The 126,295-nt window shown below is 62.7% G+C and overlaps 10 protein-coding genes across 29 annotated transcripts in view; 7 read left to right on the plus strand and 3 right to left on the minus strand.

Annotated features, from left to right (window-relative positions):
• GNAI3 (G protein subunit alpha i3) overlaps window positions 1-838 on the plus strand; it is a 26,998-nt gene extending 26,160 nt beyond the window's left edge. Inside the window, exon 9 of the mRNA XM_080569277.1 lies at window positions 1-838. This exon is cut by the window's left edge and continues 300 nt beyond it. The gene's annotated coding sequence lies outside the window, so the exon portion shown is untranslated.
• Window positions 29-9,496, minus strand: GNAT2 (G protein subunit alpha transducin 2). Of its 4 annotated transcripts, XM_080569276.1 has the most exons (9): window positions 7,955-9,496; window positions 7,021-7,063; window positions 6,646-6,787; window positions 6,408-6,565; window positions 5,895-6,023; window positions 5,493-5,622; window positions 4,258-4,411; window positions 3,751-3,951; window positions 29-2,675 (listed from the first exon to the last, which is right to left on the minus strand). In XM_080569276.1, the coding sequence occupies exons 1-8, from the start codon at window positions 8,070-8,072 to the stop codon at window positions 3,761-3,763; spliced, it is 1,065 nt and encodes a 354-aa protein (XP_080425402.1). In that variant the 5' UTR covers window positions 8,073-9,496; the 3' UTR covers window positions 29-2,675; window positions 3,751-3,760. The 4 variants fall into 4 exon arrangements, with proteins under 4 accessions (XP_080425402.1, XP_080425401.1, XP_080425400.1 ...); XM_080569275.1 differs by having other exon boundaries at window positions 7,021-9,496; XM_080569274.1 differs by lacking the exons at window positions 29-2,675; window positions 3,751-3,951 and having other exon boundaries at window positions 4,269-5,622.
• An 821-nt stretch (window positions 9,497-10,317) lies between these two features.
• On the plus strand, window positions 10,318-17,695 carry AMPD2 (adenosine monophosphate deaminase 2). 3 transcript variants are annotated; one of them, XM_080569290.1, is made up of 18 exons: window positions 10,318-10,339; window positions 11,580-11,710; window positions 12,201-12,331; window positions 12,635-12,703; window positions 13,253-13,364; window positions 13,460-13,646; window positions 13,740-13,881; window positions 14,004-14,093; window positions 14,341-14,470; window positions 14,556-14,750; window positions 14,933-15,064; window positions 15,166-15,329; window positions 15,458-15,584; window positions 15,727-15,890; window positions 15,972-16,092; window positions 16,170-16,343; window positions 16,552-16,662; window positions 16,753-17,695. In XM_080569290.1, exons 2-18 carry the CDS (start codon window positions 11,681-11,683, stop codon window positions 16,966-16,968), a joined length of 2,295 nt encoding a protein of 764 aa, XP_080425416.1. In that variant the 5' UTR covers window positions 10,318-10,339; window positions 11,580-11,680; the 3' UTR covers window positions 16,969-17,695. The 3 variants fall into 3 exon arrangements, with proteins under 3 accessions (XP_080425416.1, XP_080425414.1, XP_080425415.1); XM_080569288.1 differs by lacking the exon at window positions 10,318-10,339 and adding an exon at window positions 10,342-10,465; XM_080569289.1 differs by lacking the exons at window positions 10,318-10,339; window positions 12,635-12,703 and adding an exon at window positions 10,342-10,465.
• Window positions 17,696-17,845: 150 nt separating this feature from the next.
• LOC308183355 (glutathione S-transferase 2) lies at window positions 17,846-20,163 on the plus strand. Its single transcript, XM_080569291.1, has 8 exons — window positions 17,846-17,999; window positions 18,115-18,190; window positions 18,510-18,574; window positions 18,663-18,744; window positions 18,833-18,933; window positions 19,165-19,260; window positions 19,336-19,446; window positions 19,989-20,163. Exons 1-8 carry the CDS (start codon window positions 17,964-17,966, stop codon window positions 20,082-20,084), a joined length of 663 nt encoding a protein of 220 aa, XP_080425417.1. The 5' UTR covers window positions 17,846-17,963; the 3' UTR covers window positions 20,085-20,163.
• Window positions 20,164-20,547: 384 nt separating this feature from the next.
• Window positions 20,548-22,423, plus strand: LOC308183356 (glutathione S-transferase Mu 3-like). Its single transcript, XM_080569292.1, has 8 exons — window positions 20,548-20,653; window positions 20,994-21,069; window positions 21,330-21,394; window positions 21,501-21,582; window positions 21,658-21,758; window positions 21,867-21,962; window positions 22,041-22,151; window positions 22,238-22,423. The coding sequence occupies exons 1-8, from the start codon at window positions 20,621-20,623 to the stop codon at window positions 22,331-22,333; spliced, it is 660 nt and encodes a 219-aa protein (XP_080425418.1). The 5' UTR covers window positions 20,548-20,620; the 3' UTR covers window positions 22,334-22,423.
• EPS8L3 (EPS8 signaling adaptor L3) lies at window positions 22,305-27,915 on the minus strand. 10 transcript variants are annotated; one of them, XM_080569279.1, is made up of 17 exons: window positions 27,573-27,915; window positions 27,381-27,454; window positions 27,241-27,305; window positions 26,982-27,137; window positions 26,193-26,342; window positions 26,033-26,106; window positions 25,355-25,679; window positions 25,165-25,270; window positions 25,015-25,079; window positions 24,821-24,895; window positions 24,565-24,713; window positions 24,352-24,451; window positions 24,133-24,248; window positions 23,913-24,009; window positions 23,697-23,807; window positions 23,520-23,599; window positions 23,006-23,404 (listed from the first exon to the last, which is right to left on the minus strand). In XM_080569279.1, the coding sequence occupies exons 1-17, from the start codon at window positions 27,884-27,886 to the stop codon at window positions 23,143-23,145; spliced, it is 2,319 nt and encodes a 772-aa protein (XP_080425405.1). In that variant the 5' UTR covers window positions 27,887-27,915; the 3' UTR covers window positions 23,006-23,142. The 10 variants fall into 10 exon arrangements, with proteins under 10 accessions (XP_080425413.1, XP_080425408.1, XP_080425412.1 ...); XM_080569287.1 differs by having other exon boundaries at window positions 22,305-23,404; window positions 23,697-24,009; window positions 24,133-24,451; window positions 25,355-25,452; window positions 25,543-25,622; XM_080569282.1 differs by having other exon boundaries at window positions 22,305-23,404; window positions 23,697-24,009; window positions 24,133-24,451; window positions 25,355-25,452; window positions 25,543-25,679.
• A 21,644-nt stretch (window positions 27,916-49,559) lies between these two features.
• CSF1 (colony stimulating factor 1) lies at window positions 49,560-57,763 on the plus strand. Its single transcript, XM_080569304.1, is given in 10 exon segments — window positions 49,560-49,711; window positions 50,937-51,068; window positions 52,809-52,871; window positions 53,213-53,392; window positions 53,625-53,802; window positions 54,739-54,953; window positions 54,955-55,536; window positions 55,833-55,888; window positions 56,036-56,088; window positions 56,382-57,763. Coding segments are annotated over 9 exon segments (1,479 nt in total). The 5' UTR covers window positions 49,560-49,690; the 3' UTR covers window position 56,088; window positions 56,382-57,763.
• A 3,173-nt stretch (window positions 57,764-60,936) lies between these two features.
• On the plus strand, window positions 60,937-86,050 carry AHCYL1 (adenosylhomocysteinase like 1). Of its 2 annotated transcripts, none has more exons than XM_080569302.1 (17): window positions 60,937-61,170; window positions 74,612-74,723; window positions 75,464-75,607; window positions 76,466-76,566; window positions 76,828-76,930; window positions 77,176-77,270; window positions 78,120-78,226; window positions 78,309-78,425; window positions 78,619-78,682; window positions 80,079-80,167; window positions 80,761-80,831; window positions 81,286-81,380; window positions 81,457-81,555; window positions 82,124-82,192; window positions 83,418-83,496; window positions 83,939-84,059; window positions 84,183-86,050. In XM_080569302.1, the coding sequence occupies exons 1-17, from the start codon at window positions 61,063-61,065 to the stop codon at window positions 84,187-84,189; spliced, it is 1,581 nt and encodes a 526-aa protein (XP_080425428.1). In that variant the 5' UTR covers window positions 60,937-61,062; the 3' UTR covers window positions 84,190-86,050. The 2 variants fall into 2 exon arrangements, with proteins under 2 accessions (XP_080425428.1, XP_080425429.1); XM_080569303.1 differs by lacking the exon at window positions 60,937-61,170 and adding an exon at window positions 62,935-63,126.
• Window positions 86,051-86,538: 488 nt separating this feature from the next.
• STRIP1 (striatin interacting protein 1) lies at window positions 86,539-97,485 on the plus strand. Of its 3 annotated transcripts, none has more exons than XM_080569293.1 (21): window positions 86,539-86,766; window positions 87,986-88,055; window positions 88,340-88,414; window positions 88,948-89,082; window positions 89,470-89,590; window positions 90,525-90,593; window positions 90,829-90,935; window positions 91,393-91,520; window positions 91,991-92,173; window positions 92,304-92,521; window positions 93,098-93,163; window positions 93,378-93,441; window positions 93,894-93,965; window positions 94,238-94,312; window positions 94,536-94,633; window positions 94,900-95,026; window positions 95,121-95,221; window positions 95,381-95,447; window positions 95,731-95,835; window positions 96,136-96,340; window positions 96,657-97,485. In XM_080569293.1, the coding sequence occupies exons 1-21, from the start codon at window positions 86,554-86,556 to the stop codon at window positions 96,902-96,904; spliced, it is 2,547 nt and encodes an 848-aa protein (XP_080425419.1). In that variant the 5' UTR covers window positions 86,539-86,553; the 3' UTR covers window positions 96,905-97,485. The 3 variants fall into 3 exon arrangements, with proteins under 3 accessions (XP_080425419.1, XP_080425420.1, XP_080425421.1); XM_080569294.1 differs by having other exon boundaries at window positions 86,760-86,932; XM_080569295.1 differs by lacking the exon at window positions 86,539-86,766 and adding an exon at window positions 87,770-87,910.
• A 139-nt stretch (window positions 97,486-97,624) lies between these two features.
• Window positions 97,625-112,885, minus strand: ALX3 (ALX homeobox 3). Of its 3 annotated transcripts, none has more exons than XM_080569305.1 (4): window positions 105,207-112,885; window positions 102,090-102,400; window positions 100,895-100,957; window positions 97,625-100,079 (listed from the first exon to the last, which is right to left on the minus strand). In XM_080569305.1, exons 1-4 carry the CDS (start codon window positions 105,442-105,444, stop codon window positions 99,762-99,764), a joined length of 930 nt encoding a protein of 309 aa, XP_080425431.1. In that variant the 5' UTR covers window positions 105,445-112,885; the 3' UTR covers window positions 97,625-99,761. The 3 variants fall into 3 exon arrangements, with proteins under 3 accessions (XP_080425431.1, XP_080425432.1, XP_080425433.1); XM_080569306.1 differs by having other exon boundaries at window positions 102,090-103,915; window positions 104,501-105,337; XM_080569307.1 differs by having other exon boundaries at window positions 102,090-103,915; window positions 105,207-105,276.
• Between the last annotated feature and the right edge of the window lie 13,410 nt (window positions 112,886-126,295).

Here is a 126,295-nt window from a genome sequence, read left to right on the forward strand (position 1 = left end):
CTTTGGTTAACAAGCCACCACTAGTCTGTTTTTAAGGTTTTTTCCATCAAGAAAACTATAACTTTACTAAATTTTATTTCTTTATTTGCAAACAAATCTTGTTTTAAAAATAAAAACAAAAAAATCACTTAACTATGCACATGTGACCAGATCATGCAGAAAGTATTCCTCTTAGCAGGAACTCTTTGTTTTTAACACTTGGTATGGTCAGAATTTAATATTTCTGCAACTACTTAATGGATCCTTAGAGCTCTTACGGCGATAGCTTTGGCTTTTTCTGATGTGTAGTTTGTTACCGTCCTGCTACCATAAGGCTTTTTAAAGAAGCTTCTGCAGCAGGATATACAAGTCTTTTTAGTTTCTGGTTAGGGGTGAACCTGGTTTATGCTGATATCCAAATGGGATTTATACTGTGTGGTAAGCATAAAGCCAGCTTCGTGGTGAACATGTACCTGGGCTGCGTCAGTTGGAGAGCTGAAATGCCGAGCTCCAAATTAGTTGGAAAATGTGTGCTGCTACAGAGCTACTAAATCAACCACTTAGATTCTTGTGCATTTTCGGTCTAAACCGGTGGGCAATTTTTTAAAGGGTGCACTTTGTTCTGCATTTACCATGGCTTTTTCTGTTCGGAGACTCCTAAACTGTATTGACAGCATGCCTTTACTTTGTATATGTGGTGCCAAATTCTTGTTTGCCATTGTTTTTACTGTAGTAATGTTCAGAACCAGTCAGTACATTCCTTTGCTGAACCATTGCATTTAGACTCTTTTCCCAGTTTGTCATGTGTACAGTTTCAATCTGTTATAGTTGTTGGCAGTATTAAAACGGTGAGTAAACAGTTGAGCCTTTTCCCTAGTTTTTGTAATTCCTCCACAAGTTCTCTCCCCTTCTGCGCTTTGCCCATCCGGCTGAAGGAAGGCACTCACTTCGCTGGGAACTGGGCGTAGTTGGTGGGGTGTGCCGGGAAGGCTCCTCAGGCCGTGCAACACACGGCTCTGGGTGCTCTCTGCTGCTCCCGAGGGCTGGGGCTGTGCTGGCACAGGGGGCAGAGAGCAGACATGCGTCCGGCTGTTCACTGCTCCGGGCTGCTGTTAGGCGACGTGCCTGTAACCCGTTCTGAAGCTTCTTGCCTAGAACTGCAGCACTGCGGGAGTGAGATACCTGAGGGATGCTTCTGGGTGCGGGCAATGGCCGTCCCACCGTGTCTGCTGGGTGCCAAGCGTGCAGCAGTGCCCAGCAGCTCCACGGACTGCGGTTATAGTCCGGAAATTTTTTCCCAAGCTACCTTGAGCTCTACTGCCTGCCTGGCAATTCCCTTTTAGCAAGGCCTCGAGGCTTTACTTGAGCTTCACTCTAATGCATGACACAGCTCGCCTTGTCTTTTAAACAAATTAATGCAAAGCTCCCCTGTAACCGCGTTCCAACCAGGCGGCGCTCCTCACCATTGTCTGGAGCCGGGCGGGAGGGCAGCCCCGTCTACATCCCTTATCTTGGGGGGGGGGGTTGGGAAGGCTTAATTCCAGCTGGCAGTGGTCTGGTGGCACCCGTGTGTCCCCCTGGACCAGGAGGGCGGTGGTGGCCCTGCTCCATGCGGCACAGCTGATGGTGGCGGGGGACCCGTGTGCGCAGCGCGTGGGGAGAGCAGCTCGGGCAAAGAACACAAAATGTTCCTTGCTTCAGGCGTTCTGACAGGGGAAAGGGGCTTGGGAGGAGCAATCATCGCAGAGACATCCAAGTGGGAGAAATGAGACATCCATGTCATGCGTATTTCTTTATTTTTTTCCCCTACTGTTAAGTGAAGCCGTATAGGTGACCCTGCAGTAGACATTGAGAGGATACAGGACTTGTCTACAGTACCGACACCAATTTATTTACAAACAGTAAGAGCAAATACCGCTCTAAGTAGCAGAATGAAAATCTTTCAAGTAACCATTTCCTCTTTATCCGACCCCTTCCTTCGCTGGAGGCGTGACGGCGTCCCTTGGCCCCCAACGCCTGTGCTCCTGCATCCCCTGCCCCGGCTGGTGGGCACGGGGCAAGGTGGCCAGGACCGGCCGCTCGTCTGCTTAAGGCTGTCTGGGGGCAGAGAGCACAACCGGGGGCGGCAGCTCTTGACCTTTTTCCGGTAGGAAGAATTTTCTGAGAAATTCACCCAAGTCTCGGGACTTGTATACAGCACAAAATAATTAATTCCTCCTGCCACAGGGCTGGCCACCAGGCGTGACTCGGAGGCAGCACCCCCCTTGCCCAGAAATTCCCCGCTCAACCCAATTAAGGTTTGACAAAGCGGGCGAGGGCAGAGCGGGTGCCTGGCACCGGTCCCGTGGCGGTGCCCCCTTCGGCTGCGCAGGGGGGGCGCGCGGCGGCTCGGCGTTAATTTCTCTGCTGCACTGGGGCCTGCGTGCTCTTTGGTGTCAAACCGCTCCGCATCTCGTTTATGAACGCTGACTTCCAAGCACTGCAGGGAGCTGGGGTTTCTTTCTTTAAAAAGAGGAAATGGCTGTGAAAGGGAGCAGGAAGTTCGGCTTCAGCCCCTTCCTATTACGGGCTTGAACGCAGGTGGTTGGTTGGGCAGGTCATAGAAAAAGTGGGGGCCGGGTAGCTTTTTTTTTTTCTTTAATCCTTTTGGCTCTGCTCAGCAGAACGGCAATGCGAAGCTGAAGTCATTTTCTCTTCTGGCAGGGAGGAGGAAAGAAGAGGGTGTTAAACACAGCGAAGGTGTTCCTAGCGTAACGCCCAGGAAGGGCTCTTGTAGAGGCAAATCTGCATTGCACCATCGGCTCAAACAGCAGGGCCCGGCCGGCAGCACGTAGCTGGAAGGTGAGGGTGGTGTAAACCTATTATTCCCTAGCTGATCATTTGCTGTAGCTTTCCCTGCTGCCGGTAACCCTGGGAGAAGGCAGGGCCCCCCGGCTGCTGCCAGCCCTCGATACGCTCATCTTTCCCGCGGTGCCAGCAGCGGGCTCGCGGCCGAAGCCTGCTGCCTGCTCCAAGCAGAAGGGGGCTGCGTCGGTGTGGGGAGCCCTGGCCCAAGGCTTCGCCCCGTCCTGTTGCCGCCTGCCCGCCCCATTTCCCCTGCAGCCGTCTTAGCAGTCAGGCACAAGGGGAGCTCCTGCTGCTGTTTTCCAGGGAGCAGTGAGCAGAGCGTCGCAGCCAGCGGCTGGAAGCTGCTTTGGCACTGGGGAGATGGGTAGAAAGCAGACCAACCCTAATTAAACCTTAGTTAAACTGATGACCAGCCGAAAGGCCACCTGGAGCAGAGTGCTGCTCGTGATTCCGTGCCTCCCCCTGCCCGGGGTGCTGCTGGCGTTACTCCTGGGGCCGAGGCTGCCAGCGGCTCCCAGCCGGCTACCAACACGCTGCGGGCAACGCGGGGCAGCCGAGTGCCTGCGCGGCAGCGCCCGCCGTGTTGTGGCAACAGGAGGCCCGAGATAAAGACGTCTGATCTTGCTTAAGTGCATAGTTTGGGCTGTAATCTGTTGTTTCCATCTCTCTCCACAAAGCAGGGGTGTGAACGTGTTTTGTCAGGCTGCTTTGCAGCAATAACCGGGCCGCTCGGGGAGCGGGGCGAAGCCGTGCTCAGGCAGCGCTGCCCTCCTGCTGCCGCCGGCGCGTCCCTCGCCCCCGGAGGTTCCCAGCCCCGGGCTCGGGGGCTGCCCTCACCCCGCTGCCTGTGGAGCCCCCCCTTCCCCAGCGCTTTTGGCGGCTCAAAGGCTGCTGCTCGCGGCCGCCGGCCGCCTCGGGGAGTACCTGCAGATGTTCAGAAGAGCCCGCAGTCCTTGAGGTTCTCTTTGATGATGACATCCGTGACTGCGTCAAAGACGAATTTGACGTTCTGTGTGTCTGTGGCACAGGTCATGTGGCTGTAGATCTCCTTCACGTCCTTTCGCATGTTGAGATCAAGGAACTGGGTCTTGATGTAATTTCCTGCGTCTTCAAATGTGTTGGGACCTGCGGAGGGAGGGGGCGATTCGCTGCGGGTGCCTCTGCCGGGGTGGTGACGCTCGGGGCCGGGGGACCTGGGGACGCTTGGGGCTCGTGTCCGGCAGTCAGACCTGCAGCCTGCCTCCCAGCTGGGTGCTAACCGCAGCTACCAACTCAGTTTTAAAAGAAGCCATTTTACCCTGCTTCCATCCTTCCGGATGGCTTGCACCAGTCACGCTGGCCTCGCCCCCGGTTCACTCCCGGCTCCAGGGACTGCTCCCAGCATAACGGACCCGGTGAAGGCCAGCCCCCAGGGGGACCGGACCCACTCACCATCATAATCGGGGAAGCAGATGCTGAGATGGACCTTCTTGATCTTTTCCTCGAAAAGGTCCTTCTTGTTGAGGAAGAGGATGATGGATGTGGCGGCGAAGAACTTGTGGTTGCATATACTGTTGAATAGGTGCAGGGATTCATGCATGCGGTTCTGAAAGCAAACGGGACAGAGCGCGGGCGCTTGGTTACAACCAAACCATCTTTTGTGCCCCAGTGCTGTGACGGGTGCTTTGCCCCAAGCTGCTGCTGCAAAACAAAGAGCAGCAGCAGTGGAGCAACGCTTGGGGCTGCGCCGTTTGCTACGGCGGCAAATGGCTCTACCCTCCAAAGAGCCCCCTTGCTCTTCTGAAGAGCCCCAAAGCCCCTGCACCATGGCGCGAGTGACCCGGGTACGTTGGGGTGCTGCTCATGGCGGGGAGCAGCACTGGAGCTGCGAAGCAGCTGCGGGCACTGTGGGGCTCTGGGGCTCTGGTCCTGACGGTCAGCAGCACCGGCTTGCACTGATCCCGCTGGGAGAATCGTTGGCAGGAGGAGCCCCGAGCAAGGGCCCCGTGCCCCTATCCGCGCCAGCCAGGCGGTGCTGCGATGCTGCAGGATTTCCCCGGGGTACTGCCGTCCTCGGCCGTTACCCACGGCTTGGCTTCGAAGGAGCACGGGAAGGGGGAGGCCCTGGTTTGGGAGCAGAGGCGCATTTCCCGGTTCGCTGCAGGGAGGACGAGGCTCCATCCAGCTGGACCTTTGCGGCTGCCCGCTGCAGGCAGGTGCTTTGATGGGGATGGGTTTTCCTTGTCCAGCTCCCCGTTGTGGCAGCGTTCCTGTATCGCTTCGGTGACTGGGCCACCTGCAGGGCCAGGTTTGGCTTAATCCTGCCCTGTCCTGTGCAGGGGAAGCATTACAGCCTCTCCCAGGCAGCGGAGCCTGGCTCTGGCAGCGCCCAGCTCAGCACACCGGTGAGCGTCCGCGGGACGGTCTGCTGCGGGAGATAGCGGCAAGGAGACTTTGCCCCAAGCCCCGGAGCAGGGGAGATGGCAGCCTGCTCTTCCTGGTTGTCTTCGCCCCTTATTTTTGATGAGAAATACTGCATCTTCTTGGGGCCTGCTGCCCCCGGTCCCGTGGCTGTGCCCCAGGCACCCAGAGCATTCTCCTGCCCCACTGCGGCCACCCCGCGTGGGTGCTGCCACCCAGCTCCTCTCCCCCATCGCTGCTGAGCCATTCCCCGGCCCCGAACCCACCACTTCATCGTCCTCCACCAGCACCATGTCGTAGGCGCTCAGCGCCCCGCAGAAGATGATGCAGGTCACCCCCTCGAAGCAGTGGATCCACTTCTTGCGCTCGGATCTCTGCCCTCCCACGTCGAACATCCTGGGGAGGGGACAAGGACGGGGCGGTGACACGTCTGCTCCTGCCACCCCCGCTGGGATGGTCCCAGTGCCCCCATAGCACCCGGGGGCATGGATGCAGTGACCCATCTCTCATCCCTAGTCTAGGCAGGGCCGGGGGCCCCGGAGCATCAGGGGGACATTCGGTACCTTCATCCCTGGCCCTGTCCCCACCGTCAGGGCTGGAGGGGCTGCCCGTGCTCACGGGTGTGTGTGTGGGGGTGTGCGTGTGTGGGTGTGCGTGTGTGCGCCCACCTGAAATTCAGGTCCTTGACAGAGAATTTGGTCTCAATGATGCCCGTGGTCTTCACGCGGGACCGCAGCACGTCCTGCTCGTTGGGGAGGTACCCGGGGGCCGTGATCCTGTCCAGCTGGTTCAGGTAGCTGCGGGGACAGCAGGGGACACGCTGTGGAGGGGCTGGGGACGTCCCGGTCCCCGCGGGGGGAGCGATGCCAGCCCCGGGTGACAGCTGGGCTCTTAGGGGTGTCTGGGGCTGGGGCTCGGTGAAGGACGTGACTCCAACCCGCACCCTGCGGGGCGCAGCGAGACCGCGGGTGGGCACAGACGGCCCTGAGCTGGCCTCACCCTGCCCACGCAGGGGGGACATGGGGACACGGGGGGGCTGCGGCCAGCCGGCACCGGTGGGGCCCTTGGGTGGATGAAGAATGGAGCGGTGGGCTGCGGCTGCTCCCAGACGCAGGGAGGGGATTTTGGAGCCGGGAGCGATCGCAGCAGGCAGGGGCCCCCGTGCACGTCCCCGCACTCACTACGCGGCCGAGTCGTTGAGCTGGTACTCGGCGGCTCTGTCAAAGCAAGCCTGCACCCCGCCGTCCTTCCACAGCTTCTTTATGCAGTCGACAAGCTCGGGGGGCATGGTGCCCTCCTCGATGGAGTCGGCCAGGTTGAAGAGCTGCCGGCCGTCGTCCTGCGGGAGAGAGCCCTTCGCCACCGTCCCCGCGCGCCGTCCCCTCCCCTCGTCCCCCGGGGCGGGACGCCCCCACTGACCGCCCGTCCCGACTCGGCGTAGTCGATGCCCAGCGTGGACATGGCGCGGATGATGGCCAGGATGGACTGCAGGATGTTGCCGTAGATGATGGCCTTGAACTCCATGCACTCCTCGGGCGTGTAGCCGTCCTGGTGGATGATCCTGGGGGGGGGACACCAGCCTCAGCCCCAGAGCCCGGCACCCTGGGGTGCCCCCTCTCTCCCCAGCATCACCCCTCTTTGGGAGCCCACCACCAGCATGGCACTGGGGAGACCCCCAGGTCCTACGGCCCCTGTGCCCCTGCCAGGGGTTTCCAGAGCTCAGTCCTTGTCCCTGCCCCCCCCAGATCTGGGTACCCAGCCACGGGGCGCAGCCCTCGCCACAGCCGTACTCACTTCATCTGCTTCACAATGGTGCTCTTGCCCGACTCTCCAGCCCCTGGAAAGGAGTCAAAGGAAACCGCAGAGGTGGCTGGGGCACGCCGCAGGCCTGACGCCACGGCGATGGGCACTGCTCTGTCCCCCTGCCCTGCCCATCGCCGTGGTGTCAGGCCTGCGGAGGCTGCCACCATCCCTGCGCTGCCTCGGCGATTGCCTTGGTGCTTTAAGCGGCTTAGGGCGGCACAGGAAGCTGCTTAGAATTAGGGTGCTAATCGCCTTGAAGCCGGCCCCCCCTCACCTGGCTAAGCCCCCGCTGCTGCTCCTGCCCCCCACGGGGTTACCCCGATGGCCGAGTGGGGTGCAGGCTCCTCCCAGGGACGGTCCCCTCCTGTGCCCGGTGGTGGGGCAGGGTTTGGGGATGCTGGGGGTCCCACTGACACCCCCCACCCCCGCAGGTGTCACCAAGGTGTCCTGGCCTCAGCCACTCCATTCCCCATCCCCATGGTGTCCCCTAGGTCCCCGCCACCCATCTACACGCCACCGAGAGCAGATGCCACCCCTGGCTCTTCCCAGGCACAACCCTGGGGACATCCAGCGGGGGGACAACCTCTGCTCGCTAAGAACAGCTCGTCAGACTAACGAGAGCCCACCCGGCGCGGAGGGGAAGGGGCTCTCCTGGGGACAAAAAGGGGCAGCAAGAGGAGAGGATGGGGCCAGGGGCTGCGTGTCCCCGCACCGGCACCTCTGGGGCACCCGGCGCCCCTGGCACCACGGACACAGCCCCGGCCCCTGCCTGTCCCCTTGCCCCAGTTGCTTTTGCTCTGTGCCCGTCCCCAGAGGATGCATCCCCCGCATCGACGGGGTCCCTGTGCCAGGTAGGGACATGGGGCAGTTCCCGTGTCCTCCCTGTGCCCAGCCACCCCCTGTGGGGACGTCCCCTCCACCCTACCGAGCAGCAGCAACTTGACCGTCTTCGCCTCCTTATCCGCGTCCTCCTGGAGCTTCTTCTCCAGCTCCTTGGACCTCTTGGCCATCTCCTTGTCCTCCGCGCTCGCCCCGCTCCCCATGGCCTCGTCTTCCTCTTCCAACGCCTCGAGCTCCTCTAGGTCCCCGGGCTCTTCCAGCTCTTCGCGGGGGCCGCGCGCGCACCCCGGGGGCGGGCGGAGGGTGAGGGGGGAGAAAGGGAAGCCCCGAAAGGCCGAAGCAGGCGCCCGCTGCCCCGCGCCGTGCCGGGGGTGCCGGAGCGCTCGCCTGGGTGCTCGCGGGCTGGCTGCCCCCCGAGCTCTCTCCTAATTCCCCATGGATAACCCAATTTCTGGGCTGACGGATTTGGGGACTTTTTATCTCTCCATGTGACCCAGGAAATCCAATTAGCCCAAGATGGCAAAGATTAGGGCTCGGAAAAGAAAGAGCATCTCGGGGAGGCGGCCAGGGAGGTGGGCACGGGGCCTTACGTAAGGGGGCAGGTGGCGTGTCACCCCCTGCCTGCAGGGGATGGGGACACCCCAGGTCCTGTGGGGTGTCTGGGGGGCTCTGTGGGTTTGGGGCACCCCACTTATGGGTGTCCCCCCTCGGGGCCGCAGGGCTGGGCTTTGTGCTGGGGATGGGCTCAGCCCAGCTCGCGTCACGCCCAGGGACCCCGGGTGCTGGCGGGGCGGCGACAAGGGGACGGTGACAAGGGGACGGTGACAAGGGGACGGTGACAAGGGGACGGTGGGGCTGTGGGTTTCCTCCTGTTGGGGAAATGGAGCTAATTATTGCAGGCAGTAATGAGCACCCGTAATCCTGCACTGCCGAGCGCCGCTCGCTGGGCCCCTCGCCCTCCTGCTGCCTAAGCTCTTGAACAGGACGGTGCTCAGCCTTCCTCCCCCCGCCTCCTCCTCCTCCTCCCCAGCCCAGCAGGACCGCAGGACCCCCAGGGTGGGTGCCCCCACCCCGTGCTGCGGGGGCTGGCTCTGGGTGCGGTGGTGGCTCTGGGTGCGGTGGTGGCTCTGCCGGGGACGCCCGCAGGGTGCCTGCGGCGGTGCTGCACACCCCAGGGGTGTGTTCGTGACCCCCCCCGCGCCCTGCGGTGTCCCCGGGGGTGGCATCCCCGTGTTGCCCCCCAGCACGAACCCGCTCCCGCCATGCCCGGCAGCGGCGGCGGCGTGGGGACGGCCTGTCCCCACTGTCCCCGCTGTCCCCGCTGTCCCCACGGACACAAAGCCCCTTCTGAGCCTCTAACGAACTTGGCGCTCACGAAGGGGGTCCAATTAAAATACCAACCTCCCGACCCACGGGCGTGGGGGGGGTGGCGCTGGGGGGAGCACGGCTTTAGCCCACAGCCCGGAGCTCAGCCTGGGGGGGCCCCACCAGCCCGTGTCCCCCCAGGTGGCCCCGAAGGGCGCCGTCCCCTCGCTGTCCCCGTCGCTGGGGCTGGGGGACGCGAGGGGACGGCGGTGTCCCCCCCGCCCCGGTGGGGCTGAAACCCCCCCCGGCTCCGGTGCTGGATTAGGGGGCACCCACCGGGAGCAGCGGCGCAGGTAGGGACAGGCGGGGCCGGGGGGGGGCAGGGGGGGGACACCCCCGGAGCACGAGCCCCTTCCCAGCCCCCTGCCCTGTTTGAGGGGGCTTGGCTGGGGGACGGAGGGGGAGGCGGGGGGGGGGGGTCAGGACAGCCCCCCCCTCCCCGGGCAGGGCCTGGGGGTGATGCTGGGGGGGGGAGGTCCCCTCCCGGGGGGCTGTCTGTGCGGGGGGGCAGGCAGGGATGAGGTTACCCCCCTTCGGGGGGCTTCGAGGCCTGGCCCTGGGGAGGGGGTCCCCGGTCCGGGGGCGGTGATGCTCGTCTCGGGGGGGGGGGGTCTCGCTGCGGGGCGCTGATGGGCCGGGGGGGGGGTGCGGTGCTGGGGGGGGTCGGAGCCGTGTCCCGGGGGCACGGTGCGCTGCGGGGGGGCGGGGGGGGGCTGCTGGAGGAGCTGACGCGTTGGGGGGGGGCAAATTCTGGGGGGGCAACTCCACATCCCGGGGGGGGCGAGGCCTGCGGCGGGGGTGGGGGGGGGGGCAGCGCCGCCCCCCGGGGGCTGCAGCCCCCAGCTGGGGGCGAGCCCCCGCCCTGCCGCGGGGCCGGTTGCTCCGACAACCCCGGGCCGCCGCCGCCTCCTCCTCCTCCTCCTCCTCCTCCTCCTCCTCCTCCTCCTCCCCCCCCGCCCCGCGCCCACATCCTCCCCCCGCCCCATCCTCTTCCTCGGGCCGGCTTCCGGCCTGCCTCCGCCGGGGACTTTGCTCCAGCCCCGGTTTCCTGCAGCAATCATCAACCAGGGGAGGGAGCCGGCGGCCAGCGCTCGGCCCCGCCGCCGTAAGAGTCCCGCGGGGCCCCGGGGGCCGCCCCCCCCCCGTTACCCCGGAGCCACCATGTCCTCGGCCGCCCCGGCCAAGTTCCCCTTCAAGAAGCGGGGCAGCCTGCAGGCCCCCGGCCCCGCAGGTGAGCCCCCCCCCAGCTAGGGGCGCCCCCTCCCCAGACCCCCCCCCCCGCAGCCCCTGGGGCGGCCCAGGCCGCCGGCGGGGGGGGGGGGGGCAGCGACCCGGGGGGGGGGGCGGGCACTGCTGCGGGGGGGGGGGGGAGCTCGGGTGGTGGCCCCCGGGGGGTGCTTTGGGGGATATTTTTGGGGGGGGGTGTTGGGGGGGGGGGGGCGGCTGTGCGCCCATCACCGTGGCGTCGGGGCTGCTCGGCGGGGGCTCCTCTCGGCCGGGGGTGGGGGCCGGGGGGTGCCGGTGGTCCCGGGCGGTGCCGGGTGCCCCCCCCTCGGATGGCAGCGGGGGGCGGGGGGGGGCTCTGCGGCGGTGCCGTGGCGCAGCGGCTGTGCGAGCTGCCGGGGGGGGGGGGGAGGAGGAGGAGGCGGAGGAAGGCCGGCGCTGGCTTGGATGCGGGCCCAGGGCACCCCCGGCACACCCGGCTTTTGGGGGGGGGGGGGGGGCTTCGTGGGTCAGCCCCTGGGGGTATCGGGGCGCTGGGTGGCGGTGGCACGGGGTGACGGTGGCACGGGGCGGGTGATGGTTGGCACCCCGCCGGTGGGGATGCTCACGGGGGGCTCGGGGGGGGCTGTCGGGGCTGTTCTCAGGCTCGGGTGGCACAAGGTGCTGGGCACGTCCCGGTGGCACCGGGTGACGGCGGTGTCGCAGGTGGCACAGGGCGCTGGGCATGTCCCGGCAGCACCGGGCTCGCTGGGCGGCACCGGACAAGCCCCGCGGTGCCGTGGGGTGACGCGTGGGGTGACACGGGCACCCGTGCTGCCACCAGTGCCTGACGAGGGACGGAGCGTGGTGACCCAACCCGTGTGGGCACCCGTGGCAGAGCCCTGGGGGGCCCTGGCCCCGTCCCCGAGCCCCTCTCTCACTACCGATGCTGGCTCGTTACGTCCCCTGATGGGTGACGAGGGAGCTCCTGCCCTGGCGCTGCCTCAGTTTCTCCCCCACCACTGTGGGACCAGGATCCCAGTTCCAGAGGGCTGCGGGGGGGCTGGTTAACCCCTGCCTGCCTGGGAGCGGGGCGCAGGCGGCCCCCCCACTCCATGCTCATGCTGTGCCTGTGCCTGCAGAGTTGCGGGGGGGGCCAGGGACCCGGCCCCTGCAGTCGGCGCGCTCCCTGCCCGGGACACCCCACTGCCTGAAGCACTTCCCTGTCGACCTGCGCACCTCCATGGATGGCAAATACAAGGAGATCGCTGAGGTGGGTCCTCCCTGCACCCCAGGTTTGCCAGGTCTCAGACTGGGGGGGCTTCACCAACCTCCTTTCCCCCGGGACGCAGCAACAGCCTGATGTCCGCCCCCCTGCCCGCTCAGGGGCCGTGGTGGCAGGGAAGTGACCCCACGCACCTGATTGATTCCAAACCTGTGTCCCCCATTCAGGGCTCTGCAGTGGGTTGGGGCTGGGGGGGAACCCTGTGGCTGTTCCCCTTCCACCCCCGAGGTTGTGTCCCCCCAGCCCGGCAGCGTGGCCTCCTCGGTGTCCCCGTGCTGTGGGCTGAGACTGAACACAGCTCATAGCAGCGGTGGGCACGGGCTGAGGGCAGGCCCAGCTGGTGGCAGGGCTGGGTGCGGGCTGAGACCCGGCACAACTCGTGGCAGCAGTGGGTATGGGCTGAGACCCGGCACAGCTCATGGCAGGGCTGGCTGCGGGCTGAGACCTGGCGCAGCTCACGGCGGCGGTGGGCCCGCAGGAGCTGTTCTGCCGCTCGCTGGCCGAGAGCGAGATGCGGACGGCGCCCTACGAGTTCCCCGAGGAGAGCCCCATCGAGCAGCTGGAGGAGCGGCGGCAGCGCCTGGAGCGCCAGATCAGCCAGGACGTGAAGTAAGCCGGGGTCCCCCTGGGACAGGTCCCCCACACGGGGACAGCCACCGCCCCGGGTACCGCGGGCACCCCGGCCCTGCTCTGGGGGCTGTCAGTCCTCTGTGCCAGCTCTGTGTCCTCTCCTCTCCCGTGGGTGTTGCGCTTGCTGTCTTATTTTTCTTTTTTTATTTTTTTTTTTCTGGTTTCTGTGTGGTTTTGTTGGGCTGGGCATTAATGGGGTGTTTTCTCTCCCCCCCCCCCAACGCCATGGCCCCTCTCTCCTCCTGGCTGTCCCCTCCCGGCTGTCCCCTCCGCTGTCCCCAGACTCGAGCCCGACATTTTGCTCAGAGCCAAACAGGACTTCCTGAAAGTTGACAGTGCCGCGGACTTACAGTGAGTGTTTGGCTCGGTGACACCGGGGGCTCGGGGTCCCCCCAGCCCCACTCTGGCCCGGCCTCCCCCCACCGCTCCCCCAGTCACAGAGCCGAGAGGTGCCCCCAGCCCTGCTGCCGAGGCTGGCAGTGAAGGGGTTAATGCGCCCCGGGGGGGTGGGTTTAGGGATGGGGGATTTGGGGTGAGCTGGGGTCCCTGCTGGTGGCGTGGGGCAGATCTGTCCCCAGCCTGGCCCTGTCACCCCCCCGGCGCTGCGTGTCCCCTCCCTCCTGTCTCCGCTTGGGAGTTGTCTCTGTCACGAGTTGTTTCGTTCTCTGTCCCCCCCCCCACTTTTCGTTGTGCTCCTGTGGGGCTGGGGGATGCGTCTGGGCACAGGGGGGTGGAGAGGGGGACAACTGCCACCAACCGGGATGTGGCACCCAGCTGCCCGCACCCGGCGGTGGCACTGCGGGGACGCCACCACCTTCCTGCCACCGGGGGCCGGGTGCAGCCCCCGGGGGGGGCGCGAGGCCGTGTCCCCGTCTCACCGGCCGCCGGCCGTGCCCGCAGGCTCTTCAAGGAGCAGAGCGAGGACCTGGTGGACCACGTCCCCAAGGACCGTGACGCGCTGCTGGAGCGGGAGTTCCAGCGCGTCACCATCTCCGGGGAGGAGAAGTGCGGGGTGAGCCTCTGCCCCCCTCGAGGGGCACCCTTCAGCACCCATGGGAGGTTTTGGGGTGAAATCCCCCCCCACTTTGTTCCTGTGTCCCTTCCCAGGTGCCCTTCACGGACCTGCTGGACGCGGCCAAGAGCGTGGTGAAGGCGCTGTTCCTGCGGGAGAAGTACATGGGGCTGTCGCTGCAGAGCTTCTGCAAAACCACCGCCCGCTACCTGCAGGAGCTCTCCGAGAAGCCCCTGGAGACCCGCGGCTACGAGGAGGTGCCCGAGACCCCCGTGGCCGCTGGTGAGCGTGGGACAGGAGGGTCCCCACGCTGGGGATGGGGACGCTGGTGGGGAGCCGTCCGGTGCGTGACCGTGGGGTCTCTCCTGGCCGCAGATGCCCCTGTGCACCCCCCGTTCGCGGAGCAGCACCCCTACGAGAAGTGGGACCCCCAGACCATGCCGGCCGACCTGGGCTTCGGGTTGAAGATGGTGGATGGCGTGGTGCACGTCTACACCAAGCAGGACCCCACCGACAAGTGAGGGGGGGAGGCTCGCCGCTGCGATGGGTTGGGCGAGGGGCTGCGGTGGGTGGCTGGGGACGGGGGGGCGCGTGCCACAGCCCCCCCCCGACCCACTGCACTGTCTCTGTGCCCGGCAGGAGCACGGAGCTGGACCTGCCGTACCCCGACCTGCAGGAGTTCATCGCAGACATGAATTTCCTCATGGCTTTGATCATCAACGGGCCCATGTGAGGAGAAGGGCCCCGCCGCGGGGGTGGGCACCTTGGGGACAGCACTGGGGGACGTGGCTGTGCCTGTGGCACCTGGTCCTGGTGCAGCTCCCACGTCTGTCCTGGCTCATGGTCACCATGCAAGGGGTGGGGGGGGCCCAGAGTCCAGAGCCGTGTCCCCTCCTCCTGGTGGGCACCAGCCTTTCGGGGATGGATTTTCTCCCTTCTCTCCCCAAAACTGATGCCCCCTCCCTGCCTCGGGCAGCAAATCCTTCTGCTACCGCCGGCTGCAGTACCTGAGCTCCAAGTTCCAGATGCACGTCCTGCTCAACGAGATGAAGGAGCTGGCGGCCCAGAAGAAGGTGCCCCACCGCGACTTCTACAACATCCGCAAGGTACGGCTGGCGCGTGGCGGTGGCCCTGGCTCGGGCAGGGAGCACCCGGCGGCTCTCGGGGCTGAGCATCGCCTCTGGCTCGCAGGTGGACACTCACATCCACGCCTCGTCCTGCATGAACCAGAAGCATCTCCTGCGCTTCATCAAGCGGGCCATGAAGAAGCACCTGGATGAAATCGTCCACGTGGAGAAGGGCAAGGAGCAGACGCTCAAGGAGGTCTTCGAGACCATGAACCTCACTGCCTACGACCTCAGCGTGGACACTCTGGACGTCCATGCGGTACGGGGAAACATCCCCAAATCTTGGAGATGAGCAGGGCCTCCAGCTCGTCTCTGGCTGGGGTGGGAGATCTCCAGGGGTATCCCATGGCGGGGTGGGGGTGCCCGAAGCTCTGGATGGGGATGTTTTGGTGGCTCCATGGTGCTGGGGAGCCTCAGCTCACGTCTGTGCCCCCATGCCAGGACCGCAACACTTTCCACCGCTTTGACAAGTTCAATGCCAAGTACAACCCCATCGGCGAGTCCATCCTGCGGGAGATCTTCATCAAGACGGACAACCGCGTCTCGGGGAAGTACTTCGCCCACATCATCAAGGTGAGGCCCCGTGTCTCCCTCCCTCCAGTGCTCGCAGTGGCAATGCCCCCCATGTCCCTGCTCCTGGTGGCCGAGGGGTGACGCTTCCCCCTCCCTGGCAGGAGGTGATGTCCGACCTGGAGGAGAGCAAGTACCAAAACGCCGAGCTGCGGCTCTCCATCTACGGCCGCTCCCGGGATGAGTGGGACAAGCTGGCCTGCTGGGCCGTCAACCACCGCGTCCACTCCAACAACGTCCGCTGGCTCGTGCAGGTGCCCCGGCTCTTGTGAGTGCCGGGGGGCAGCCGCCCCCCACCTGGGCCGTGTCCTGGGGGGGGGACCGGGAGCACCCAGCCGATGGCTGGCTGGGCTGGGACGGGGCACCGGGCTCTGACCGTCGTCCGTCCCCGAGCAGCGACGTCTACCGGACGAAGAAGCAGTTAGCCAACTTCCAGGAGATGCTGGAGAACATCTTCCTGCCCCTCTACGAGGCCACCATCCACCCTGCCCAGCACCCCGAGCTGCACCTCTTCCTGGAGCACGTGAGCGCCGCCTCCTGCAGGGGGGCCGGGGGCCACCGGTGGCACCTGCACCCCCAGCCTGGACCCGCTCCCTCCCTTCCTCACAGCTTCGGGGCTGGGCGTCCTTGGCGGCGGGGTGACCCCGGCGCTGTCTCACCTGCAGGTGGACGGCTTCGACAGCGTGGATGACGAGTCCAAGCCCGAGCACCACATCTTCAACCTGGACAGCCCCCTGCCAGGGAACTGGGTGGAGGAGGACAACCCGCCCTACTCCTACTACCTGTACTACATGTACGCCAACATGACGGTGCTCAACCACCTCCGACGGTAAGGCCCCGTGCCCGGGGGTGCTCGGGGGGGGGGGGTCTCGGCGGGGGGCGGGCGCTGACGGTTGTCCCCCCGTGGCAGGAAACGCGGGTTCCACACCTTCGTGCTGCGCCCGCACTGTGGCGAGGCCGGCCCCATCCACCACCTCGTCTCGGGCTTCATGGTGTCGGAGAACATCTCGCACGGCTTGCTGCTCCGCAAGGTGAGCGGGGCGGGGGGGCGCTGGGGGGCGGCTGGGGTGCACGGCCGGGCCCCCCCTCACCCCGCTGTGCCCCCCAGGCCCCCGTGCTGCAGTACCTGTACTACCTGGCGCAGATCGGCATCGCCATGTCCCCGCTGAGCAACAACAGCCTCTTCCTCAGCTACCACCGCAACCCCCTGCCCGAGTACCTCTCACGGGGGCTCATGGTCTCCCTCTCCACCGACGACCCCCTCCAGTTCCACTTCACCAAGGTGAGCTGCTGGGGGGGACCACGGGACCCCGCCCCCCCCTGAACCCCCGTGGGGCACCCGCCATGGCCACGGGACGGGGTTGGTGGGGGCCTGGAGGAAGAAAAGGGCAGTGGGCTGCGGAGGGTGCTGGAGGTCCAGGGCGGGTGGGAGAAGCTGGGGCCCCCCCGTCCTCTTTGGGTGGGTGGGTGCTGAGGCTGTGCCCCCCCAGGAGCCGCTGATGGAGGAGTACAGCATCGCCACGCAGGTCTGGAAGCTGAGCTCCTGCGACATGTGCGAGCTGGCCCGCAACAGCGTCCTCATGAGCGGCTTCTCCCACAAGGTACCGCTGCCCCTGGCCCCCCCCGGGACCCCCGCGCTCCGCGGGGAGGGGGCGGGCGGCTGCAGGAGCCTCCCCGTGTTCTGCCCCCAGGTGAAGAGCTACTGGCTGGGCCCCCACTACCTGAAGGAGGGCCCGGAGGGCAACGACATCCGCCGCACCAACGTCCCCGACATCCGCGTCAGCTACCGCTTCGAGACGCTGTGCCAGGAGCTGACGCTCATCACGCAGGCGGTGCAGAGCGAGGAGCTGGAGACCATCCAGGAGGAGGACGCGCTCACCATCACCTCCGCTCTGCCCCCCCGCTGACCCCCCCGCTCCCGGCCCCGTGTCCCCCCCCCGGGCTCTGCCGCTGCTGCCCCCCTCCTGCTGCCCAGCGCCCTGGGCTGCTCGCCCCTGCTGTCCCCAGGGCTGTGCCAGTGCCTCCGCCCTGGGGCTTTGCCCCCTTCTCTTGGTAGCGTTTTGTTGTTGTTGTTTTTTTTTTTTTTGCCTTCTTGGTTATTTTCCACTGCTTTCTCTCAGCTGGGTTGGACCCTGCTGGGGCCAGGCTCCGGGTGGTGACGTGGGCACGGGCACTGTCGGGGGCCCCGGCGTCACCTCCCGGTGCCGGGTGCGGGGATGCCGTGCGGGGCCCCCCCAGCGTCCCGGCGGGGGTCCCGCTGCCCGGGGAGGGCCTGCCCCAATCTCCGTCCTCTTTCTCGCCCTGCCACGAGGGGCTGTGGGGACAGGCCGGGTGCAGCACCTACCGAGCCCCTCGCCCCCCCCCCCGTGCCCTCGTCCTGCTGGGGACCTGGTGGCCCAGGGGATGCCCGGGGGGAGGCGTGGGGCCGGGGGGCTGCCTGCCCCCGTCCCCTGCGCTGCCGGGGGGGCTCCGTCCCGCGGGGGCATCGCCCTGTCCCAAGTGTGTCCCCCCCCCTCCTGTGCCCCCAGCGTGGGCTCCGAGGTCAAGTGCTGGTGACTACACGGCCACCAGGAAAAAAAAAAAAAAGAAAGAAAAAAAAAAAAAAGCATGAGAAATAAAAGTATTTAAGTAAGAGCCGGGGTGCTGTGAGGTTGGGGTGCAGCCGAACGGGGGGGGGGGCACAGCGCAGCCCCGAGCTGGGGGGAAACCGAGGCACGGGGGGGGGGCGGCGGCGGCTGGCGCTGCGGGCGTGAGGCGGGGAGGGGCAGGGGGAGGGCGCGGGGGGGGCTCGGCCGCTCGGTGCCGCCCCCGTCCCGCCCCCCCCGTCCCGTCCCGTCCCGTCCCGTCCCGTCCCGTCGCGGCTGCCCCCAGCTCTGTCCCCAGCGCTGTCCCCGCAGTCGCCATGGTGGTCACGCTGGGCTACTGGGACATCCGCGGGGTGAGCCCGGGGACAGGGGAGGGGGACGGGGGGGGGGGGTCCTGGTGCCGGGGGGGTGCCGGGGGGTGCCGGGGGGTGCCGGGGGGGGTGACGAGGCGCCGTGCTCTGTCCCCAGATGGCCCACGCCATCCGCCTGCTGCTGGAGTACACCGGGACCCCCTACAAGGAGCGGCAGTACAGCTCCGGGCCAGGTAGGGGGGCAGCGCGGCCCGAGGAGGGGGCCCCCTGCTGCCTCCCCCCCCGGCCTTCTGTGCCCCCCCCCCGGCCTTCTGTGCCCCCCCCCCGGCCTTCTGTGCCCCCCCCCCCGGCCCTGGACTTTGGCCCTGGCTCAGTGCCTGGGGAGCGGGGGAAGGGAGGGGAGGGAGCGGGGGGGGGGGGGGCGGCTGCTCCTGGGGAGCCCCCTCCGCGCGCCCCCGGCCTCCTTGGTGCGGTGGGGGGAACGGGGGGGGGACACCCACCTCCCTGTGCCCCCCCCTCCCTGCTCGCCCCATCTCCCTTTCCCCCCCCCAGCCTCAAACTTTGACCCGAGCGACTGGACCAAGGAGAAGGAGAAGCTGGGCCTCGATTTCCCCAACGTAGGTGGGGGCTGGGCACGGGGTGGGGGCGCACGGGGGGGCTGGGGGCTTCCAGGGCTGACCCCCCCCCCACCGCTGCCTCCCCCAGCTGCCCTATCTCATCGATGGCAGCACCAAGCTGACCCAGAGCAACGCCATCCTGCGCTACATCGCCCGCAAGCACAACATGTGTGAGTGCTGGGGGGGCTGCGGGGCCGGGGGGGGGTCTCGGGCCGGGGGGGGGTCTCGGGGGGGGCTGACGGCTGCCCCGTCCCGCAGGCGGGGAGACGGAGCAGGAGAAGGTGCACGTGGACATGCTGGAGAACCACCTGATGGATCTGCGCTTGAGCTTCATCCGGCTCTGCTACAGCCCCGACTTTGTGAGTGCCATGGGGGGGGGGACGGGGGGACAGGACCCCCCCGGGGTCCCCAGCCCGGCTGGGGACACGGGGGCGTCACAAAACACACCGCGGCCTCTTCTTGCCACTGCAAAGGCGCGCTGGGGACGCGCCCCTTCCTGCCTGGTCCCGGCCACGGGGCTGGGACCCCCGGGGGCTGGGGGGGCTGGGGAGGGGGGGCCCTGCACCAGCTCTGCCCCCCCCTGTGCACAGGAGAAGCTGAAGCCGGCGTACCTGGAGCAGCTGCCGGGGAAGCTGCGGGAGCTGTCGCGGTTCCTGGGCTCCCGGGCCTGGTTTGCTGGGGAGAAGGTGGGTGCTGGGGGCTGGGGGGGCTGCGGGCTGGGGGCGGCAGGCTGACCCTACTGTCGCCCCCCCTCGCCACAGCTCACCTTCGTTGACTTTCTGGCGTACGACGTGCTAGACCAGCAGCGCATGTTTGTCCCTGATTGCCCTGAGCTGCAGGGCAACCTGAGCCAGTTCCTGCAGCGCTTCGAGGTGAGCGGGGGCACCCCAGGGTCCCCATCCCCGTCCTGTCCCCAGGCCTGTCCCTGTCCCATCCCCATCCCTATCCCTATCCCCGTCCCCATCCCCATCCTTGTCCCATCCCTATCCCTGTCCCTGTCCCCAGCCCCGTCCCCATCCCCATCCCTGTCCCTGTTCCCAGCCCTGTCCCCGTCCCTGTTCCTGTCCCCGTCCCTGTCCCGTCCCCGTCCCCATCCCCGTCCCCATCCCTGTCCCTGTCCCCAACCCCATCCCCGTCCCCATCCCCGTCCCCATCCCTGTCCCTGTCCCGTCCCCGTCCCGTCCCCATCCCCGTCCCTGTCCCATCCCCATCCCTGTCCCCGTCCCCATCCCCATCCCATCCCATCCCGTCCCCATCCCTGTCCCCGTCCCCGTCCCTGTCCCGTCCCCATCCCCGTCCCCATCCCCATCCTTGTCCCATCCCCGTCCCCGTCCCCGTCCCGTCCCCATCCCCATCCCCGTCCCCATCCCCATCCCCATCCCTGTCCCGTCCCCATCCCCTCTGCTCCCCGCAGGCACTGGAGAAGGTCGGGGCGTACATGCGGTCGGGGCGCTTCATGAAGACCCCCATTTTCTTGCGGACAGCGCAGTGGTGCACCAAGAAGGAGTGACCGCGACGCGTGTCCCCCCCCACGCGTGCCCCCCCCCAGCCCCCTCCCTTGCAGAATAAAGCTGGGGGTCCGCACCCTCCCTCTGTGTGCGTGGAGCCGCCGCGGGGTGCTGGGAGGGGAGGGGACCCTGGGGACGGCTCGGGGGGGTGACGGCGCCCCCCCGCGTCCTGGGGGGGGGGGGGGGTCATCCCTCCGTGCCCCCCCCCCGGATAAAGGGAGGCTGGAGGGCCCCCACGCACCGTGCGGGGGCGGAAGGGGCCCCCAGGACAGGGGCCGCTGCTGTGCAGCTGGGGGGGGAGGCAGAAGAAAGGGGACCCCCCCGTGCAGCCCGGGGCAGTGCAGAGCCCCCCAGTGTGTGTGTGTGGGGGGGGGCCATGCACACCGTAGGGCGCAGGGTGGGGGGGCTGCGCCTCGCGGCCCCCCCCGCCCGCAGCCGCGTTCCCCTTTAAGGCCCCCCCCCCCCCCCCCCGCCAAACCCCGCCCCGGGAAGGCGAAGGGGAAGGGGGGGGCGCGGGGGGGGCGCAGCGATCGCGGCCATGGCGGTGCTGGGCTACTGGGACATCCGCGGCGTGCGTGGGGGCCGCGCCCCGCCGGGGCGGGCCGGGGGGGTCCCCAACCCTGGGGGGGGCTGGGGGGGGGCCTGATGTTGCTGGGGGGGGGGGCCCTGATGTTGCTGGGGGGGGGGTTGAGCCCCCCCCCGTGGGGGGTTGTTTGCCTCCCCTCCCCCCCCCTTCCAGTGCCTCGTGCCTCGGAGGGTTTGGGGGGGGCCCTGCACGGGGGGGAGGGGGGGCACGGTGTGGTTGGGGGGGGGGTTAAGGGCTTCCCCGCCTCCCCCCCCCGACCCCCGGGGCTCTGCTTTCTCAGTTTCCCCCGTGGGGGGGCTCATTTCCGCGTGCCCCCCCCCCCCAGCTCGCGCACGCCATCCGCCTGCTGCTGGAGCACACCGAGACGCCCTACGAGGACAAGCTGTACAGCTGCGGGGAAGGTGAGGGGGGGGCAGCGCGTCCCCCCCCCCCCGGGACCCCCCCGCTGCTCTCCTGGGGCACGCGGCTGGGCCCCGCGCTCCGATTCCGCAGCTGGGGGGGGGCCTTGTGTAATGGGGCCGGGGGGCGTCAGGGCCCCCCCCAGCTCCTCCGTCCCCTCCTGAGACCCAAACGGAGGGGCTGTGTCCGGGGGGGGGGCACCCAGCTCCCCGCCCCCCCGGGGGGGGCACAGCACGGCCTCACCCCCCTGCTCTCCCCGCAGCTCCCGACTACGACAAGAGCCAGTGGATCAACGAGAAGGAGAAGCTGGGGCTGGACTTCCCCAACGTAGGTGGCCTGGGGCTGGGGGGGCCGTGGGGGGGGCACTCCGCCGTGTGTCCCCTCCCTTGCCGCCCTCCCCCCCGGTGTCCCCACACCCCCACGTCCCTTCCAGCTCCCCTACTTCATCGACGGCAGCACCAAGCTGACCCAGAGCAACGCCATCCTGCGCTACATCGCCCGCAAGCACAACATGTGTGAGTGCTGGGGGGGCTGCGGGGCCGGGGGGGGGCTTTGCTGGGGGGGGGGCTGACGGCTGCCCCGTCCCGCAGGCGGGGAGACGGAGGAGGAGAAGCTGCGCGTGGACATGCTGGAGAACCAGGTGATGGATTTCCGCATGAGCCTGGTCATGGTCTGCTACAACCCCGACTTTGTGAGTGCCCCCCCAGGGGGCTGCAGGGTGGGGGGGGGTCATTTCGGGGACCCCACGCGGGGGTGTCCCCGGGCGGCGGGAGCCACGGCCGCCTCCTTGCCCTCGCAGGAGAAGCTGAAGCCGGGGTACCTGGAGCAGCTGCCGGGGAAGCTGAAGCTCTTCTCCAACTTCCTGGGGGACCGCAAGTGGTTTGCGGGGGACAAGGTACGGCCGGGGAGCGGGGCGGGGGGGGGCGTCCCCACGCTGCCCCTCACCGTGTGTGTCCCCCCCCTCTCCCCGCAGCTCACCTTCGTGGACTTCCTCATGTTCGACGTGCTGGACCAGAACAGCATCTTCGAGCCCAAGTACCTGGAGCCCTACAAGAACCTCAAGGACTTCATGGACCGCTTCGGGGTGAGTGCGGGGGGGCCGTGGGTGGGGACCCCTGAGGTCACGGCTGGGGGGGGGACGGGTCCCCGGCACTCCCCTTGCTCCCGCAGGCCCTGGAGAAGGTCGCTGCCTACATGAAGTCCAGCCGCTTCCAGAAGATGCCCATCAACAACAAGATGGCCAAGTGGGGCAACAAGAAGGAGTAGGGGTGGGGGGGCTTGCCCCCCCCCCATAGTGGGGCTGGGGGCTCTGTAGGTGTGAGGACCCCAAACACAATAAATTGTGGAGATCCTGCACCCTGAGTCCCTCCTGAGTGTGTGTGTGGGGGGGGGCACGGGGGGGAGGCGCTGGGCTTGGCCCTCCCCATTTTGGGGGACCGTAGGGCAGGGGCAGAGCGAGCTGGGAGGGGGCTGTCACCCTGCCGTGCCCCCAGCGCCCCCTCGCCAGGGGTCGAGCTCCTCTGTGGGATGTCCCCATGGGAAGGAGCCCTGGGTCCCCTTTCACGGGGGGGGGGTGCTCGTTAGCACATATCTGCCCACTAATGAGGTGGTGCTGGGGGGGGGCTTTGTGCCCCCATGGGGACAGCCGTGCCCCTTGGGACCCCTGTGAGAGGTGTCACCCCCAGTCCCCCTCCCTGCCCTGCTCGGGTGGTGCGGGGGGGGTGTGGGGCAGGGGTGTGGGCCCCCCCGTTTCCGCGCAGAGCCCGGTGCTGTCACTCTCTTTATTTTCCACAGCAGCAGCTCGGCCCTGCAGGGCTCGCACGAGCCTTTCGCGGTGCATGGCCCCCCCGGGGGGTACCCGGCTTCCCCCCCGCTTCTGCAGAGCGGGAGTCCCCGGTGCCCCCCCAGCAGCTCCCCACCGCTGGTGCTTTTGGGAGGAATGGGCACCATAGGGGGCTGGGGAACCCCCTCCTGCCAGGCCCCCCCAGTCCTGCGGGGCTGCCCCCCCCGGGGCGCTCTGTCCTGGGGTGGCAGCAGGAGGACGTCGGGGACGGCGTCGGGGTGCTCCCTGCGGCTCAGTCCCTGGGGCTCATCTGTAGGGAGGGGAGAACGAGCATGGAGCGGGGAGCCCGGGGCTCGCCCCCCTGCTCCCCGAAAGCACCCATCGGGGGGGGCGTCACGGTGCGGGGGCTCGGGGGACGCACCCCCAGGGACGTCTTGACGGAGGAGAGCTTGAAGAGGACGCGTCGCCACTCCTCGGGGCAGACGGCGCGCAGCTCCTCCGGCGTCATCTGCAGCAGCTGGTGGCCCGACAGCACCCCGAGGCACCTCACCGTGCTGGGGACGGACAGACAGACAGACAGACGGTGAGGGGCCGGGGGGGCCTGGCTCAGCCGGGGGGGTGACCCCTCCAACGGGGGGCCGCGCGCTGGGGACTCAGGGGACGGCGCACATCCGCGAGAAGCCTTTGTCCTTCAGCCAGGCTGTCACCTCCGCCGGCGAGGAGCCCATGTGCAGGTTGGGGGGGCTGACCTGGGAGGGGGGAGAAAGGGGAAGAGGGCGGTGGGGTGACCCCATGCACCCCCCCTCCGGGTGCTGTTGGTGTGGAGGGGGCCCGGGGGGGACCCACCTGGCTCCTGCTGTCCTCGTGCCCCAGCGGCTCCAGGATGTTGCTGGGGACGTAGCCCTTGTGCCCCAGGCTGCTCTGCACCAGCCACCACTTCTTCTGCTGGTCCAGCACCTAGGGCAGGCGGTGACAACGGGGCAGCTCCCCCGGCCCCCCCACGCGGGGGGGGTCCCGCTCTGATTCCCCGGAGAACGCCCGCTGGGGGTCCCCAGTTTGTACCTCCAGCGTGTCCCCCATCCTGACGCTCAGCTCCTGCGGGTTCCTGCCCTGAAACTCGTACACAGCCCGCGCCAGCCTGGGGGGGGGCGAAAAGGGCCTGACGGGGGGGGGGCGGCAGCAGTGAGCACCCAGGGGTGCCCCCAACCCTGGCTGGATCCTGCCCAGCGCTGTTGCCGCAGGCCTGCCCCTACAGCGTCCGTGGGGCAGCGGGAGCACTTACACCTGGCCAGGGACATCCCCGCGTCTGGGAGCGCTCCCGTGGCCGGGCACGTCCCCGTTCCTGTGGCCGGGAAAGTTCCCGTAGCTGGGAGCGTTCTTGTGGCCGGTGGCCGGCAACTGTGCGGGGAGCAGAGAGGGGCGCGTGTTCAGAGAGCAAGGTGGGGAAACCGAGGCAGGCAGCGGGGTGTCCTTGCCGCCCCCACCCCCCCATGCCCCCTACCTGCTGCTGCTGCTCCGGTTTCAGCATGAGGGGGGGCAGCCACCCATCGGAGAAGGTGGGGATGTAGGGGGGCACCTGCTCGCTGTGGGGGTACTCCGCCCTGCCAAGGCGTGAAGGAGGCGGTGGTGGGCGTGCGGCCCCCAAAGTGGGGTGCCCCCAGCCGGGGGGCGGCGCTCGGAGCCCCCCCCTCGGTGGCGGAGGCCCAGAGCCCACCTGGTCTTGTTCCAGGCGATGCCCAGCATCTTCCAGGTGCTGTACTCGTGGGGGTGCAGGGTCTTCTCCAGCAGCTCCACCGCCTCCGGGATCAGCAGCGGTGCCTCCACCGCCGGCGCCAGTCTGGGGTTGGGGGAGTTGTCCAGGACCTGGGTAACGGGCGGGGGGGCTCCCTCAGCACCCCGAGAGCTGCCCCGAAGGCAGGGTGCCGAGGGCAGCCCCTGGCTGGGGGGGGTCCTGCTCCCGGGGCACTCACGAAGGACAGGGTATCGAAGATGATGTGCAGCAGCTGGGGGGCGTCCGGGTTCTCTAGGTGCTGGTGGGTGATTCCCTGCGCGGAGAGAAATCAGAGCGTGGCCCCGTGTGCCCCCCCCCGGCCCCACACCCCCCCGTAGCCCCAGCGAAGACGCCCCAGAGCCGCGGGGTCGCGTCCCGCCTGCCGGGACCTACCAGGAGGTTCAGGGCGTATTTCACCTTCTGGAAAAAGTCCTTGTAGCTGGCCTCGGGCGGCAGTGCTGGAGGGGTGCAGAGAGGGGGGCTGGCACTGGGACAGCCCCCCGGCACCTCCCCCCCCCCCCCGGCACAGACCCCCCTCCCCACCTTTGCTCTTCTTCTTCTTCTTGTTCTTGGTGCCCATCAGGCTGAGCGCATCCTTCAGCTGCTTCACGAAGAGCTCCATGTCGCCCAGCACGTGGTTGAGGACCGTCTGTGGGAGCAGCGTGGGGCCTGGTGAGCCGGGGGGGGGTCGGGGGGGGGATGTGGGGGTGGGGGTGCGCAGGGTGCCACTTACCACGTCTCGTTCGGTGTCGGACATGATCTGGCCCGAGGGGTCGACCCAGGTGGTCTGCTGGACGGCTGGTGCTGGGGGGTGGTCCCAGCTGCCCCCCCCTGCTCCCGGGGAAGATGAGGCACGCTGTAGGGGACCCAGGCGTGCCCAGCACCCTCCCCACACCCCGACACGACCCCCCCGCGACTCACTGTAGTCCAAGGAGGATGATCTGTGCTGGGGGGGCGCAGGTAAGGTGGGCTCTGGGGTGGCTGCCCACCGCTCCGGGGCTCTGTAGGGGGCCGGCATGTACGGGGGGATCGGGTCGGACAGCTGCTCCGGGGGGGCCCTGGGCAGGGAGGGATGGGGGGGGCTGCTGAGGTGCTTGCGGTATGGGGCTGTGCCCCCGGCTGTGGGGGTGCCGGGGGTCCGCACCCATGGACGGGGGAAGGTGGGTGCTGAGCCAGGGGCTGGGGCAGCAGGGGGCCCACCCCCAGGAGGGTGTGGGGGGGTTACACCGGGAGGGAGGAAGGCAGCAGGCAGAAGGGGCCCACGCCCATGGGGAGGGGAGGGGCGCAGCGGGGGTCCCCCACCAGCAGGGAGAGCCCCCCCTCAGCCCCTGCCACCTGGGGTCCTCCAGCCTGGGCTAGGGGCAGGCCTGGGGGGGCCCAGCCCGGTTGCCCCCACGGAGGGGCCCCTTACCTGCGTCCGTACTGGTGCTGCTCCTCCTTGCACTGCTTCACCAGCTTCTCCAGGCTGCTCTTCAGGGTCTGGGCCTGGCACAGCCCCGCTGCCGTCAGCCTCCCGCCCTGGTGCGCAGCCCCCCCCTCGCCACCCGCCCACCCCCCGTGCCCCGTCTCACCCCGATGCGGTCGCACTGGAAGAGCAGGACGCTGGTGCCGGGGGGGGCCTGCTCCTGCACGCTGACGGCCAGCACCGAGTCGTAGCTGCAGGCGTCCAGCAGGACCGCGCAGTCCCGCACGCTGCCCAGCGGGTAGCTCTCCAGCTCCTCCTGCCCGCGGCGCCGCAGGGGGCACGAGGGTTACGGGGCTGCACGGGGTTATAGGGGCTGCACGGGGTTATAGGGGCTGCACGGGGTTATAGGGGCTGCACGGGGCAGGGACCTGCACGGGGTTATAGGGGCGCAAGGGGTAGGGAGCTGCAAGGGTTATAATGGTGCAAGGGGCCAGGGGGATTACAGGGTTATTGGGGTGCAAGGGAGAACGTGGGTGCCAGGGTTATGCGGTGCCCAGCCAAGAGCAAGGCCAAGGGGGTGCCAGGCTTAGGTAGGTTAACTTAGGTTTGTGGTAGGCGCCAGGGCAAAGGGGGTGCCAAGCTTATAGGGCTGCGATGACGGGGGTACCAGGGTTATGTGGGGTGCCACAGGAGGGGGAATGAGATGTATGGGGGTGAAGTGTCCGGGGTAGGTTTCATGGCCGGGGGGGTGCCAGGGACAGGGGGGCATTGGAAGGCTGATGCTTGTGGTGGGGCTGAGGGGGGTGCCAGGCATACAGGGGTGCCACGGCTGGGGGGAACACCGCGTTTGTGGGGAGCTGGGTCCAGGATGGGTACCGGGGCTGGGGGGTGCCGGGGTGGGTGCCTGCTCCTGGCTGGCTGCCAGCTTTTGGGGGGCGCTATGGCCACGCGGTACCTTGCTCTCCACATCGCTCAGCACCAGCTCCTGGTTCTTGACGTGCAGGATGAGGTCCTGCCCCCAGACCCGGCCCTGGGCTTCCAGCGCCTTCAGGCGAGCCAGGCAGTCCTCGGTGCTGCGGATGTCCCTGTCCAGCCGCATGGTGAGCAGGTGCTGGGGGGGGGACACGTCACGGGGAATCACGGCGTGCCCTGGGGCGCCTGTCACCTCCCCACAGCGTGGGGCACCAGGGGGGTAGTCCTGGGGGGGCTCCTACCTCCACATGGTGCTGGAAATTGCTTTGGGGTTTGAGCAGGCTCTGGCTGTAGTCCTTGCGCTGGTCTGGGGGGGACACACGGGGGTCAGGGGTGGGCACGCTGGGGGGGAGCTGGGTTTCGGGGGGCTTCTGCTACTCACTGTAGATGCTTTTCCCGCTGGGTCGGGCAAAGCTGTTGGAGTGGTAGAGGTGGGAGCTGTCTTCGGTTTCGCTACTGGCGGGACAGACAGATGGCGGTGAGTCCCACGGCCCCATGGCCACCGCGCCCCGCAGCACGGCTCCCGCCTCCCCAGCGCTGGGGGTGCGGGGCACCCACCCTGCTGGGCACTCACTGGGACGGGGGGCCGCTCCAGCGGCCGAAGGGGTCTCCCATCTTCCTGGGCAGCGATGGCAGCGCCGGCGGGGGGGGGGGGCCGTGTGTGGCTGCTGGAGGGGATGCAGGCAGTGTGCTTGCCCCTGCCCCGGCCCCATACGGGGCACCCGGTATGGACCCGACCGGTTTGGGGCCATGCAGGGTGGGCAGCGCCCTGCCAGAGTCCAGGGTCCGGCCTGGAGGGCTGGGCTCGGTCTGGGTGCGGGGTCCTGAGCCCAGCACCCAGCAAGGTCCCCAGGTTGCTGCGTCACCCCCGTGGGTCCCCAAAACCATTGGTGGCCCAGGACCCACCCTGTGTCCACCACCCCCCCGCCAATGGTCACCACCAGGACCCCTGCCCCATCCCAGCCCCGCAGGGTTCACCCGGTGGCCGGAGCCCCCCCTGTCCCCCCATCCCCCCCCCCCCCCCCGATCTGGGGGACACCCAGAGGTCCCAGCTCACCCAAACCCCGGTGTTGTTCCCTCGGGTGCCCGGGCTGGAATTGCGCAGCTGAGGGTGGCACAGGGCAGGGGTAAGGGCTTGACGTCGGCACCGCACCCGGCTGCTCTTTGCCCGAAGGCGTCTGCTTCGAGTGTGGGGGGGTGGGGAATAGGGAAACAGGGGGGTGGGTGTGAGCACCTGGCACAACCAGCCGCCCCCACCCCGCTCACCCTGGGCACCCCTGGGGCACCTGCCCTGTGCCGTGGGTTCCCTGCCCCGGGGGCACCTGGGGGGATGCAGCCCCCAGCAGGTGGGGTGCCCCCACCCCAAGCCCAGGCTCACCCCCGCCCCTGGGTGAGCCCTGGTGACGTCTGACGCCGGTGGCCCTTCTCCCACAGACCGCGGCGCCTCTGCCCTCTGGGTAACCCCGGCCCGCCTAGCTCGGCCGAAACTGGGCAAGTGGAGGGGGCCTGGTGGGGAGCCCTTCCCGGGTGCCAAGGAGGGGCCGGATCCGGCGTGCGGGTCCCCAGCGGTGACCCCGCAGCGTGGGGCTTTGTCCTTTGTCCCTGGGCAGGCAGCCCCGCTTGGTCCCGCGGGGGTCTCCCCCTTGCAGGATCCGGCCCTGCCACCCCCCAGAGCACCGGGGAGGAGCCCCCCCTGCGCCAGCGCTGCTCTGTGCCACCACTGGGCCTCGGGGAGGTGGGCGCTGGCCGGGCTGTGGCCGGGCACGTGTCCCTGTGCCGGGGGGGCCGCACACCATCCCTCCTCGCCTGGTGCGGAGCGGTGCGGCTTTGGGGTTTGGTTTGAGGCTTTGGGCTTCTCCGACCTGATCCTGATGCATCTGGGCCAGATAAAGGGGTGGCAGGGCTGCAGTCGCTGTGTCCCCTTGACCCCCCCCCCCCCCGACAATTCTGAAGGGGCCCTTGTCCCCACTGCGCCCCTTGCTCGGCTCCCCCCACCTCGGAGGAGAGGCAGGAGCAGGGCAGGGAGCAGGGAGGGCTGCAGGGGTCGGGGTCGTGCCTCAGTTTCCCCGCGGCGCAGCCGCTCCCCTGGCCGCCAGGGGGCAGCAGGGCCCCGTGCGGCCCCGTCCCCAGAGGTGCCCCCCCCCCCCCCCCCAATTTTGGGGGCCTCCGGACCCGCAGGGCCCCCGAGGTGCCCGGTGCCAGCCCGGGTCCCGCCGGCCCCACTGTGCTCCCTGCTGCTGGGAACATCCGTGTGACACTGCTCCAGGGGGACACGGGTGTCCTGCTGCGGGGCATCACAGATCCCGTGGGGTTCGGGGCTACAGCCCCCCCCCGCTATGCCAACCCCCCCAGTAGATACAGAGACACGCAAGGTAATGGGGTGTGTCTGTGCCCCCAGCCTCGTCCGCCCTGTCCCCAAGGGTGAGAGAGGGGGGGACCTAGAGGAGAGGGGGGGCACGGGGAGGGGGTTGGGGTACGGGGCAAAATGCCTCCCACCCATCCTCCTGTGTGGCCCAGTCCTGCTTGGGGCAGCGTACGTGGTGTTTGGGATCTGCGGCCGCCCAGGCGTGCCATCCCCACAAGGCTCCCACTGCCACCAGCCAGCGCCGGCTGCCCTGTGGCACGGTGCCGCTGCATCACCCAGCAGGCAGGAGGCCACCCAGTGACCCTTACTGGGAGCACTGGGGTGCCCCCTCCCACCCAACCCGGCCCTGCGGCACCAGGTTCTTCCCCGGGGACTGTCCCCAGCGGTGGCCCTGGGGACGTGCCACGCCGTGGTGTTGTGAGGAAGCAAAGTCCCCACGCTGGCCATAAACCCTGCGTCCTTTGGGCACTCATTAACCCAGGCGCCGGCACCACCCGGTCCCGGCCACAGGGGACGCGGTGACACTGGCTCAGCCTTGGGTGCCAGCAGGGACAGGAGAGCAGCCCCCGGGGATTTATGCTGGGGGATTATTTCATCACCGCTTTACGGATCGTGAAAACCCCATGCGGGGTTTTTCTCTGGCAATGCCCGTGCTGCCTCCCATCCTCCTGCCCCACACCTCCCAGTCACCCCACTGGGCAAACTGGGGATGGCATCAGCTGCGGCACTACTGTAAAATATTACAAAACGTGTTATTTTTCCTTCCCCCACTGACTGCTCTGGCTCACAACCAGAGGTGTTTGCCTGTGCACAGCCCCGCTGGGCCCCATTGCCCTTCCCCAGGCTCGGAAAGTCCCCGGGGACAAAAAGCATCCTTGGGAAGAGCCAAGAGCAGAGCTGGAGGCTCTTTCCCAGCCCAGCGGCCCCGAGCAGAGGCGGAGGACGGGGCAGAGCACAGAGCAAGGAGCTGGACTTGGCCGCCGCTCCAGTGCCCGCCGTCAGAAAACGCCATTTCCAGGCATCCCAAACAAGGTGGACTTGGAGCAAAACCTGGGGGCTGCTTTTCTGCAGAGGGACGTGAGAAGCAGGGCTGGGCACCGGGTGCTGGTGGGGGCTGCTGCCCCCACATTCCCCTTCCTGGGGCCATTTTGGGTTTGGAAACCCCCGGGTGTCAAAATGAGCGAAACCAGGGGGTTGGCCACAAGACACGGCGCTTTTGGGGAGGAAAAGGCCCGGCCTGGAGCTCCCGTATGTGTCCCCTCGCTAGGTTTTCAGCGCTGGCCTGTATTGCTGCGTGGGAGCCCTGAGGGAATTTTCTGCTCCAGGCTGGGGGGGGGGGGACACAGGCACATGCGAAGGGGACAGCCCCAGGGACACGTCCTGATCCCAGCGCGGGGATTTTTCTCTTGCGTCTGCTGGGGCTACAGGGGCAGGATCCGGCCCCAGGGTTGGGGCAGACTTGGGGGTGTGCAGGCAGAGAGGGACAGCAGGGCCGCGGGTTCCGGGAAGGGCCGGTGACACATCGCTCCCGGCCAGGTGCCACCGGGGCCGCGGTGACGGAGAGCAGCTGCGGCTCTGGTGGCTGGGTGCCGGCCAGCGGCGCTAACCACCGGCAGCCTGGGTCCGTCCCCACGTCAGCGGGGCGGGCCGCGGTGTACCCGGACCTGCTGCCTAATTGCTGGGGACCGGCAGCTCCTCGTCATTTCACCGCCGGGCAGGGACGTGGGGGGCCGTTAACCCCGTGGGGGCTGGGAAACTGCATCGGACCTGTCTGCCTGGGCCAGAGGAGTGGCTTGGCTCGGCACAGCTCGGCACAGCTCGGCATGGCTCAGTGTGCTGCTTGGCACAGCCCCCGGGGCCGGGACGTCCCTCTCAGCAATGCCCAAATCCACCAAGTCCTCCTGCCCTCTGCGTGGCCTCTTCAGCTGTGGCAGTGACGATGTGCCCCGATGTCCCAGCTGTCCTGGGAATGGGCTGGGATGCCATTTTGGGGTGAAAAGGGGAGAGATGGAGGGATGCTCAGTGACGCCTTGACGTCACTGTCCCTGCCTGCTCCTCGTGTCCTGCTCGCTCATTCCCCGCTGTCACCCTGGGCTGGGGTGCATCTGGTTCTCTTACGGTGAGTGTGCGGCCGTGGTGACGCTCCCAGGTCGCGTCCTGCCTGGGCGGTGCTGGCGCCTGCCCCGCAGGGTTGCCACATGAGGGCATCATGAAGCGGGTGCAGGTGACGAGCGCTGGATCCCTGTCACCCCGCTGTGTCCCTCTGTGGGTGCTGCCTCCCCTCCGCCTTCATCCCCAGAGGGACCTCTTGGTGTCCCCACCAAACCACTCGCTCCTGCGAGTCCTTGGGTGGCATTCCCTTTGCAGGAGCAGGAGGACAGCTCCAGGGGATTACTGGTGCACCAGCTTCCCCAGATCCCTCCTGCAGCATCCTCGGAGGCTTTTGAAAGCAGCACCTGAGCAGCCTCCTCCTCTCACCTCCTCTCCGTGAACCCGCTGCTGCTGCTCCTCTCTCTCATTTCTGCAGGGTGCTGAGAGGATGCTGGCGGGCGGCCGGTGTGCCGGGACAGCTGCGCAGTTGGTGGCCCACGGCTAAGCTGCAGAGACCCGGCTGGAGGCTGGTAATCTTCACGTGTTGAGGTTTTGCTCTGAAGAGGCCAAAAGGTAAAACAGCAGCCACGGAGCTGTGATGGCTGAGGAGTGCCGGGAGGCTGCGGGGCAGAGGGCAGGGACTGCTCGGGTCCCTCCGAGTCCCAGGCCGTTGTCCCAGCCACGTACAGGTGGGACAAGAGCTCTGGTGAAGGAGAAAGCCATGGAATTTTTTATTTATTTATTTTTTCCTCCAGAGAAGCAGCCAGACCCATGGTGTTGGCTGCACACCTGCAGAAAGCAGCTAGGTTTTGGGGTGAAGAAGGAAAGCTGGCATACCTGGGGCCACCCCCGTGCCACTCCCCCATTGCTTCCCTACTCCTCTCTGACCCCCATGGGCGAGGGAGGCTGCACCACACCCCCCCCCCAGATGAGGGTCAGGAGCCCCCCAGACCCGCTGCAGGCACGGCTGCGCTCCCTGTGCCAGCAGCGAGGGCTTTGCCCCGGACCCGCAGCCGAGCCCCAGCACAGGAGCAGCACCCGCAGCCGGCGGCGGCGCCCGGGGATTTCCAGAGGCGGTGGGAGACGAGCGGGCAGTGGCAGCACCCGGGTTTAATTAGAGGCGACGAGAGCATGCAAACGAGCAGGTTTCAGCCAAGCCGGGGGCGGCTGAGCTGCTGCAAATGGCCGCAGGCTCTGGAGGTGCTTCTTGGTGTTTCCCAGGCCCCAGAATAGTCGGGAGGATGGGTTCGGGGGGAAGCGGTGGACGAGAGGTGCAGCGGGGGGGGAGGCCGGAGCTCAGGGGTTGTCCCTGCCCGTGGCTGTGCCCCTCGTGGGGACAGGAGCGCGTTCCCTGCTGCGCACAGCGCGGGGAGGCTTGAGCAGCACGGCGAGCCCAGGGAGAGCTTGGAAGGCTTTTATTCTGCTTCCTTTTTGGTGTTTGGGCTGAATCCCCCCCACAGGAGGAGCTGGCATCTCCATGGCCACAGGCCCATCCCTTGCATCCCACCCCATCCCTCCTTATCCTTGCTGCCCAGCCTGGGGGTGAGCCTAACCTAAAAGCTTCCAATGTGCCCCCCCCAGAGCAGCACCCTTCCTAGCAGCAGGATCTGGCCCTTGGCAGCATCCCAGGGATGCCAGGTGCTTCCCTCTGCCCCTAAAACCCCACAAATTCAGGGGTCAGCAAAGTTCAGCCACCGAATCCCTCATGGTGTTGGCAGAAGAAGGAACCCTGCAGAGCCTGGGAACCCCAGTGCTTTCCTTGAAGACAGTGAGTCAAACTTTTTGCCTGGGTGGAGCAGGCAGAGCCTGTTGGGGGACTTGATCCCATCGCTGATGCAGCCTCGACATCCGATTTACTTTCATGCATGGGTGAATGCGGCTGTGGCTGGGGGAGGATGGGGTGATGGTGCTTGCGAGGGGACCACAGCCTCCCTGGGGTCTTTCCAGGAGCCCGGGTGGGTGATGAAGGCTGTGAATAAGGAGGCAGCAGGCGACGTGAACATATGACTCTGAGCTGGTCGGGATGCAGAGGATGCAGCCAAAAAAGGCTGTGACCAGGCAACGCTGTGTTTAATTGCAATAAGTGCTTCCCTTCCCCAAAATACGAGGGGACCCTACTGGTGACGCGCTCCCCTGCGTCAAAGCCCAACGTGGCCTCGTGGTCGGTGCGTTGAGCCCGGGGCTGCTGAGAGCAGGGACGCATGGGGACCGTGCCACCGAGCACGTGGGTGCAGCGTGCACCGGGCTGACGCCTGACCAAGTAATGCTGGAGGAAATTGTGAAAGGGCGGCCAGATGCCGCCTGCATCGAGAAGCGGCAGAAGTGGTGTGAGCTGGGGGGAGCCCACGCCAGGAGGTTCCCACAGTGCCACCGGGGCGGGACGAGGGGGGGGTGAGCCGGGCACCTCGTGGATGGACTCCATGGGGAGTCACTTGGGTCCGGTCTGTCCTTGGAGGTTGGAGGAGCTGGGCCTGCAGTGGGTTTACGTGGCAAGGTTTTGGTAGCGGGGTCCATAGGGGTGGCTTCTGTGAGAAGAATCCAGAAGCTGCCCCATGTTAGATAAGGGCCCCGCCGCTGGCCAAAGCTGGGCCAATAAGCGATGTTGTTTGTGCCTCTGTGAGAGCGTATTTAAGGAAGGGGAAAAAAAATGCTGGGGAACAGCAGCTGGGAGAAAGAGGAGCGAGAAGCAGCCCAGCAGCCCCCAGCTCAGTGCAGCAGGAGGCAGGAGGTGCTCCAGGCTCACAGCAGCAGTTCCCCTGCGGCCTGTGGAGAGGCCCCTGGTGGAGCAGGCTGTCCCCCTGCAGCCCACGGGTCCCACACGGAGCAGATCTCCACGCTGCAGCCCGTGGAGGGAGCGGCCACCTATGCTGGACCCGTGCTGGAGCAGTTTGCTCCTGGGGGATGGACCCCGGGGTACGGAGCCGTGTGGGAGAAGTTCTTGAGGAGCTGCTGCCTGTGGGCAGCCCCCGCAGGCTCAGTTCGGGAAGGACGGCATCCCGTGGGAGGGACCCCACGGGGAGCAGGGGCAGAGAGGGACCGAGAAGGAGCAGCGGAGACAAAGTGCCATAGACTGACCGCAGCCCCCATTCCCCTGCGCCCCTTTGGGGGAGGAGGTGGAAGAGGGTGGATGTCAGGAAGGTGTTTTTAGTTTTAGTTTCTCACTGCTCTAGCTCGCTAGAAATAGATAATAAATTACATTATTTAACAGACCCCGTGCTGTGTCTGTTTTGCCCATGATGATAGTTGTCGAGTGATCTCGCCATCCTTATCTCAAGCCTTGAGCCCTTTCCATCGAATTTTCTCCCCCTTTCCCTTTGAGGAGGAGGAGTGAGGGAGTGGTTGTGGTGGAGCTCAGCTGCCCGGCTGAGTAAAACCACCACATGGTCAAAGCTGGTTGCAAAAAGGGGGGCCGAACTGGAGAGGGGAAACAGCAGTGGGATGGTGAGTGTGTGAACCCAAATCCCACCCTCCTTCCTGCTGCTCTCACCGTCAGGTGGCATCTCCCGCGCTTCCCGGTGCTCCCTGGTCCAGGATGGGTGCAGACACCCATGGTCCCCAGTCCCCCTGTGCTGCTTCCAGACCAACGCAGCTGGGGTTTACTGGGGACATGCGGCTGCTGAGTGGACACATATGGCTGTTTTTTCCCTGAAAGGCAAATGCTTCCTGCCAGAAAAATGTCATACCATCGATAAATACTCAGAATGGAAAAATGTTTGACCTTCCCTATTGTGTGACTTCCATGGGAAGTTGGCCAGGGAATAGAAGGAGCTGGCTCCCTGGCTTATTCAGCCCAGTGCAGCTTCTGCTGGACACCAGGAGGGACGTGTGCCTGGATGCCATGAGCATCCAAGACCTTTTGCCAGCCAGCAAGGGCCTGATCAATGTCCTAAAAACACTCTGTGTAAACTGTTATAAAAGATTCTCCAAACCTCTTACGACTTGGATGCTCGCTCTGTCTTTTTTGGCACATCTCAGTCTGTCTTATCTGCAAGACCCAAGCAACTTCTTCAGAATAGGCCAAAACAAAAGCTGGTGCTTTTTCCTCCTGGTTTGGAAGGCGTTTGCTGGCTGTGGTACCGACAGACATGGCAAAGGTAAGAGAATAGCAAAACCAGGTGGTTAACCGATGGTTTAGAAGATAACTGCAAGTCACCAGGCTTCTCATCAGCAAGGGCTGAATATGCCTACAGGGTTGGGAAAGGAGCTTAAGATTTGGTGTCTTTCAGTTGCTTGTGCATGAAGATGCTTGAATGTCTCACCTCTGCATCCAGGCACTGGGAGACAGGGGGACGGATCGTGCCAGCCCAGCCAGAGGACCATGGAGGCCTCCTGAGATGCCTCCAGGAACTTCCTGGGGCCACTAAGTGTCTGCGTCACTGCTATCATGGGGCACAGATGGTCCTAGAGCGATACGTGTGTCTGAGCTGGGCCTGCAGAGCGCCTGCGGGTGCCCCCCTGGTCTTTGCCAGTCTGCTTGGAGATGCCTTGGCCAAGGCTGGTCTATGGGACTGCAGGGAGCTGAGCCCGGGGGGGGCTCTGAGCCGTCTCAGCCCCTGCCAGCAAGAGATGTCCACAGAGGTGCTGGGGTTCAGGTGCCCTCAAGGTGATGTCCAGAGCAGTGCTGCAGGATGCTCCTCAGGCCTCTCTGGGAGATGCCACACAGGAGGGCTGTGCAGAGGGTGCCAGCCAGGACGGGTCACGCGCACGGGCAGCCCAGCCCATAAAAAGGCTTCAGCATCTGGCTCCAGATGCTGAAATCGGGCGACTGCTTGAAAATGTAAGCTTGCACTGAAAAAATAATAAAGCAGCATGCTTCTAGCTTTCAGGGTGGTGCAAAGCCAGACATCAAGAGCACAGACTGCAAAGTCCTGGGGCCATGGGCAGTCTGGGGCAGGCTGAGGAGCAGCAGATGGAGAGGAAAGCCCAGCTCTGCGGCAGCTCAGACCCCATAAGCAATGCTCCATACGGCACCATCCTCTGTCGCCTTCGCAGCTAGCTTTTTTGGCTACCAGGCTGGTTATTTATAACTCTCCCCTTTTGTTTTTTTTTTGTGAGCAACATCTCATGGCTGCAGGGAGGACAGACACAGCCAGCCCCGGCACGCAGGAGGCAGCCACTTCTCAGAAGAGCGGAAAAGGGTTTGCAGGTCCCAGCTGGGGACACCAGCCCCAGGGAGGGGACACCACCCAAGGGGATGCACAGCACGGGTGTCCCCGCGCACGGCAAGGTGGCACCCAGCTCCAAGTTCCCCCAGGGCCCAAGGGTGACCCCGTGCCAAGAAAAAGGGGCTTGAGTTGCATTTGACCTGCAGTCCTGCTCGCCGGAGGGGTTAAATCTCCTCCTCTGCTCCTGGGAATTGCCGGCTCCCTTCCAGCCTGCATAAGCCTGCTTCGCCTGCCAAAGTCCCGCTCAGGGCGCTGACGGCCGTTGCGGGGTTTTTTGGCTGTAAACAGCGCTGCTCAGTGGTGTGGGGCAGCTGCGTGTCTGCCTCCGGCACTGCTCCACGGCACGGGGCTGCTCCAGTGGCCCTGATGGAGAGAAAAAGCCGTGATGGGGGAATATTCTCTGTTTAGTGCTTTTCACGCTATCTCCAGGTATTTTGATAATATTCATTAATTATGATCTGGCAAGAGTTGCCTCCCCGTTGCTGGGACAGACACCAGCCATGGAGCAGGCGCTCAGCAGCAGCTCCACACTGCTCCCTCGCACAGCACGGGTTTGCTCTCCAGTGGGAGCACAGCAGTGGCCCCAGTCCCCGCCACTGATTTGGGCTCATTTCTGCCAAAAGCTCTTGGAGGGATGGCGCTGGCGCTGGTGGGGATCTGTGGCCACGGCGAGAACGGGATGCACGGGTCAGCGGTCGCTGTGTCTGGCCAAACCCTGCTGCTGGCTATTTTGAAACACGCGTGGGGACTCACTGCCCAGCTTGGTTTTCCCCTCCCTGGCCTCATCACCCCAAATATTTGGGGCAAAGGAAGAAGTGTGCTGCTTCGCACCAGGGGTTCGCTGGCGTCGCCTTTGGTCCCTGGGAAGGACTCGTTGGGACGAGAGCGGGGTGGGAGCAGTGCCCAGCTCGCTGGAGGGGTTAAATCTCCTCCCTGCTCCCCAGAGGAGCCAGCTCCCTTCCAGCCTGAGTAAGCCCGTCCTCGCCCCTGCCAAAATCTTGCTCGGGAACGGCACAGACCAGGGAATGCGCCCAGCATAACCCAGCCTTGAGTAATTGATGCCGGCACCCCAAGTGCAGGGAGCAGCAGTGCTCCCCCAAGTCCCCCCAGACCCATCTGGGGGTGAGCACCCAACACCTCCGTGGCTCCACCGGCAGCTCTGGCACCAGCTGCGTGAGAGGTGGGAGCTTTGCCTTTGCTTCCCTTATTTTTTTTTTTTTTTGATTTCTGACTCATCTCGGACTGTTGCCGGGAGGAAACTAGAATAAAAAGGATCTCGAACATCGTTTGTATCAGCTAAATAAAAACCCTCCCAAATATGCAGGGAGGAAAGTAAACCAGCTGCTGGGACCGCCCAGGACAGAGCCACTTCTCCTTCCCCCAGTCTCATTCCTATGGAGGAGGAAAACTAAATCTTTCCTTTCTTCCACGCCACAGCTGGTTTCCTGCTCTGCAAGCGCAAAGCCAGGCCCGGAGCTGCTCACACGCTGGGGGGCAGAGGTGATGCTTGGCAGCCTCTGGCAACCTCCGGTACCCCGAAGGCATCTGGCCCCCAAACCCAAGGGATGCAGCACCGTAGGGCTGCCAAACAGGGCTGGGAACCTTCAACGATGGGACCGGAGCAGGATGTGCTGCAGAGGAGGCTGTCGCGTTAATGAAGGCGATCCATTAATAAGGGTGCCTCAGAGATGAGGGTTCCCTGTTAGCAGCGGCGCTGTTGAGCCAAGGTGGACCTGGAGAGGAGGGTGCCCCCGAACCACGTGTACCCAGGGACGAGGGTGTCCCATTAAAGTTTCCTTGGAGGTGAGGGGACCCCAAAGGTGAGGATGCCCCATTAATCCGGGACCCCTGGTGACACCAGCGCCCCGTTAGTGCGGGTGTCCCTGCATGGCCCTGGCTCGCTGGGCTACCGAGAGGGTGTCAGATGGGGGGGGGGGGGGGGGGAGTCCCTTTTCCTCCGCCAGGTCCCCTTTGCCGGCCAAGTGTGACTCAGCAGCGGAGCCCGGCTGGAATGCGTGAAACCCAGGGGGAAACAGCCCGAAAGCAGCGTGCGGTGTGCGGGGAGGTGTGAGCCGTGCCTCCAGCACGCCAAGCATCCCCCAGCGCAGCCACCTGCTCCAGAACCACTGGGGACGGATCCTGCTCACGGCCCCATCTCCCAGCCCGGCCCTGAGAGCTGCGGGTGGGATGGTGCTGAGTTCACCCCCCCGGTGCTTGCGTGCTTCTTCCCAGGAATTACCCCCTGCCCCCAGCCTGCCCAGCAAAGCCCCGCCAGGATCCACTTTTCCCTTTCCAGAGGGGAAAAAACTGCTTGGCTGATGCTCAGCCACTCGGGTCCGGGTGAATCCTGGGAGCTGACAGAAAACAGTGGCCAAGTGTTTGCCCTGGTACTGGGGAGGATAAATTTGCCTTCCGGGCTCAGTAAATGATTTTTTTTGGAGAGAAGGAGGGAGGCTGCTGGGCTCCTGTCCCAGTCCTGCTCCTAAATCCTACCCATCTTCTCTCAATTGCAATAACAGCTCAGCTCCTGCTCCGTCCCTTGTGCCAGGTGCCGTGTGAAGAGGAGCTAGCGATTTGTTTGCACCTTTTGGGGCTTTATTTCTTCTGAAACCCGCAGCCTGGAGATGGTCCTGCTGCAGGTGCCTCCTGCCCTGGCTGTGGGCACCGTGGGCAGGATGCTCAGCACCAGTCTGTCCCCGCAGCGCCTGGGCCGGGTGCTGGGCTCGGTGTGCTGGGGCCAGGGCCAGCACAGTGGCAGGGAGGCAGGGACGGGGCACGTGCTCCCTCCCCGCTGCCTCTGAGTCACCGGTGTCACCCGTTGTCACCACGCGGCTGGTGGGGCGTTTGGGGGGGAGGTTGGCAGTCAGGCGTTTCCTCGAGGTCTCCCCTCTGCTTTCCGGTCCTGCGGTGCCGCAGCGGCTCCGTCCGCAGCCCCGAGCGCTCTGCCTCTGAGGGTTTTGGTCCAAACAAAACCTTCACCTAGGGAACGGGACGGGGAGCAGGGTGAAGCACCTCCGGGGGCGGCACGCGTGCCTCCCATCCCCGCTCCTTGCAAACCTCCCACCAAAAAGGGATGTCAGCCCATGAGTGGCCCCAGTTTCAAACTGCATTTTTCCATCTGGGGCTGGGAGAGGCAGGGCAACCCCTTGGCTTCCCTGGAGTTGGGTTGGTTGGTTTGTTTTTTCCCCCTGAAGCAAAGGTGCTGCTTTTGGGGTCAAACATTTTGTGGTGACGTTGAGCCCCAGCTACATGGGGAAGGGATGGGGTGAAGGCAGAGTGCCCCGGGGCCTTCGAGAAACCGCCCCAATGCTGGGGAAGAGGAACCAGCGGCTCCACATTGGCCGGGTACCAATCGGGCATCCCTGGGGAAGGAGATGGGCCCCGTCCCAGCGCTATGTCATGCTCCCTGGAAAGAATTTGTTTTCCTTCTCATTAACTGGCATTTCCCTTCCTGTGCTTGCCTGTTGGCTGTGCTGGCATGGGGCTGGCTGCGGGGGATGCTCAGGGAGCCTGGGGGCGTCTCCAGTGGATGGAGGGGGGGGACATGGCCCACGCGGAAACCACAAACGGTTTCGATGTGTTTATTAGCCCAGACACGACTTCCCCTGCCCCCGTTTCCCAATGCTGGCCACTGCATTGCGAAGCCGCTCAGCTCAGCTCCGTGCGTGCTGAGGACACGGGGGGGACGCGGCACCCACAGGAGCACGGTGGCAACCTTGGGTGCCCCGGGGGCATGGCAGAGGCGGGTTTGGGGAGGTGGATCTCAGCTACGGCACGGCTTTGGGCTACGTCCCCGTGTCCCCATATCCATCCCCCTGTCCATGTATTTGTCCCCGTGTCCTGGGGATGGGGGAGCAGAGTCAGGGCGCCTCGTGGCCAGAGGGCTCACCGTCTCTCACTGTCGTGGAAAGGGTGAATGGTGCTGGCCCTGGGTCACACTCTCTCCCCGAGGAGAAGCCCGGGCAAAGGTTATTTTTTTATAAAAGATGCTTTTCCTCTTTTCCTTCCTCATCAGGAGCACGTGGTGATGAGGTCATGGAGCGCCTCGGCTCGCAGCAGGACGTGCTTCCAGCTCCGCGTCATCCCCTCTCCAGGGCCATGTTGAGCCTGTTCTTGGCTGGGCCCCTCCGAGTGGGCTGGGGGGGGGGAGCTTTCTCCTGCCTCTGCCCCAAACCAGCGGCGCTCACCCCGTGCCCCTCCAGCCCCACTTTCCTCCTGGCCAAGTGACCACATCCTGAGCCTGGCATCTGGCTGCGTCCTCTGCTCCCGCGGGGCTTCCCAGAGCAGCCTCTCCGTCCCACAGGCAAATGTGGCTTTGCCTGGAAAATCAGACCCAGATGTGGCTGAGCCACGGCTGCTGCAGCTCCTCCGAGCGGGGACAGGGCCCAGGAGGGTTTGGGGGGGCCCGGGAAGGGTTTGGGGGCATGGGGACAGCAGGAGAGACCTGCTGGTGGCCGGGACCTGAAAGCTCCTGGTGGGGTTTATCTCATCAGGGAGCATGGGCGGGGGGGGCCGTGTCCCCTCCCCAGCTGGGTGCTCCCCAAAGGGGTGGGGGTGGGGGGCTCCCAGGGCCCCCATCACTGGGCTGTGGGGTGGTGCCACTGCCTTTGGCTGAGCAAAGCCCTGTTTCTTTGGCTATGCTTAAGAGCACAGCAAAGCCTCCGGCTTGGCCTGGCAGCTCCGGGGTGGAAGGTCAGGGGCCAGCTCCCTTTTGATCAGCAGCTGACTCCCATCTTGGGATGGTTTTCTGAGAAACGGGTTGATTTGGGGCAGAAGAAAAGTGCCCCCCCAGCTGATGGGACAGCCGTGCCGGGGGGGAGGCTGTGAGTTTTGTCAGAAGGGGGCCGCTTGGTGAGGCCAGGGCCCACCTCCCCGGGTGCGCGGGGGGCTGCCGGCCCCGCTCGGGGCAAACTGGCGGGGAGCTGTGGGGCGGCGACCGCACGCTAATCAAAAGAGGATGGAAAACTCTTGTGGTTGCTCGGGAATGGAGCAGGGCTGCGAGCAGACCACGCGAGCCTCCAGATACGACAGCAGTGGCCGCGGGATTAAATTCCGCTGCATTATGCTTAATTAGGAGCACCGAGGGGGGTGGGGGGGGCATTGGCAGACTGGCCCCATTGCACCGCCGGGCAGGGGGAGCAGCATGGAGCCCCCTCCCCTGGGGAAGGACGGGCAAGTGGGTCCCATGTTGAGCTGGGACTTGCTTGGCTCATCTCAGCCCCCCAGATTTGAGCCACCCCCTGATCCTCAGGGATCCTGGGGCCGGTCCTCTTACACTGCTTGGGATGGGAGGAATCCCTCTGGGAGGTGCTGACACTCCCTGGCTCGGAGGCGCTCAGCCTCCTGTCCCAGTCCTGCCTCGTGCCCCCGGCCTGCATCCCACCCTTGCAGAGGTGCAGAGGACGACCCAAACTCAGGGTCTGGCCGAGCAGGCGAGGGGTCCCAGCAGCCCCCCATGCCCCCGAGCATCGCCCTCTCTCCAGGGCCACCCCTGCCCTCGCAGGTTCCCCACCACGGTTTCGTGCTCTTCAGCCTCGCTGGGCACCGTTTCCGCTGGCTGCATTGCGACAGCACCTTTCTCCGGGGCAGAGCGTGCACCCAGGCACGGCGCAGCTTGGGGTGAACCCGTCGGGGTGACCAAACGTCCCCCTCCAGGCTTCTGCTCTCCGCTGCCGTCCTTGTGCCAGCACGAGCGAGGGGCGTTTGGAAGAAGCCCCTGGGTGTTTTTTCGCTGCCGATGCATCTCGGCCGCCTGCAGCGGGGTTCACGGGGGATGCGAGGGGCCGGCGGAAGGATGGGTGGAGACGTAGCAGCACATGCCAAGATGCATCAGACTGTTTTTCTGGTGGTGGCTGAAGGTTGTTTGTGCTGTCCCGGGGATGATACAATGCTCTTGGCGTAGGTGCATGTCCCTGCGGCCGGGCACACGAGGCTCTATCGACCGGGCAGGAGGGTGAGCGAGGCCGCGCTGCAGCATCTGCTCCTGCAGGCATTTTCTCATTCCCTGGCTGAGGGGAACAATTCACGTGCTGAAAGGGCCCTGTTTTGAAAAACAAAAGCAAAAAATGCATCAAAAACTGGAATCTACAACCACAACCATGTGCAAGCAGTCCGAGTCCCCTCACCCCCTCGCTGTAGGCTGCTCAGCTCTGCTTTCGGCCGTGGATGGGGGTCATGGAGGAGGATGGGGAAAAAGAGAAAGTGAAGGTGTCAGGGTGGGAAACGTCCCCACAGGAGGGAAGCTGAGGCCACCAGGATGGAGGCTGGGGAAGCCTCGGCCAGCTGCGAGGAAAGGGGAGGCCGGATTTAGCACCAGGGAGCGTGGGAGCAGCTCTGTGTGCTGTACGGCAGCCGTGCACCGCGAGAGCCTGGCTGCTCCTCGGTCCCGCCGTGTCCCCCCTCGTGACACGGGGCGAGGGCTGCCTGGTAGCGGGGCCTTGGAGCTGGTGTTGCTTGTGAGGCATTTGGTTTCCCAGAGCCCAAAAGATGATTTTAATAAAAGCAAGTGGATTCCAGACCATTTCCAAGCAGAGAGTTTGGCTGGAGAATAAGGCTGGAAAGCTTTGTGCAACACCCCCAACTCCCTTTCACGCAGTTGTAGTGGGTCCAAATCTCCCCTTTTCATCCCAAAGCGACCCGTTTGACTCAGCCGGTGCCGGGGCGCAGGGCTGCCAGCCCCGCTGGGCTCGCAGCACTCGTGTGCCACAGGGGCGCACGAAAGCGGGGTGCCAGCGGTGGCCCCCTCGATGCCACGTGGTCCCTCCGAGCATCCCAGCCGGCAAGTGCACATCGAGACCAGCTCAAAACATGTCCCTGCGGCGGAGGGGGGGCTGGATCCAGGCGTCGAGCCACACTCTCCTGCAGCCAAGGCTCATTAGGGCCAAACCACCGGCGGGCTGCACGGGCACCCCGGTCCTCAGGTAGGGCTGGGGCTCCGGGGGCTGTCCTGGAGCCGTGCGCTGGAGGGAGGAGGCAGCTTTACGGTGAAACCGCTGCTCCTAATGAAAAACAGCCTCGCAGTGGCCAAACAGCTGATCCACGGCCGGCAGGCTGAGTAATGCCTCGCATTCCTGGCAGGAGCCACTTCCTCCTGGAGGCGCGGGCTCTTTCCCTGGCGAGCGGGGCCCTTGGCATTCCCCTTGGCATGGGGCAGCCTCCAGACATTGAGGACAGCACCGGGCTGTAAAATTATGGCTTTCTGTGCCATGAAGGGGGTCAGTTTGGTAACTGAGCTGTCTGCCTGTCTGTCCGTTTGCCTTTCCATCCAGATGGCCCCATCGATGTTTGTCTCCTTCCGTCTCCATCCACAACGAGGAAGATGATGGCGTTTGAGTCCCGCTGCACTCTACAACCTCCAGCACAGAGCACAGCACCCTGGGGACAGGTCCTTGTCCCCCAGAGCGTGACTTTGCCTGGCAGAGGAGGGAGATGCCCCTGCTTTGGGGGCCACCCCAGCTGCCAAGGACGGATGCGAGCAGGGGAAGGGGCTCAGCATCTCCCGGGGATGGATCCTGCACGGGGCAGAGCTCCTGGCCCCAGAGCAGGAGGGCGGTGGGTGTGGAGCAGGCTGGGGCCGTGACTCAGCCCTCGCATGGCTCTCGCACACAGCCTGTCCCGTCCCCCTCCTCCCTCGTCCCCAGCACAGCCCCGGCGGCACCTGGGGAGCCAGGGCCATGGCGGGGGCGCAGGCGGGGACGGGGCCTGCGTGTGATCGGGGCCAGTGGCTGATGTAAACAGCTCTGGCTGCAGATAAACAACCAGCCCTGCCGGGGAGGACAAGCAGCTCCTCTGTTTGTGCCCGGGGTGGCCGGGCCCGATCCAGACCCTCCCCGCGCTGCCCGGGCAGCATCTCCATGGCGGGGAGCGGGGCTGGTGGAGCAGAGCACCCCCCCTGCCCCGTGCGTGGGGCCGGCACGGGGGTGCGACCCTGACAGCCTGGGGACTGTCCCCTGTGGGGTGCAGGCACCCCGCTCGAGGGCGGCGGGGGGGGATTCGGCCATCTGGGTGCACACAAAGGACAGCGATTGTGTTGTCCAGCAGAGCGGCCTGGATGCAGCAGCCAGAGCTGTGTCAAAGCTCCTGCCTGGCCCTTGCGGCATCCGGGAGCCCCTGACCCCCCCTGGTTTGGGTGCCGACGGTTCTCCCCCCCGCGGCGCCACTGCTGGGCTTCCCTGGAGCGCTCCCAAGCCCTTTGCCCATCCATCCCCCGCTCCTGGCGCAGAGACGCACTGTGTCCCGTCCCCCCCCCCCATCTGTGCCCAGCTGCTCCCAGCGCAGCCCCCGGGCCCCCCCGTGGGGTGGCACCCGCCTGGCTCCAGCCGGGCTGAGCGGGGGGTGCTGGGGCTGCGCCCACGCTGCACCGCAGGCAGCGGGGGGTGCCAAGCCAGCAGTGCGCAGGGCTGCGCAGGGGGTGGAGGGAACTGGGGGCTGCCCACCCCCCCCAGCACCCCAGCACCTCAGCTCTGGCTGTACTGGGGAGCCCCGGGCACCCATGGGTGCAGCCCCCATGTTGCTGCATGGATCTGCGTGGGGTGCGGAGCCTCCTGCCGCCACGCTGTAAGCGCTGCAACCATGGGGCTGCTGGTGGCAGCTCCTGCCCCCCCAAATCTTGATGGGTGCTGGGGCCACGGCAGGGCCCGTCCCGGCGAGCAGCAGCCCCAGGAAGGCGTTTGCCGTGGGCTTGGCTGCATTCCTCGGCCTTGAGGTGCCGGTGGAGGGAAGAGCGGGGCTGGAGCCCGGCGTGACTCAGCCGCGGCATGCTGGGGATGCGCTGGGGACGCGCTGGGGACACGTTTGGGGCCATCACGCGTCCTCTGTCCCCCCTAGCCACATGGCACACACCACTGGTGTGGGGAACCGCTCCTGAGTGAAAGGGATGGGATTTATCCTGCTGGCTCCTGCCCAGGGACCCCCCAACAAGCTGGGGAAGGGGGGGGGGGAGCGGGGAAGTCTCCCGAGAGCCACCGTGGTTGCAAGCGGCCGGACCCTGGGTTACGATAACTATAAACAGGACTTTCTTCGCAGATGCAGCCTGACCCTGCGGTTCCCAGCCTGTCCCGCCAGCAGCCACCAAATCCCCAAAGCCCTGCACCAGTGTCCTGCAGCGCTGCCCTCCCATGGGGACCTCAGCACCCACCCAGGAAGGGGGTGCAGGGCCCCGTGCACAGGGGGTGCGCGAGGGTGTTTGTCGGGTCCCTCTGAGGAGCAGGGGCAGAGGGTGCAGGAGGGAAGGAGGGGGGATTTTGTGGCGCTGACTGCTGTGGGGTGATGGCTTCAGCCTTGTCCCGTCATCTTCTCGTGACACCCGCAGTCTCCAGCACTGCCGGCCACATTCCTCTGGCTCCTCAAGGACTGGTGCGGGGCATTCCCACGGGGATTTCCAGCCTGGCATGCACCTCCCTGCCCACCCCGGTCCCACAGCAGCACTGGCACAGGGGCAAAGCAGAGCCCGAGAGAGCGCCTGAGCCCAAGGGTGAATCAGCGGGAAAGGAACAGATGAGGAGCTCGCAGCACTTCCTTGCTGGAAATAACTTTCTCTGTAGTGTGGCGAGTGGGCAGATGTGACTTCAGCAGATTTCCAGATAAGCCGATGGAGGCGTGGGCTGAGCCTGATTGCATGTCCCATGCAGGGAGCTGGGACGGCTTTGGCTGTGCTGCAGGGTTCACCCCAAGAACCCCTTGGTGTTTGCCATCCCTAAAAAGCCTGCCAGAAGGAGGCACCGGGCTGGGCTGTGCTTCTGCTCCCATCGGGGCTGGGAAGAGGGGGAACGTCTGACCGCGCTGTCCCCCTCCAGCTCCCCGCGTGGCTGGGGTTGGGCTGAGGTTTCCTGGGTGCTCCAACCTCGGGTGCGGAGGAGGAGACGTGGTTGCAGATGGGATCTTGCTGGTGCCTGGCCCTTTGGAGCCGGGAGCATCCTGCATCCTGCCCCTTCCCTTGGGGCTGCCCGGGGCTGGGGGCCGGCAGACATGGACCACCAGTCCCTGGAGCAGCAGGGACCACAACCATCGGCAGCCCAGAGCCGAGCAGAGCCTGGGACGACGCCCTCAGCCCCACGGCCTCATCCTGCCTTTCTCCGCCAGGTAACAGCCCCTGGCTTGGGGATGGCTGTGGGGGAGATGGTGACAGCAGCCACCAGGCAACACCAGAGTGGTGATGGGGCCGCTGGTCCCAGTTTGCAACTGGGAAGGGGCCCTTGCCCTGTTCCCCCTCCCACAAATTCGGCATCACTAAGGAGATGCTGCTGCCGGTCACCCCTAAGCTCCCGCTGCCGTGTCTATTTCTGCCCCATGACTCAGGGATTTCGGCAGGTTTGGGAGGGGAGGAGGCGTGACAGCACTTCCCTGCCAAAATAAAAGAGGCGGCTGCTTCCTCTGCCTCCTGCGCGCAGGGGGTGGATTATTAACCCGAGCGCGGCGCCGTCCGTCCAAACCCCTGCCCGCGTTCACCAGCGATAGGACGACACTGTCCCATGACTCTGGGCTGTGACAATTTTCCGGTCACTTAAAGGGGGGGGGGGGGGGGGGGGAGTGTGCAAGAGAGAAGGAGCAGCGCAGCCCTCAGCGGGTGCACAAGGGCCCCACGCGTGTGCACGGGGTCCCCGTGAGTCACCCCCAGGCCGGCGTCACCCGGCCACGTCCCTTGGGTGCCCACCTCGGCATCCTCCCACTGCCAGGCGCCGCTAAGCCTCTGACAGCTCATGGTGGAAAATGAGAACAATCTCGGCAGCTGGGGGAGAAGGGGGGTGCTCAGCAGTGCAGCTCGCTTTTAACCCCAGCATCCTTCCTCTCCCTTCCCCAGCATCCCCAGCATCGATGCTTATCCGAGCGCAGATCCTAAAGGGCACCCATGGGTGAGAAGGGCGCTCGCGCACGTGGCTCCCGTGGGTGCAGATGTGATGCCCTCTGGGGGCTGTCACTGCTGTCCCCATCCCCGGATGGCTCCCAGCTCTGCCCTGACCCCAAATCCCCATCGCTCCTCGTCAGTTCCCCAGCCCCGTCCCTCTGCTCTCTTGGGTTATCTCAGCTCCAAGAAAAACCCTCAGCAGCTTCTGAAACCCTGCTGGCGTTTCCGGCCTCGAGGAGCTGATATTGCCACTTCCTCGAAGCTCGGATGTGGTGGCTGTCACCGACACGTGGCCCCTTGTCACTGTGCCGTTGTCACCGCTGCAGCCCAGGGCTTGCATCTAGTTGCGTTTGCAGAGCATTTTGCTTTCTGCTTCCCTGTTGGTGTGACGAACACTTTGCAAGCAAACATTTTGCCTCTTGGCAACTAATTGTTTCCAGTTGCATGCAAAACAAACAGGCAAAGAGCAGGAAAACCCCAAAAGCAGAGAGTGGGGCTTTCTGCATGCCGAGCGCCTTAACACTGGTGGCTTTTGTGTCCCTGGTGGTGGCGTGTCCCCAGATGGACCTGTGTGCACAGGAGTGCATGAACAGATCTGTGCACTCGCGGATCCCTTCGTGCACACCCACACAAGTGGAGCTGTTCATGCACACGTGGAGCCATCCATACACACGGATCTGTCCTCGCACGCCCATGCGAACGCATCCGTTCATGCATACATGGCTCTGTCCCTGCGTGACGATGCATGCAGACCCATTCCCACACCTCCAAGCCCACTGGCTGCCTGGCACCAGCAATAGGAAAAGCAGCTGGGGGGAGCCGGAATCAGCCGAATGCCCTGGGGCCTCTCATCGTCCTCCTGTCCCGGGATGCCTCTGTTCCTGCCCTGCTCACACCTGCCGGCACTCGCTGCCCCGAGCAGCATCCCAGGAGCCCTGCAACCTGCACCCTGCCGGGTGCAGCGTGGGCTCCCTGTCCCAAATCACCTCCAACCCTCTGCATGGCAGAAGTTTTTCACAAGGGCTTTTCTCCTGCAGGATTTCCTGCAGGAAAACGTCTGGCATGGACAAAAAGCAAGGCGCAAAGTCACGTGTGCTGCACTGGCGTGTGTGTTTGTGTATGAGCACATTTCTGTATCCCAGGTAGGGACTGTGTTTCTACACCCTGTGTGCACAATGGGTGTGTACAGGTGCGCACACAGCTGCATGGCTACACAAGTGTGTGTGCACGTGCATGTAGGAGTTCATGCAATTGTACACGACAGCAGTGTGTGTTTGGGCATACACATGTGTATGTCTGTGCCTGCATGGGTGTCCATGCAGGACTGCGTCCGTGTGCAGGTGTGGGGGCTGTGCACGCATGTGGGGTGCTGTGTGTGCGTTGTATGTGCGTGTGTGTGTGTGCACAGGGCTGTGCATGTGTGCTCGTGTGTGTGCACGTGTGTACATATGCGGGGGTGTGCCTGTCTGCGTGTGTGTATGCACCGACACATCCCAGGGGTGTGCGCGCACATACGCGTGTGCACGTCCCAGGGCTGTGTCTGCACGCACACGTGTGTGTTCCAAGGGGTGTGCACGTGCATACGGGTGTGTACACGCCTCAGGGCCATGCCTGGACGCGTGTGCACGCACACACGCACATTCCAAGCGCTGTGCGTGCACAGACACTTGTGCACGTGCCGGGGCCGTGCCTGGACGCGTGTGCACAGGCGCACGATCCGAGGGGCGTGCATTGCGCGCACACGCGCGTGCAAGCTCCAGGGCTGTGCCCGCAGCTGCGTGCGTGCGTGTCCATGTGTGCGCGTCCATGTGTGCGCGTGCCCGCGGCGTGCCCGCGCATACGAGCGGGTGTCCGACGCCCCCCCCCCATCTCCCCCCCCCCCCTTTCCAAGGCCTGGACGCGCGCAAGCGGGTGCGCGTGCATGTGCCTGCGTGCGCGGGGGAGATGGGGGGGAGCCGGGGAGGGGGGAGGTGGGGAGGGGGATACGGGGGGGGGTGGCGGGGCCGCCCCGCGCCCCCCGGCCCGAGCCGAGCGGGGCCGAGCGGAGCGGAGCGGGGCCGCGCCGCGGCGCGCCGGGGGCTGGCCGCCCGCCAGCCCTTTCTCATAAACCACATGCTGCCGCGGCCCTATAAAGGGCAGCGCGGCGGCGGCGGCGGCTCAGCCCGGCCCCGGTCGCCGCCTCGCCCGCACCGCCCGGCCCGCGGCACCCCGGCCCCACGGCAGCCCCCATGCCCCGCCTCGGAGCCAAGGTACCCCCGCGCCCCCCCGCTCCCGCCCACCCCTTGAGCTCCTCGCCGGGCTCCGGGAGACCCCCGCCCCCCTCCCCTCTTTGCCGCCCCCCCTCCCTCCTCCCCCCCGTTTCCCCCCTCCCTCCCAGCTCCGGTCCCGTTGCCACCTGTGCGCCCCCCACCCCCCACCCCCTCCTCGCGGGTGCCCCCCCCCCCCCCCGCCCGCCCGCCCCGCCGCGTCCCGGCCCCCGTGTCCCCGCCCGGGGCTCGCAGGGGGACGTGGCGAGTGCCCCCCCTTGGAGACCCTCGGATCTGGCCACGTCCCCGGCGCCGGGAGGCTCCGGCCCCATCCCGGCCCCTGTGTCCGGTTGCTTTCGCTCCCAGCCCCGTCCCGGTTCTCGCTTCCAGCCCGTCCCCGGCGGGGTGCGGCTCCAACCCCGTCCCCGGGAGGCTCCGACCCCGGCTCGGTCCCCGGCTCCGTCCCGGTCCCGGCGCGGGGCGGCTCCGTCCCAGCGCCGGTCCCGGTCCCGGTCCCGGTCCCCAGCCCCGTCCCGGCGGGGCGAGGCTCCAGCCAGCCGTGGCCGTGGCCCGCCGGTGCCCCGGGCAGCATCCGCAGTTTCACAAGCCGGGAGGATTTCTGGGCCGGCTCCCAGGGAAATTCCCCCCGGCCGCCACCCGGGCACCCCCTCGGTGCCGGGATGAGGGACACGCGTGTCCCCCACGGGGGGGCTCTGCCCAGCCCCTGGCGCGGGGGGGTGAGCCCCGGCGGAGCCCCGCTGCCCCCCGGGGTGCTCGGGCCTCCCCGCGGCTCGCAGGGAGCTGGGGGGGGACGTTGGGGTGATGCCAGAGCCGACGCGTGGAAAGAGCCCTGCGGGTGCAGACGGCGGAGGCTGGGGGGTCCGGAGGGTGGGAGAGCATTTTTGGGGGTGGGTGGCTCGGCGCCCCTGTCCCCAGCTGGGGGGGAGGCAGGAGAGCCACGGTGGGGAGAGGGGACGGGGCTGGATGGGGGGGGGGGGGGGCTTGTGCCTCGGCCATTCGGCCCCTGTGCCTGCCAGGGCCTGGGAAATTCCCCGCTGACCTGGTGCCTGAAAATAGCAGGATGGCAAGGGCACGGGTGGGAGAGCCGGGGTGCGTGTCTGTGTGTGTCGTCCACTGCAAAGGTGGCTCCTCTGGGGGGGGGAGGCAGGGAAGGGCGGGGGGCTCAGTGGTCCAGCACCGCTCCAAGCCGTTGCTCTGCTGTGCTCAGGTGTGCCTGCTCCGCTGCACCCTGTTGTCGTCCCTCCTCCTCCTCCTCGTCTGCAGCATCCATGAGACGGAGCAGAACAGCTACTGCCAGCAGATCATCACAGAGAAGCACCTGGCCGAGCTGGAGGAGCTGGTGAGTGCCCTCCTGGGCCCTGCCGCGGGACAGAGGCTTGCTTGGGACCGGGTGGGTGCCAGTCAGCCCCCGTGAGCTCTTTGGCGGCTCCACGAGCAAAGTGACGGCACCCAGGAGCCGGGCACCAGTGGGCACCCGGCACGAGTGGGAGCTGAGAGCGATGCACCGCCGTGCCTTGAGCGAGCGTGGCTGCAGAAAAGTGCCAGTGGGAGAAACAGCTGGGGCCGTGAGCTGGAAGGGGGCAATGGGCACCAGCGTCTGCCACAGAGAGCACGGGGCAGGGGGCGGTGGGGAAGCGGCGGAGGGGACTGGGGCTGTGGTGTTTTCCAGGCTGCGGCGGCCGCGCAGGGGTTAAGCCAAGGAATCTGGCTGCATTCCTGAGTCCAGCTGCTTGCCTGGAAGCTGGGCTGGCAATGGGGCTGTGGGTGGGTGGCAGGCAGCGAGGGGGGCCGCCGGCCAGGCGATGGAGCCAGCCGGGCTGGTGCGACGGGTGCCTTCGCCCCGCGTGGCCCATCGGCAGTGCCGGGTGCTCGCACTCTCCCCGGGGGAGATAAATCCTGGCCCCATCCCCGCTGCCGGGGCCGCATCCTGTGCTGGCCCTTGGCTCACCTCTGAGGGGGAATTACGTGGTTGCCCGCGGATGCTGAGGGGAGACACGGGAATCAGGGGCACACAGGGATTTGTACGGATGCGTTTGTCGCAGATTAAATTCTGCCGCTGCAGTGCTGCTGGGCTCGCAGCTAACAGGGAGCAAGAGGCAGCGGTGGTGCCACTGAATCCTGCACTGAGCTCAGCCGCCACTTCTTAGCATGTAACCGCTATGTCCGGGCTCACTTTACCTCTTCCTCTTCAAGCACCAAGCTGCGGTGCCAGGAGCTGGCAGATGTTGTATCTGCAAGCTCGGCTTCCTCTGCCCGGGCTGTTCCTGCAGCCCTGTGCCCCCAGGAAGCCTTTGCTTTGCAGCCCACCGGGATCAAAAACGGGCGCGTGGCGGGGGGAGAAAGGGGATGGTGCAGGTTTGAATGAGAGCCACGGTTTCCCTGCTGGAATCGCAGCCCTCTCCTCCTCTGGCCGTGCAAAGGCGTTTGCAGAGCCGGCCCTCGCTGCAGCCCCGCGGGATAATGGAGCAATTGTTTCCAGTACGGCACAGCTCTTCTGGCAGTCCGCGCCCTCCCAGCCTGGGATGCGGGCCCGGAGGCGGGCTGCACGCCCTGGAGGAGGGCTCGCCTTTGGGGCGGTTGTTTGGGGGATTTTCCTCCTTTTGCAATGGGAAATGTTCATGGCACGGGGCTCGGCTCAGGTCTGGGCGGCCGCGCTGCCTGCGGGATCCCAGCGTTGCGCAGAGCCGGGGATCTGTGACCTCGGCGTCACGGCCGCACCCCGGCGTGCTGCGAAGTGCCCCGGTGCAGGAGGCGGCAGATGCTCTTTCACAGCCTGGCTGCAGCACGAGCTGGGCTGGGAGGGGGGGAGGAGGAGGAGGAGGAGGATGGATGGGGAGGGAGCGGTGGGGGAGGCAGGACGTCCCTGGTACGGGGCCATGCTGGCGGGAGGAGAGACCTGGCCTTGACCTTAGGGGAGCGTCTGGAGGAGGAGGAGGGTGTGGGATCGGGGTGGGGGGGAGCGGAGCCCCCAGCACTGTGGGTCCGGGGGGCTGGTGCACACCCGGGCAGCAGGGCTGGGTCGTGCCCCCTCCCGCTGCGCTGCGTGGCTGTGGGGTGACACCCTGCTCTGTCCCTGCAGGCGGACACCCAGATGCAGCATCCGGGCAGGGTCTCCTTCAAGTTCATCAGTAAGGTGCAGCTGGTGAGTGGCTCCTCAGCGGGTACTGGGAGATGGAAGGGGACAGGGACTGGGGCTGGCTCCCTGGGTGCTTTGGGGTGTCCATATCGGGGTGCGCCCCTTTTGCCCACAGACCCCATGTCCCCTCAATCGTCCCCCTTTGCAGGAGGCAGGTCAGGCCCCTCGTGGGGAACTTCCTAGCCCTTCTGGCCAGGCTGTGAAGTCTCAGCTCAGGCAGACCGTGGGAGCACAGGAAAGCATTTTGTGTCTCTGTGCCTCAGTTTCCCTAGGGGGGGTGGGACGGTGGTGCTCCCCGTATCCATGCAGTAACCAGTCTCTCCTCTTGGGGGTCCGTGCCCTCCCAGAGCGACTCCGTCTGCTATGTGAAAGCTGCCTTTCCTCTGCTGGGCAAGATCCTGAACAGAACGGTGTTCAAGGAGAACTCTTCCAATGCCAAGAAGATGCAGATGGTGCGCAGGATGTATGACAGCATCGATGAGAACGTGGACCCCTGCATCAGGGAGGAGGATGACAAGGAGCGCATGGTATGGGGTCCCCTGCCCGGCCTGGTGGCTGCCAGACCCACAGGGGTATGGGGCCGGGTGCTTGCCTGTGGGGTGGGCGCATCCTGGAAGTGGAGCGGAGCTGGGTGGCTGGGGGGGGGCCCCTAAGTGGGTCAGGCCCAGCTGCGGGTGCAGCACCGTACCCACAACGGGGACACCGGGCAGGATCAGGGCACGTGCTGGGACCCGGTGCTGAGCCCAACTCTTCCTCCAGCTCTCAGAGATGTGCTTCGAGGAGTTCACCACGTCCCCCTACGAGATGCTGGCGCTGGTGAAGCAGTTCTTCCAGGACATCAACCTGCTGCTGCAGAGCAAGGAGACCTTCGAGAAGGACTGCAGCCAGGTGTACCGCAGCATGTGCGTGGGGCCCAGGCAGCCCAGCTCCTCGCCAGGTAAGGCACCGGGGCTCTGCCTCTGCCTGGCAATCCCGGCGCGGGCTCGCCTGCATGGGGCAGCTTGAGAGCCGCGCGTGCACCTCCTGCGCACACGTGGGCGCAGCTCGTGTCTGTGGGTCTGTCTGCGTTGCTCGGCTGGTGGCCGTCCCCGTGGTGTCGGCGAGCTCTGTGTCTGCGTTTGGGGAAGGGGCCAACCACCCTCTGGGGGTGGGAAGAGCTTCAGAGAGGGGGCCGCATCCTGCTGGGATGGGAAATGCAGCTGGAAACAAGGCCAGAGAGAGGCACCGAGGGGTGTCAGGAGGCAGCTCCATCGGCACGGCTTGAGGCATCATCAGGCTTGGCTTCGTCTCCAAAGACTGAGCATCTGGGTTGGCAAAAGAGCCGGCATGCTGCATGAGCTCAGCTGAGCCCCGTCGCTGCCCCGTGCCTCAGTTTCCCCTGGGAATGGTCCTGTGGAGTAAATGCCTCCAGGCGGGGCGAGGCTGAGCCGCCAGGGCGAGTGCTGCCCGCTGGGGTGGAAGAGCCCCTGCTGCCGGCCGTGCTTGTGCGAGCACCCACGCTGTTGTCTGCATGCCCGTGGAGGAGGTGTCTCACTGTCGTCTGTGCTGGGCTGTGCCTTGCCACCGCACCGTGGGGACGTTGAACCTGGCCAGCTCCTGCCAGCGATGCTGGGCCGTGGATAACCCGCTGCTGTCAGCTCAGGGGACCCAGTGAAGGGGCTTGCTTCGTCCTGCCTGGTGCCTGTCACCTCTGTCTCGCTGCCACGTCTGGCCCTGCCTGCTTCCTGCCTCCCCTTCGCTCTCCTTTTTGGGGCTGTTTGGTTCGCATGGGAACGTGGGGGTGCTGGGGGTGCTTCCCCTGCCTCAGATCTGCTGTCTGCCCCTCTTGGAGGCTGGTGACCCCACGGCCGTCTCTTCTCTCTGCTTCTTTCAGGTGTGGGGACAGATCCTGACTGCAATTGCCTGTCCCCTGCCCTCCCTTCTGCCACCCAGCCCTCCCTATCCGCTGCCACCCATGCCAGCAGAGAAGTGGCACCTGCTAGTGCCCGGGTCCCTTTCAGCCTCCTCCATGGCACCCTCGCTGAGTTAGGCAGCAGCGCCCTGTCTCAGTCCCCCAGTAGCTTGGAGGGCAGCTCAGGGACCGACGAGGGTCCCAGGAATTGGGCTCGGTGACACGGAACCAGCAGTGTCCCCCACGATGCAGCAGACGGCTGGAGCCGAAGCCCTCCTGGATCCGGCTGCCGCCGCTGTCCCAGAGGCCGAGGACGTCTCCATCCCCTCCCGCGGGATGGCGGAGGGGGGCACCGGAGCCTCTGTCCTCCCGGATCAGCCCTCCTCGCCCCACAGGATCAGCACCAAGACGCCGGCAGCGTCCCCCAGCACTGTCTCTGTGGGCCACCGCGGGGCCAGGATCCGTCCCACGGAGACACCCGAGCCGGTCACGCAGCTCCGCTTCTCCAGGATGGCCCCGTCGGCGCGGGGCCGGGCGCCGGGCAGCCTCGGGGACGGCGCGAGGGCGCGGGGCTGGGGGCTGAGTCGGCTGCGGGATCCCGAGGACGGCGGGGCCGGACCCAGCTTTGACTCGAGCTTTGTTCTGAGCGCAGAGCAGCGTAGGAAGGAGCCGAAAGCCAGGGAGAGCCGCCAGGAGCTCCTGATATACGTCGTGGTGGCCAGCGTCGTGGCTGTCTTGCTGGCCATGGGCGGGCTGCTCTTCTACAAGTATAAATCCAAGGTGAGCCCAGCCCTGGGTGCGAGCATCCTCGTCCCTCCCTGCCTCCGTTTCCCCACTCATCTCTTGGATTTCCAGGGGGGTGCCGCGTGGGTTGACGTGGGGACCGTGTGAACCCCCTTCCCGTCAGTCCCCCCGTTACGGGGCAGGGGGATGCAGAGCAGGGCGGAAGGGTGTTACTGGGGAGATTCCTACCCCCTTCTGGTTTTGTCCCCCTGAGTGTAGGGGGTGGGAGCCTCCCCCACTGGGAGCCCTGTTCCCAGGGCTCACCCCCCCCCGTTCCCTCTCCCTCCACGCAGGTCCTGGAGCGGCCACTGGAAGAGGGGGGCTGCGACCCCGAGGAGCCAGAGCGGAGGTGGGTGCAGGGGCACCCGGTGCCATCACAGCTCTTGGTGGAGGGGTCCAGGGAGCCCCCCCACACACACTCTGGCTGTGGCCCCCGCCCTGGGGACCCCAGCTGGGGCCATCCTGCCCTAATCCCCTCCTGGGCTTTTCTTTGCAGGGCGCTGCAGGGAGCGAGGGGGTGCCCGGAGATGGAGATGCAGGAGCTGTGAGGTGAGTGGGGGGGGCCAGGGGCAGGGGCCGGACCCCTCCCTGTCCCTGCAGGCGCTGACTTTGCTTTTTGTTCAGCTGCTGGCAGTGCTGAGCAGGGTGGGGACGCATGGACGAGCAGGGCTGTGCCCTGGCGCTGCCAGTGTGCGGTTTTGCAGCCTATTAATTCATTATTAGGATTATATGCATTTAAATAATATATTAAATAATGCATTTGGTTTTTTTTCCATTTTTTAAAATATATTGCTCCCCACCATAGCCTCGTGGCCCACTGACACTTCTCCTGCTCTCCCCAGGGCCCCAGGCGGGATGTGAAGCTGCTCGGGGGACGGACGGGGATGCTCCTCGCTGTGCGAAGAAGGGCCGGTGCGCGCTGGCCCCGCTGCAGCCTCCCCCCGGCGGCGATGATGCTCACACTCCCCCCTCCCTAGCCCCACGGCGGGAGACTGCAAAACCACGGGCAAAGACGGAAGGGTGGGGGGGACGCACCCCCTGCGGGACCCCGGCACCCGGGAGCACGTGGCTGGAAGGCGCTGGAGCATCACCAAGGGGCTCTGCGGGGCCGGCGGCGGAGGCAGGGCTGCGGTGCACGGAGCATGGCGCTGGCTCCGGGATGGGGACGGGGTCGGATTTGGGCTGCGCTGCCTGGAGCTCGGAGGGGAGCAGCTCCCCGGATCCGGCCAGGATTCGCCGCTGCCCATTGCTCCTCTCCCACCCCGGCACAGCAGGAGCTGGAGCAGCACCCCCTGCACCCCTCCTGCACCCCAGCTGCTGAGGAGCCCTGGCCGGGACCCCCCCACCCGTCTGCCTCCCCGTGCCTGCACAGACTGCACGCCCCGAACTGCAAGGGGAAACCCTCACACTGTGAATATTTAATGCCCCCAGGCAGGGGGCGACGCTCGGTGCCATCCCCGTCCTGCTGCCCCTGTGGCACGTCCCACGCACCTGAGCTGGCCTTGGGAGCTGCCTGGCACCGCTTTGTGCATTAGGGTTTTATTTTAATGTGGCGGATAAATGCCTTTATCCGGCAGAAATGTTTTTTTTTTGGGGGGGGGGGGAGGCGGCTCCTGCCTCCCCACAAGGGTATTGCCGCGAGCTGGCCTCGCCCCAGACTGGAGTTTTGCAACTGTGCTTTGGAGCAGGGGAAGGCGGCGGTGCAGGGGCTTTCGCGGGGGTGGGAGCTGGAGCGGCCCCCGCCTGGCACCGCCTCGGGGCGCACCGGCAGCACCTTGGGGTGCAGCTGCCCCAGCCCTGGGCCCCATCCTGCCCCGCTGCGGCGTTCCCCCGGCCCCGCACTGAGCGTGGCCGCGCTGCTCTCTGGATTTGAAGCATTATTTTTATACAGTAGAAGAAAATTGGAACAAACCACACTTTTTAAAGCATTACTATTAATTTTTCTATGTGTATTTATGACGGCCAAAAGGAGATGTTTCCTGGGGTGAGAGACCAGTGTAAGTCAGGAGGGAAGCCCCGCAGCAGGGTGCCCAGGCTGGGGCTGGACCCGCTGCTGGTGTAAGCCCCCGACTTGGCACCACTTTGCACGGGGGGGGGAGACAGCCTGCGGTCGGACCGGGATGGGCTCATTTTGCCTCTGTTTTTTTTTCTTTTTTTTTATACAGTGAAATATTTTATATGAAGTCATTTAAAGAAGTCTATTTAAAGAGAAGAATAGAAAATGGCTTGTATATTTAATATTATTAATAAACACAGATGTGTAGCACTTTGCAATGGTGGGAGCTGACTGGGGGGGTGGGGGGAGGTGGGGAATAGGAGGATGCATCTTGGGACGGGGGTGTCCCAGCCCGGATGTCTGTGCTGATGGGGGGCACGTTCTGCGGGGCGTGGAAGGGGGGCCCTGGCTCCCAGAGCAGAAGGGATGCGGGGATGGGGACAGGGACGGCTCCATGTGCAGCTGCGTACCTGTGACTTCTGCCTGTGCTGGGGGGGCCGTTTCAGCTGCTCTGCCTGGCCCCCTGCCCCTTGGCAGGGAGCTGGGGGCTGTCCCGCTCCCTTCCCCTGCAGGAAAGCCGGGGGAGGCAGTGTCCCGGCCCCGGGGTGCTCCAGCTGCCCCAGCACTGACCTGGGACTGGTCCAAGGAGCGAGGCTCGGATCTGCAGGGAGCCCCCCCGGGGGGGCTGGGGGCTGCAGGGCGAGGTCTGGCTGCGGCCCGGGGCCGGGGCCGGTGCTGGGGTCAGGGTCTGCGCTGCCCCTGCCCTTTTCCTGTTGATGCACTCTGGAGTTCACGGCCGCGGCAGGAGGGCAGCAAGATGGATCCGGCCTTCCTGCTGCGCGGGGCATTCCACCCGCATCCCTACGCTGCGAGTGAGGGTGCGGGGCTGGACCCCCCCCCCCCCCAACCCCAAAATGCATGGGAAGGAGGCGAAGCAGCTGCTAAAAGCAAACACACTTGAGGCCGCTTCCTGCGAGCACTTCGCTCGGCGAGGCAGCGCACCGCGAGCTATTTCCTTCTCCCCCCTCCAGCTGCCCCAGCCCCTGTCCCGCTGCCGCCGCGCACAGACGGCTCCCCGGGGGCACGCGGGGGGTCGAGGAGGGGGCTCTGCCGCTGTCTGCAGCCCCGCGACGGGCCTGAGAGGGGTCTGCGGCTCAGGCAGTGTGGGGCTGAGCCCCTGTCGCTTGCCCCTATCGCTCTTAGGGGGGGCAGGATGGGGCCGGGGAGCCCTTTGTGGGCTTTGGGGCCGCGTTTGCTGACAAACAGGATTCCTCGAGGGGAGCTGACTCAGCCCTGCCCTTCCTCTCCCCAGCAGCAGCCGGGGGTTTCCCAGGTCCACATCCCCTTCCCAAGGAAGTGGGACCTATATATATCCCGCCGATCCAGGCCACAGTCATTATGGTCTCAGTGGGGGGGTGCTTAAGGGCAGAGGCTGCCCGGGCGGCGGGAAGGGGGTGGGCAGGGTGCCCGGGCTGGGGGGGCTGGGGGCAGGCAGCCCCTGCCCTGCAGGCGGCTCCAGGTGGGAGCCGGCGGCAGAGGAGAGAGCGTTAACTCTGGAGCTGAGTGATGGCGGGGCCGCGGCCACGCAGCACAGCTCGGCGGCGTGGCGCTGTCGGAGCGGAGATCCCGGCTGCCGGGGCGGGGGGTGAGGAGCCCCTCCCGGATTTACACCCCACCTATACTCGCCCCGACACCCCCAAACTGGCAAAAGCGCAGAGAGGAGGTTTGGGGGGGCAAAACCAGCTTTCAGTGCCCGCTTTTGGGAACCATATAGGTAGGGGGGAGTGGTGGAGCCATCCCCGTCGCTCCTCGCATGTACAGGAGGGTGGAAAATAATCCCCCGGGGCTTGAGGAGGGCGGTGGGTACCTGAGACCCCCCAAAATGTGTTTTTATTTGGTATGCCTTAAAAGCAGACGATCTGCTTCAGCAGTGTTAAAATGGGGCGGTTTTGGGGAAAAGACCCTTGGGCACCGCATGGCTCGGCCTGGGGGCACCCTCCCTGCAGCGTGGGGGGCTCGCGGCCCCCAGGCCCGAGGGGCCCCGGGCAGCCTGGCCGCAGACTGCTGACGGGGCAGCGCCGTGGGGCCGTGGATCCCCCGCGGCCCTCGGGCGGCATGAGCTGGTCCCGGCCACCCCTGGCGTGGTGCTTGCCGCCTCTGGCGAGAACCAGCCCGGGGCCGTTTTGTGGCCAGACAGAGCGGTTTTGGTTAAAAACGTTATCTGCAGGCCCCTGTGGGCCGTTAACCAAAATGCTGATGTTGGCCCGCTCCGCGTGCTGCGGGAAGGCCAACGCCGCGCCCCGGCGGGGTCAGGCCTGGGGGGGCCGCGGCTGGCGCCCGCGGGTCAGATCCTGGGGCCTGGGGTGCCCACAGCCCGCGGCCCCCCAGGGACCCCAGCAGGGCGCAGGACGCGGCCCCCCGGCACCACCGCTGAGCCGGGGGCTGCGGAGCTGCGGGTGCCGGCCCTGAGCGGGGCGCGGGGTCCGGACCCCCCGGGCCGGGCACCCCCAGGCCCCGCTGGCCGGGGCAGGGGGTACGGGGCTGCTGCTGCTGCCGGGCCCGCCAGGCCAGCCCACCCCCGCGGCTTTTTCCGGTGGGTTGTTTATTTTCTTAATCTATTCCCCCTCTCGTGATTTGCTTCTTTTTATTTTCTAATTTTTGATTTAATTGTAATTTTTATTTCTTTTTTTTAAGTTGTGTTATTTCTATTGTTATTATTTCTATTTCTATTTCTATTTCTATTTCTATTTCTATTTCTATTTCTATTTCTATTTCTATTTCTATTTCTATTTCTATTTCTATTTCTATTTCTATTCCTATTTCTATTTCTATTTCTATTCCTATTCCTATTCCTATTCCTATTCCTATTCCTATTCCTATTCCTATTCCTATTTTTATCTTTTTTATTATTTGTTATTTTTATCCTTTTTATTTTTATTTCTATCTTTTCTTTTTATTTTTATTCTTTTTATTGTAACTTCATTATTATTGTTATTGATATTTTTATTGTATATTTATTATTTTTAGTATTTTTTTTAATTATTTTTGTTTCTGTTGTATGTTTGTTATTTTATTGTTTTTCTCACTGTTACCCCCTCCGTTACCGTGACCGTTGCTGTGGGTGTTACTCTGGCTGGCACCGGCACTGCCCGGTGTCCCGTCCCGCCCCCCCCGGGCCCCCTTCGCCCCCCGCCCTTTGGCCTCGTGCCGCGGTTCGCCCCCCCGCCCCCCCCCCCCCCCCGCCCCCCCCCCCCGCCCCCCCCCGCTCCCCGCCGCCGCCGCCAGGGGGCGCCCCCGCGCCGCTCCCGCTCCTCGCCGCGCGCGGCCTCGCTTGCCCGGCGGGTGCGCGCTGACGTCAGCGCGCGCCGACGTCACGGCCGGGCCGCCCCCGGTGCCGAGCGCGGCTCCCGCAGTCCCCGCCGCAGCGCCGGCGCCGGAGCCTCCGCCGCGGGATCGCGCCCCGCGCCCCCCGCCCCGCCCCGCGCCCCCGCCCCGCCGCGCCCCGGCCCGGCCCGCCCCGCCGCAGGATGTCGGTACCGGAGCCCGCCGGCGGCGAGGAGGCGAAGCAGGCCAAGGAGGCGGAGGACGCCGAGAAGTACTCCTTCATGGCCACCGTCACCAAGGCGCCCAAGAAGGTACCGGCACCGGCACCGGGGGGCGCAGCCCGGGGGGGGCCGGCGGCAGGCTCCGGGGGCCCGCTCCCGGCACGGGCACCGGGGGCGGGGGCTGCGGGGGGGCCTCGGGGCCGTGCCGCCGGGGGCCCGGTCCCGGCCGCGGGGCGCTCAGCGCCGCCCGGCTCCGCGCGGCCGTGACCCGAGGTCCCCGCGGGGCCGCGGGCTGGAAGCGGAGCGGGCGCGGGGGCCGCGAAGGCGCCCGGTGCCCGGAGCCGCCCCGTCCCGTCCCGTCCCCGGGGCGCGGCCCTGCAGCGGGCTCGTGGCAGCCGCCGGCCCGCGGAGGGGCCGCTGTGGGTCGGCTGCCCCGGAGGCACCGCCGCCTGCCCGGGCCGGGGCCGGGGCCGGGGCCGGGGCCGGGGCCGGGGCCGGCCGCTGGGGGCTGTCCCCGTGCCCGGCCCTCGCTGTGCGGGCTGCGGACAGCCCGGGGGCAGGAGCGGGGGAACGCGGAGCTGGGACCTGCCTCCTCCGGGGGAGGCCCGGCGCAGCTCCAGCGCAGGGGCTGCTTTCTCCTTCGCGTTGCTCTTCTCTTCCACTGAGCCGGGAAGTTACCGGCCCGCGGCTGTGGCCTGCTGAGCTGGGAGGAAGAGCAAAGTGTGGATCCTGAGGCGTCCTGCGGGGCCAGAATACACGTAGGAAAAAGAAATGCCCCGTGCGCCTAGGGGGGGAGCGTCCCAGCACCCCGAGAGGCAAGGCTTGCTTGTCCCTGGGGGGTGGGGGTATTTTTATTTCCTTGACTTGCTGCTGCACGCGCAGGCTCCTTGCACAGTGCGAAGAGCAGCCGTCCGGCTGCGGCTGCTGCGGCCTCTCCCAGCTGGGTGCCGATATTAAAGGCGCCCTGAGCAGCACGAGGCACTGCAGGCCGATAACATCAGCAGCCAGCGAGGTCTCGGGGAGCGTGCGATGCAGCTGAGGTCAAGGAACAGAGTGCTTCGGGCCGCTGTTCTCCTTGCCTGGCTAGCTCCTGCAAATAGAGCTCGGTAATGGTGGAGGCGTTGGCAGGAGGATGAAAGGCCGGGACGGGAGAATTGCCCTCCTGAGATAAGACACTGACTGCCTGCAGCTCAAGGCGTTTTCAGATGCCTTCGGAGCAGGATGGCAATTAAACCATTAAAATGCCTTCCAGTTTTAATGCAAGTCGAAGCTGCTTATTGCAGTTCTCAGCGTGGCCTGCGAAGAAGAGGGCTGAGAGATGATTTACCTGCATCGAGGTGGGGGATGTCGTGCGTGGCCTCCAGGTTTTCGGGCTCCTTGAGCCTGGGGCTGCAGCTCGCGTCAGATGCTCGGAGGTGGGGAGGGCGGCACTGTGGCCAAGCCGAGCGCAGGCTCGGTCTCCTCTGCGTGTCCCGCTGCTGAAGGGGTTTTCAGAGAGGGACCTTGGCTTGTGCTGGTGTTTGGGCAGTGCTAGCGTGCAGCGGGAGGGCTGGTGTGAGCCTGCCCACGTTGCCGTCCCCAGCTCGAGGCCCCTCTCGGGCTGAGGGGAGGACCTCGGGCGCAGCTGGAGGCACGTCGGCCCCGGGGATGCTGTGAGGTCTGGGTCTCCCTTGCCGTTGGTAACGCTGCCCCAGGCACCGGCGTGAGCCCGAGCAGCGCAGCACACCCAGGGGGTCGCTGACGTATTTTTTCCCCTCTGGTCATTGACTTGTTTAAGGTGAAAAAGTGAAACAGCAGGAGGAAAGAGATTAAAAGATTAAATATGATCAACTCTGGATTTAAGTTGGAGCCGCAGCAGTAGAGGTGAGCAGAGCTGTAGCCTTTACGCAGAAATGCGGCTGGTTTTCCTCCAAGATCTGGGGTTGCCTGGCTCCGCTGAAACTCCTTTTTCGCGACTGTTTATGGGAAATTGGTCTGTCAGCAAAATCACACCAGCTTTGGTCAGAGCGAGGCGGTTCCTTGGTGGGGAGTGGTTTAAAGGCAGAGGTGAGTGGTGTTGAGCCTTGTACTTTCTCCAACGTGTGCCTTGATGTTGCAGGGGGATTTGGGGGATGCTGAGGCTTGTGTCTTGCCCAGGTTAAGTGGAAATGGATGAAGGAGAGCTGGAGGGCAGGGTGTGCTCTTCCAGAGCTCCGTGTGCGCCTGGGCACCTGCTCTTCTCCGCCCTGGGGACCCGCAGGTGCCCTTGGCAGCGGTTTCTTTCCCAGCCGCCATCAGCCGGTCGCGGAGCCTTAAGCTCCTGGCCGTGCTGCGCCGTGGGTGCCCTTGAGGCTGGGGGATGCGGCGCTGTCCTTGGGGCCTGGTGGCAGAGCAGGGGCTGGCTCTGTAAGCCCTGGCCCTGTTTGTGTCTGCACCTCATCCGTGCCGTGTCCTTGGCGCGTGGGCCCTTCGCGTGCCTCCCTCCTGTGCAAGTGCGGCCCGCTCCTTCACAGCTGGGTGCTGGCGGTCGGACGGACGGACAGACAGACAGACAGACGCTCCCCCTCTCTGCGGGCAGATCTGCTTATTCACGCAGCTGGAGCGTGAAATGGGCTGCGGCCTCGGATTTGCCCTCGGGGAGGTGAGAGCCGCCGGGCAGCCCTGCGCCCCGAGGAGCCGGCGAGCCCGTTGCCGGCCCGCTGGGGTCGGTGCGGTGTCCCCGCGGGGGCTGCGCGGCAGGGGATGCTAACGCACAGCGCCGCAGCTTTGCAGCGGTGCTGAGCCGGAGCCGCGCGGGGGTGGCAGGCGGTGGGAGCAGGGGAGGTGGGAGCAGGGGACGGAGCTGCGAGTGCCTGCGGTCCCCTGGCAGGGCCGGCCGCCATCCCCCGAGCACCGTCTCCACTGGGGCTTTTTGAGGTCGCCCCCCCCCGGAGCTGCTCTCCCGCTGTTGAGCTCCGTCCGACCTTGCTGCGGTCTGCTTCTTTCTGTGCGGCCCCTTCCCGGGGCTGGGTTTTCTGCCCCGTTTCTCTCGGTCCTGACTTGTCTCTGGTCCCTGCTGTCCTGCCGGGGCCAGGTGCTGAGAAATTCACCTTCCCCCTCGGTGTGCTGGGGGGACAGGGCTGCCCTTGTGTGTAGTGACACGGCTCCTGGAGTCACTCGTTTTTCTCTTTAATTTTGTCCCTTAGACTGACTGCTTGTAAATCCTTGTCTGCCTTTGTGAGCTTGTCCACGGCTCTGGCCACCACCTCCTCTGCTGGCCGGTTAACCAGACGTGGTGTGCTCGCCTGTGTTTGCTTCCTTGCCCAAACCGTCTGCTCGTTTGGTTTCTTACCACCTTCTCCCAGCGGATTTTCCTTCCCACCCTGAGCTGCCCAGGCTGGGGCGCTGCTGGAGGGCTGCCGCTCTGCAGAGACCAGTGCGGTGGGTCTGGCCTTTCTCGGGGTGTAGGGAAGCAGCGAGCACGCTGCTGGGTTAGAGGGCTTGGGGCTGATCTGGCTGGGCCCCTGGCGAGTGCAAGCCACACGGGTGTTAGGAACTGAGATGATTTACTTGGCGGTTGCTTGGGGCTGGGAGCAGGCAGGTCACTGGTGGTGCTTCATTAAATGACAGAATCTTTAATTATTTCTGGTAGGAGTTTCTCTTTGGGTCCTTTTCGTTGCTCCGACTTTTTGGAGAGTCTCAGCGATGTATGTAAGGGAGGCCTCTGCTTGTGACCCAGCACTTCTGCGGGGTCAGAAAGTGCTTAATTAATTAACGTTGAACTGAAGAGCAGGAAGAGAGGAGGCTTTCTGGGCTCTGACACAAACGGTCTTCAAAGCGATGTTGCGGGGTGAAGCACCTGAAGCGTCTCAGAACAGATGGGTCTTGCCTGTCTGTCCTCCCCCTCCTGCCACGCGTGAGGTGGGTTGGGGCCGGAGGTGCAGAAGGAGGTGCGTGTCCCTTCCCAGCGACATCCGAAAGCGGCTCCTGTCCCCTGACGGCGCGGGCTGCGAGAGTGCGGGCGTCGGGGCCGTGTGCCTGAATGGCACTGGGTCTCCCAGCCCCGCCGGGAGCCTCCTTCCCTTCCCTCTGGACCCTGGGAAGCCTGCTGGCGGCAGGAGGGTGCTGTTTGCCTTTGGCCTCTCCCCAAACGCAGTTGCCTTGCGGAAGGACTTGCCTACGCTGGTACTTTGTTTGGGACCCCGTCCGTTTTCACTGCGCGGCTCCCAGCCCCTGCAGATGCCGGGGCCTGCTCTCCTGCTCCCGGCTGGGCCTGGGGTCTCGCTCTGGAAAGCAGCTCCCTGAGGCGGGCCTGGAGGTGCCCCTTGCAGATAAGCAGCCGGCTCAGCGCAGGGCTGTGAGCCAAGGACCCTGCCCACGTTGTTCCTCCCGGGAGCCAGCGCGTCGCTTGTCCCAGGTGTTTGAGCAGTGCTTAGTCAAAGAGATTTGCTCGTATCTGGCCGGGCCTTTTATCACCGGGAGTTTCCTGCGGGCAGCGCCGCTGTTTGCGGAGGGCTTTGCTGCGCTTCCTGCTCAGCCCTCGGGCCGGGGCCGCTGATCTGGGAGCTCCGACCCGCGCACACCCGGCAGTCGCGGTGACATCGGAGGCGGCCGGCCCTGAGCCCCTGCCGCTGCCACGGAGCGCGGGCCGCAGAGGACCTCGCGCCAGCGCTGCAGCAGCACGCGGCCTCCCCTCCCCGACAAGCGCGGGGACGGCCGCGTGGTTCCGATGGGGCTGCCGGGGGGGCTCGGGGAGCGGCAGGGAGCCCCCCCGTCGGGGCGGGAGGTGGGAGCTGGAGCCGTTCGCGCCCTTGGGAGGCCGCCCCGGTTGCCCTGCCGCGTTGGGCTGCTTGAGCTGTGCATTTTAATTACGCTCGGGGATCAATATGGTGGCCTTGGTAACGAGCTTATTGCTGCTGCAGAATCTGTTTACTTCAGGCTGGTGACAGCCAAAGAACTCTGGTGGCCGAGGACACGATGTTCCCGCACGTCAAACAGGGCGCGCTGTAATCCGGGTGAGGCTCCCCGGCCCTCGGCTGCTCCTGGGGCCCGCCGGCAGGGCCCGCGGGTGCTGCTCGGCTTCGCGGGCCGGGCTTTGGGCGGCCGCTGGTTTACGAGCAGGGTGCGGGCGCGGGGAACGGCTCCTTCAGCCTCTGCGGGGGGGGGAAGGCAGGCGGCCTGGAAAGGAGGCTCCTCGGGGCTTGGCCTCGCTGAAGCTTCGCGTTTTGGTTCCCGCCTTCCCGATGGCCTGCGGTGTGAGGTTCAGCCCACGCCTGCTGTCTTCTCTCTTCTCCTTCACCTCCCTGCAGGGAGCCCCGAATATTACACAGTTTCGCACCATGGGGAGAGGCTTGTGTGCAACCTGGGCCGCTTCTGGGGTGAGAACACCTGGCTTGGAGCTGTCTGCCGCCTGCAGGCAGCGCGGCCTGTCTCCATACGGTTCAGTTTCTTCTCCAAACACTCTCTGCTCTTGCTGTCCCCTCAAGGAGAGCTAGTTCACTTCTCAGCCCTCCTGCAGCCTTTACCTTAACTGAATGAATCCTGTTTGCAGGAGCCACTCGGCTCTGCCCTGGCACGGTGGGTCGGTGCCCAGGAGGGTGACGTGCGTCCGTGCTGGCGCTGAGCCCTGAGCAGCAAACCGCCTGCGCTGGAGCCTGGCGTTCCTCCCCTGCCTTGCACCCCCTCCGACCAGGACTTCTCTAAGGCTGAAGGTGTCCGTGTGGGCGGGAGGCAGCCCTAGGTGATGCACTCATGGAAATACCATTGCGAGGGGCTGGTGGGCAGTTGGCCAGGGCAGGGAACACGAGGAAATGGAAGAGCTTGTTCTTACGTTTCCGTCTGCGGGGCTGTATTTCCTGACTCGCCGGGATGCGCTGCAAATGGGCCGCTTCTGTTCTGATGCTGACTCTGCCAGGCGTTCTTCCGTAGAGCCAAGGCATAGGGATGGAACACCTTTTAAGTGTGGCTGCAGTCAAGGTGGGGTGATGTTTGCCATATTAACCTCTTGAAAGAGCAAAAAAGGTCTTGAAATACTGGGACTCTGCAGGCCGGTTCTGGGGAAGAAACGGGGGCAGATGGGACACTCACGGTGCGGGGAGCGGGGGGTGAGCAGGCTGGTCCGCTCCCCAGGCACACGTGATGATGCCTTAGGGTTAGGGAGAGGGTTGGGGTCTTCTTGTGTTTGGCTCCCGGCTGTGGCTAACCCTCGCTCTGGCCTGTGCAGTGGGGCTGGGCGAGCCCTCTGAGAGCGCTTCCTCGTGTTCCCGTGGTCTTGGCCAGCCGTGATTGTAGATGAGTTTTGTTTAAGTCAAAAATCAGAGTTAATTACAGTTAATTCCCCGTTACACAAACAAGTTGCTGTGGCCTTCAAGCTCTGAAGTGGCCGGACACCCACGTGGGGCTGTTAGTCCTCCGTCTGCCTGCCAGCCCCTGTGAATGACTTCGCCCAGCAAGGTGACTCCAGTTAATACCAGTTACCTCAGTGCCCGTACCTGCGGCTTGCCACACGTGCGCAGCTGGGGAGTTGCTGCAGATGTGCTGCCGGGCGGTGAGGCTGTGGTGTCTTCACACCCATCACAGCCAGCTCCGAGCGACAAGCCCGTTGAAGGCTTCTCCCAGGCTGTGCTTTCCCTGTTTCCGAGCCTTATCCGTCCTCTGCGTCCCGTGCTGTCTCTGCTGGGGGGGTGTGTGAGCTGACTAGCTGACCCAGCAAGCAGAGCAGGCTGGTTTTCGCGCTGCGGGAGGCGATGCTTGCCTGCCCGGGTAGCCACAGCCCCGCGCTGGTTTCCTAGAGTTAACCTCTGACACACCACGGGCGTTCACTGCCCTTAAAGATCGCGGGTGTCGGCCCCGTGCAGCTCCTGCTCCGCGGGAGATATCCCTCTGCGTTACGGCGGGGGCGATCCTTTGCCTCGATTCCTGGAGTCCAAGGACCAGGCGCCTTATCTGCTGGGGGAGAGCGCTCGGCTCCTGCCGGAGGGACCGCACCTTTGACCTCGAGGCGTTTATAAGGCAGCAATTACTCCCAGTTACTCTTTAACAGTTGGACACTTAAAATCACATTTACTTTATTTAATCCCGTGTTCTGTTTATTTTTCCCTTAACTAGCAGTCACAGTGATTCAAGCGATGTCTGAAATCTTGTGGCGGTTTCCAGCCTATTAACCTTTGGAACGGGCCCGTTTTGTTCCCGGTGTTTCTTTTCTACCGAGCGTTGGGTCTCGTGTGAAAGTTCTTAATTTTCCTCTTGTACTCATGGAAACTTTTTTTTTCCCAGTGCTTTACCCAGCCAGCCCTCGTCTGCCGGTGAAGGATGGAGGCTGGTATTAGGGCTTGGCTGGTTTGCTTTGCCAGGACCTCAGTGCTCTTTATTTCCTTGTCGGGAACGGTGTGAAGGTTTCCAGACAGAGGTCTGGCTGCAGTTCCTGCTCAGGGAGTTGGCTCTGCCTCGCCGGTGGAAAAACCAGCCCCGTGAGCCCTCCTGGAGCCAAAGGCACGGGTCGGAGTGCCACTGACCGTGGCGATGATCCCACCTGGGTCTGCAAAGTCGAGCGGCACCCTTGGGTGGCGAATCTGCCCGGCAGCTCTTTGTGTCAGCGCACCGAAGCACTTTGAGATGTCCTCTAAGGTTTGGGCTGCGGAGCTGTCACGTCCCCGAGGAGTTGCAGGTCAAGTCCTCCGGCTGCGGAGGCCGTGCCTGGAGCTGAAGCGGGTCCAGCTCGTGCACACGATGCCTGTAGCCCGTGCCGTGCCCTTGCTTGCTGTCCCTTGGTGCTCTGCCAGGTGTGGGGAGGTTCGGAAGACGCCGGCGTTGATGCGGGGCTGTTCCCTCCCGTGTGTGTGTGTGGGCAGCAGGCGGTGATGGCTGAAGCCCTGGGCATTGCTAACGCACCCCCTGCCTGGGTCTGCCCTGCCTCCTGCTCTGCCTGGGTGCCTCTTGCTGCCGAACGGATTTGAGCCGGCGGTCTGGTTGTGCCGTGAGCTTGGCCACAGCCTCCTGCGAACTCGTGCTGTCCCTCGTCTGCTGGCCTTGCGCTGGCTCGCTTGGCCAGAGCCGGGAGGAGATGAAGTGGGCTGCTAGCACGGGTCGTGGAGCCAGATGTACCTCTGAAGCCCTTCTGAAAGCCTCCGCTTGCTGCAGGTTTGGGGCAAGGGGTGGCGGGAGGGCGAGGTGGAAGCTGCTTGCTGTGGCTCGCTGGCCCTGACGTCCCCATCCGAGTGCCTGGTTTTTCCTCTTCCCTTCAGTCCCTGCAGGATGCTGCAGGCTAGAAATGCCCTCTGGGGCTGGGTAACCCTCACAGGGCAGGAACCTGCAAACACCCGTAGCTGCCTTAACGCTTTCTACCCCAAAACCACGTGTGTCCCGTTGGGTCCTGAGCAGGGTCCGTGTCCCCCGCGTGCTGGGGGCTGCGGCCAGCCCACGGTGGGTCCGTGCCCCTCGTCTAGACGCTGCCGTCCTTTGGGAGGCCGCGGGAACGGGGCTGGGCTAACCCAGCCTGCAAGTAGGGCAGAGTGGGTCTGAGGACAGCAGCAGCGCCGCCTGCTCGGGGCCGCTGCCAGCGATTGTGGCAGGAGGCTGCGGGTCGCCTCGGGGAGGGCTGTTTGCTCCCCGTTAGGACATTGTGGCCCTCTCCAGACCCCGTGGTTGCAGGAGCGGTGCCCAGAAGAGTGCTGTCCCCTCTCCGGGGAGGTGGCCCAGGCAAACCTGCTGCTCTGCTCTTCTTATTGACCTAGAAAAGAAGAAAAGCCTCATGCTGGTTTTTTTTTTTTTCCTCCTCTCCCTGTTGGCTGCTGTGTGGCTGAAGAGACCTCAGCCCCTGGGGTGCTTTTTCCCTTCCTTCCTGCTGCATTGACTGAACGTGCTGACTTGCTTCTGAAAATAAGTGAATTTAAACAATTGCTGTTTAGAAATGTCCAAGCTCGCCAGCACGGCAGGACTCGGCTCTGCATGAGAAAACAGTCGCGGCTTCCCTGGGGGAAACCGTGCTGGGGGAACGGGCTTTCTGCAGACAACGAACCCCCAGCAGTAGCCTGGGTGTTTGAAGCTTCCCATCTCCAAGCCTGCAGAACTCAAAGAGCTGCTGATAAAGTCTGTGTGCCTTAGCAGCAGCTGAGCGTAAGCGGTTTTAGGTGGGTTGCTGCTTCTTCCTCACCTTGTCTGGAGCTCGGAGCCTGTTCTTGTCCCCGCTGCATTACTGCAGGGCAGAAGTGGCTGCAAGGGCACCTTCCCGTCCCAGTGCGGCTGCACCATCGCTCACCTTGTCCCTAAGGAGAGGAAAAAAAGGGGTAAACCCGGTGGCTTCCTTCCCCGGGGTATGGTGGGAGCCTGGCGCCGCTCCCCGGCACGTGTCTGTTCCCCGTGGAGCCTGTGCCTGGGAGAACCGGGTCAGCGCCTGGCCGGGGGCTGGCCTGGAGCTGACTGATGCCTTTTCAAACCCACCTTCTCTTTCCACAGCCCAAGGCTGTGCAAGGCGCGACTGGGGATGCGTGGCACCGTGCTTCCTCTCTGGAGCCGTTCTGGGCACGGAAAGAGTTTTAAATTAAAAGTGGGGTCATCTTCTGTGATATGGACGTGCCTGGATCGTCTGTGCCCATGGTAAATCCATCCGGATTTACAGACTCCTCTGTGGCTCAAAGGCAGGAGGCACTTTTCGTATTCAGTAGGCACCAAAAGCTGCTCTTGCCTGGCTGGTGGGGGAGAGCGCGGGATAAACCGCCGAGGATGGCAGCAGTCAGGAGGTGCCGGTTCACTCTGACGTTAGCTGCCCAGATCCTTGACTCTGTCAGCCCTTCCCGTGCTGTAACAATTAGCTGTGGCTGCGTGTGCTGGGGGCACTTGTGCTGCTGGCTTCAGGAGTACCTGGCCGACGGTCTCTGCACGGGTGCCGTACGACAGCGGGACAAGCCGCTTGGTGAGGCCGACTTCCAGCTTTGCCGTGGTTTCGGGAAGCACTGGGCAGTGCAGCCAAGCCAGGAGGCTGGTGTTTGCCTCGGGGTGCCTGGCACCTCTCCGGGCCTCCCTTGGGGTGCAGTCCTGCACCGCTGAGGGGGGTGCTCCCTCTCCACCTGCCGCGCCAAGCCGGAGGGGTCCCTGCCCCTGAAAACAGGCGGCCGCTGTTGGGGGTCGTCGGTCGGCGTGGGAATGGGTACGGACGTGCCGGGTTTCGCAAGGGGAGAAAACGTACTTCAGCCTCGGCGGGGGTGGCTGAGAGCCGGCGGCGTTCAGCACTGCTGGGCTGAAATTTGGCCAGCTGGTGTCGGATCCTACAGGGCTTCTCCCCAAAACCCTGCTGTACCAAGCGAGGAGCTCGGCGCGGGGCTTGGTGCCCACCGGGACCCCGTTCCCATCGGCTGCTGCCCAGCCCGAGTGGGGAAGCGATGCCGGCCTGCCCCGGAAAACACACGGGCTCTGTTCTGGGGCGTCCTGTGCAGAGAAATCGGTGCCATGTTGTTTTGTCTCCTTGGTCATGAATTGCTGGGCCGAACAATATTTTCCTTGCTCTCAACCATTGTGCTCCACCCGGCTGGAAAAGCCGCTTCCAGCGGGACGGAGGCTGCGACGCGGTTTGTGAGCCTGCCCCCGCAGCCGGGCGCGGAGCCCCTCGCCCCTGCTGCTCCCCTGCCCCTGCCAGCCCGGCGTCGTGCAGCTGCCCCCGCAGCCGTTCGTTCGAACTCCTGCGACATCCACGGGATTAGGAGATTTTCTCCTTTGCTTTAATGCAGCTGGAGAGCCTGGCACGTGGAAGGTGGCGCGCTGCACCTGACCGCAGCGCCCGCCGCCCCCCCCGTCTGCCTCTCGGCAGGTTGCCGAGGCTGCGTTAATTTGCTGGGCTCGGAGGGGGTCTGATGTGCAAATTGGGCCTTAGATTTGGGAGCTGCTTGCGATGTTTGGTGATAATTTTAGACAGGGCAGATTTTGTTAAGCTGCAGAGTTGAGATGAGCCCCGGTAAAGCCACGGCGGGGATTACTGTGGTTAATTCAGCGCTTGGCTTCCTTAGCAGTAATTTTTATTCTTCCCTGGATTCTGACTCCAGTTCCAGAACTGCACGCTTCCCCTAAGCGGGGCTGTGCCCCGGAGCTGGCTCGGCGCCCGCGGCTGGTCCCTGAGAAGGGACCAGAGCCTGAAGGGGCCGGCGGCACGCGGCGGCAGGGAGATCTCGCCTGTCGTGGCGGCGCAGGCACAGCGCTTTCACATCCATCCCCGCCCTCCTTCCCGTCATGGCCCCAGTGAGCTTTCCTCCAAGAAGCCATCCAGGCCCCACGGCTGCTGTGCGCCGGCCGCCGTAAGCAGGGACAGATGTGTGCCTGTGGCCTGGGCTGCAGCGGCGACGCCTGGGTTCTCTGTTGGTTTTCTTCTTTTACCTCCTAGGTTCACACCTTTCCTGGAAATGTTTCTCTGAGATGGAGAAAATTCCTCCGCTAACACTTTCAGCTGTTCTAATGCCAGCAGCTGTTTTATGGGGCGTGTTTACACCCTCTGGTTTGATGAGCTGCCAGAGGAAGGGTTGGGAAGGACAGGGTGGAAATCTTGCTATGCCGATGTTGCTGTTTTCCCCCTGGAAATGCCCACCAGCAATTTGCCGATGCAGAGTTGTCGCGGGCCTTTCTCCGGCTCTCCGGTGGAAGGTTGACCCGAGCGACAGACGTTGGGACAGCCAGCGACGCCATTCCTTGCCTGGGGACCTGCACACCGGCTCCAGCCCCGAGGACGCTGCTGCTACCTGCCCGACGCCGCTTGCTGGAAGCGTTCCCGAACCTCTTCTCTCCTGGCACCCTGCAGTGTTAGGATGCCCTCGGGTTCCTCCCTCTGCGCTGAGCAGCCTAAAAGGATTGCAAAACCAAACCTGCAAATTCCATTTAGCATTCTTTTTCCTTCCACTAATGCAAATTCATGCAATTTGTGTCTGAATCACGCGGCGTCTGCTGGGAAGGCAGCTCTGGGCAGCAGATGCCAGGCTGTTACGTACCCAGTGCAGAGGAGCTGCCTGAAAACCTTTCAGCAGCAGCACCCACAGAAACGCCTGGGACGCTTGTCTGGGAGCGCTGATGGACCCGGCCTGCGGAAAGGGTGTCTTCAGGCTGTCCCCGGAGGAGACGCTGGGTTTGTGTCCTTCACCCGCGTGTCCTCCTGCTAGCTTGGACTGTGCAGTGGGCTTCGCGTCCCTGCTTCCCCTCCTGAGCAGAATACCAGTGCTGCTTCTGGCTCCTCAGCTGGCTTTCTCCAGGAGCTGTCTCCATTTTACAGCCCAAATAGCCGTAACAGCGCAGCGGCCGCCCCGTCTCAGGCTCTGCAGATTCTTCCTTTCTGGGACAGATGGTCTCAACTAAATGGCTTCATTCTTCTCCCCATGAAGACTGTTTGCCGCATCAAAGCTTTTGGGGAGCTTTTGGGGTTATTGTGACATGGAAAACCCCTCCTCGAGGCCGCTGTGGCTTGTCTCTTTCCATCATCTTGATCTCTTCAGGACTCCTCTCGAGGTCTCCTGGGTCCGTAGGGATGCTTTGTTAATCCCGCTCCCTGTGATGATGTTTCATCCCTGTTAAGTGGCAAAATTAAATCCTTCAGCAACACGATCAGAGGGAAGAGACCACGCTGGGGGTCTTGGTCAGCAGGGTGGGGGTCTCCTGCCTGGCAGCGTGCCGGGGAGGGGGCATCAGGCTCTATTCCTAATTCCCTTTAATCTCCGCTGTCTTTCTCTTGCAGAAGCAGCAATAGGGCTTTTGCTGCCTGATCACACGGCGTGTCAGCAGCAGCAGAGCAGTTTGGGGCTGTTTCTCCCCTGCTTTGATGAGCCTGCTGTAGGTGCTGGAGCCTCGCGTTGCCTCTGGCTGAGCTAGGAGGGAAGGGTGGCTGATTTAGGACTTCTTTTACAATGGAAACATCTGTAACACAGAGGAGATTGAAAGTCAATGCAATGTCAACTGCTTTTTGTTGAAATGTTCTCCGTTGAGTTTTTCCCCTGCTTTTAGTATTGCTTTTGGAAGGATGTGCCGTGTTTTTAACCTGCGGGATGCCCTGCTCCTGGGAAGGAGCCCGGGAGCACCAGGGATCTACGTTTCTGCTGGGACCACCCCAGCTTTCTTGCTGCTGCAGCATTTTCGGGCAGGATCAGGTGGAGCTGGCTGGGGCAGGGGCTGCTGGAGCCCGGGCTCCTCTGAGCTGCGCGGGGACCTCTGCCTGCCCAGTGCGTGTCCGGAGGGTTGCATGGTACTTGTGTCGTGTGGGCAGTCAGACCTGTCCTGGAGGAGTGTTGTGAGCCAGAGCAGGGCTGAAGGGGACGTTTCCAGGCCTGCTGGGTGCTTTTTGTTTTGTTCTTTTCCATTAACCTCAGGTGTTAGGTGTCAAATTGGCTTTAACCTTCTGGTGGCAGAGATGACTGGGCTGAGGAGGTTCAATTTTGGGCATCTGTTCACAGCCACAGATCTGTTCCTCGATCCGTTTGGTACTGCTCATTTCTGTGTCTGGAGCAGTCGGGGTGGACTGAAGGGAGCCCTGGGCCCGTGTAGCCTGGCTGATGGCCTGCCCCGAGGAGCACCTGCTGACTTAGCGCTTCTCTTCCTTTGCACGTCGCAGCAAATCCAGTTTGCAGATGACATGCAGGAGTTCACCAAGTTCCCGACCAAGACTGGCCGCCGGTCCCTGTCCCGCTCCATCTCGCAGTCCTCCACAGACAGCTACAGCTCTGGTAGGTTCTGGGCTCCTCGCGCCTGCGTGGCTGTCCCCAGCTCCGGCGTCGGGGCCACATGCTGCTCGTACCAGGTGTCGGGGTGCTCCGTGCTGCTGGGTGGTACTCAGACGTGGAGGGGATAATTCCCAGGCTTTCTGAAGTCCAGACATTGATTTTTTTTTTTCCTTCCTTTTCTCTTGGTCTTTCTCTGGCAAAAGTTTTTTTTTTTTTTTTCTTTTTTTTCCCCTACGTGCTGAGCACTGGGTTTTGTAGCAATCCAGCCTGGTGCTGAGCTGTCCCTCTGGCAGTGCCCCGCGCTCTGAGCAGGTCTCACAGTAGGGTGAGACTGGGCACACGCAGCGTGAGGAAGTCTCTTAGTGAGCTCCAGAAGATGTTGAGGAAGGGGTTATACTATTTGATTGCCTCTTCTCTGGCTATGTGGGCTTCATCCATGTTCCACAAAGTTGGGTTTTAACTTACCTGCCTTTGAGAGGTTTGTGTTTGGGTAAACCAGCCTTATTCACTCATAGTTAAACTTCAGTGCATCACTTGGCTCTGGGTTGTTTTAGAGAATGAGAGTGCAAAAGCCCTTATGGGCATTGGCTTTCCTTGTGAAATTCGTAGTTTGAGCCATGAGCGTGCGTGTGCATGAAAGCCGGGAAGCGAAACGGAACAGAAACCTGCCCAAAGGGTGGGTTGGACAGAGGTCCCCCGGCGGCCAGGACCTGGGGTGACACGCGCTCCTCTGTTGGCTTTAGCTGCCTCCTACACAGACAGCTCTGATGATGAGGTGTCCCCCCGTGAGAAGCAGCAAACCAACTCCAAAGGCAGCAGCAATTTCTGTGTGAAGAACATCAAGCAGGCAGAGTTTGGACGCCGGGAGATCGAGATCGCCGAGCAGGGTAAGGGAGCGTGGGATGCGAGGGGTTTGTGGGGCTTGTGGCCGGGTCCTGTGCACACCAGGGGCAGGAACCGAGCCGAGGTGATTCCCAAAATTCTCATTATGGCCTTGGATAGCTTGACTGCACTGTCCCACCCCCCCCCCCCCCCCCAGTCAGCAGATGATGCGGAGAAGAGCTAGACACAGTAGCAAACATTAACAATGTGTTGCGTCCATCTTCTAATGACAGCAAGGGCTCTTGTAGGGTTTAATGTCCTGGTGGCTTTGGATGGGAAACCTCAGCGGGCAAGGATCTTGCAACGCCTTTGGAGACGCTAAAACTGACTGCCCCGACCCCCTCCCGTGGGGCTTGCGGGAAGCCGAGTTACCATTTCCAGCAGGGCTGATTGGGTAACTCTGCGTTCAGGCTCCTTTTAGACACACGCTACAAAGCCAGAGAAGGGGAAGACAACACAGGCACATTTAGGGCAGCTCTTTTGAGATGTGGCAGCACCATTTATGTCTTCTTTATGTCCTTCTCCTCAGTGTAGTTCTGCTGCGAGGCTGGTGGCTCCTTAGCTGGGGCACATTGGTTACCTGCCATGGGCAGCGCCTGCCCTGCACCCTCTGTTACGTGGCTGGGGGGATGCTGTGTCCTGAATGGCTCTGTCAGATGATGGATGATGCTTATGTCTTGTCCCAGTTTGGACAGAGCCCCCAGACCAGGGGTGGGGAGTTTTCTCACTGGCTGTATGAAAACTACAGCAAGAACTGTGGGGCTGGATGTGTCCTGTGAGACCCCTGAGAGGGGAGCAGGTCTGGCAGAGAGGGAGTCCTCTGGAGTTACGCCATCATTAAAACCCCACTTTTCCTTTTGCAGACATGTCTGCTCTGATTTCACTCAGGAAGCGAGCTCAAGGGGAGAAGCCTTTGGCTGGAGCTAAAATTGTAGGCTGTACACACATTACAGCACAGACTGCGGTGAGTGGCTGCTTATTTGGGGTATCTGGGGTGGGAGAGACCAGCTTTTCCCTGGAGAGGAAAGTCTCTGAAGTCTCCTAGCCTTGGGGAATTGGTGGAGGCACCTTCGCTTTTCTGGTAACCTCTCAGAGAGGTTCTGCTGCCTGCGTTTTCCCAGGGCAATGTTTGCTGAAGCCGGTCCGTGGTCAGTTCGGGGCTGCCCGTAGCACAAGGCTGGGCTCGGGCTGTGCTGGTGCTGTGGCTCACCCCGCTGTCCCGCAGGTGCTGATCGAGACGCTGTGTGCGCTGGGAGCGCAGTGCCGCTGGTCTGCCTGTAACATCTACTCCACCCAGAACGAGGTGGCGGCCGCCTTGGCAGAAGCAGGTGAGTACAGCTGAGCCTGGGTGAGCGCAGTCCCTTCCGGTCCCTCTCCTGGCTCCGTAGCCTTGTTCTAGGAAAGGGTTGGACCAGATATCTTTTAGGGAGGGATAAGCAGGTCTGCTCTTGGTGTGGGCTGGGATTTGATCCCTGCGTGGCCCTCCTGTCTGTGGCTTTCCCAAGCTGGCCAAGCAGAAGAGAGCTCTGCCAAACTCAGCGGGTGCCAAGGATACTCCTCTTTCTCCTTCTAGGTGTTGCTGTGTTTGCCTGGAAAGGGGAGTCAGAGGATGACTTCTGGTGGTGCATTGACCGCTGTGTTAACGTAGAAGGCTGGCAGGCCAACATGGTAATGAGCCTTCTTCCAGCCCTTCCTCTGTGGAGCGGTCACTGGGGGCTCCTCACCCTTCCCTTCCTGGGGCTGTTCCTAGGAGCGTGCTGGGGCTGCCTGGTCACCTGCTGGTGCTGCAAAGGCCTCTGAGACCCTTCTAAAGCGGGCATCCTGCAGAACGGCAGCTGGAGCTGGGCTGGGGGCCACCGTGAGGGTTACGGGAGCTGTGGAGGCAGTGGCCAGAGTTGTGTAGCCCAATGGCACAGGAGCGTCTCCTGCCACAGCTGCCAGTGAGTTGAGAAATCACAGGACCTCTTTCCCCCAAAGGGCAGCCCCATGGGAGCTGCCCCAACTGCTGCTGTCTTGACACAGATCCCATCTGCAGGGGTCTTTGAGGGAGACCTTTCCCTTGCTGAGAGCCAGTGATGCCTCTCGCTGCCTTGGCTTGGGGTCTGTGATGACTAGTCATGCGAGAGCACATGGCACAGGGCCGTGACAGCTCCTGTAGCCTTTCCTCTCGGCTGTTTGCTTTTGGAGCATGAATGTTGTCTTCCTTCTAATCTCAGACTGTTTAGTTAGTGCTGTCTGTGGTCGTGTTTCCAGGCTGCAGAACAATAGCAGGGGCAGAAAACCCTGCTAGGGTTCATCAGCTCCACACAGTGGGTAAGAAATGCTCCCTTCCAGAGGAGACCCTGAATCACTGGCATCTAGGAGAACCCGGTAGTCCTGGTCCCCAGTCTTCGGCCCAAATAGCCTTCCATCAGTGCCTGGAGATGCTTTCCATCTCTATCCCCATCCTGTCCCCTGCGAGTGCTGTTCCCAGTGGAAAGACTGACTGCCCCATGCTCTTCCTTGCCTGTTCTGTAGATTCTGGATGACGGTGGGGACCTGACCCATTGGGTTTATAAGAAGTACCCCAACATATTCAAGAAGATTCGAGGGATTGTGGAGGAGAGTGTGACTGGTGTGCACAGGTAGGAGGTTTGGGAAGGCTGATCTGAAGATCTCTTATCCAGGTGCTGCTCTCTGCTCTGACCTGGCTCTGTCCTCTTCCAGGCTGTACCAGCTCTCCAAGGCCGGGAAGCTCTGTGTCCCAGCCATGAACGTGAATGACTCTGTCACCAAACAGAAATTTGACAACCTGTATTGCTGCCGGGAATCCATCCTGGATGGGTGAGTCCATCTCTTCTGCCCATCCCCACTTCAGCTCCTAATGGTGGATTTGGCTCTGGTTGCCCTCGAGTGGAGATTGTGCTCTTCGCTGCTTCGCCCTCGCTGTGTGTTTGCAGGATCTGGTGTTGGGGCCCCTTGCTGTCAGCGGTGTGCGCCTGACTAATCCCAACACAGGTCTCTCTCTGTCCCCCAGCCTGAAGAGGACCACAGATGTGATGTTTGGAGGAAAGCAAGTGGTGGTTTGTGGCTATGGGGAGGTGAGTTTCGTAAGCTTTGAGTCAGCCTCCTGCCCAGCCATCCTTCCCCCAAGCTGTCTCCTGCTCCTTCTCTGCTCAAAGGCCACTCACCTTTGCTTGATACAGGAGATCAGATCGGGCGAGCCATTACGGGGGAAATCTTGCTAGAGCCTACTGGGAGGCTGGAGAACAAGCGTCAGATTTCCCAGCTTGCCTGTAGATTAGCTGGGCTGTAAATACGACGGCTGCTGGGAACGCTGGCCTGAATTATAACTACCCATGGGTGCACCCATCTGCTGTCCCTGGACCACGTTCAGCATCCAGCCTGGCTGTCGCTCTGCCTGTGGCAGAGGAGGTGGAGGGGCAGGCTGCATCTTGCTGGTCGATAATGTTCTGGCAGGGGGGAATCGTACCGCAAACTTGTAAATGATTCTGCCCTGGAAGAGCACGGAGCTGGGAGCTGACACCTTCCCTCCATCTGTGTGCTGTCTGTGTGGGTGTTTATCTTCCTGCGCTGCGAAAGGCCTGGCAGTAGCTGCAAATGCTCTTCCCGGCAGGAACATGCTGACTAATTTATTTAGACACCAGTGGAACCCAGCTCTGCTTGACCAAGAGGTTGTGCTGGCTCTTGCCCAGGCCCTCTAGGGTGCTGTGTGCTTCTCTAGCTGTGTGTTGTGCTGGGAGTTGTCATCTCTGGGGCCTGTCCCGAGTTTTACTGGATTTCTGCACATCAAGGGAGCCCTTCCGCCCTCAGTGGTTTTCCCTTTGGGTGTGGGTTGGAGTCCCAGTTTGTCCTTCCTGGCTATTTTCAGTAATCGAGGTTGGAGCTGGGTGATGAGTGGGGGCGTCTCTGGAGACGTTCCTTACCCAGCAGCACTGAGCTGGCCCAAAAACAGGGCTGAGCATGGGCATGTGGAGACTAGCCAGGTGTTCGTGCGGGTAAGTGGCATGGCGAACAGGGCTTTGCTGGGATGTCCTGTGTAATTCTGTAGTGGAGAGAGAAGGCTAGAGTTGGAGATGCTGTACGAGGAGCTCTGCTCTCCCACACGCTGATGAGGGAAGCGTGGGAAGGATTTGTCCCCCCCGTCAGTGCAGAACAGCTCTGAATGTCAAAGAAGCCCCCTGGTTTAGGGGAGCTGCAGGAAGTACACGCTAATCCATGCCGTGCTGGCTGGGAGCGTGGTGCTTTTGGAAGCTCCTGGTGGCTGTGCTGGGGGGCAGATGGCCACGAGCAGGGAGCTGGGCATAGGGTACCCAGCAAGTGGGGCTTCTGCCTTGCTGAGCTGCTCCTGGCGTCAGGCAGATGGGCAGCTGTAGTGCTGCCCGACCTGGGATGTGCTCAGGCTGTTTTGGGGAAGGGATTTCAGCGCTCGGTGTGTCCTGCGTTTGGCTTCACACTGGTGCTTTGCCTCTGCAGGTCGGCAAGGGGTGCTGTGCTGCTCTGAAAGCCCTGGGAGCGATAGTCTACGTGACGGAGATCGACCCCATCTGTGCTCTCCAAGCCTGGTGAGATGTTAAATGCTGCTTGCGAGCATCTCTTCCTCTGCTCTCTGGCCTCCTTTAAACTCTGACAGAAGCTAAACAGAGCCAGGAGAATCTGTGGCTGATCTCAGAGCGTGTACATCTTTTTGGGGTGTGATGGGGAAGTACAGGGGCAGTTTCAGGACTGGTTCAGTGGTGGGATATCAGCTGCTAGGCACCTGCCTAGCTGGCTTGGGAAGACTGCTTAAGGGTTCCTGCAGGGCTGACCGAGTGTTTCATACATCCTCCAGCTCTTACAGCATTTGTGAGAGCAGGTTTGATGCCGGATCCTTTGCACAGCCCTTCCACTTGCATCTGGCATCTCTGGGGGTGTGGAAAGGTAGCCTGGCTGCTGTCGTGAGCGATTCGGAGCTGCTCCAGCAATGTCTGGACACCTAACTGGGCAACCTGCTGTAGGGAACCTGCTTTGGCAGGGGGGTTGGACCCGATGATCTCTTGAGGTCCCTTCCAACCCCTACAATTCTGTGCGTGATAGCACTGAGACCCCTCCTGGCCTAAGGCAGAGAGGGACCAGGCTTCTCCTCCTTATCGCGGTTCCTGTCTCTCTTTTTTGCCAGCATGGATGGGTTTCGCGTGGTGAAGCTGAGTGAAGTAATCCGTCAGGTCGACGTCGTCATCACCTGCACAGGTAGGGATGGAGAAGGTCCTGGGTGAGCCTTGAAGCAGGCTGAGAAGGAGCAGTCGTTCCCAAGCAGGTGTCTCAAGGGCTCTGGGGCTGTTGGGGGTGGAGGACAGTTTGTTGCCACGTGTTGCTGATCCTACACCAGCGATAGCTACTCTGTGGGGAGAGCTTTTTCTCTTAACCCCCGGTTTGCTGTTTGATCGTGGCCTTCCCCAGCCCCTGGGATGAGGAACGTCAGAGTTCGAAGGTATTTGGGGCTCTCCCAGCACCTGGAGAATTCATAGGACCAAAGACCAGCATTCGGCATGTGTTTTTCTGTGGCCAGCCAGGAGGGTGCTCGTCCTGGTTGAGGTCCACTTGATGTTGTCCCAAGCTGGGCTTCTCAGACCCAAGTGCAGGGAAGGAGAAATTTGAGGGTTTATATTGCCATTGCCTTGGGTTCATCTGTGCCCTGCCGCAGGAAACAAGAATGTTGTGACCAGAGAACACCTGGATCGGATGAAAAACAGCTGCATTGTGTGCAACATGGGCCACTCCAACACGGAAATCGATGTGGTGAGTGTGCCTGCTGGCTGCGTCTGCCCTGTGGTCCTCCCACGGTGACTCCAGCCTCTTCCTCCTGCCCCTGCAGACCAGCCTCCGGACCCCCGAGCTGACCTGGGAGCGGGTCCGCTCCCAAGTGGACCACGTCATCTGGCCGGACGGGAAGCGGGTGGTGCTGCTGGCCGAGGTGCGCTGCGAGCTGTGCCGCCACGTTGCTTTGGGCGTCTGCCTGGAAATCACTGCGGGTCGGAGTTTGAAACAGATTTAAGCAGATGGAAAGGTGCTGGGAGCCTCGGAACCTAGGAGGAGGTTCAGAGCACAGGAAAGGGTTACTTGATTTTTATTTTTTGCTTGAGGTAAGGGAGGTCTTGCGTACCACATGCAGCCATAGAGTATCTGGTTCATTCTTCTGAGCCAGGAGCCATTTCTGTCAGCCAAACGCCGTCTGCATCTGGCTTTGACAGGGTTTCCCACGCAGCAAACTGGCTGGGTGTCTCCTCTTGCCTCTCAAGCTCTACTGGCACTAGGAGGGGCTCCCTGTTTTTAGGGACTGCAAAATCTCCCTGCACCAAAGCTGAGGGGTAGGGTGGAAACTAAGAGTCTGGACAGCCTGGTCACATGCATGGCCCTTGAATCACTGTCCTCTGGTTGTCCCCTGGCCCAGGGAGGGGGTAGAGGTGAGTCCTAGCTCAGTTGATTCAATTTGCCTTGGAGGCAAGTTCAGCTCTCGGCACCCTTCTCCTGCTGTCTCCTAGGGCCGTCTTCTCAACCTGAGCTGCTCCACGGTTCCCACCTTTGTGCTCTCCATCACGGCCACCACTCAGGTCTGTACGCTGGGGGCTGAGGGGTGCGAGCGGTGGCGGGTGCCCTGAGGGTCTTGTAGGAGCCTCGGGGTGGGGGCGGTTTGGAAGAAGCTGGGAACCCGCAGCGCTTGGGATCGCACTGGCGCCACAGATGTGGTAGCCACCACCTCTTGGCTGCAGCGTGGTTAATGATGGCGTGAACTTACTGCTTGGGTTACAGCTGGGAGATAACTTTTAAATGAGTCAGGCTTTGTTCTGGCAAAGTTCCTGCTGTGCCATAAGCAACTGGAGAGCTCCCTGAGCACAGGTTTAAGCTTACTTCTAAGCAAGGCTTTGTTTTGTCTTTGGACTTCTGCTTTCTATATGACAACAACAAAAACACGTAACTGGAGTGAGTTTTGGAGATCTGGGAGTCGGTGGTTAAAATGCTCTTGAGCATCATCACCGCCTCAGCTGGGCGGACACGGCTTGTGTCCTGCACTGTTTGCCCTGACTCCACCTTTCCAAAGAAAACGATGATTGAATTTGGCTCCGCTCTGCGAACTGTGCTCAGCGCTGGCCGCATGAGCAGCGTGGTGCCGCGGGCAGCCGAGGCCAGCGCAGCCTTCAGTCTGCAAGTGGTGGGAGGAAATCGCGGGGCTGCAAACGCGGGGGGGGGACCAACGTCTGGGCAAAAATCACCGCTGTGATCGAGGGGATCGTGCTAATTGTGGGGAGTCTTCTTTTCCTCACACTTGTCTGTGGTGGGGACAGGGGCTGTGTTTTGGACCTCGTTCTCAGCTGCATGAACTGGCCCTCGGGAAGACGCAGTTTTATTTCTGTCAAAGGAGAGGCTGTGGTTTTTGGAGCAGTGCCTCCAGCTTAAAATGAGCAATCCCTTTATTTCCATGCGATGTGGCAGCCTTACGGTTTAAGGGAATTACAGCTGCTCCCCTTTCCTTCATCCCTGTGTTCTGGTTTTTCCTTGGGCGTTAAGGGCTGTGCTGCAAACAGGCTGGGTGGCATCTCATCTCTGACCTCTCTGGTCCTCCCCTGGTGGTGGTAGGATCCTGGAACCTGGACAGGGATGCACCCTTGGGTAGAAGTACCTCCTTCGGGGCGTTTTGGAAATGGTCACCCCCCCCTCTCAGGCTTCCAAACCCTGATCTCCACTGCTGGGAGCTTTGTGCCGGTTGCAGGTGTTCAGTGCTGCCTGGCTGGTGGCTGTCCCTGACTGTCCCCGGTCTGTCCCCTGTGATCTCTGCAGGCTCTGGCTCTGATTGAGCTTTACAATGCTCCCGAGGGCCGCTACAAGCAGGACGTGTACCTGCTGCCGAAGAAGATGGGTGAGTGAAGAAACTGCTTGCTGTGTCCAGAGCCGCTTTATGCACTGACTTGTCCCCTGACTGATGGGGGGCAGCGGTTTTGGATGTAAGGAGAACTTCAGGTCTGGGTGGAACAAATCCTCCAGCAAGAGGATGAGTTCAGGGAAGCAGCAGCAATCAGCAACCTTGAAACACCTGCACCTTGTTCCCTGTATTTTCTTTAATGTTCTGTGGTGTGCCAGGTGTCCCTCATCCTGCAGGCTTCCTGCTCGGAGGCTTTCATGTGCCGTTTGGTGCACATCCTGCCCTGCTCGGCACCAGGGCTTGGGCTCAGCTCTGCCACTGGGTTGCCTAATGGTGAATTCGCGGTGCTAAATGGCAAGGACAGCCTAGCTAGACCATTGTGTGTACTCCCCTGCCCTGCTGCGGTGTGATGAGTCCGCTTCCCTCTCCTGCTTCCCAGACGAGTACGTTGCCAGCTTGCACCTGCCTTCGTTTGATGCCCACCTGACGGAACTGACGGATGATCAGGCGAAATACCTGGGACTCAACAAAAACGGGCCTTTCAAACCCAACTACTACAGGTCAGTGCTGGCTGGGTGTTGCTGGGGACATCACCTTCCACTGGGAGCTCTGTGACCCCTTTGCTGATGGGAGCTGTGTCCTCAGGTGCTCGTGGCCTCACTGTCACCTCCCTTCTCTTCTAGATACTGATGGACCATACCTATGAAGGACCAGACCACACAAGGCAACATTAGAGAGATTATTTTTAAAAATCATTTTATTTTGGCCTTTTTTTTTTTTTTAAACCAACAAAGAAACCTGTTTTTACATTTATCAGTGTGATTTTAAGGTCACCTATTTTTTTTTCCTCCTGAGTTTCACCCTTTTATGTGATCACATCTCTGTCTGACCTTGGCAGACAACCTGGGATTTGCTTCCTGCTTTGATGTGGCTGAAGCCACTGGTGGCTCCCAGCCCTGGTTCCCTTTCCTGGTATGCGAAGGGCAATTAATTCCTGCAGTGGTGTTTTTTTGACCTTTCCAGCCCATGTTAGTCTCGTCCAGGATATCTGCAGATGTGGAGATGCTGTTCTACCTTATCTTACGTTTTCTTTCTTTGTGTGGATTATCTGCAACTTCTAAATTGCCTTAAAAGAGCCCAGTTTTAGCTGCTAGATCTATGCTCCTAGCTCTGCTTGGGAGCAGAGTGGCGCCTGCTGGCCACCTCGTGAATAGGTGACTGTCCCCACCCGGCCAGGGTCCCTGTGCGGAGGTGGCCGCTGGCCTGGGTTTGGCTGGCTGGGTAAGGGGAGTTCACTGTTCCAGGGTGCTAATCTGAATTTGGACGGGGGTCACTCACCCAGCATTATCCTCATCTCTTCTAGTGTTTTTTTGTTTTTGTTTTTTTTTTTAGCCAAACTGCACCTTAGTTGAGTTTAAAACTTTTTTTTTCCTTTCTCCTTTTTGATTCTTAAAAAGATGTTTTAAAGAGGGGAAAAGCACGGGGGATGCGTCTGGCTGCAGAGTTTGGGCACTTGCTGCATCAGAGCGGCCCCATCTCCCAGCAAGCGCTGTGGGTGGTTTTTAAGGGTGTCTGGGTTTTTCTGGGGGGCATTTCACTTTTGTTTCAAGATGGAGGCAGAGATGAACCTTCCCCCTGTCCCAGCCTGGTCTCTCTGCACCCTGGACCCCTGCACAAAGCCCTGGGCTCCCCTTTGCTGCCCCATCCCTCGAGCTGGGCTTTCTCAGCTGCCTCCCCTGCTCTCTCATAGTGTTTCAGCTGCTCTCATTGCCTCGTTCTTTCCTTCCCCATCCTTGCTGGTGACAAGTATTTCTCTTTTCCATCTCTTACAGCTAGCCCCAGGACAGGGAAAAGTCCTTGCAACCCAGTGAGGTTTTTCTTAGCTTTTTTTCCTTCCCCAATGCCTCTTTCTTCACCTGGCAAAGGCCAGAGCACAGCGGGAAGGACCCTAGCCCTGGGTTCACTTGTTCCCCTGCTGCCTGTGCAGCCTGCACCGCCCGGTACGCAGATAGCTGCTGTGGTACCCACGAGAGGGCTGCTCTGGCCGCCCCCTCCCCAGGGACAGGGGATGCTGTTTTAGTGCTGGGTCGTGGGCGCTGCTCATGGCGGAGGGTGTAATGCTCCTTTCCTCTTGGTGGGGACTGGAGGGTGATGTAAGGATGGATGGTGTGGCTTTGATCACCCTCCTGTCCCCACCTTCTCCTTTGATTATCCCTCTGCTGGGCCGCACTTGCCCGGCAGGTATGTGTGGAGCCCTCTGCTGTCCCTCGGACTTCACAGGGGACTTGGGGTTGGGTCTCTGGGGGCCTGGGCTGGGCCCCCCGCCCTGGGAGCACAGCGTCCCCCCCTGTGCCATCCCTCGAGCCCGGGCGTCGGGCCTCCAGCTCTGTATAAGCCATGTTGTGCGGGGCAGCCGGGGCGGCGGTGGCAGCGTCGGGCTGGGAGGGAGAGGTTTATTTTGTATATGAATGATTTTTAATGAATGCAATATTAATCCTTGCAGATGAGCAATAAATCATTAAAGTCTAATTAAACTATTAGGAAAAAGAAAGCACTCCTCCTGTGGGCCCTTTGTTTGAAGAGCACTCGACTGCACCCCCTTGGGGTCCCTGGGGGTTGCATCTGAGCCCCGTGTTTGGCAGGAGCTCTGCCCGGCACCAGCTCTGGGCCGTGCTTTGGCCCTGCCCAGCCCCTGGGAGCTCCTCCAGGGCCCCGCGTTTGGGGTCTGAGCCTCCCTGACCCCTCTGCGGGGGGCTTTGAGCTTCTCCAAGCTCCTCTTGGCCCTCTGAGGGGCTGAGAGTTCCCTAGGGCCCCTCTATTGGCAGCTCGTCCCGCTCTAATTGGGGTCTGAGCCCCCCCCCCAGTCCCCTCGGGTTGAGGGGTCACTGGTTCGAGGCCCCTCTCTTTCCTTCCCGGCCCCTCATTTTGGGGTCTGTCCCACTTCGGCGTCTTGCCACTCCCAACATGGCGGCCTGAAGCTGTCGAGCCGCGGGCGGAAGCGCCGCTCCCAGCATGGCTGCGGGCCGGGGCCGCGGAGGCCGTGCCACACCTAAGATGGCGGCTCGGGGGCGGAGCTCGGTGCCGGCCGGGTACCGCACCGGACGTGGCCGCCGGGGGCGGGCGACGCCGAGCGGTGACGCGGCCGCCGCGGCGGGACGGGCGGGCGGAGCCATGGCGCAGCCGCCCGAGCGGCCGGAGCCCGGCGCCACTCCCAACATGGCGGCGGCGCTGCCCCGGCTCTCCCTGCCGCTCCCGCGAGAAGGGGGGGTGAGTCCTCGCGAGAGCTCGGCGCGCGCGGCGGAGGGCGGCCGCCATGGAGCCGGGCGGCGGCGGCGGCGCGGGGCCGCTCCCGGGCAACAACAAGGCCCGCGGCGGGGCGGCGCCGCCCGGGAAGGGCCGCGACCTGGGCCGCCCGCCGCGCAAGGACTCCGAGGTCAGCGCCGCCGCCGGGCCCGGCTCCGCGGGGGGCGGGCGGAGGCCTTCCCGGGAGGGGCGGGGCCCGGTGCCGGCGCCGGTCCCGGCCGCGCAGGCCCGCGGCTCCCGGTGCGCCGCCCGGTCCGGTTCCGTCTCGGCCCCCCCCGGGCTGGGCCCCGCCGCTTGGTTCCGGTGCCGCCCCTCGCAGCCCCGCGGCGGGCACGGCCCGGGTCGGTTCAGCCCCGCGGGGCACAGCTCGGGTCGGTTCAGCCCCGCGGGGCCCGGCCCGGCCAGGCCCCGCCAGCCCCCTTCGGGCTGCTCTGGGCTCGCCGCGCCCCGGTGCCGGCACCCCTCGGGCGCTCGGTGCGGGCCCGGCCCGGGCGAGAGGTGCCGGAGCCCTCGGAGGGGCCGCGGGGCAGGGCCGGGGCGCTGCCTCGTCCCCCGGCGCTCCCGGTGCGGCCCCAAAGCGTCCCGGCCCCGGGGCTGCGGAGCTGCCCTTGCCGGGGCAGGGGAACCCCCCGGGAGCGGGGGCCCCGAGGCCGGGCAGGGGCCGCCGGGGGCCCGCCGCCTTGGGCCGCTCGGGGCGGGCCTCGGCCCTCGGGGGCCTCCCGCGGGAGCTTTCCCGGCCCCAGGGCGCAGCTCGGCTTGTTCCGTGCGCGCTCTTCGCGCCCGTTGGCAGCTGCCTGTCGCTGCGGGAACCGGCTGAGTTCTCCGAAAGCCGTGCAAAAAGCTTGAGCGGCTCGGTCTCGCCCGACCCCCTCCTTTCCCGGGGCTGGGCCCCTCCTGCTTCGTGTTGGGCCGTTTTGGGGCTCCCGCAGCGTTCCGGAGGTGGGGCGGTGGCGGGGGCTGCCCAGCAGCGAGGCGCAGCCCAGCTCCATGCGGCAGCGGGGCCGGGGAGAGCGCTGCCGGGGGTTGCCTTGGAAACGTTTACGCCGCTGCGGGTAAATTTTTTATTTCTTAAACGGAAGATATAGTCCTGGATCTGCAGGAGGATGAGGTGAATCGTGATCGTCTCGGGGACGTTGATTTTACTGACAAATGCTGTAATTGAACTGAATTTTTCTGCTTTTAGGGCTACTCTGAGTCCCCAGACCTGGAGTTTGAATATGCAGATACCGATAAATGGGCAGCAGAGCTCTCTGGTAAGGGACTCATCCCGATGAATCAATTAATCAGCCATGGTTTTCTTTCCTGGCAGTGGTTAAAGGAATTCTGTCGACTCCAATATTCCTTTGTTATTGTCTTTGAATACCTCACTGGTGTTAAAAGGGATGCGATATCACGTAATGATTTTTATTTTGCCATACACTGGGTTTATTTTTTGCATTTCCCTTATCTTAAATAGCAATTAACGTGTCAGGGTTGGAGCTTTCTCTGATGGCTTGGTGCAGGTTATGGAGGCTTTTTCTCTGTGTTCTTTTGACAGAGCTGTACAGCTACACGGAAGGGCCAGAGTTCCTGCTCAACCGCAAGTGCTTTGAGGAAGACTTCAGGATCCATGGTAAGACCTTTCCCCTGGAGCGCTCGCCCCTCTGGGGGTGGGATGGGGCTCTCGTGGAAGAGACGCAGGGGTTGCTGCACTAACGCTGTGTCAGAGAGCCTGAGCAGGCAGTGGCAGTCTTCGTGTGTTTTGTATTGGAGACCCCGTTAGCACGTGTGGGCCGGCCCTGGTGCGCAGCTCACTGTGTCCAGCATGATCAGCATTTGCTGGTGTTAACGACCGAGGAGGTTCGTCGGTGCCAGGACAGCTGTGCTGGAACATGCTGGCAGCAGCAAGAGCATCCAGCTCGTTTTCCATCTGCTGCTAGTGCCAGTCCGGACGGAAGGGATTCATCCAGCCGTGTGACGGGAGGCGGGAGACGGTCCCTCTGCCCTGGTCACACGCGCCTGGGCATTATTCCCAGCGACACCTTGTTTGCTGGCCCAGCCCTGTTTTCCTTCAAGCCGAATCCTTTTGAGCTCTTCCTGCGGTGTTTGTGCCCAGTGCAGACGGAGGTGCTGCATGCCCTCAGCCTGGCTGCTTTGGCTTTCCAGTGCGGGACAAGAAGTGGACGGAGCTGGACAAGAACCAGCATCGCACCCACGCCATGCGGCTGCTCGACGGGCTGGAGGTCACCGCGCGGGAGAAGCGGCTGAGGGTTGCCCGAGCAATCCTTTACGTTGCCCAAGGTACATCCTGACATCGGGCTGGCGGCCTTTACCCTGTTCCTAAATCTGGGTAAAGGATTGGAAGCTATTGATTTAAAATATTTTAAAGTGTTTATTTTTCATTGCATCTTTGCTTCCGCTTGGGATGCCTTGAACAAAGCTAATTCTCGAGGGAACTCGACAGTTTGTAGGAGCTTGGTCCAAAACTTAGAAGTCTTCTATGTGCTATCCCTGCTCTGCCTGATCTGGGCTCTGTTACCCACAAGAGCGCAGTTCTGTCCCTCTGCATCTGACTTTTGGCGTTAAATTTAAGGAAGTGTTTGTTGTTCCCTCTGCAAAGCGTGCTGGCTGCACGGGAGGGCCTTGGGGTCCCTGCAGAGACGGGATCCAGTGAGGGTGTCATTGCAGGCACGTTTGGGGAGTGTGGCTCTGAGGCTGAGGTGCAGGCCTGGATGAGGTATAACATCTTCCTGTTGCTGGAAGTGGGGACGTTCAATGCTCTGGTGGAGCTGCTGAACATGGAGATCGAGTGAGTACTGTGGGCAGGCACTTCAGAAGTGGCGCCGGAGCTCTTCCCTGGGTGGGTTTTTTCACAGAATCACAGAATGTTAGGGATTGGAAGGGACCTTGAAAGATCATCTAGTGCGATCCCCCTGCCGGAGCAGAGAAGGAGACCCCACAACCCCCCTGGGCAGCCTGTTCCAGTGTTCTGTCACCCTCGCTATGAAAAAGCTTCATCTCAGTTTTAAGCGGAACCTCCTGTGTTCCAGCTTGCACCCGCTGCCCCTTGTCCTATCATTGGGTGTCACCGAGAAGAGCCTGGCTCCGTCCTCCTGACACTCACCCTTTCCATATTTATAAACATTAATGAGGTCACCCCTCAGTCTCCTCCAAGCCAAAGAGACCCAGCTCCGTCAGCCTTTCCTCGTGAGGGAGGTGCTCCACTCCCTTAATCATCTTTGTGGCTCTGCGCTGGACTCTCTCAAGCAGTTCCCTGTCCTTGAACTGAGGGGCCCAGAACTGGACACAATATTCCAGATGTGGTCTCACGAGGGCAGAGTAGAGGGGAGGAGAACCTCTCTCGCCCTACTAACCACCCCCCTTCTGACACACCCCAGGATGCCATCGGCCTTCTTGGCCACAAGGGCACGGTGCTGGCTCACGGTCATCGTGTGCTGTCCCCAGCCCCATTCCTGGCCTATCCCTAATGTGATTCCTGGAGCCTCCGGAGTGACACACGTTGGTTTGGGTCACGTCATGTAGAATCACATGTGATCCGTGCAGAAATTCACCAAGAGCTGTGTTGTCTGGCAGTGAATGAACCAGCTGTGTTCCTCCTTTCTTGTTGATGGGGGGGCTTGTTGCAGCAATACCTGTTCCAGGGTTTGGCTCTGGTGTGTGGGTTGCTCGTGGCAGAGTTAAAATGTCCCCGAACTCTCCCTGAGGCTGTTCTCCCTTCACAGTAACAGCGCGGCTTGCAGCAGTGCTGTGAGGAAGCCCGCAATCTCCCTGGCTGACAGCACGGACCTGAGGTATGGAGCAGGGTTTGGTAGGGTTTGGAGGAGAGGGGGGGACAAGAGTTGCTGGCTTGCTTTGCCTTCCTTTTTTCCTCTGTGCCTGAGCCCAAATTCCTTGGTGTGGAGTGGGTGAAGGGGAGGCAAGCTGTGGTTGTGGCAAACGAAGCCTTCCCCCAGAGCGCTGGCTGCTGGCAGGCTCCTTAACCCGTCTGAGCCTCTGGTAATTAGCCCAATCTCCTGCTCTTCGCAGGGTGCTGCTGAACATCATGTACCTGATCGTGGAGACAGTCCGGCAGGAGGCTGAGGGGGACAAGGCTGAGTGGAAGAGCGTGCGACAGACCTTCCGAGCAGAGCTAGGTGAGGACCCCACGCTTGCTGGGGAGGATGGGATGGGGGTTCCTGGGGCTGAAGAGCAAGAGGGCAAGATCAGGTTTGGCTCCAGGCCCCAGGTAGCAGGGACTGGTGGCTCTGAGTTGGTTTCTGCTAGGCTGAACCTTGCTGGAGGGGGTGAAGGAGGGGAGCAGAGGAGGCCGGCCAGCCAGCCTTTTTTGCAACCTGTGTGCGCGCTCCCTGGGGAATGAAATTGAATATTTGGGCTGTCATTTCCTCTCGAAACAGTGGTAAGAACTTATGGAGGGTACAAGGCCATGCAAAAGCAAAGAGGAGCTGCCTGGGGTGAAATGAGGACCTCGGAGATGGGGGTGAGGGCCTGTCAGGGCCGTGGGAGGTGCAGGGGCAGTGGCGCCGGTGCGCAGGAGGATGGGTGAGGGCAGGGTGTGAGGAGGGCCTGGCTATCGCTGCTCTCTGGTTCCAGGAGCCCCCCTGTACAACAACGAGCCCTTCTCTGTCATGCTCTTTGGGATGGTGACTAAATTCTGCAGTGGCCACGCTCCGCACTTCCCCATGAAGAAGGTGCTGCTCTTGCTCTGGAAGACTGTGCTGGTAAGGGAGAGGACGCGGGGTGTGCCAGCGTGCATCTTGCAGTTTTGTGTTTAGCGGAGGAAGGAAGTTCTGCCCTCAGAGCTGTCTGTAATTGCTCCATCCTCTCCTGTCTGGCCTTTAGCCGAGTAGACGTGTGCCCGATTAAGAACCTCTCAGGTTTCACGCCATAAGGGAGCATTGGGGGTTGGTCTCTGGAGCTGGGTTCCAAGGATGGACCCAATTCAGGCCCTTAGCCGGGGTCCGTGTAAAGAAAAAGGTCCAGATACCTCAGCTGCATGAACACCCTCCCATCCCTGCTGTATTTCACAATGACAAAAGCAGCGTGGAGACAGACAGGTCTTGTTTTAGACCATGGGGAAGGATTTGGGACTCCCAGAGAGCAGATTTGGGAGGGTGGGTGGAGAAGCCCCCAATGCCATGTACGGAGGAGTCCTACCCCTCTGTTCAGGTTGCCGTGGTCTCCCTTGCAGTGCACCCTGGGGGGCTTTGAGGAGCTCCAGAGTATGAAAGCAGAGAAGCGGGAGGTCCTGGGCCTCCCACCGCTCCCGGAGGACAGCATTAAAGTCATCCGCAACATGAGAGCTGCCTCCCCCCCAGCGTCAGCCTCCGATCTTATCGAGCAGCAGCAGAAGCGAGGCCGGCGGGAGCACAAGGTGAGTCCAGAACTGGGGCCAGCGGTGTTAGTCAGGAGAAAGCTGGGGTCAGGACGCTGATCTTGGAGCAGTTTGTGCCCCGACAGTAGGCAGTAAGACAGAACCCGCCTTCCTGCTTTTTTTTCTCCAGGCCCTGATCAAACAGGATAACCTCGATGCCTTCAACGAGCGGGACCCTTACAAAGCTGATGACTCCCGTGAGGAAGAGGAGGAAAACGATGATGACAACAGCCTGGAGGGAGAGACCTTTCCCCTCGAACGTGATGAGGTGATGCCTCCGCCCACCCAGCATCCCCCAAGTGACCGCATCGCCTGCCCCAAGGGGCTGCCCTGGGCCCCCAAGGTCCGGTGAGTCTGTGGGGCTGATCCTGGGCTGGGCTGCAGGGAAAGCTGGAGCTGCTCAAGGAAAATAGAGGCTGTTACGTGGTGTGACTTCAGCAGGGGCGTGTGGAAGGTGTTGGAGATGGGGCGGTCAATCTGGCGGTCACGTCAGTGGCATGACACCCGCTGTTCCCTTTAGTTGGCCCCAAGGCTATTTATTCCTGATGCCCCGTGCTTGGGGGCCGTGGTGTATCACAGAATGGTTAAGAATGGAAGGGGCCCCTGGAGGTCGTCTGGTCAAACCCCTCTGCTCAAGCAGGGTTACCTAGATGAGGTTGCTCAGGACCATGCCCAGGTGGCTCTTGAAGATCTTCAAGGAGGAGACTCCGCAACCTCTCTGGGCGAGCTGTACCAGTGCTGCCACCCGCGCGGTACAGAAGTGCTTCCTGATGTGTAGATGGAGCCTCTGGTTCCCGTTTGTGTCCGTTGCCTCTTGTCCTGGCGCTGGGCACCACTGAAAAGAACCTGGCTCTGTGTCCCCAGCTGCAAGGGGGATTTAGGCTGACGGGAAGACGCGACTCTTCCTCTTGTCTCTTGCTGCAGAGAGAAGGACATCGAGATGTTCCTGGAGTCCAGCCGCAGCAAGTTCATCGGCTACACTCTGGGCAGGTGGGTTCCTGCAGAGCCGTCTCGGGGAACTGTCGGTGGGGGGGGGCTGTGGCAGAGGCTGCTGGCGTGGGGGCTGCCGCCACCCTCCGACTGGCGAGCTCAGGACTTCTCTGCTGTCAGCTCCTCTGGGTGGTGGCCCCTGACCTGCCCGTGGGGTGGGTGGCTCGTGATTGCTCCTGTCTGCGACCTGCCCAGCTTTTTCCCTTCTCTCCAGTGACACCAACACAGTGGTGGGGTTGCCCAGGCCCATCCATGAAAGCATCCGAACCCTGAAGCAGGTGAGTACGTTGGTGGATTCCTCCAGTTCGTGCCTTTGTGTGGGTCCCCCTCCCCCTGCACTGATCACAGGTCAGGGCCAGTGGTGCGTTTTCCTGACCTCTCCCCGCCTTGCTCAGTCCTGTGAGATGAGAGACCTCAAGTTTTCATCTCTTCCCTGGTTTCCCAGGCTAGCCAAGCCTCTTCCCTCACTGGCTTCATCCTTTTCTTACTGGGGTTGTCCCAGAGGTGAGACGAGCAGCCACCGTCCTCCCCTGCCTCCCTTCCCATCAGTGATGGGTCACCACTAGGATAGGAATAGCAAAGGTTCCTGGAGGGACTTCAAAAGATGAGAGGACAGAGCGGGAAACGCAGCAATGCTGGGGCAGTCTCAGGGTGCGCTGTGGGGCAGGCAAGGAGCGGTGACATCGGTGGGGGACCCTGGCCCTTGGTGCGAACCCTCCTCTTTCTGCAGCACAAGTACACGTCGATCGCAGAGGTGCAAGTGCACATGGAGGACGAGTACCTGCGCTCCCCGCTCTCTGGGGTGAGTGTGGGGTGGGGATGGGGCTCCAGAGATGGAGCCGTGGGCACGTGGTTCTGCCTGGCCTTTCAGCAGTCGGGAGGGCTGGGTTTGCTCTGCAGCTCGTTGGGGAAGGAGGAGCGATTTCTCCAGGGACAGAGTGGGGTGTGCGAGGGGACGTCGGGCAGGAGCCGGGGATATCCTACCCTCAGGGTCAGAGCACCCAGGGCTGAAACAGAGCCTTTGTGCTGGTGGCTGCTCCCGGTGTGAGGTTTTCTGATCTCTCTTGGCACCAGGGGGAAGAAGAAGTGGAGCAAGTCCCTGCAGAGATCCTGTACCAGGGCCTCCTGCCGAGTCTGCCGCAGTACATGGTGAGCACTGCGGGTCTCCGCGGCTCTGCTCCATCCTCCTGGAGCCGATCTGGGAGCCTCTCGCCCTGGGGTCTCCCTCTGCTGTTCTGTCCCTTTCTGGTCATGTCCCCAGGTTTTCTTCCCTCTGAACATCTGCGTTGCTGTTCCTCTGTCGTCTGGTGGGGAGGGTGGCCTGTGGCTGGTCCCCCCCACCCCCTTTTCCATCTCTCTCTTTTCTCCCCAGATCGCTCTCCTGAAGATCCTCCTTGCTGCAGCCCCCACATCCAAGGCTAAGACGGACTCCATCAACATCCTGGCAGATGTCTTGCCAGAGGAGATGCCGTGAGTGACCCTGGAGGGCGAGCTGAGGTGCCCAGTTGTAATGGGGAGGGAGGGAAGAAAGGTTTGGAGCCGGGCAGGGTCGTGGGGGCTGGGACTGTGCTGAGGCTTCCTGGGCAGTCTGACCATCTTGTGGTGTAGCAGGACCTGAGTGCAGGTGCCTGCTGGTAGCCCGGGGAATGGCAAGGCTGCCCGCAGACACCTCTGGGGCAGCCTCTGGGACTGGCAGGGTGCAGGCGCTGCCCCAAGGATTCCTCTGTGTGCCCCAGGACCACTGTGCTGCAGAGCATGAAGCTGGGAGTGGATGTCAATCGGCACAAGGAGATCATCGTCAAAGCCATTTCTGCTGTCTTGCTCCTCCTGCTCAAGCACTTCAAACTGAACCACATCTACCAGGTGAGCTGGGCCAGGGTCTGGCCACCAAGCTTCTGGGACGGGCAGCACCCAGGATGGGTCTGCGTTCACCTGCCCACTTGGCCTTTCCCCCCAGTTTGAGTACATGGCCCAGCATCTGGTCTTTGCCAACTGCATCCCCCTGATCCTGAAGTTTTTCAACCAGAACATCATGTCCTACATCACTGCCAAGAACAGGTAGTGGAGGAGGGTATGGGAAAGGGGGTTCTGCTTGCTTCCCCCCTCCCTGGCCAGGGCTTGGGTGCAGGCAGGCCCAGCTGTGGGACTGCACTGCCCCACAGCCCCGCAGGGGTGTGATCCATGGGGGCAGCGTGACACCCTCCCTCCTTTCTGCAGCATTTCCGTCCTGGACTACCCGTACTGTGTGGTGCACGAGCTGCCGGAGCTGACGGCGGAGAGCCTGGTACGCTGCTCCCTTCTCTGCTGGCTCCCAGCGACCCGCAGTGCTTTCCAGAGGGGTTTGTGGGCGCGGGGAGGCAGCAGGGCTCCAGCACCCAGCCCCGGCACCCTCAGCACTTCTGTGCCTTGGCCTCTGGCGCTGCTGGGGGTTCTGTGGGTACCCTTGGGCTGGCTGCTTGCTGTGCCGTGCCTCTTTGGGCAGCGGTCCTGGGACCAGCACAGCCCCTCTTCCTATCTGCATCCCTGCTTCCATCTCATGCTTTACTTCTGCCTCTGCTTTCCTGCAGGAGGCAGGAGACAACAACCAGTTCTGCTGGAGGAACCTTTTCTCCTGCATAAACCTCCTGCGCATCCTGAACAAGCTGACCAAGTGGAAGCACTCCCGCACTATGGTGAGGGCCGGGGAGCCCTCGGCTCAGCCCAGGCAGACTAGATTGGGTGAGGGGACCGTGGGTGCCTTGGGGTGCCCCTCACGATGCAACCCAGAACTCGCTGGAGCGCGGGAGAGCAGTGGGGGTGCCTGCAGAGTGGAGGGAGGTGGATGGGGAGTGGGAGACCCCTGGGGAGGGTGCGTGCGTGCTGCACGGAAGGTCTGTGTGTGTGCCTGGGCTGGAGGAGGGGCTGGCGCCTGTGCAGCAGGGGGCACCCGGGTGTCCCCAGCTGTGCCGCCACCTGGCCCCACCGTCCCTCAGATGCTGGTGGTGTTCAAGTCCGCGCCCATCCTGAAGCGGGCGCTGAAGGTGAAGCAGGCCATGATGCAGCTCTACGTGCTGAAGTTGCTTAAGGTGCAGACCAAGTACCTGGGTCGGCAGTGGAGGAAGAGCAACATGAAGACCATGTCAGCTATCTACCAGAAAGTGCGGCACCGGCTCAATGACGACTGGGCTTACGGCAACGGTACGTCCGCGGCAGCTGCCACGGTGTCCTGTTACCCTCAGTCCTTCCGCCCCATGCAGAGGTGTGTTTGTGCCAGAGCTGTCCCCTTGCTGCTTAGGGCTTCTGCAGCCCCTAGGTCTGGGCTGTGGGGAAGGATTTGGGGCGATGGCATTGTGGGGCAGGAGCTGGCGGCGGCCAGCGCTGGAAGCGTTGGTGGCTGCCTGCTCTGTGCCCACGCATACTGCTCTTTGTAAGGATTTGCAAAATCTCACCCTGGGGGATGTTGGTTGCCTGAAGCGCCCCAACTCTCCTCCGACACCCTCTTCCCTCTGCCCAGACCTGGATGCCCGGCCCTGGGACTTCCAGGCAGAGGAGTGTGCCCTGCGCGCCAGCATTGAGCGCTTCAACTCGCGCCGCTACGACCGGGCGCACAGCAACCCTGACTTCCTGCCCGTGGACAACTGCCTGCAGAGCGTGCTGGGCCAGCGCGTGGAGCTGCCTGAGGATTTCCAGGTCAACTACGACCTGTGGCTGGAGAGGGAGGTCTTCTCCCGGCCCATCTCCTGGGAGGAGCTGCTGCAGTGATGGCCCCGCAGCGAGATAGTGGGGAAGCAGGAGGTGTTTGGGGACAGGCTCGAGGCTGGGGGGTGAAGCCGCAGGTGTGCGGCTTTAGCAGGGTCTGCGGGTGCCTGGCCCCCTGCGGCAGGGCTGGGAGGGATCCGGGATGCCATCGCGCCCCTCTGCCTCCTCCCAGGCTTTGCCATCCTCAATCCTGTGCTGAGGGTGAAGGCTTTGTAAAGAGGCCACGGTTCCCTGGGTGCCCCTGTTAGAGGGAGGACACCGTGCCCCTGCTCCAGCCTTTCCCATGTGGCGCTGCCATCGCCCTCCCACCTCATCTCACCAGCCAGGGCCGAGGAGGGAGAGCAGTTGGGGCAGATCGAGGTGAGGTGATGCTGCGGGACACGGGGCTACTGTGGCAGGAAAACTGTGGCTGTGTCCCCCCACCAGACCCTGCTGGGGGACGCAGCAAGGGGGCCAGGGGCGCTGGGAACGTGGTGGTGACAGGGCCGAGGGGCTGGGGGGGGCTGGAGGCTGCAGTCTTCCCTTGCCCCGCTGGGTGGGGTGGATGAGCTGTACATATATATATATATTCGCGATACCTCTGAGCTGAGAGTGTCTGAACTCTGTCCGCGTCCTCGTCCCTTTGGCCCCAGGGAAACAGCAAGGGGTGAAGCCAGTGGTGGGGCTGAGCTGGTGCACAGGTTCGTGGTCTTGTGTTCCCCATCCTTGTCCCCACACGGTCCTCAGGGCACGCTTACGGTGGACCAGATCTGTTGGCCTAGGGGGTGATCGTTCCCCTGTACTCGGCTCTGCTGCGGCCGCCCCTCGAGTGCTGGGTTCAGCTTTGGGCCCCTCACTACCAGAGGGACACCGAGGCCCTGCAGCGTGTCCAGAGCAGGGCTGCGAGGCTGGGGAAGGGCCTGGGACACAGGTCCTGTGAGGAGCGGCTGGGGGAGCTGGGGGGGTTTGGTCTGGGGAAGAGGAGGCTCAGGGCAGAGCTCGCTGCTCTCTGCAGCCACCTGAGGGGGAGGTGCGGGGAGCTGGGGGTCGGCCTCTTCTCGCAGGTAACTGTGACAGGACCAGAGGGAATGGCCTCGAGTTGTGCCGGGTGAGGTTCGGGTGGGAAATGAGGAGACATTTCTGCTCAGAAAGAGCGGTCAGGCGTTGGGACGGGTTGCCCAGGGAGGTGGGGGAGTCACCGTCCCTGGGGGTGCTCAAGGAGAGGTCGGGCCCGGTGCTTGGGGACAGGGCTCAGAGGGTGCTGGTGGCAGGGGGTGGTTGGGCCAGGTGATCCTGGAGGGCTCTTCCAACCGTAATGATTCCGTGATGCAGTGGAGGAGCTGGAGACCAAAACCTGGAGCCTGGCTGCAGCAGAGCTCCCCGTTGTGCCTTGCTGTGCCTCAGTTTCCCTGACCGAGGGGTAGCAGCAGCTGTGGGTAGCTTGGGTTGGTGAATCCCAAAAGATTCCCCCCCGATTTCAGTGAGAGGCAAGGACAGGGGCAGGCTGAACCCGTGGTGCTCCTGCTGGGTGTCCCGTGGCACAAACCACCCCCAGTGCTGCACCCTGACCTTGTCCCCCGCTGAGCAGCGTGGGCGGGGAGGTGAGGTGAGGGCTTTGTCTGCAAAGCTGAGCCCCTGAGGGCTGCCTCCCTCCTGCGGGGGCGCGGGCACCCCCAGCACCCACCTTGTGCCTCCGCTGCCGGGGCAGGAGCCGGCGGCCGAGGTGTGAGCGAGCTGCGTCTCCATCGCGCCTCTCCGAAATGTTCCCCAGCTGTGCGGGCGATCAGAGACCGTGGCTTTTACAGCACGGCCCCAGCCATAAATAACTTATTAAAAGTGTGTTTTATTGTTTATAAATGAGTAACAAAATCCCTGCAGATGGCAGGGGCTGCAGGGAGGGGGGGTGCAGCGTGGGGCCCCTGGGGGTTGTCCACCTGCCGTGGCCATGGTGCTCCTGGGGTACTGAGGGTTTTGGAGGGTTTTGCATGGAAACCTTGGGATTTTTTTGCCCCAGATTGGGCCGGTCAGTGAGGCTGGGCCCCTTCTGAGCGTCTCCACTTCCCTTCCCCAGCACCGGCATGCGGCAGAACTGGCAGCAAAGGGGGAGGGCTGTTGGGGATATTTTATTATTTTTTGGCACAAGGGGGTGTAACAGCATCTTCTAAAGATGGGGTCAGCAGGAGCAAGAAGAGACCTGGTCTTGGCTTGATTTGGGCAATTTGGCCGGGGGGGGGGGCGTTTACTGTCTGGAAAGTAAGCTCGGGTGCACTGCCTTGAGGTGTTTGGGGGTGCTTTGCAGTTTGCCCTGGGACCCCCCCGTCACAGAGCAAATGAAGCACAGCAGCTGCATGGGGGAATTCAGTCGTGTCCCCTCCCCTCCCCCCGATGCCTGAGGCCACTCCAAAAATGGGGACCCCCCCCTCCCCAAGTGACCATTTCTTCCCCCCCCATTTCTTCCCAGGACGGCTGCAGCTGGGGCGCCCAGGCCGGTAGGGGCAGGGGCACAGTGGCCCCCGCCATCAGACCCTGTTCGCCCTGGGCCGAAGGTGCTGGGGGGGACCCGGGGGTTTCCGGAGCTGATTTCTGGGGTCCCAGCGCCAGCCCCGATGGCAGAGGCAGTGACGGCCGGGTCCCCGCCAGCCACTTGCTGCTTCTCTGCGTCCGCAGGGGGGGGCGGAGAGGTGCCGGGGTGGGCTGCGTTTGGGGGGGACCCTTTCGCTGCCCCCCCGTAGCACGACGCAGAGGGCGCGGGGGGTGCGGGGTGACCCCGCTGCCGCGGTGCCGAGCGCCTCGGGAGGGAGGAGGCGGAGGGGGAGGACGTGGCCCGGGGGGCCCGGGGGGGCTCGGGGGGGGCTGGGGGGCCGCGTGCCGCGCGGGGGGGTTACGTGGCCCAGCCCAGCAGCCCGCCCGGCTCCTTGCCTCGCATCCGCAGCGCCAGCAGCGCGGCCGCTTTGTGCTCGTCCTCCGGAGGGGGCTCGAAGGGGCGGCCGCTGAGCGCCGGGGGGAGGCCGTGCAGGGAGTAGAGGCTGCCGATGGCGGGGGGGTGCCCGGGGGGGGCGGGGATGCCCACGAAGCCGGCCACGTTGCTGTGAGCGGGGGGGTACGGCGACACGCGCGGCGACGGGATGCTCTCGGGGGCCGCGAGGCAGGGCCCCGCCGGGCTCCCGGGGCCGGCGCTCGGCCACAGGTCGCTCTGCAGCTGGGGAAAGGCACGGGAGGCCCCGGGTGAGGCGGCGGAGGGGCTGCGTGCGCCCAGGGGAGGGTGGGCACCGCGTCGCCCCCAGCCCTCGCATCCCCCTTGCCCCCAGCGAGCGAGCGCCGCAGGAGCTGCCGCCGCTTCGCTTCGATTGCCTGCGGGAGCGAATCCCGACAGAAATCCGCGCAGCACGGTGCCCGGGGGGGCTGCCCCGGGGGGGGCTGCCCCGGGGGGTGCTGCCCCGGGGGGTGCTGCCCGCAGCGCTGCTGCCCCCCGGCACCCCCCCAGCCCCCTTCCCTTGTGGTGCTGCAGCCCCTACACCAAGCAGGGCGGTCACGGGAGAGCCTCGGGGACGTGTACGGAGCTGCTCTTTAAGCTATTTCTGTGCTTTTCAGTGTTTGAAAAGAAGGCGGTTTTGCAGAAAAGGGAGGGGCGAAACGCTGGTGGATTTATAGGGCAACGAGGAAGAGGAGGGAGACCCTGGGTGACCACGCACCATCGGGGGATGCTGCTGGGAATGATGGATCGCCGGCCCTGCAAAAGGGGTTTCCTTTCATGGGGGGGGACCCAAAACCTTCCCGGAGGGGCACGTTCCCAGGGGAGACGGCAGGGCCGTGCAGCAGCCTCGTCCTGCCCTAGCAGAAGGTGACGGTGACGCTGCATCTTCCCCCTTTTCCCGGGGGGCCGGGTGCCTTGCCGGGGGGGGGGTGGACGTAACCACACAGCTCGTGGCAGAGGCAAAAGCTGGGCAATGTGGGTTACCGATGGGGGTACCGGGGTGCGATGGGGGTGCCGTGGGCAGCTGTGGGGTTTCTCACCTCCTGGATTTTCCCGTAGCGTTCCCGTTTCCGCCACTTGGCCCGTCGGTTCTGGAACCAGACCTGGGGGGCAGAGGAGGGGCTGAGGCATGGAGACCCCTGCCTGCCCCGGCAGGAAGAGCAGCCCGTGCCCCCCCCATCCCTCCCCTCCCCTCCCCTGCCAAGGCTGCTGATTCTCTCCATGGTGGGGAATGGAGAAAATTCCCTCATGGGCAGCCCTGGCCAGCCTCAAGCTCCCCAGACTTTTTATCTAGCCAAAGAGCAGAAATGGCGCATCTCTCTTGGAAAAGAAGCAGTCCTGCTCCATGCATGGTGATTTTCTCTCCCTTGTGATTCTGGGCTTCATTTACCCCAGGTTTTGCTGCAGGAGGCTCTTCAGGACAAGACGCGCCCCCCCCCCCCCCCCCCCCCCCGGGCTGCTGGGACCGGTCAGGTCCAGCAACGTGTCCCGGAGAGCAGGACGTGGTGCTGGGATTCCCACCACACAGCTCCCGATGCTACTGTTAATTTCAGCCAAATCCACCCCAAATCAGGGCTTGGAGCTCTCTCAGAGGCCATGGCAGGCGCTGCCAGGCTGGGTGTTTGCTGGCTTGGGGTGAGTGTCCCCTGCCCCTGCCGTGTCCCCAGCCCCTGCCCCATGCAGGGGGCAGCACCCGGGGCTCGGTGGCTCAGGGCAGTCAGCGCCCAGCCTCGCGCCACGCGCCCCCAGCCTCCTGCCCTGCTCTGTTCGCCCCCCCACCCGCGCTGCTTCACAACATGAAAGTGGGGTCCCGGGATGGGATCCCCAACCCCACCCAGGCTGCACCCTGGGGGCTTGGGCTGGGTGCGGGGCTGCTCCACCGCTGCTCATCCGGGGTTGGGATGGGAGGGAGGCCAGGGGGCGGTGAGGGGGCTGTTTGGTGGGGAACTGGGTACGGGGAGGCTGGGGGGTGCTGGCAGCAGCCTCCCAATTTTTAACTTTTGCTGTCCCTTGGAGGGGACAAAGGAAGAGGCGCAGCGAGGCACCACAGCGGTGGTGGGCGCAGTGAGCACCGGGGCTGGGATTTCCTCCCTGGGGCTTGGCCCAATCCTCCAGGGAGCAACAGCTCCTCACTCAGCACCACCTCCGCAAGCTCTGCTGCGCAGGAGAGGAAAGTGTCCTCCAGCCCTGCCTGGCACAACCCCTCAGCAAGATGCCGAGAGCCCCGAGCCGTACCTGCACCCTGGCCTCGGTCAGGTCCGTCCGCAGCGCCAGCTGCTCGCGGGCGTAGACATCGGGGTAGTGCGTCTTCTGGAAAACCTTCTCCAGCTCCTCTAGCTGGAAGGTGCTGAAGGTCGTCCTGTTCCTCCGCTTCTTGCTCTTGCTCCTGCCCAGCGGCAGGGACTCGGGCAGCGGGGGAGCCGGGTGCTCCCGCAGGCTGCCCAGGGGTGCTGCCAGCACGCAGCCCAGCTGTCCCGGGGCTTTGCTGGGGGCCCGGCAGGCTGCGGGCACCGCCTGGTACTCACCTTTGCATCCCTTCTCACCACCTGGGAGGGGAGAGGCACAAGATGGGTTGGTTAACGCAGCAAGGAGCCCCCCCGTCCCTGCGGGGAGAGGGTGAAGACTGCAGTTCAGGAGCATTCCCCGTCACCCCATGAGATGTGTGGGTGCAGCTCCAGGGGAAAGGGGCTGCGCCTGGGTCAAAGCCATGGCAAGGAGCGTGGAGGGCAAAGCCCTTGCTCTGAGGGAGCGGGGGGCTGGCTCCCCGGGGGTGCCAGGGTAAAGCTTGGTGGGTGCTCGGCACCGCAGGACCCGCGCTTGGGGCGCCTCTCAGGAGCTGCTCTGATGGGTACAGGGTGTGCGGCGGGGCAGAGGCGGGCGAGCACGGGTTCACCTTCCCGGCCAAGCTTTGCTCAGCTCTCCCTGCTCCCTTCCTGCGCAGACTGCTGCCTCCCCCCGGGGCAGAGCCGTTGGAGCCACAGCGCCTGGGCCACATCCAGAGCCCTACGGCTCAGCTCGGTTCGAGGGGGGACAGGCACAGTGCACCCCATAAAGCCTCTGCCTGCCGCTGGTGCTGCATTTCCCTCAGCCGTAACTCTTAGGAAATGATTTGAAAAGGAGTAAAAAAACAAACAAACAAAAAAAACACCCTCTTTGCTCCTTTCCCCTCCCTCCTGCACGACGGGAGCCAGAGCAATAGGTTTGGGGTTCCCCCCTTCCCCCCGCTGCTGCTCTGCCTGTGGGGAGTCCCACGGAATGGGCTCCAGGAGGTAAATCCCTGCCGGTGTTTCAGAGGCACCACGATCGCCTTTGTCCCCCAAGGAGGGGTGCTTGTCCCCAGGGAGGGACGTGCAGAGCTCAGTGAGTCTGAGCGGCTCTGGCCAGGACCAGGTGCTGCGGGGTCCCCCGAGGAGCAGAACTGGTGAAGGGGACCTGGTCCCCCAGCAGTCGCAGGGGACACACAGGGGCTTTACCCGGACAGGAGATGAACTGAAATCCATTCTTTTGCCCCCACCCAGCCACCACCTCCAGAGACTTGGGCTGGCAGCAGGTGGAGGCCAGAAGCCCCCCTGGTGGGCTCGGCCCTGGAGAGGGGCAGGATGCGGCCCACCGCTGGGCGCTGGGCACAGCGCAGCGCTTGGGGCCGGCGAGGGGGGAAATCACCTCCTTGGGGACGGATCCTCCTTCCTGGCCCGTTACCGTCACATCTCGGCAGAGCAGGGTCCCCGTCCCCGCACACCCTCATGGGGCTCTGTGCCCCCCCGCAACCAGCCCCCGGAGCGGCCTTTTCTGGACTTTCCTTTCTGATTTTTGGTTGTTTCATAATTAAGGCAATTTGGAGGTTACTGCGCACAGCCACGAGTCGAGGTGCATCTGCTTTGAATTAATGGGAAAATGTTATCTTGGGGCGGGTTTGGGGGGGCGACCGCTCCCCTTCCCTCTCGGTACCGACCTGTGTCCGTGCCCCGGCGGCGGGAAACGGCGAGGGGACGAGGCCGAGCTGCCGCTTCCTCCCGGCTTTGTCTTCCAAAGGGCTCGGCCGGGCTGAGCCCGGGTTAGAGCTGGGCCAGGGGGTTTAGCGATAAAAAACAAGCCCCACCAAAGAGCGGAGCAAAGGCAAGAAAAAAAAATGCAACCGAAAATCAGGAAAAACAAAGTAAAAAAATCCGCTGCACAAACTGGTCTGATAAACGCGGCGGGTTTGGGGTTTTCCCCCTTGCCAAAGGCACCGCATTTCCAAGCGACCAGCGGGTTCCAGCAGTGGAGACAAATAAATAAATGGCCAGAAAGGAGAAGGCAGGAAGGGAGCAGGATACGGGCGCGTAGCTAAATAAACAGAGTCGCAGGGGGACAAAGAGGATGGGAAAAAGGGAAGGTACAGAGACCCCCAAACCGACACCCCCTGACCAATTCTGCGGCGCTGGGGAAGCGGCAGCTGGGGAGCAGCTGCACGGTTATTGGGTGAACCGGGAGGGGAAAGGAGCGCTCAGAGGGATCATTAGCGGAGGGACGGGGCACGGGAAGGGCTCCCGGGAACCGGGGGAGAGAGCGCGGCCGCCGGCACCCGGAGCAGGTAAGCGCGGCCCCGGTACGGCCCGGCCCGGGGGGTGGCGGGGGGGTCCCCGGTGCCCCGAGGCTTTCTCTACCTGTTGTGCCGAGCCCCACCTGGTTCCCATTACACTGCGGTGCTGCCTCTTTTTTGGGGGGGGGGGTCTATTAAAGCGAACGGGGACATAAAAGGCCCGCGGGACGGGATGAACCGGAGCCCTCGGCGGTCTCCGACGGCCTCGTCCGGGAGGGAAAGAGCGAGGAGAGGAGCGGGCCCGGGGCGCTGCCCGGCCGGTGGAGACCGGGGAACGACGAGGAGCGCCCGGGGGAAGCGCCGCGTCCTGCCTGAGCCTGGCGGCGGCCCCGAGCCGGGACCCCCGGACCCGCCGGGACCCCCGGACCCGCCGGGACCCCGCCGCTCCCGGCCCGGGAGCTGCCGTCGGCTGCCGGTGAGGCCGGGCCCGGGCTGCGGCCGGACGCATCCCCCCGAGGGACGGGGCCGCTTTTCCACCCCCGTAGCTTGAGCTCGCGCCGCTCCCGGCCCCGCCGCCCTGCCCGGGATCCCCGCTCCCCTCGGGCGTGCCGGGGTCGAGGCCGCCCGGTCTGTGCTCTAACGGGGCCGTGTCGCGACAGCGGGAGCGTGTCGGCGGGGAGGGGGCCCGGAGGCACCGAGGGCAGCCCGCCCGGCGCATCCCCGGGGCCGACGGCAGGATCGGGCTCCGTGCGGGGGCAGAAAGGAGGAAAGGAAAGGGGGGGGGGGAGGAACGGCCCCGGCTCCCACCTCCGCCCCGCAAGCCCCGGTACCTGCAGCCCCGGCCGGGTAGAAGGGCTTCCCACTGACGGCCGCGGCGAGGGGGCCCGGGCCGGCGGCCCCCAGGTACCGGGGCTCTGCCTTGTCCGGCGGGCAGTGGGGGCTGAGCGGCGGCGGGTGCCGGGGGGGTCCCGGCAGCCCGGCCACGAAGGGGCCGGGGGTCCGCGGTGGCCCCGGGGGGGGCTCGGCCCGGCGGCCCGGGGGGAAGGCCGGGCAGTCCCTCGCCTCCATGCCGCAGGTTGGAGGGGCCGGGGCGGCCGCGGGGAGCGGATTTTGTGCGGGGCTGGGGAGGAGGGGGGGTGTGGGGCTGGAAGGGAGGGCTCGCCCAGCACCCCCGGCACACTCACACCCACCCACCCCAGCCCACCGCACCGCTCGGGTCACGTGCGCCCTCCCACCCGCTCCGTTAACCCTCGAATCCCGGTGCCCCCCAGCCCCGGGCGCCCCGAGCCCCCTCCCGGGGCTGCGGGCACAAACCCGCTCCGTGCCCGGGCGGGGGCTGCGGGGTCTGGTCCTCGCCGCTCGCCGCTCCCGGGGGTCTTCGGGCTGCAGGAAACGCCCAGGGCCCTTCCTCGATTCAACGCTTCAACCCCAACCCTGGGAGCAGCTCCGAGTCCCAGGCAGGGGGACAAACCTCTGCCCTCGGTCTCTCAGACGCCCGTGGGGTTTTTTCCCCTTCGCGGGCCGCGGGAGGCTGTCTGCGGCCCTTCCCTCCTCGGGGCTGCGGCCGAGGCCTGGGCAGGCCGGGTCAGGGAAGGCGCTGACCCCGAGGCACGGCACCGGGGCAGGCAGGGCTCTGCCGAGGCCAGACCCACGGCTCCGTGTGCTCCGTGTCTCTGTCTGCCCTCGGAGCAGCCCCGCGGGGCTGAGCACCGCCGTGCCCCCAGCCCGGCTTCGCAGAGCTCCCAGCTCCCTTCTCTGCCGCGGGGATGGCGAGGCGAGGGGCCGGGGTTCGCCGGGGCTCGCTCCTCTTCCACCCTCTCTCTCCTCCCTTTCTGCTCCTCTGCATCCATCTGCAGCAGAGCCACTTCGGCTGCATCCTGGGGCCCCGGCGTCTGGATTTGGGGGCTGGGGGCAGGTTTTATGCAGCTTTGGGGGTGGTTAAGTGCAAAACGATCGGGTCAGGTTTGGCGATTCAAAGGCCGGGTGTTACAGCAGGGAAGATCAATGTCAAAGAGAGAGGAGATTAGGTAACAGACGCAGAGAAACGAGCGGATAGCCAAGCTGCAGGATGATGTTTTGTGCTTCCATTTGCTGTTTTCCCATATGCATGGCACACAGCACAGCTTTCTACTAATCCTGGGACATTGCTCTGTGCTAGGATCTCCAAAAAAAAAATCTAAAAAAAAAAACTGTGGGTATCAGGGTAGCAGGGCAGGGGATGAACTGCTTTGGAGTAGCAAAAACAGGTGGAGAAGAACCAGGTGGGTCACAGACATGATAAACAGCCAAACAACAGCATAACACCGAAAAATAATGTTGTACAGCGCGCTATTGCTTTTATTGGCAGTGCTGAGGCAGTATAGGTGTGCTTTGTTAGCCCGTGGCACAAATCTGAAATCAAAAGGCAATCTTGCTTTGAAGATTATGATAAAAATATAATGTAATCCCTATGTCCCATCCGCAGATGCAGGATTGATGCGATGGTGTCAGGTCGTTGCAGAGCCCCGCGTTATTGCAGGAACACCAGGTCCGCAGCGTGTGCTGTAAATCACGGCTGGGTATTCCAGCCCCCGGGGAGGGAAGCTGAAAAGCAAGGAAAGTGGTTGTGGGGCTGCGATGTGGGGCCCCGGCTTGTTCTGGTGGTGTCCCCTCCTTACCCCCCCAAATGCCTGTGATGGCTCCCTCCACATCCTGCTCTGCACGCAGCGCTGCCCAACACTTTCCCTTCGCAGCAGCTGGAGCTGCTGGGATTTTCCCGTTCGACTGTCCTCAGCTCGCTGCACATTGTAAATTATTGCTAAATAGGGACTTTAAGTCCTCTGGCATGTGACAAGTCATTAAGTGTTATTAAACATAGCATAACTCCTGTAAAGATTTATTAGTTTCAAAGAACCTCTCCCAGTTTTACTGCTGGCATTTAGAGACTTTTAATAGCAGAGGGATGAGTCTATCCATGTGTACTGCTGGTGTGTGTGTGGGGGGGCGGCAGGGACAGGTTTCTGCCCGGGGATGTTCTGTCCTTCTGGGCTGGATCCACGGCGGGGACCCTCCTGGGCAGGCGGAAGGCTCTTGGGAGGTGCTTGGTCTAGAGCCAGCAGGGATTTGGAGAATCTGGGTGCTGAAGGCAGTGGTGGGGAGAGAGTTTGTGAGCTCTTTTGGGTATTTGTTGTGCAGATGGCAGCCTGTGGAGGTGCTGGGGGGTTTTGTCCCATCAACCCAGCCAGTAGGGCTGACCCAGGACTCCTGGGGTCTCCCGGGCCCACCACCACCCCTCTGCCCTGCGCTTTCTCGTCTGTGGAGCCAGACCGCGGTGCCTCATCCTCCTGGCTTGGCCCACGGATGGGCTGGGTGCTTTGAGATCAGGGGAAAGGCTGCAGGGGAGGCCAACGTGGCGGTCTGCTTGTGGCCCTCCTTGTGGCCTGCGGCTCTGCCCTTTGCACTGTGCACGGGTGTTGGGACAGGACTGAGCAGGAGAGGGAGGTCACCACGGGGCTCATGGGGTTCATTTGTCACAAACCAGAGTATTTGCGGAAGAAGGATGATCGTGACCCTTCAGGGAGAAACTTTTCACGCTGTCTTAGCATCCAAATGACACCTCTGCAAGGAGACATGCCACTGGTTCTGCTCTTGGATGGAAAAGTCCTTTTGTGTCCCAGTTTTGTCTATTTGCACATGTGCTACCAGATGAACCATGGCAAAAGATCTGCAAAGTGCAGCAGGAGGACTCCAGTGGGATGCTTGGAGTGAAAATATTTTTTGTTTTCGGTTTCTCTCTTGCTGGCTCAGAAGAGGATTTTTTCCCTCTTTGCATCCCATTGGCTCTCCCAACCATCTCAAGCCATCTCAGAGAGCTGTCTTGCCTCCCTGGAGATCACAAGATGTCACTGAAGTGCTCGGCAGGAGTCCGGGAGGGTTTGCATAGCTCTGTGGTTTGTAGGAATATCCCTGCACAGCCAAGACTTTGTAAAGCTACCAAGAGCCTTGGAAAAGCTCGCACGGCATGGAGCAATCCCTACTGCGCAGGATCGGGGGTGTGTTCTCTCCCTCTCGCCCTTCCTGCCTCCTGAAGGATTTGGGGTCCCTGCCTCAAAGCCAATGCTGGGGTGTGCCAAGGTGCTGGGCTGCACCAGCCTCACGTCCAACCTCCACCGGGGCATATCCAGTGCACAAATCACCCCAAACTCCCTGGGTGCAGCAGATGGAGGCCACAGGAGGCAAGGGCCAGCCTGAGCCCCTTGGCAGCCCTCAGCCAGAGCCAATTCCACTTTCAGCCCCTCTCTGCAGCGCTGCGAGCAAGCAAAGGGCAAGCGGAGCAGCAGGCAGCGCCAAGGGGGGGCCAGCGGCCCCACTTTGACCGATGGGCTTTGTCTCAGGGATTTTGATTTTTTTTTTTTTCCCTGAGAAATCTGCAGTTTGGGAAGAAAGCACTTCCTGGGAGCCTGCTGAGAAACAGCCACGGCTTCCTCTGGAAAGCGCAGGGGAGCTCAGCTCAGCGTGGCTCTATGCCTCGGCTTCAGGGTTAGGGCAGGGCTGGGTGCAGGGGCGACTGCCCTCCTGATGCCACTGGGGCACCAAAGCGCAGCCTGTGGCATCTCCGGCTGGGCTGGGCCATTGCAGACTGAGCCTGGAGCAGGGCTTGGAGGCTGTTGTGCGGCTCTGATTCGCCTCTCCATGTCTGCCATGTGCGGACAAAAGGAGCTGGGATGTGCCGCAGGCCTCTGCCTGTTGTGGCAAGGACACGTGTTGTGGGGAATCCAAGAGGTTATTCCCTCCACCGAGGAAGATGTGGGACTTGGCCATACTGGCTGCCTGCATCCCTAGCTGGGGCTCCTCCAGGGTCCGCGCCCCAGGGCAGGAACCTTCTGCTGGTCCCCAGCGGGGATTCACCCCGGCTGGGCTCGGTGTGCTCTGGTGCGGCGCTGGGGCACGTCCCTGCCTCTCGCCCTCTGGGACACGGGGAGCGACCTCAGCCTGGGGGCAGCAGCTGGGCACGTACGTGTGCCCCGAGAACTGTGACCGAGCGCGGCCAGGCAGGGCTCTGCTCCGTGCAGGGCTCCTCATCGCGCTCCTCCCCATCCTTTCCATTGGGTTGTATGGCAAAGGGCTTTGCCTCTGTTCGGGCGGTTATTTCATTACGGATCTCATTTTGCTTTGTTTGGGTCAGCAGTAGCATGGGGCAGGGGCATTTTCCATATTCCCAGGCAGCTTGATGCCAGCCTTGAGCAGCAAAGGAGTCCATTTCTTTGCTCACATTTTTTCCTAAAGCTGCAGCAGTACCATGGGTTCAACCCTCAGCCTTTGCCTGTCTGCGTATCCCTCTTTTCCTCACAAATACCCCAGAAAATCCCCCAATTTCTGTTGCCTGATTCATTGCAGAGCTTTGTCTCCAGCCAAAGTTCGATCTTGCTCAGGAATGTGCGTGGTGATGGCAGGAAAATGACTTTATTAATTCACCTGGGGAAATCTTCCTTGCTGCTCGCGATCCTGGTTTGCGTTAGGCTGAGTGGGAGACAGAGCCCCTCGGCCTGACCCTGCCGGAAATCCATCGGTTCCACCGAGCCGGAGCCAGATTTGCTGTTTAATGAGGCTGGCGAAGTAGAAAATGGTCCCGCTCCCAGGTCTCACAAAGGAAAAGCGTGGACACAAACATATCCCCGCATGGAGTAACAATGCACAAAGGCAACGGCAGCCTGCGTGCCACACACGCGCTTTACACAAATACCTATATACACGCGTATTTATAGCCATCCAGATGTATGCACAGATAATTCAATTGCATGGAAATGTGTATTATAGACGTGCACACAGCACAGGGCATTTCTCTATCAGTGTGTGTTACCAACACATGGACAGCAAAATCGTGCAAGCGTGCATCTAGATTGCGGAGACACAGATGAGCGTGTGGCAGTTGCACCCGCACAACGGCAGAAATATCTCAATTTGTACAAACATATTGTGATCGTATTTCCTATATAATCCAGCCCTGCCTGGCTGGATTACAGCCCTGTAGAAATAGCCAAGGAGTGATATCTGTGTGCTGCAATAGTACATGCGTGCCCTCAGCACTGCTAATGGGGGGAGTTTTTCAGGCAAATCGTGGCTTTGTTGAGAGTACAGCTCTGGGTGAGTTTTTCGGCATCGTTACCGAAATCTCTAAGTTATTGCGTCGTTCCGGCAGCGGCTTGAGTTCTTACTCCAGAACAACATTCGGTGTCAAAGCGCGCCTTAAATTAACGATAGCAATAACAATCAAGGCAACAAAACCCATGAAAATGAACTGCATGGCTGTGAACGGGATTAAACACAGCACGAAAGCCAAGCCGAACTGCTTTTGTTTTCATTTGCATTTTACGGAGATAGATTGAGGGGAAGAAAAAAGCGGCGGTGTTATTTTGGCTTGACTCAGAGCAGAGTAAAATCTAGCCATTTTCTGTAGCTGCCAAATAAAAAATAACACACAAGTGTTTACAAAGTGTGTCGGTGATGCAGTGGCCTTTAGAGGAGCTGCAGGAGTAAATCAGCTTAATTCCCCCGGGCTCAGCCTGGCCGGGCTGCTTTAAACGCGCACAGGATCTGGCCCTGTCTTTGCAAGCGAGAACCCGGGGTGGATTCACGCCGGCTGCTTGGGTTTCCCTGGCTGCTGACTTAGCCGGGCAGTTTGGTGTCTGTAGGCTCGGTTTTATGCCGGAGCAGAGCCTCTCCCTGCAGGGACACCGTCCCCTCCGTCCGCCCCTGGCCCCGGGCTGGCAGCGCCGTGCCGGCCGCTCTGTGCTGTAATGAGGAGAGATTTGTGCTTTGTGCACCAGACGCGCGGGAGATTTCCAGGTTGCCTTGGACAGTGCTGTGGGGTGCCAAGTTCAGGCTTGATTTTTCTCAGAGCTGCCCCAAATACATAAAAAAAATAAAAAAATAAAAAAGCAAAATGAAGCGTGGAAGTGGCGGCAGCCAGGGTTTAGGGGAGATGCTGGGCTCGACATGCTCTGGTTGGGTTTGGGGCATTAATCCTGTTGAAAGTCATGGCAATAGTACTTTCAATTCCTAAATTCTGACAGCATTTGCAAAATCAGGAATGCATCTAGGGATTAAATGGAATTTATTCCAGATTGACTCTGCTGGGAAGTGGCCGGACTGTGGCAGGATTCAAGGGTGCCGATTTTTACTTCTAATTTTAGAATATCACCGTTATACAGCATAAGTTTGAAATAATGACACTAAACGAGCAGTATCACTTAGAATAACAAATATGTAACTGGGAGCTGGATCTGGCCCTGATCTAATGCAGCAGCTGGTTAAATGGGTCTAAATCAGAGTAACTCCGTGCCAGGGCTCTTGCAGATTTCAGTTGCCCGTCTGGCTGCGTGTCCCCCTGGGGGTTTATTCCCCTTTGTGGAGGGCTGGGCTCACCCGATTGCAGTTATTTTGCATTTATATGGGGTGACTGTAGGCAGCATTGAGCCCTTACCTGGAAAGTCACCTGAAAAATAGTGCAAACGGAACAAAAAAAAAAAAAAAAAGGAAAAGGGAAAAAGGGAGATGGTGTTGGGGAGAGAATTCAGCAGGGCTTTTTTTTTTGCACTGTCTGTGCAGTGAGAAAGCGCTGAACTGACTCTGATGCCAGGACAGACCAAGAATAAACCTGAGTCCTTCCAGAAATCGGCTTTGTAGGAGCAAATGTACTTGGCTTGAACTTCTCCTGCATGCTCGGTGTTCGGGGAGCAGCTCCCAAACGGCGCCGTGAGGCACCCCCTGACCTGCACCCAGAGCCAGATCCGCGCCGTGCCGGGACGCTCCCCCCGTGGTGGCTCAGTCAAGCCCCCTGGGGAGAACCCCAAACCCCCCCCGGGATTCGCCAGCCATTCATGGAGCTTGGCCGGACAAAGCTCTTCCCCTCCCCGCGGGACTGATGGATTTATTCGTCTCATCCCCTAATGAGCCACTTCCAGAGCCCAGTAAATTATACGCACCAGGACGGATGAAACCTTGCTCCATAAATCAGATCTGAGGCTGACAAGTGCTCCCTGCATCATTATCCTGGTGAGTGGCGTTTCGGAGATCCCAGGTATCGCCGCCTGCCTTGCAAATCCCAATAAATCTGGGAGTAATCATTCCCGACAAAGAGCCAGAAAAGCACCGGAAAACATTTTCTTCCCTTAAAATGTAAGTGGAAAATTTATTGCAGGGAAAGGAAAAGTCCACAACAAACAGGGATGCGAGGAACCCCCGGGGCCGGGTTGGCATCGCCTTGCGCTTACTGGGGCAAATCTGGAGCAGCCCCTAGAAATTAGGGGAGAATTTTTTGGGGGGAGAAAACAAGAGGAAAAATGAAGCTGTGTGTCTCCAACCATGTCCTGAAAGGACAAGGAAATCTAAGCGGAGCCAACGTGCCGCAGTCTGCTGCCTTCTGGTTTGTGTTTAGCCTTTGGAAAAAATACCCCCTTGCAAACCTCCCCCTTCCTTAAGGGGAAGATTTATTTTATGAACTGGCCGACACCTGAAAGCAATCGGTTTTTGGCGGGGGTGGGGGGGGCGGGAGGGAGCCATCCCCGGGGGCTCGGCGGGGAGCCTGGGCAGAGCTGTATTTTCTCGCTGCTGTCGCTCCCACTTAGGTGTGAGTCCCGCTGCCGGCTGGGATCTGCTGGGACAGACAGACGGACGCGGTGTGGAACGGGCGGCTGCGCGGCGCGTGGTGCTGTATGCACGCGGGAGCCTCTGGCTCTCAGCATCTCGAGCTGCAGTTCAGCAGGGGGTGCAGAGCTTCCCCTTTCAGACAGGGAAACTGAGGCACGGGGCACCAGCATTGGTCATTTGCTGTATTAAGTGTTGAAGACACCCAACCGTCCCTCCACCTGGTGTCTTTGTGATGGGTTGGTGGTGCTGGGCTGCGCTTACAGCCAGAGGAAGCTGGGGACTGAGGCTGGCCTCGAGGAGCCTCAGAGAGGCCCATCTTCGTGCGGATTCACTGGGGTGATGATGCCTGGGGCTCTTCTTCCCCTCCTCATCCCATGCTTTCTCCCGGCTGCACGCTCTGCAGAGGGTGAGCGCTTTTCCAGCAGGCACGTCGGCAGGCATTTCATGCTTCTGTCATCAAATTGTGCGTGTCAGGACTTCAAGAGAGCGGGGTGGTGGTGATCCCTGTACCTGTCAGGGTGAATGAAAGGTGACAACACCAAGCGAACGCCAGATGGGCTGTCAAGGCTTCGTGCTTCCCACCCCGGTTTTGCCGCCTGCCTGCCCTGGCTCCCGGCCTCGAGCTGCTGCCTGATTTAAGGTGAGCGAGGACCCGCTCGGGTGGGAACGGGAAGGAGCTGGGAGCCAGCTGGAAGCAGGCAAAGGGGAAATCCTAGTGCCCCGTGGCTTGGAGCATGGGTTGGGTTGTCTCCAAGCTGCTACAGGCTGGGATGGCTGGAGAGAGGAGGATGGGGTCTGAGAACGAGGCAGAATTGGGTAAGAGCTGAGTCCAGCAGTGTTTAAGCTTTGCTACCGTAGGAGATTGCTTCTAGCATCTGGTTATTTGGGCCAGGAGGGCGAAGCTGGCCAGGCTGGTCACCCATCACCTCACTTGGCCGTGGAGAAACACATCCCTCGGTGCCAGGAACTGTTTAACCTCAGGAGACTTTGGTCTTGTAAAGCAAACGCTGCTTCTGGCTTTCTCTGGGGGATTTGTGCAGAAACACTGCCCTGTTCCTGCAGAGCTCTGGAGGGGTCCAGCACCCGAACCACATCCACGTCAATGATGCAAACCAAACCAAACCAAACCCGGCCCAACCCAACCCAATCCAGTGGTGCTGGGAGGGATATGGGGCAGGTTCACGGGGCTGAGTGGCCGCCACCACTACCAGTGGGGCCAACCCCATGGTTATGTTGCTCAAATCCACTTTGGGCAATGGTACCTGAACCATCACACCCCAGTGCCCTTAGTTCTCCTGTGGATGGGACAATGGGGGCATGCTGGGGTGGTGGTGGGGGTTGCCTTCCCCTCCGTTGCCTTGTCTGTAGGACTGGGGATAGGGCATAGTTCCTGTCTCCTGGGTTTCTTCCCACCTTCTGCCATCGGTGCCTCATCTCCGGACCCCCAGTGCCGCGGTGCTCTGTCCTCGGCGTGACCTCCCCTTCCCGACCCAGACAGCGAAAGGTTTCCTTCTCGCTCGGCCAACTCTGATAAGGGGAACCAGAAACAGCTTTGACCTTTCAACTGCAAATCTCCCTGAGAGGAGCTGCAAGCTGTTCCATGCCTCAAAGGTCCCTTGATAGGAAACAAAACCACGCCACTGAACTTTTAATCAGTTTCACCCCCAAATATTCTCAGGCACCCAAGGAAAGCTCAGCTGGATATCACTGGGAGGTTGTATCCCTGCCGAGGAACGAGGCCAGCATGTACTACTCATACGAGCGGTGCCCTGGGTTAACCACTTGCTTGGCGTATTGGGCGTGTGCTCCCTCCTTCCCCTGCGACTTCCAGTTCAGCCTTGAGATTTCAGCAGACGCACGACACAAATCTCCTTCCTTGCTCGTTCTCTCAGCCCAAAGCAGCGTGGGCCAGCTCGCAGCCTGTAACGGAGGCGTGTTGCTCTCCAGGCTGTCGCAGCTATAGGAAGGTGATGGCTGGAGGTGTTGGAGCTCATTAATTGCTCTAAGAAAGCTAATTGGCATCAACACAACAGCGGGAGACGTGGCGGCACTGAGGCCAGCAGAGCTGCTTCGTTTCCATGACTTGAGCTTCTCTTTCTCCTTGCGTTGGGCGTTTATCAAGAACGGCACCCATGCATGAAACAGGGGCTGTCTGGGTGATGGAGAGCCTGAGTGTCCCACAGAATCAGGCCCTAAACACCAGCAGGCACCCTACATTTCCCCTGATATTAAACCTACATTTTCCCTGCTGTTGGTTAACCGCATTAATGGGATCTGAACCGGTTCAAAGCCTTTGGAGCAGCAGGGGGGGGAGCTCAGAGCAATAAGTGGAGGCGACCCCTGCCAAATTGGAGTAAAAGATGTCTTCCTCCCATTCCTGAAATAACCCACAGCATTTTCACATTAAAACTGTGAGCCCAGACTAGCTGGGGAGGAAGAAACCATGAGGATCAGCCCTTTCTTAGCCCCTTACCTGAGGGAGCACGGATAACGGTCCAGCAGCCGATCCTGTGAGCTAGTGGAGATGCTCTGGGAGGTATCACCAGGGCTGGGGTTTGGAGGACCAGGGTCCCAGGATGTGCAGTCTGTGGGAAAGTCCTCAGATCCAGGTAATCTGAGGGAAAGTTAATGTTTTAGGGGACTGGGTCATAGTAAAAATTATGATGGGATCTGATCACTACATTCCTCGTTCAGTGATAAAATGAGATCAGCAGAATCAGGCTGTGTTTGGGGAAATACATTGATTTGTTGTTGGCTTTTTTGATGTTGCTTCTTCTCAGTCATAGAATCATAGAATATCCCGAGTTGGAAGGGACCCGCAAGGATCATCGAGTCCAACTCCTGGCACCACACAGGTCTACCCAAAATTTCAGACCGTGAAATTCCATGGGGGCTCCCCCTGAAGTCCCCAGAGCTGGAGCAAGGTGCGAGGGAAGGGAGTGTGGCTGCCCCACGCCTGGGGGACCCCTCGGTGCTGCCAGGAGCATGTGGCCAGGAGCACGTGGCCGGTGGAAGAGGTACCAGGTGAATCCCTGTCCCATGGTGTCCTCAAACATGCTGCAAAGGGAAGGGGCCACAAAGGGACCCTGGTGTCGTGGGGAGCTGGGGATGGAGCTTGGAGGGATTTGGGTGTTGGTGCTGGGGTCTTGGGGGACGAGGTTTGTAGGGGCAGAGGGTCTCAGAGCACCATGGGGCTCACGCAGGCTACACTTGGCAGCTCAGGTGACCGCCTTCTCTGTGTCTAAAGCTGCCCACCGGGGTAATGCGGGTCCCAGCACACCCCTTGCTGCTCTCAGGGTGATGGAGTTACCCTGTCAGCAGGATCCAGGCTGCACCAGCAGCTCCCCTTGGCTCCCCTCCTTCCTTCCCTTCTCCTGAGGGCATGTGTGACCCAGGAGCACGTGTGACCTGGGGGCTGGCGCTGCCCTGTCCCCAGGACAGGCTTTAATGGGTCCCACCTGGCTCCCAGGCACAGTGTGCTGGGCTTGCTCCTCCAGGGAACTGAATTCAATAACTTCACCCAGGGCAGGGGCTCAGTGCGGCTTCCCTCAGCATTAACCCTGTTTCCTCTGCACACGGAGGAGTCACGGCTATTAGCTGGGGCTGCCGGCACCAGAGGGGATGCAGAATGTCCCTCTCTGTGCCTCTGCCCTGGAAAATGCAGCCTTATACCCCAGGGAGCTGAGCTGAGGCTGCCTCTTCCTCACCACCCAACCCAAACCATGCGTGGGGACCTGGTGATCCTGCCAGAGGATAAAATTGCACAGGAAGGTTAATTTGCAGCAGGGAACAATGACGTTGCTGCACCTTTCTTTGCTGTCCAGGCTTCTGCAGTGCTGTTTGATTTGCTCCCACGCTCTCTACCTCACTGCCAGCCCTGGCAAGAGCAGGGCACCAAGAGAGGAGACTCGGGGGGTTTAGCAGCGTCTCCCCCAGCCCCTGCCCCATGAAGCATCCCGCGGTCCCTGGCACAGAGGCAGTGCTGGTGAGCTGCGTGTGGGAACACTTTTGCTCAGAGGGGTGCATGGAGCCTCTTGCCCCCCCCCCCCCATCCTGGCTTGCAGTAATCTCATTAACTCATTTAATTCAAACGGGGCAGCCTGCGGCAGTGTGTGACACACTAACCCTGTTGAGGCCGTGATGTCTTGTGGGCTGAAATCCTTCCTTTCATTGATTCCAGCAGGGACATCCCTGAGCCCTTGCCTGAGCATGGAGGATTAATTCCCCCCTGCCCATTAATGTGAGCACTTCTGGGTGAGAGCGCGGCAGCCTTTTACTCACCACCCAGGGCAGTGATTTATTCTCGGAAGGAGCAGAGGGTTGGATCTAGCTCCAAAGTGTGTGTGTGTGGGGCAAATAGCGGCAGAAATACCCTCCCTGGATGGGAATGGGGCAGGAAGAGCATTTGCTATGGGAAGAAAAATGCAGCTAGTCTGCAGGATATTGTCCGTTCCATAGGTGCAGGAGCAACACGAAATCCACCACCCCACATCCTACCACCCCTTTGCTTGGACATCTCCGCTCAACAGACCTGGTGTGCCCTCCCTGCCCGCGGCGAGCACGGGGCAGCTCCGCGGGACGTGCGGAGCAGCTGCCTGTGGGATGATGCCTTTTTCCAGGAGGCCAGCTGCATCACTCCCACTGCCGGCTCCAGCTTCTGCCAGCCACGCAGCAATGTGCAGGGGCACCCGGAGGCAGAGCCCATGTTTGTTGTTTCAATAAATACGGAGCAGACAGGCCTGGTGTGGGGGAAGCTCTCCTCCTCTTCCTCCTCCTCCTCCTCCTCCTCCAAGGGGATCAATCCCTTCTGAGTGGCTGTCAATCACTGTCATCAGCTGTCCTGGGTCAGGGTGGCTGACAGCAGGTGGAGGGGGTTGGCTCCTGTTAACTTGCTGCTGTCTGCTCTTTTCGTGTTGTAGGGTAGGGGTTGAGGGCTGAGTGCTGCTCCCGGGGTAAGGGTGCATGGGGCTGGGCTCCCTGCAAACATCTCTGCTTCCTTCTCGTTGTAGAAGAGGATGAGGAGGGGTCTGTGCCATGCTGGCTGCAGCAGGCTGGTGACTCTCTCTGCGTCCCCTCCTTAGATTGCCCCAGGTCTCATGTACCTGCCCCATTTAATGTACCCATCCCAGCATCTGCGTGGTGATGTAAGAAGGCAGGAGGTGAGTGCTGTGCCCTCCCCAGATGAACAACTCCCAGGATAAATCCTAACTGCCCCACTTGGGTGCACCCTGATGTGTTCTATCCAGCCCATAGGGTTGGTGCCCCAAAGGGGCCTGGGCTCTGTGCCTGTCCCAGCAGGGACAGTGGGTGACTTCAGTCTGAAGGCTTCAGCCTGCAAATGCTTTGTGGGCTCCCATCAGCACCAATTTCCTGCAGGCCCCCATGATAAGAGGCTGATCCTCAGTCATGGAAATTCGATGCCCTGGTGTCAGGGAATGAAATCCTGAGGGACTGTGGAAACACAGCTGAGAATGAGCAGATCTTGCTGCTTTCCCTTGTCCCCTCTGCCAAAGAAACGAATGTGGCTGGAGGATGTGTATGGTCTTAGTGCCGCTCCCCAGCACTGAGGCTGGAGTGCGTTGCCCTGATTTCTGCTGGTGGTGCTGTTCTCAGTGTGGTTAAAAGCTGCTGGACATGAAAGCATCCAGGAAATAACTGGGTATTCGTTGTGGTTTAACTTCATGCCTTTTTTAGGCTTTGCTGTGGTCCCTTTACCTTGCCTCTGAACACCCAGGGACTCATGGGTCCCACCTGCTCTCTGGTAAGATTTGAAACAAGAATTGCAGACAAAGGCTATGTTTTTCCTGTCCCACTTCACCTCCCATCGTCCCATCTGGGGTCTGACCTGACCATGTTTGAAAGGAGGGAGCAAGCCCTAAAATCTCTTCCCTAAACTGCCCACATTGGGTGGGTGGTCAGTGCTGTGGATTTTGCCAGATGAAGATGCTGGCTGGATACTGGATTTATGGGCTCGGAGGCAATGTCTCACTGCATCTCGGTGCTCTCTGCACAGCATGAACCAGAGGAGCTGAGCAATTCTGGCTTATTTGCTCCCATCCTTCATCAACCCTGTGCTGGAGCCCAGGTTATGCCCATTCCCTGACTTCACCTCCATCCCCATATCCCAGTGCTGCAGTGTCCTGTGCCTGCACCGTGACATCTCTCTGCTCTGCCAAGGCCGTGGGCTTTGGCTTCCCAGCTTGTCTTGAATTTGAGGAGAATTTCTCCCCTTTCAGCTATTCCTGTGCATTTTAACCATGCTTTTCAGTCTGCAGCTGCACCTCCCAGACCTGACCACACCAGAGAGAAACCATCTCCAGGTTTTGCTGCTTCTCTCCCAAGCAGGTACTGATTCAGCTCTGTGCCTGCCCCATCACAGCTGCTGGTCCTGAAGGGCGGAGGGGAGGTGTGAGGCTTAGGCAGGAAAAGCAGCTCTGAAAGTCTGGCTGGCACGGTCTGCTGTGGATTGAGCCTCCTGTGTGAAGCATCGTTAAACCAGAGCTGTTACACGCCCAGAAATTACACTGATTTAATGGAACTGGTTTCTAGATTGGTTTGTACCGTGTGCCAGACGCGATTGAAATAAACTGATTTCCTTAAGGGGTTCCACGCCTGGGAGGCCGGCTGGGAGCGCTGGCATCGGCCGCTCTGCTGCCGCCGGGTCTTTGCCTGCGCTGCGTGGTGCTCTCGTACCCCGGCGGGGTGTGGGCGCAGGCCGGGGGCAGCAGCACCGGGCAGCTTTTCTTGCCTGCCCGACTCAGTTTGTACAACGCGGGGCCCTGTCCCCGCTGCGAGGGGACGGCTGGGGTCTGCACGAGGGCCTGGTGGGTTACTTGTGGGACCGCGCGGGGAACTCGGGGCCCGCGTCCTCTTCGTGCCTGGGCTCAGAAACGTGGGCAGCGCACGTGAGCGCCGAGCCGAGCCCGTTTCGGGAGCAATCCCAGCTCGGCAGCCAAAATCCTCCTTTTCCCACCCAAATAAAGCCTCAGCCAGGAAAGGGGCCGTTTCCAGGGCAACGCAGATGCCTGGCGGCTTCGCTTTGCCGCGATCCGCCCCCCCCCGGCCCCCTCCCCTGCGGCAGCTCCGGGCTCGCTCCGGGCTCGGCTCCGGGCTCGCTCCGGGCTCGCTCCGGGCTCGGCCCCGGGCTCGCTCCGGGCTCGCTCCGGGCGGAGATGCGGCACCGCCACCTAGCGACAGGGGGCCGGGGGCTGCGGGGCCACCCCCCGCCCTGCGGGAGCCGGGGCCGGTGTCCCCGCGGGGCAGGAGGCTGCTGCCCCGTGCTGCGGGTTCGGAGCTTCCCCTCCTGCCCCCGGGCCGCGGCACCGGCTCCGGAGGGCACCCGGCCGCGTAAAGCTGGAGAAGCCGGAGGGGAAACGGTTTCTCCGGTCCTGGCCGGCCGGAGGGCGAGTGCGTGGTGCTGCGGCTTTATGGATCTCTGGGTCGGGGTGTTAAAACCCTGCCTTTTCCAAAGGAGCTGGCAGGGACGAGCTGTCCGTGCACCCCGGTTCCCTCCGGTGGTTTGGACACGCCACAGCCTCCCGAGTATCTCTCCACCTTCGCTCATCAGCACGGGGAAAGTATTTAGTGCCTTTAATGTAATTAACACATTGCAATCCCAAACTGCTAGCAGCTGCCCAGCCCTGTAATTCATTCTTCCACCCAGCCATTAATGCCTCCCTCCGGGCAATCATAAAGCAGCCCTGACCTGGCAGAAAAATGCTGCGAAACCAAGCCCTGTGCCTAGGGAAAAGGAAGAAATGGGGCAGCAGACCTGTATACGTTAAAATAATTAACACACTATGATGCCAAACCGCTGGTAGCTGCCTGGCTCTGTGATTCATCCTTCCACCCAGCTGTTAAAGTTAAGAGACTGCCTTTTGGTGCACACGTGTGTGCAAAAGTGCATGTGCTGCCTGCACCCCCCCCCGTGCCGAGGGGAGCTTGTTCTGCGGCCCTGGGGTCGTCAGTGGTTCCTTGCTGCTGTGCTGTCCCCGTCCCCCCTTTTTGGAGGTGATTTCCCTTCCAGCGTCATCTTCCTGGCTGTGTCTCGCTCCTCAGTTTGCCACCCTGAGTTATGGCAGTCGCTGCATGATTATACGCCTCCGTTCTGTAATTACCTTTGCTCACAGTAATTGTGTAATTGGAAGAGGCAATTACCTGGTGAAATGAGATAGGAAAAGGAGCTGGCTTGGTGTCCCAGCATTTGTGGGATGGTGTCTTGGCCACATCCTGCTCACACTCTTTCCAGTCACCCTGTAACGCTCGAAATCCTGACCTGTGGGGTTTGTTCGGGTAGCAGCGGCTCCCCCCGACCGTGGCCTCTCCCTCCAGTTGCCTCCTTACTTGCTTTCCTGCTGCATTTCCTATTGTGGGGTCACAAAGCATCCCCCCCCCCGGCTCCCTGCTGCCTGTCCTCCCGTGATGGTGTCCCCAGCCTCGGGCAGACCCTGCTCACCACAGTCCATGCAAATAAACATCCCCTGGGCTGCTGGGGAGCAGACGGCAAAGTCCTTGGGGGATGGATGGGGCAGGGAGGGGAGTGCCAGGATTTGCTCCAAGATTAAAGCTCTGACTTCTTTCAGCCACTGTTTTTCCTCGTTAGTGCTCTAAGCTGATTGTGTTAAGCCACTTGGTGAGTGATCACTTTTGATGTATCTTCCCACTTTTCTCAAATCCCCTCTGCTGCCCTCAACCTATTGCCTCTGCCCATGCCCCCAGGACCACCTGCAGCTTTTGGCTTTGCTGGTTTTGCCCTGTGGTGCTGGCGAATGGCTCAGAGCCCGAGCACCCACACAGAGGCTGGAGAGAATCAGCCCAGGCCAGCACACAGTGCTGCAGCTTGCTCTAGTCTTGGGGCTAAACATGAAGCTTGCCCGAGGAGGGAAATGAAAGCCCAGGCGTGGTGAGTTTCCTCTGCAGCAGTGCTGAGCCTGGGTGCAAATCATCAGGCGAGGGGCATGCGGCTCTGAGTGCCTCGGCAAGCAGCCACCACTGCAGCCTGGGGTGCTTTGGGTCGTTCAAGGTGAGATGGGTGCAATTTGGGGGGGGTGAAAGACTTGGTGGCACTCACTGGGGCGTGTGCTGATCCCCTGGGTACCGCCCTGGTCCCTGCTGCCCAGCACGCCCCTCTGACTCGGGGAGCTGGGCTGCCTTCACGGCAAACGCTTTTTCCCTCTGAACTCCTAAACCCCAGCAGTTTTGTAGGATAAAGGTAAGCCTTGCTACGAGACAACAAAGGGCAGTCAGCACTCCCAGCGTGGAGGCACTGGGACAATTGTCTTCCCCATGGGATCCTGCTGCAACAGCCCACAGTGCCGGGAGCTGCAGCTGGAGCCCCCGGGTCCCTGCGGCACCAGCAGCAGATCGCAGGCACACATCAGGCTCATCTGGTCCGCATTAGAGGTGGGCATCGTGCAGGCACTGGCAAAGGATTTGGGTCCCTCAGGGACCCTGGGGACCTTAGAGGACAGCCCTGAGGGAGGTGATGCCTGGCCTCCTAAATCACTGCTGGCCACAAAGCCAATGGGAGAGCAATCGCTGCACCATGTGAGTAGATTCCTGTGGTGTGGCCAATGGGCAGCTTGCTTTTTGCATATGTGATGAAGGAATAATTAACAGCTGGGTTTTCCCTCCCATGCTGATCCCTCAAATAGGGGATAAAAGGGCTGTGCTGAGCACAATGGCTTGTTGTTACCCTTTTGTTATGGTAGGGCCAAGACGAAGACCTTGTGGGTCCCTCATGAGGGTGGGGTCCCCCCAAAGGCAGCCAGGGTGGGCTGCAGCATGGCAGGGGTTGGTGGCCTCAGCCACCAGCGTAGCGCTGGCCCCATGAGGGGGGCTCTGGTCTAGTGAGACAAATCCCATAGGGAGGAGGACAGGGGGTACCCAAATCATGGCTGGAGAGTTTTGTGTGTGCTCTTGCTGGCTGGCGTGGGAGCCGTGGGAACCCCCAGGGCCGGGGTGAGGGGCTGAGGTGGGGACAGGTGGGAAGGCAGCACTGGGGAGGGTGAGGGGGGCATTGGGAGGTGCAAATGGTTTCAAAGGGGCTGCTTGGGGAGGTGGGGAGCAATTATAGCACAGAATAGAACTTGGCAGCCCCAGGTACGTGTCCCCTGTCCAGGCTTGTGTGCTTGAATTGAGGCATCATTAAAAAGCCCCCAAGGCTTTTTAATGCCCCAAGGGGCATCTGCCTCATGGTGTAAAGCATCCCAGCTTCTCCAAGCAGATTTTCCTTCCCCTGGGCAGCTCCAGGCTGGCTTTGAGCCTCAGGAGGCAGTTGCTGAAGGTCCCTGACCCCTGTGGGTGCTTCAGTGGAGGAGCCCTGGCTGGTCCTGTCCTGGGCACAGACGCCACCTCCGTCTGTCTGTCCCAGGCTGGGTCCCATCCTGCCCGATCCCACGTGTCCCCTGAGGGCTGGGCTGGTGCTGGGGACCAGCTCCCGTCGGTGGCAGCTCCCACAGCAAAGCTGAGGCAGCGGAGCTGAAACGAGCCCAAGGAATTGCAAGTGCCCGCGGCAGATGGTCGGTGCAGTCTGTCTCCCTGCCGCCGCCTCCTCATTCTTCCCTTTCCCCAGCCTCTCCTCCAGCTCGTCTTATTCTTGTTTTTGCTGACTTCCTCCCATGGACTTTCCAGACCTTCCTCAAGGTGGGACCCCACCATCCCCTGCACACCAGCCCCTATTTCCAACCCAAAGGGAGGCTCAGTGTGCAAAGCCAAAGGCTCATCCGCTGAGCTTGGATGTTTGGAAAAGGAAAGTCCTCATCTTCATGGGGAAATGAAGGCGTGATGGGGGCTGGGACCTTCTGGGCTCCCCTTGACAGAGATGGGCACAGAGCCCTGGTGTCTGGGGACACCCTGGCCCCAGGGTGTTGCCAATTGCCCCCTTTCCCAGCTGCAGAGAGTCCGTGCTACATGCTCTGTGCCATTAGCTCCAGCTTTGAGCGTCTTCTTGAAGGGGCTGTAAATTCTAGGTAATGAAGAGAAGGGGAGATTAAGATGTCCATAAAATTATCCTCAGCAAATGTCTCCCATCAGGTCCAGGATCCTTCTGCATCCTGCTGCCCTCCCCTCGATTTGCAGCTCCCCTCCCCAGCTCCTGCTCTGCCCAGGGGTGAGACGTGCAGGTGCTGCAGCCAAAACTGGGCCACAAGCACTCGCCTCCGATGGGGATGGGGCATGAAAGGTTTTGCAATCCCTGTGCCAGCCCCCTCCCAGACACGAACATCCCTCGACCCCCCCCCGGGGACCCCCATGTGGCTGCATTCCTCTGCGGTCCCTTTCTCAGAGGTGGTGGCCACATCAGTCAGCAGAGGTCGAGCCCTGCAGCGGGGACGATGGGATTTGTCCCGGCTCAGAAAGATTCATTGTTTTTTAGGGTTTATTCCTCTGTTTGTTTGTCTCTTCCCCCCTCCGGGGTCTCTTTCGTGTTGCCAGTTTTGTTGTGCGTCCAAAGCTCCCCTCGGGTGGCAGCGCTTGGGCCTGACCCGGACAATGCAGCGCGCTGCTGTCTTGGCAGCGGCCCTGCGTGCTGACAGCCGTGGGGCAGCGGGGGGGACGGGATGGGGACTGGCAGGCGGTTGGGCCTGGGCGAGCTCCTGCATGGAGGCAGAGGATGCCCTGGGAGGTCTCCGGGTTGCTGGGTTTGAGGTGTGTTCCTGGGGGTCGCATGGGGCACAGACGCTGTCCCCGGGCTGCACCCATCGGGCAGGGGACCTCTGCACCATGCAGCTGGCACAGAAAGCTCTGGGAACTGGGGAGAAGAAGAAGTGAGAAACACCCGGGGAGCAGGGAGGTATGAAGCCAGAGCCCACACCATGGCCAGCCGTGCTACAGCCAGGGTTGCATCCCATCATGCTGCATAGGCGGCACTTCTCCCTGCAGCTGAGCCGCCTCCTGCTGTCATCCCCATCCCAGTGAGGAGGTTTGGGAGGGAAAATCCCCCTCTCCCAGCTCCTTGCAAAGCTGGAGCAAACACAGCCTCGCTGCAGGGTGCTCATGACATGAGCCTGCATCTTTGGCTGGGGCAGCGTGGCCGTGCTGGACCTGCACGGCTCAGCCCAGGGGTGCTACCCAGGCAAAAGTGCTCCTGAAAGCTCTCCTGAGCCCGATTCCTCTTTCTCGCCCTGCTGCAGCTGGGCTGGGTCTGTGCCGCAACCAGCCCTGTTGTGCTGCTCTGTGAGAGAGAAGAATCGACCCTGCGGGGGTTAACGGGGGGAAGATGCCTTCGCTTGTGCCAGCTATAGAGGGGCAGCCCGGCTCTCCCTGATGGGCGCGGGCTCCTCTGCACCGAGGCGGGGAGCAGCAGCCCCGCAGGCGGCTGTCTCGCTGGGTGGATGGGAGCTGCCGTATGAAAGGGCTGGCAATGGGAGCTCAGCAGGGAGAGTACGGGATGGCATCCAGACTCCTCTCTCCAGCAGTGTTTCACATACCTTGGGGCCTGTGCTGTCCTTAAAGCGCAGTGAAACCCCGCGCGTGGGGAGCTCGGAGGGTTGGGGGGCACGAGGGAGGAGAGGCTTGCCCAAACCCGCTTGTCTTCATGTGGATGATTATTTCCAGCTGGGGCGCTGGGATGGGTTTTTTATCAGCTGCTTTAGTCCTCTCTGTGACCTCTCCCAACCCCAAGACCTCCTGCTTTTCCCCCTCCACCAGTCCCTCCCAGCTCTGCCTTACCTCAGATGGGCTGTGAGATGTCCTGCCACGGGTGAGGTGGAGAAATGCCCATCTGGGTTTATGGCCAAGGGATTCAGAGACAAATCGGGGTGTGCGTGGGGTCTGGGATAAGGAAATAGCCCCTCAGCCAGATGTTTTGGGCCTTCTTTGGGGCAGGGATGCCAAGGTAGGCAGTGGGTAACCCCAAGCTGGGATGGATGCTCTCGACCTTGGGCACCCCTAAGGAAGGACACGGAGGCACTCGTGTGACTGGTGTTGGCACTGAGATCCAGTGGGATTTGTTAAGAGAGAGCTGCAGATAAAAATTCTCAAGAGGAGGAAAAATAGCTCTGATCTTTGCCCTGTGCTGCTCTCCATCATTCCTGGCGCTACCCAAACAGCTCAGGTGGGAGGCGACCTGCAGTTCAGATGACGATGATCTCCAGAGGCTGTTTCTGGGACAAGATGTGCGAGCAAAAAGCTCAGTGTGTGCCCGCACTGCAGTGCTGTGAAAGGTGCCCCAGCTGCTGGAACGACGCAATGGCCACACTGCTCCATCCCTGCTTGCCTCCACGTCCCCAGATGGCCGTATCCTGCTCCCATCCAGGATGGGAGGTGGTCAGGGACTTTCCCTCTTGCTCCT

The sequence above is a fragment of the Anser brachyrhynchus genome (assembly GCF_964034855.1).
Source record: "Anser brachyrhynchus genome assembly, chromosome: 27".
Classification (NCBI taxonomy): domain Eukaryota; kingdom Metazoa; phylum Chordata; class Aves; order Anseriformes; family Anatidae; genus Anser; species Anser brachyrhynchus.

Bases quoted from the DNA above. Each gene is read 5' to 3' on its own strand.
- ALX3 (XM_080569305.1), bottom strand. From the start codon at position 105,444: ATGGAGGCGAGGGACTGCCCGGCCTTCCCCCCGGGCCGCCGGGCCGAG. The intron at 100,958-102,089 runs GTACGGCTCGGG...TCTGCCCCCCAG, and splicing joins TGACCGAGGCCAGGGTGCAG to GTCTGGTTCCAGAACCGACG. The intron at 100,080-100,894 runs GTGAGAAACCCC...GCCTTTCCCCAG, and splicing joins GCTACGGGAAAATCCAGGAG to CTGCAGAGCGACCTGTGGCC.
- STRIP1 (XM_080569293.1), top strand. From the start codon at position 86,554: ATGGCGGCTCGGGGGCGGAGCTCGGTGCCGGCCGGGTACCGCACCGGA. The intron at 92,174-92,303 runs GTGAGTCCAGAA...TTTTTTCTCCAG, and splicing joins GAGGCCGGCGGGAGCACAAG to GCCCTGATCAAACAGGATAA. The intron at 96,341-96,656 runs GTACGTCCGCGG...CCCTCTGCCCAG, and splicing joins CGACTGGGCTTACGGCAACG to ACCTGGATGCCCGGCCCTGG.
- LOC308183356 (XM_080569292.1), top strand. From the start codon at position 20,621: ATGGCGGTGCTGGGCTACTGGGACATCCGCGGC. The intron at 21,395-21,500 runs GTAGGTGGCCTG...CGTCCCTTCCAG, and splicing joins TGGGGCTGGACTTCCCCAAC to CTCCCCTACTTCATCGACGG. The intron at 21,583-21,657 runs GTGAGTGCTGGG...CCCGTCCCGCAG, and splicing joins CGCCCGCAAGCACAACATGT to GCGGGGAGACGGAGGAGGAG.
- LOC308183355 (XM_080569291.1), top strand. From the start codon at position 17,964: ATGGTGGTCACGCTGGGCTACTGGGACATCCGCGGG. The intron at 18,191-18,509 runs GTAGGGGGGCAG...TCCCCCCCCCAG, and splicing joins GCAGTACAGCTCCGGGCCAG to CCTCAAACTTTGACCCGAGC. The intron at 18,934-19,164 runs GTGAGTGCCATG...CCCTGTGCACAG, and splicing joins TCTGCTACAGCCCCGACTTT to GAGAAGCTGAAGCCGGCGTA.
- GNAT2 (XM_080569273.1), bottom strand. From the start codon at position 7,196: ATGGTGGCAGCCTCCGCAGGCCTGACACCACGGCGATGGGCAGGGCAG. The intron at 6,566-6,645 runs GTCAGTGGGGGC...TCTCTCCCGCAG, and splicing joins ACGCCGAGTCGGGACGGGCG to GACGACGGCCGGCAGCTCTT. The intron at 5,623-5,894 runs GTGGGCGCACAC...TCCCCTCCCCAG, and splicing joins GTCAAGGACCTGAATTTCAG to GATGTTCGACGTGGGAGGGC.
- AMPD2 (XM_080569288.1), top strand. From the start codon at position 10,396: ATGTCCTCGGCCGCCCCGGCCAAGTTCCCCTTCAAGAAGCGGGGCAGC. The intron at 12,704-13,252 runs GTGAGTGTTTGG...CCGTGCCCGCAG, and splicing joins GACAGTGCCGCGGACTTACA to GCTCTTCAAGGAGCAGAGCG. The intron at 16,663-16,752 runs GTACCGCTGCCC...TTCTGCCCCCAG, and splicing joins TGAGCGGCTTCTCCCACAAG to GTGAAGAGCTACTGGCTGGG.
- EPS8L3 (XM_080569278.1), bottom strand. From the start codon at position 27,886: ATGGTTTTGGGGACCCACGGGGGTGACGCAGCAACCTGGGGACCTTGC. The intron at 26,343-26,981 runs GTACCGCGTGGC...CGCCGCGGGCAG, and splicing joins TGAGCGATGTGGAGAGCAAG to GAGGAGCTGGAGAGCTACCC. The intron at 24,010-24,132 runs GTAAGTGCTCCC...CCCCCCCGTCAG, and splicing joins GGGGATGTCCCTGGCCAGGT to GCCCTTTTCGCCCCCCCCCA.
- AHCYL1 (XM_080569302.1), top strand. From the start codon at position 61,063: ATGTCGGTACCGGAGCCCGCCGGCGGCGAGGAGGCGAAGCAGGCCAAG. The intron at 76,567-76,827 runs GTGAGTGGCTGC...GCTGTCCCGCAG, and splicing joins ACATTACAGCACAGACTGCG to GTGCTGATCGAGACGCTGTG. The intron at 82,193-83,417 runs GTCTGTACGCTG...TGATCTCTGCAG, and splicing joins CCATCACGGCCACCACTCAG to GCTCTGGCTCTGATTGAGCT.